At 44.2% G+C, this 144,179-nt stretch overlaps 1 protein-coding gene across 1 annotated transcript; it reads left to right on the top strand.

The window, feature by feature from the left end:
• The first annotated feature begins 15,473 nt into the window (after positions 1–15,473).
• cnmd (chondromodulin) lies at positions 15,474–94,271 on the top strand. Its single transcript, XM_068032901.1, has 7 exons — positions 15,474–15,680; positions 16,243–16,380; positions 54,644–54,784; positions 56,478–56,591; positions 72,237–72,390; positions 74,308–74,555; positions 93,533–94,271. The coding sequence occupies exons 1-7, from the start codon at positions 15,609–15,611 to the stop codon at positions 93,755–93,757; spliced, it is 1,092 nt and encodes a 363-aa protein (XP_067889002.1). The 5' UTR covers positions 15,474–15,608; the 3' UTR covers positions 93,758–94,271.
• Positions 94,272–144,179: the final 49,908 nt, after the last annotated feature.

Below are 144,179 nucleotides of genomic sequence, written 5' to 3' on the forward strand. Positions count from 1 at the left end.
CAGTACCCAGAATTGAACCTGGGTAGCTGGAGCTGTGAGGCTGCGGTGCTAACCACTGCGCCACTGTGCCGCCCACAGTGTTTGATGAACAGTCTGTGATCGGTAGGTGTTCGAGGCAATTCATCTGCAGTAGGCATCACATAGATCTTTCAGCAAAGGGTGTAGCAAGAGGTTGACATAAATTTTTAACTTAGCAGTCTAACAGGAGAAAAATTCTTGATATTTCAGGATCTTTCAAAACATAAGAGGCAATAGGAATCACTCTTGAGGCAGAGATTTTCCAGAGACTGGAGGCAATAGGAATCTTCTCCCTTTAACAATGCAGGTCTTCCTCTCAGCAAAGGAGCCTTTCTCCTCAGAGAGCAGCAACTCCTCTTTCTCTGGGTCTTTTCCTCTCCAGGGGTCTTTTCTCTCTCCAGGCAGAACACAGCCACAGCACAAATGTAGAATTCCTTTTTTACAAGAGAGACAAGCCTTCCTTTCAGGGAGAGGTCTTTTTTCTGGTCTATCAGCAAATCACAGCCACAGTTCACTGCATGCCTGCTTGTCCAGTACACACTTCTTTCACACCGCCAAAATGAAACTGAAACCTTTCAACAGTGAAGTCACAAAACAGTCATAAATCTTCCTGGTTGCTTGGAAAGCAATTTTATAATCTGTACACTTCAAACACCAAGCCTCAGCATTCACTGTTCAGAGAAAGCCCTTTTCCTCAGTCTTTTAAAAGTACACAGCACTGTCAACTTTCAATTTAAAAAAAGCTCTCCTGACACCTCCGCCCTTGGAAAAATGAAATGCCATTCTTGAATGCATTTCATTACAATGTAAAACAGAAATTGAAAAAAACATTTTAAACATATTTCGCTTTCATACCCATCATTCACTCCACTGGTAGTTAACACAATTTTTCTTTGTACTATTGTAACTCATGTAACTCAACAAGGTTAACCTCATGACAAAGCATCGGAGATAACATTGTTTTTTCCTGAAATGTGTACAATCTTCAAGTGATAAGGCTGTAACAATAAACTCCATCTGAATATTCTGGCATTTCAGTTTTAATTTTTCCACAAAGGTTGTTCCCATCAGCCAAATGCAACCTTCCAAACATAGTCTGCCAGTTGATTCATGTGTTCCTTTCAAGTGTCCCTATAAACCAGCACCTCAGCAAGTTGAACTGTACTGGTAGGAACATTGGTCACTACTGGGTTCACTCGTCTCTGAAACCTTTTTCGAGTATCCATTAACATGTGTGGTATCACTTGACATTGGAAAACCCCATTCAGTGCAACAAAAACTGATTTTTCCATAGCTTGGGGTGTCAAAGGAATTTGCCAGTATCCCTTTAATGAATTTATCTTAGTAGGAAACATAACACTGCCCATTCTGTCAATACGGTCTTCCAAGCAAGGAACTGGGTACGGGTCCGCCTTTGTTATTGCATTGACTTTTCTGTAGTCTATGCAAAGTCAAGTTGACCCATCACGTTTAAGCACTAATACTATTGGTGAACTCCAGCTGCTTTGACTAGGTTCAATTAAGTTATTTTCCAGCATGTATTGGATTTCTGCTTTTACTTGGGCCTGTTTGGACTTAAGCGGTAAGGATGTTGTTTTAAAGGAATGGATTCCCCTACATCCACATCATGTGTGGTGAAGGTTATACATCCTGGTTTATTCCTACAGACTCTTTTAAATGCTGTGAGAAGCCTTGTTAGATCTTCACGTTGTTCTGCATCTAAGTACAAAAGTATGTCGTCCAATCACCCTAGACATTCTGTATTAGCTAAACGGACAGTAGTTGGTTCAGTTTGAGAATTCTCTAAGCCTCCTTCTGCCTCATCCTCACTACTCTTTTCCTTCTCAACAGTCCCCATTACCTGACATACCTGTACTGGCTTATCCTCTTCCTGCGATAATATTGCTTTAACATATTGATGTGACACTGCCAATTCTTTTTCTGGCGATCAGGGATGTCAATCATGTAATTTACCTTACCAACTCTTTTGACCACTTTACATTAAAAACACTGAACCGTGTTTTTAATCATTGACCCTATAAAGGCAATAATACTAATACATCATCCCCTGGTTGAAAATTTTGGGTCTTTGCGTTCTTGTCTGCCCATTTTTTCATATTGGCTTGGGATGCTTTAAGGTGATCCTGAGCCACATTGTAAGCTTTTGTGAGCCTTTCTCTGAACACAGATACATAATCTAGTATCGAAGATTCATTCCTTTGTTCTAAGAACCTTTCTGATGAGTTTTAGAGGACCTCTTATTTCATGCCCGTAAATCAATTTGACAGGACTAAAACCTGTAGATTCATTCGGTGAATCTAGTGGCAAATAAAAGAAAGTTTAGCCCTTTATTCCAATCATGCGGATATTCAGAAAGTATGCTCTAATCACTGTTTTGAGAGTTTGATGGTACCTTTTGAAAGGGCCCTGTGTCTGTGGGTAATATGCTGAAGATTGTAACTGTTTGATACCCAAATTACCCATGACTTCTTGGAATATTTTAGACATGAAATTAGAACCTTGATCCGATTGAACTTCAAATGGTAATCCACATCTCATAAAGAATTGGGTTAACTTCTCTACTACTACTTTAGCAGTAATTGTCCTCAAAGGAATGCCCTCTGGAAATCGAGTAGCCATATCCATGATAGTCAGTATATATCGCTTTTGTTTTTGGCAAGGGTCCTATGCAGTCTACAAACACCCTACTAAATGGTTCCTCAATCACTGGTATGGGAATTAGTGGTGTCAGATTTATGGCAGGTTGCTGCTTTCCCACCATTTGGCATATATGGCATATCCTACAAAACTGCTTCACGTCCTTTGTAAGGCCTGGCCAGTAATAATATTGACATATACATGATTTGGTCTTCCGAGTCTCCATATGTCCTGCTAGAGGAATGTCATGTGCTAACCTTAATAATTCCTGGCAATATTTAGGTGGTACCACTATCTGTCGAACAACTGTCAAGTCTTCATCCGCAAGTCTATGGGGAGGTCTCCATTTTCTCCTCTGAACCCCATCTTCAATATAATAGCCTTCTAGAACTCTTTTTGCCTCAACTTCTGTCAGAACCAACTGTGCTATTCTATAACTCTGGATCACTTGCTGTGCTGCAATTATAGAAGATTTGTTAAACATCTCATTTGGATTATTTAATTCCCCAAGAAAAGTTTAAGATACTCGGATATCTGTTTGTCGTGCCAATTTTATCTCTGGCAATGGAACCTGTTTAGCCATTGCTCGGGTTACCACATACGTATGAAATGTTGGTGTAACTTGTTGCTGTAATTGTTCCATTTCTTTAACATCAGTTGGTTTCTCTGTGACTACGGGAGAAACTGACACTCTTGCTCTGGCCAAATCATTCCCTAGGAGTAGGTCAATTTCCTCTATTGGCAAACTATGGACAACTCCTACAGTTACCATCGCAGATATTAGGTCACACTCAAGGTGCACTCAATACAAAGGGACATGTATATACTCTCTGCCAATACCATTACTGAAAACTTTAGAGTTCAGTACGTTCTCAGGTGGAAATGGTATACTTTCCCCAGCAAAAGAGTTTGGGTTGCTCCTCTATTCCCGAGTATAACAATAGGTTTGCCTACCTCACTTGAGAGATATGGAGTGACTTTTCCCTTTGACGAGAATTCATTATAACTTTCAGGTATCTTATTCTTAACATCTGCACTCACTTTAGTTTTTGTGTCTGGTTTTACAGCTGCTGTTAAAGCTACAGCCTGGTCTGCTGTACTCTCAGTCAGAGGCTCTTTCTCTGCATTAGCTTTGTGTACCCCAACAAGTCCCATGGGTTTACCTCACAATTTCCAGCATTCTGAACGAAGATGTCCCACCTTGAGGCAATGATAACACTTCAGCTTGTGGACCTCACTTCTACCCTCAGCACCTTCTTTTCTGGCCTGAGGAGGAGATCCTGGGGCATTCCCAGCTATCCCTTTTTGTCCCTGGCAACTTGCCTTCTTTTTGCTCTCCCACTTTCTATCCTTTTTGGGTTTATGAGGGTGACGGACAAAAGGGTTGGGCTTATTTACAAGCTCAAAATCATCAGCAATTTCCACTGCTTGCCTGGCTTTTAAAACTTTCAGGTTCTCTACATGAGTTCTCACCACTGGAGGGATTGAATTTTTAAACTCTTCCAAGAGAATCAATTCTCTAAGGTTCTCATACGTGGCTTCAATCTTTAATGCCCGTATCCAATGATTAAAATTAATTTGCTTCACCATCTCAATTTTGTAACAGGGTTTAATTTTAAAAACACTCCCCCTTAAGCTCCCCCTTGGCAAATCCTTGTTCACTGCTTTCCAATTACAAGGTAAAGAAGCCGGCACAAACAGGCTTTCTTAGGTTTAAAAAAGAAAGGCGAAATTTTATTAAACTTAAACTCTAATTCGGTTAACACCTATGGTTGCACGACGTGCCCACAGTAGCATGTATATGCGATACACACATGCAGATAGGGACAGAAGAGCAGAAGAAAAATAAAGTGGAAAGGTTTGAGGCAATATGTGAAGAGTTTGTTACGGGCCTTAGGGCTCACTGTATAGTCCTTGATTGTAAGTAGTTCTTGCTTTTCGTTGGGGCCCAGTATTCTTCTTAAACCTTGTTCACTGTAGGAGACTTTATGCTCTTAGGGTTCAAGTGTCTTCAATTGTTTTTTGGAGTTCTGTGAGAAAGAGATGGGAGCAGACATGAGAGGCTCTTTTCAATCCAGGAGCCAAGAGCTTTCTGCCAGTTCAAACACTGTCTCTACAATTTAAAACTACTCAAGTTGGCCAGCAAGGTGGTCACCTGACTGACTGGTTTGACCAGGTTGGTTCTGTGTATTGTATGGGAGCAGGGGATAGCTCCTTTGTTCCAAGCAGTGTCTCTTAATATGCAAAAATGTCTTTCCAGCCAGGGGGCCTGGCAACCACTTGTAACAGGCCTTCTCTTCTTCCCAGCAACAATTTGAAATTTAATGTCCATGTGGCGAAATTAATGTGCCTCATTCTTGGGAGGTGGGGGCCAGCATGACACCAGGTTTTAAACAATAATGAGATAAATCTATAGGTTTCTTAGGAATAATAGAAAAAGGTGGTCACAGTCTGGAAGGATATTTCCAGATCAGTGAGGTGTCCCAGAGTCGAATAGTCAGATGCCATTCGAAGGCTTTCCAGGCATGTTTGATGAACAGTCTGTGATAGGTATGTGTTTGAGTCATTTCATCTGCAGCAGGCATCACACAGATCTTTCAGCAAAGGGTGTAGCAACAGGTCTACCTAAATTTTTAATACAGCAGTCTAACAAGTAGAAACTGTCTTGAGATTTCAGGATCTCTCACAACATAAGAGGCAACAGGAATCATTCTTGAGGCAGAGATTTTCCAGAAACTGGAGGCAATAGGAATGTTCTCCCTTTAACAATGCAGGTCTTCCTCTCAGCAAAGGAGCCTTTTTCCGCAGAGAGCAGCAACTCCTCTTTCTCTGGGTCTTTTCCTATGGGAGAATAAAGCCACAACACAAATGCAGGATTTCATTTTTCAGGGAGAGATCTTTTTCCTGGTCTATCAGCAAATCACAACCACAGTTCACTGCATGCCTGCTTGCCCAGCACACACTTCTTTCACACTGCCAAAATGAAACTGTAACCTTTCAACAATGAAGTCACAAAACAGTCATAAATCTTCCTGGTTGCTTGGAAAGCAATCTTATAATCTGCACACTTCAAACACAAAGTCTCAGCATTCACTGTTCATAGAAAGTCCTCTTTCTCAGTCTTTTAAAAGTACACAGAACTCTCAACTTTCAATAAAAAAACAAAACTCTTGTGACACAGTGCCCTGTAATATCGCATTTACACCCTTTCTCCCCCAGGGGGTGAGAAGCGGTGGATTAAGCCACATCCATTGAGGTCCTCAGCCTTGCCACCCAGCAATGTGCACCTGGGCGATGGACAGTCAAATGAAGGAGGCAACAGCAGGGCTGTTTCAAGGTAAGGCTTTATTTGAATCTTTCTGAAAGAGCCCAATGGTCACAGGAAATGGCTCTGTATGAGGGTGTCCCAAGCCTCCCTTGCTTGTATCTCATTTTGCCTTGCTTATGGTCCAAGGGGTTCCTCATCTTGCATCACCTGGTCAGCTGGTTCCTCCACATCCTCATCGTCAAAGGAGGCATGGTGATCACTGATGTCCTCATTGTTCAATGTCTTCCCCCTCTGCAGTGCTAGGTTATGCAGTGCACAGCAGTCCACCATGATACACGAGACCTTCACTGGGGCATACTGAAGCGCTCCACCAGATCGATCAAGGCATTTGAATCACATCTTCAGTAATCCAATGGCTTGCTCAATGGTCACTCAGGTCGATCCTGTGGCAGGTGTTGTACCTCTCCTCTGCATCCATGCATGGGTTCCTCACAGGTGTGAGTAACCATGTCTGTAGTGGGTAGCCCTTGTCTCCCAGAATCCATCCTTGAAGACACGTGGGGGTCTGGAAAAGCTGTGGCACCTGAGACTGCTGAAGTATTTAGGCATCGTGGCTGTTTCCTAGGAACCCTGCACACACCTGCAGGATCCTCTTTCGGTGGTCACATACTCGTTGAACATTGAGCGAGTAGAAACCTTTTCTGTTGATGAAGGCTGCTGGCTGGTCTGGGGGAGCCTTGATGGCCGACTCCATGCAGTCAATAATATCTTGCACCTGGGGGAATCCAGCAATGGCCTCAAACTCAATGGTCCTCACCGCCTGACTCTCTGGATTAGTCTGGAATCACACTTAGTCACCTGTCCCCTTGAACAGGGCATTGGTCACCATGTCCCCAATGGATCCCTGGAAGAAGCCGTAGGCATAGAAGTTGAGAGACACGGTGATCTTCAGGGCCACTGGCATTGTGTCCACCAACCCCAAAGGGTCTCAGCTCATCCTGCAACATGGCGCATCGATCAGTGATGGCCTCCCTGGAAAGCCAGAATCTTTGCTGAAACTGCTGCTCGGACATCTGCAGAAAGTTCAACCTTGGGCAGTATATTTTTTCCTGGGGATAGGCTCTTCTGCGTGCACTTACCTGCTGTCCTGCCCCTCTGCACCCTTCTTCATTTTGCCCACCCCGAGCTCAGCCTCTTGATGGTTGTGAGGTTGGTGATTTGCCCGTGCCAGAGCCTGCACCCTCCTTCCTCTGAGCTGCCCCTCGTCCTCAGCAGGGACCATGAGGCCTGAGTGAATGAGGCCCTCAGCAGGTGGCCTCCCTTTCAAACCTATGCCTGCCAACAAGCTAACACCCCTGACCCCACCCCCCAAATGATCCCCTGAGACCTCTCTTCGGGGCAAGTGCTATTGCCCTATGTCACCCTGGCTACACCCACCCACCCATTCCCCCATCCCCCCAACATTTTTCACCTCCCCCACTTTTGCCGATGTCTGCCAGTGTCCTTGTGCATCACCCTTCCTGCCACCACACACTGGTTCTCCCACTGGAGTGCCTGCACTTATTCCTCACTTCCTTGTAATTCCCCACCTCACTGCCACCTTGTTTCACGCAGCGAGACTCCGAAGGCCCGTGATCCCCGTGCGCCACTAATAAAATTGAAATCACCCAGCAAAATTGCAGTTAATTAGCCTTTTAAATACCTCAATTGGTGTCCCACTGCCTCGTTGCCAGAAGTCTGCCCTCCAATGGTTCCTGCCGCTGGTAAAATCCAGAAGTGACATCAGGACATCAGGCTTCCAGCCAAACGCAGTCCACTGCGATTTTACGCCCCTTACCTCTACCTCCAACTTCGCACATAGTGGCCGTCATGTTCACTCTGGTCCCAACTGCCTTACAGAGGGTGCCTCTCTGTTTCCATCTCTCACTTCCAGCAACTTGCAGGACAAAAATATTGCCTACATTAAACAGGCAAGGGTAAGTCTAACTAACAGTTACTGCTGCTTGTTGGCCGTCACAGCACAGTTTTGGGCCATGAGCTACTAGAATTAACTTTTTGTGGTCTGTTACTGGCAATTAATGTGTAAATGCAGCAATTTGATAAAAATCACACAGAGGTTAAGTGGAAGATGCCATTTTCACAAAGCTAACGATGGAGTGGTACAAATTGTCCAGCAGTTTGTGGTGATTAACAATTCATAGATTATCTCTTCCTCACTTGGTTAGCAACTTGTGTTTTTTACATGCTGTTATTTTATCAGCAAATTCCAGGCCAAAATATTTTAACCTCTACTGCACTTTAAATACAGACAGTGTGCTTAACTGGTGAAAGGTAACTGAGGTGGAGGTTTGCCTGCTGTGCTAGAATAGATCGACAGTAAAAATTAAGAAAAATAGATTATCAAGAAAAGAAGAAAGAAATAAGTTACATTTATATAAACACTTGTCATACCTAAGGAATGTCCCTTTGTGCAATGACGAACAGCACTATGTGAACAAACTTCTCCTACACACTTCCATTACAACCTCTGGATATTAAAGAGACACATGAGCCCTGACTGATTTTTTTTTCCTGTTCACCTAGATGTATTAGATGGACTGAGGATAATTCCTAGCATCCTTACTGCTGCCTGGGCTCACATCAGGTGAGAAACTTTCCATGAGGTTCTCCTGCTCTCTCGCTGTAACTTCAGCAGAGAAATGGCATTAGCAGCCACTTTTAGCTAGTGTTAAGATCGAGACAGGAGGAGTGCACTGTCACAACATATAATTAAATATTCTCACTTCGTAATATGGTCAACCATATACTCTATTTTTCACAGAATAAACACACTTACCAGGTTTCTTTAATGAACAACAAAATTATCTGTTTATTATAAAACAAGTCTTAACCAATAATGAAGTAAAGCATAAACGCACAGATTGAAATTCTAAAGTTCCCTTTTTCACCTTAGCTCTCACATTCACACACACATAGTAGACCAGTTAAATGGAAAAATAAAAGGGATTTTTGTTCAGAGCTCTCTTACAGACAAAAAACCCACTTGGGCTGAATATTTGCTCATTCTTGAAGAAAACAGCAGATAAGATATAAAAGTAAAATACTGCAGATGCTGGAAATCTGAAATAAAAACAAGAAATGCTGGATATATTCAGCAGGTCTGGCAGCATCTGTGCAGAGAGAAGCAGAGTTAACGTTTCAGGTCAGTGACCCTTCTTGAGAACTGGCAGAGGCTAGAAATGTATTCGCCAAATAAAGTGGGGGGGGGAGGGGGCAAGAGATTGAGTTCAATAATTTCAGAGCATGACGGGCATCCGTTTTTATTTTTAGCTATTTTTTCTTCTTTCTTTTTTATTTGTTTATTTTATTTCATTTTGTTTCATCATTCATTTTTTTTCCCTGTACCTAACCACTATGAAGTTAATAAAAAGGAATGCAACTGAATGGACCACCCGGCATCGAGCTAGGCACCAGAAACAACAACGGCAAACCCAGCCCTGTTGACCCTGCAAAGTCCTCCTTACTAACATCTGGGGGCTTGTGCCAAAGTTGGGAGAGCTGTCCCACAGACTAGTCAAGCAACAGCCTGACATAGTCATACTCACGGAATCATACCTTGCAGACAATGTCCCAGACACATCAATCACTATCCCTGGGTATGTCCTGTTCCACCGGCAGGACAGACCCAGCAGAGGTGGTGGCACAGTGGTATACAGTAGGGAGGGAGTTGCCCTGGGCGTCCTCAACATCGACTCCAGACCCCATGACGTCTCATGGCATCAGGTCAAACATGGGCAAGGTAACCACCTACTGATTACCAACTACCGCCCTCCCTCAGCTGATGACTCAGTACTCCTCCATGTTGAACATCACTTGGAGGAAGCACTGATGGTGGCAAGGGCACAAAATGTACTCTGGGTGGGGGACTTCAATGTCCATCACCAAGAGTGGCTTGGTAGCACCACTACTGACTGAGCTGGCCAAGTCGTAAAGGACATAGCTGCTAGACTGGGTCTGCGGCAGGTAGTGGGGGAACCAACACGAGGGAAAAACATACTTGACCTCATCCTCACCAATCTGCCTGCTGCAGATGCTTCTGTCCATGACTGTATTGGTAGGAGTGACCACCGCACAGTCCTTGTGGAGACGAAGTCCTGCCTTCACTTTGAGGGTACCGTCCATAGTGTTGTGTGACACTATCACCGTTAGAAATGGGATAGATTTCGAATAGATCTAGCAATGCAAATCTGGGCATCCATGAGGCGCTGTGGGCCATCAGCAGCAGCAGAATTGTACTCAACCACAATCTGTAACCTCATGACCCGGCATATCCCCCACTCTACCATTACCATCAAGCCAGGAGACCAAACCTGGTTCAATGAAGAGTGCAGGAGGGCATGCCAGGAGCAGCACCAGGCATACCTCAAAATGAGGTGTCAACCTGGTGAAGCTACAACACAGGACTATCTGCGTGCCAAACTGCGTAAGCAGCATGTAATAGACAGAGCAAAGCGATCCCATAACCAACGGATCAGATCTAAGCTCTGCAGTCCTGCCACATCCAGCCGTGAATGGTGGTGGACAATGAAACAACTAACTGGAGGAGGTGGCTCCAGAAATATCCCCATCCTCAACGATGGGGGAGCCCAGCACATCAGTGCGAAAGATAAGGCTGAAGCATTTGCAACAATCTTCAGCCAGAAGTGCCGAGTTGATGCTCCATCTCGGCCTCCTCCTGAAGTCCCCAGCATCACAGATGCCTGACTTCAGCCAATTCGATTCACTCCGCATGATATCAAGAAATGACTGAAGGCACTGGATACTGCAAAAGCTATGGGCCCTGACAATATTCCGGCAATTGTACTGAAGATCTGTGCTCCAGAACTTGCCGCGCCCCTAGCCAGCTGTTCCAGTACAGCTACAACACTGGCATCTACAATGTGGAAAATTGCCCAGGTATGTCCTGTACACAAAAAGCAGGACAAATCCAACCCGGCCAATTACCGCCCCATCAGCCTCCTCTCTATCATCAGTAAAGTGATGGAAGGTGTCATCAACAGTGCCATCAAGCAGCACTTGCTTAGCAATAACCTGCTCAGTGACGCTCAGTTTGGGTTCCGCCAGGGCCACTCAGCTCCTGACTTCATTACAGCCTTGGTTCAAACAGGGACAAAAGGGCTGAACTTAAGAGGTGAGGTGAGAGTGACTGCCCTTGACATCAAGGCAGCATTTGACCGAGTATGGCATCAAGGAGCCCTTGCAAAACTGATGTCAATGAGAATTAGGGGGAAAACCCTCCACTGGCTGGAGTCATACCTAGCGCAAAGGAAGATGGTTGTGGTTGTTGGAGGTCAATCATCTGAGCTCCAGGACATCACTGCAGGGGTTCCTCAGGGTAGTGTCCTCGGCCCAACCATCTTCAGCTGCTTCATCAATGACCTTCTTTCAATCATAAGGTCAGATGTGGGAATGTTCGCGGATGATTGCACAATGTTCAGCACCATTCGTGACTCCTCAGATACTGAAGCAGTCCGTGTAGAAATGCAGCAAAACCTGACAATATCCAGGCTTGGGCTGATAAGTGGCAAGTAACATTCGCGCCACACAAGTGCCAGGCAATGACCATCTCCAACAAGAGAGAATCTAACCATCTCCCCTTGACATTCAACAACATTACCATCGCTGAATCCCCCACTATCAACATCCTGGGGGTTACCATTGACCAGAAGCTGAACTGGAGTAGCCATATAAATACCGTGACTACAAGAGCAGGTCAGAGGCTAGGAATCCTGCTGCGAGTAACTCACCTCCTGACTCTCCAAAGCCTGTCCACCATCTACAAGGCACAAGTCAGAAGTGTGATGGAATATTCTCCACTTGCCTGGATGGGTACAGCTCTAACAACACTCAAGAAGCTCGACACCATCCAGGACAAAGCTGCCCGCTTGATTGGCACCCCATCTACAAACATTCACTCCCTCCACCACCGACGCACACTGGCAGCAGTGTGTACCATCTACAAAATGCACTGCAGCAATGCACCAAGGCTCCTTAGACAGCACCTTCCAAACCCGCGACCTCTACCAACGAGAAGGACAAGGGAAGCAAATATATGGGAACACCACCACCTGCAAGTTCCTCTCCAAGTCACACACCATCCTGACCTGGAACTATATCGCCGTTCCTTCACTGTCACTGGGTCAAAATCCTGGAACTTCCTTCCTAACAGCACTGTGGGTATACCTACCCCAAATGGACTGCAGTGGTTCAAGAAGGCAGCTCACCGCCACCTTCTCAAGGGCAATTAGGGATGGGTACTAAATGCTGGCCTAGCCAGCGTCGCCCACATCCCATGAATGAATCAAAAAAAAAATGCTCCTAACACTGCTTTTTTTGTCATGTTTGTGCTTTGGGTCAGGTTGTTCTATAATTCTGTCAATTAACACCCTCTCTGCAATAACACTTTGTCTTTCAGCAGATGAGATATGTTGTGTTCCAAAACTGGCATTCAGTCTAGTCTCTGACTACACGTAGATGGGTTACTGGGATCTTTTAGAACAGTTCTTTTCAAGTGGCAGTGAGAATTAATTTAGCAGGTTTCTGTTCTATTTTTAACTTGAGTCATGTGACAACCAGTAAATATTTTTGCCAAACAAGTTCTTTCAGTGTCCTCTTGATGACCCTCTTGACATAAAATCTGGTCCAACATTTTTTCAGTTTGACTATGAATTCCTCAAAAAATATTTTTAACAAAAAGCAGCAGCACTTTCATAATTTTCATAGATTGGAGGGTGGCAAATGTAGCCCCACTATTTAAAAAATGAGGGAGAGAAAAAACAGGAAACTACAGACCAGTTAGCCTTACATCAGTAGTGGGAAAAATGCTGGAGTCTATTATAAAGGATGTGATAGCAGAACACCTAGAAAGCATAAATGGGATTGGGCAAGTCAGTATGGGTTTATGAAAGGGAAATCATGCGTAACAAATCTAGGGGTTTTTGAGGATGTAACTACTAGAATAGATAAGGGAGAACCAGTGGATGTGGTGTGTTTGGATTTTCAGAAGGCTTTTGATAAGGTCCCATATAAGAGGTTAGTGTGCAAAATTAAAGCACATGGGATTGGGGGTAACATACTGGCATGGATTGAGAATTGGTTGACAGACAGGAAACAGAGAGTAGGAATAAACGGGTCTTTTTCCGGGTGGCAGGCAGTGACTAGTGGGGTACTGCAGGGATCAGTGCTTGGGTCCCAGCTATTCACAATATATATTAATGATGTGGGCGAGGGAACTAAATGTAACATTTCCAAGTTTGCAGACGACACAAAGCTGGGGGGAATGTGAGCTGTGAGGACGTTGCAAAGACCCTCCAATGTGATTTGGACAAGTTGAGTGAGTGGGCAAATGCACGACAGATGCATAAATGTGAGGTTATCCACTTTGGTTGTAAAAACAGAAAGGCAGATTATTATCTGAATGGTGATAGATTGGAAAAGGGGGAGGTGCAACGAGACCTGGGTGTCCTTGTACACCAGTCGCTGAAAGCAAGCATTCAGGTGCAGCAGGCAATTAGGAGGGTGAATGATATGTTGGCCTTCATTGCAAGAGGATTTGAGTACAGGAGCAAGGATGTCTTACTGCAGTTATACAGGGCCTTGGTGTGACCACATCTGGAGTATTGTGTGCAGTTTTATTCTCCTTATCTGAGGAAGGATGTTCTTGCCATGGAGGGAGTGCAAAGAAGATTTGCTAGGCTGATTCCTGGGATGGCAGGATTAACGTATGAGGAGAGATTGGGTTGACTAGGCCTATATTCACTAGAGTTTAGAAGAATGAGAGGGGATCTCATAGAAACCTATAAAATTCTAATAGGACTGGACAGGCTAGATGCAGGGAGGATATTCCCGATGGCTGAAGAGTCCAAAACTAGGTGTCACAGTCTCAGGATATGGAGTATGCCATTTAGAACTGAGATGAGGAGAAATGTCTTTATTCAGAGGGTGGTGAACCTGTGGAATTCTCTACTGCAGAAGGCAGTGGAGGCCAAGTCATTAAATATATTCAAGAAGGAGATAGATATATTTCTTAATGCCAAAGGATCAAGGGATATGGAGAAAAAGCGGGAACAGGGTACTAAATTAGACGATCAGTCATAATCATTTTTGAATGGTGGAGCAGGCCCGAAGTGCCGGATGGCCTACTCCTGTACCTATTTTCTATGTTTCTATAACACCAGTCACACTTTTTCTCCTGTGGAGTTACCTTGTTAAGTTGGGAGAAAGACATAGAAATACCAGGCAAAGACAGCATAGGTCAAGTATCTTCCTTGTTTGTTTAACTCAATATCACACTGAGCCAGTGGGGAAGCTAAATACTCATCTTCACTGCATGGGCTACAGAGGAAGACTGACCTGCATTTATACAGCACATTTGACTTCAGGCCATCACAAAGCACTTTTCAACCAGTGCAGGACGTTTGAAGTGTTGTAATGTAGCAAACACAGTTGCCAATTTGTATACAAACAACAATGAGAAAAATGACCAAATGATCTGTTTTAGGTGTTAGTTGAGGGATAAACATTAGCCAGGACACGAGGGGGAACTCTCTTGCTCTTCTTCAGATAGTGCATGGCATCTTTTACATCCACCTAAGTGGCAGATAGGGCCTCAGTATAACATCTCTTCTGAAAGACAGCACCTCTGGCACTGCAGCACTCCCACAGTACTGCATCTTAGATTATGTGCTCAAGAGTCTGGAGTGTCACTTGCACTCACAACCTCCAGCTTCAGAGGTGAGAATGCTACCACTGAACTACAGTTAACATGAGTTTTTCACTCCTGCGCACTGAATGGATTTTGCTATTAATATCTTCTTGTAATTTTTACATCTGATTAAATAAAGTAGTAAAGGAAGGTATGTAATTAAAATCTGAGTCATGACCTAGCCTTCTATGCTTGATAATTGGTAAATATTTGTTAACCAGGTCAATGAGCAGTTTTCATTCATAGCTGTGACACAGCTTAATTTGAATGCATTTAGAAATAATAAGTAATTTCAAAGGTAAAAACAGAAAATGCTGGAAATACTCTGCAGGCCTGGCAGAGTCTGTGGAGAAAGAGTGTTTCATTGCATTTCAATAAAAGAGATAAATGGAAGTAAAATTAAATTGTGTTCTCCCAAATAAATGTAAAGTTGAACTAAACTGCCATCTCCACTATAGTAGCCACTGGAATGAGTATTTTTCATTCAAAATCACTTCATTCAAATTTTCTTCAGTACTAAATTCCCATTTTGCTATGTTGTTTACCTTTCTTATTCAAATTCTTGGATATTTTGATTTTGTTAGTGCAAAAAAAGGACTTTAAATAGTTAGGTGTGGAGTGAATTATATTTGATGTTTTATCACATTTTTAAAAAAATGTTTCTCTTGAGGCATTTGAAGTCAAAATATAACATCCAGTTACTCATCAAATTCCTAAAGAAATGAACTGTGCCAGAAGGAAATGATGTGAGAGGGAATATGAGAGGTGTGTGTGCATTTGAATTGGAGAGAGCAGTGGGGTCTAGGCAGGAATTATTAGCTATTCAAAGCACGTTGCTGCCTGGTGTTGTAGAGACTGGGATTTTACACAGACATAGAGGGTCAGTGCAGCGCAGACAGCATGGCAGAAACTTCAGAAAAAGTGCCCATAGCCCTGGCAGGACCAGCTGACATGGAGCAATGCCTGCCGCCTGTAAGTACTTTGGAGAGAAAGAGAAGTCCTAAGTGACTTAATTACTTTTAGAATAATATTTTAGGCCAATCTCTATGCAAACTTTCAAAGCTGATTAAGTGGTGTTTTAGAAATTTGTAAATCACATCAACCTTAAGCGTTTCTTCGATCATAAGGAAATAGATTGATTATTGCAACAACATATTGCAAGAAGATGTGCATTTTAAAATCTTTCCAAAGGCCAAGATTTCAAAGTGGTTGTGCAAAAACCAAAGTGGCAACTTTGGAGATCAGTACAAGTGTCGATGAAATGGCAGCTGTCAAGATTGCACACAACATCGTTTTATTCAGCAGACTTCATCCAGTTGCGTGGGGTTAGGTACAGCATAAGTTTCTCCAGAAACTTGTTTTTAGATGTCAGTTTCTTTCAAATGGTCAGTTTCCAATTAAATCTACTTTCCAAAGTTAAGTTCATGCCCTCACTATACAGGAGCTGCGTAGCGGTGCGGATGTTTTTTTTTGTTATAGAGGCCTTTGTTTTGAGATTCTGCCGTTTATGAGTTGCTTTCTGTCTGTTTTAAAGGCTTACGCCGTGGCTGTCAAACCCGCCAGCAGCAGCCGCCTGCTGAAGATTGGCGCCGTGGTTCTCATCGCCGGCGCTGCTCTGCTTGTACTCGGAGCTATTGGTGCTTTTTACTTCTGGAAGATCAATGACAAAAATGTAAGCAACACATCCCCAGTATTTTATTAAGTTATTCCTCACCCTCCACACCTCCCCTCCAAATAGAAGATGTGAAGCAGACGGTTAGCTGGGTCAAAGTCTGTTGGTGTTGTGACAGCAATCAGCCTGTGTGTGCAAGTTTAATGGTCTCTTGGCTGCACTAGGGCCGGCTGGTGTGCCACCTTTTACTCATTTACCAGAATCGCCTCGCAGTGCAGATCACTGTTTATTGCGGGACTGTGTCCCGTTTACTCCTGATCATTGGATAGAGTGCTGCCAGAATCCCGGTTCCACAATCACAACTGCCCCGTTAATTTTGCAAAAAACGAAATGAGAATGGTTAGAAGTTCTGGCAATAACCCGGCACAGTCTTAATATAATTGACAGTGATGTACAGATGGTAAAGAATGTCAATCAAGGTTTGATCATAACTGCGTAGTTAGAAATGAGAAAGGTTGAAATTTAAAAAGAATGAAATAATAAACAAATTGAACCAAATTGATGTTCAAGGTGTATAGGACTTGAGGAAAGAAAACAATGCCTTCCGCTCCTGCAACCGCTTCCGTTTGTAAGCAACGGGAAAATTCTGGAGCACATTTCTGCCCAAACCAACCCCCAAGGTTGAAGATGGTTATTTTGCAATTAACTAATACCAGGGTATGATGACTCCCCGATGTTTATGCTTGGTCATTCGAGGTAAATGTGCATTTTCAACAGCCAGTAAAAAGGTTCTTTTGAGTCAAGGCTGCCGTTTCTCCTAGAGAGGAATCTAGGAATCCAGTTTAGGACAAGGCCGTCCTTATAGTATAGAATTCCATCGACGAGAGAGGCTGCTCTGTTGGCACTGCAAGAACAATCTACCAGTCAGGATTTTCCACTCTGTGAGAGATGAATAATCATGATTTTTTGAGGGCAGCCATTTTCTATTCTTGGTAAAATACCTATTAATTAAACTAAATCACTCAGTATATTCACTCTAGTGGTGGTAGCTGGAAACCCAAGGAAGTGGAAACAGGAGGGTTATGTTTCTTGTCGCAACCAAGAGAATGATTTTCGATTGTTGCCTGGTCTATTTATGCTGGAAAGCAAAGAGGCTGGCAGTGGAAAATGTAAAAAAAAGTTGTCTTCCTGTTGGCTGCACAAGGCTAGCCCACCCAACTGAAATAGGTAGAACTTTACTAAAAAAAAAATCAAGGTTCTATCAACGCCAGTTGTAGAATCAATGATTTCAAAAGGAACTTGGATAGGCACTTGTGGAAAATAAACTTGCAGGGCGATGGGGATAGAATGAGGGAATGGGACTGACTAGATTGCTCTACAGAGAACTGGCATAGAGTCCAGTGTGTTATGACCAGGTGAGAAAGAGGTCTCGGGGTCCCTTTCTGCCTTCACCTGGTCTTACTGTAACAGGGTTTTATGTTTAAACACACTGTGTTTTAGATCCCCCTTGATGAATCCTTGTTCGCCGCTTTCCAATTATCAGGGCAAAGAAATGAGCACAAACAATCTTTCTTAGGTTTAAAGAAGAAAGATTGAAATTTATTAAAACTTAAACTCTAATTCGGCTGATGCCTACAGATACACGAAAAGCCCACGCTAGCACAGATACGCTATACACACATGCAAATCGAGACAGAAAAGAGCAGAAGAAAAATAAAGTGGAAAAGTTTGAGGCAATATCTGAAGAGGGTTTTTTTCTGTTACTGTGCTTCGAGCTCACTGTAGCGTCCTTGATTGAAGATATGGTCTTGCTTTTCATTGGGGCCCAGTATTCTTCGTAAACCTTGTTCACTGTAGGAGACTTTACTCTCTCCTGGGGTTCATGTGTCTTCAGTAGGTTTTGGAGTTGCGTGAGAAAGAGATGGGAGCAGATAGGAGGAGAGGAGGTCTTCTTCAGTCCAAGACCAAAGAGCTTTCTGCCAGTTCAAAACCTGTCTCTACAATTTAAAACTCCTCAAGTTGGCCAGCAGGGTTGTCACATGACTGGTATAACCACTTCTGGCTTTGTGTATTGGGTGGGTCAGGGAATGGCCCTTTGTTCCAAGCAGTGTCTGTAAAATGCAAAAACGTCCTTCCAGCTAGGGGCTTGGCAACCCCTTGTCACAGGCCTTCTTGCCTTCCCAGCAACAAGTTGAAATTTAATGTCCATGTGGCGAAATTAATACGCCTCATTCTTGGCAGGTGGGGACCTGCATGACACCTCGATACACAGGGGAATGAAATGCGATTTGAAAAAAATGGCTACTTTCATAAAAAGGATTGAGAGAAAATATATAAGATACAGAAAATCATGCATTTCTCTCATTCATTACCATTCATTCATAAATCCTAAAGCTTATTAAAACTGTCTTTTCTGGCTGCCAGTGCTGCTTTATTTTCCCTTTTTTGGCCTCCCAGTAACCATGTGGTTCTTCAGTTTGCCCATTGCCATGACTGCCTAGTGCCTTTGTTCCTGCTGGGGTAATTTTTTTCTCAGGAGAGTTAGTAGTTGTCAGGTCTATCCTGAACTGGGTTTCAGTGCTTTGCTGTGTCATGCAAAGGCTTTCGACTTCAGGGTATGGATGGTTCCCTTTTCCCCTGACTGTGGGGGAGGATTCTTTGTTAATCTCCCCTTTATTCTCTGGGATATTCCTGCCTGCAGGTATTTGTGCAAACACTACTGCACTCCCCTGTGGCACTTTGACTAGGTGAGGCATCACCCTCATAGTTTCTCTGCCTCCTAAAGTTCTTTCTTTGTCTCTGCAGGTTACTGTAAATGCTGTTAGCAACTCTGGTGGGGTGCTTCTAGAGTCTGCATTTATGTAGGAGGATGTGGGGTCTAACTTTTCAAATTTTTCGGGGTTGGCTGACCGGACAGTAGGGGTCTTCATCCGGGATTCCTCCCGGACTTCCTTTAACCTGCCCTCTTGCTCACTGTTTCCCTTTCCCTGTCCAACCTTTATCCAGCCATGTGCCTGCCTGTCCCCTTTTGTTCTTGGCGGGGGTCCCTTACAGTTCAGCCTCAACTGGAGGGTCCTCTTAACATGGGTACAGGACTTAGGGGTGCATGTTTCACTGTAGGTTGTGGTATTCCCTCAACCTGGCACATGTGGCAACTCCTGCAGTACTCCACCACATCTTTGTGGAGATTTGGCCAGTCAAACTGCTGTCTTAAGCAGGCTTTGGTCTTTCATATACTGGCATGTACAGCTACTGTAGTCACGTGGGCCCTTCTTAATATTTCTCTCCGATAACTCTGTGGCACCACTACCTGGTGAACTACTGCCCACTGCTTGCTCTCAGGTCTGTGAGGAAAATTCCATTTCCACAACAGTACCTCATTCTTTAAATAGGAGCAATCAAGGACTTCCTCTGCTTTATTTTCAGATTGGGCAGCCTGTGCTAACTCTCTCAATACTGGGTCAGCTCACTGAGCCTCAGCTAGGAAAATCCGTTTAATTCATTCCCTGGGTCTCCTAACTTTCCAAAGAAAATCTCAGATAGGCAGACCTCATGGTCATCTACCTGCACTGCCAGTGCAGTCTCCTCTGGGAGAGCTGGTTTGATCATGGCCTGATCCACTACACATTCAGGGAAACTGCAGGGGACTGTCTCCTGCCACTGCCCTGTCTCTCTGATCTCCTGCGGTCTTTCTTTCACTACGGGGGGTCTACCGCCTTCACCCCAGCCAGATCATTACCTTGGAGCAAGTCAACCCCGTCCACACACATACTAGGGACAAGCCCTACGGTCATTGGTCCCGAAACTAGGTCGCAATCCAGGTGCACCCGGAGTACAGGTACAGGTATACACTGCCCTCCAATACCATTCACCACCATTTTGGTGTTCACTGCACTCTCTGGAGGAAAGGTCAGACCTTTTCCCAGTAAAAGGGATCTAGTGGCCCCTGTGTCCCTGAGAATCACCATGGGCTTGCTTGCCCCACTCGAGAGGTATGGGGTTACTTTCCCTTCAAACACAAAACCTTGATAACCCTCAAGAATCCAATTAAATTTTCCTGCACTTGCTGCCAGAAGCTTCCTGGGTCTCACTCTTACTGCATTTAAAGTCACAGCATGCTCTGCTGTGCTTTCCATCAGGTTCCCGTCTTCACTGAGCAGGTGTGCCCTGATTAACCTTACTGGTTTTCCCTTTAGTTTCCAGCATTCAGCTTTTAAATGCCCTGCTTTATTACAATGGAAACACACGCACCTTCCCTTTTGGCTGGAGGAGGGCCCCCAGTGTCTCTTGCTTTCCTTTCTCTCCCAGGACTGCCTGGGCAGATATCACCTTCCCACCCTTTGCCCTTTTCGGAGTTTTGGTGATGATCAGGAAAGGTTCTCCCCTGGGAAACTGACTTATAAATTAAAGCAAACTCATCGGCCAGAACGGCCGCTTGCTGGGCTCTCTGAACCTGCTGCTCCTCTACACGGGTCTTTGTGAAGAGTGGGAGAGATTTTTTAAACTCTTCTAACAGAACTACTTCCCTGAGATTCTCATAGTTGAGCTATACTTTAAGAGCCCTCAGCCACTGGTCAAAAACCAGCTGCTTACTTCTTTCAAACTCCAGATAAGTTTGATTAGCCTGTTTCTTGAAGGTTCTAAACGTTTGGCAATAGGCTTCGCGTACTAATTCATATGCCCTGAGGATAGCATTTTTGGCCAGTTCATAATTTGATGAACTCTCATCTGGCCTTAGGAAATAAACCTAATGGGCTTTTCCAGTTAGCTTGCTTTGTAGTAAAAGAGACCAGGTCTCAGCTGGCCATTTTAGCTGCCTTGCCAGTTTCTCAAAGGACACAAAAAATGCCTCCACGTCTTCCTCATTCAATTTTGGAATTAGTTGAGTGAATTTCTGCAATCTTGTACCCTGCCCTGAATTATGTTCCTCCATATTGACCATGCTTTCACTGGGGTTACTCTGTTGCCCCCTGGTTAACTCAAGCTGCTTCAACTCTCTTTCTTCGCATTCTTTCTGGAATATTCTTTCTGTCTCTCTATCCTCTCTCGTGTTCCTTCTCTTGTCTTTCTCTCTCTCTGTCCTCTTTTTCTTGCTCCTGTCTTTCTTTTTCTTCACGTTCCTTCTGGATGTCTCACTCTTTCTCCCTCTCCTCAAATTCATGTTCCCTTTGTTTCAATTGTAGCTTTGCTAGCAGTATCCTGTCTGGGTCTGCTTCTAACAGTGCTTCTGCTTCTTCAGATTCAAGGGAAAAATTGTTGGCCACTAGCCTTAGGAGCTCAGACTTCCAAGCTTGCCACGTACAGTGATCCCACACTGTTCAGCCATTTTCCTCAACTCCTCCATAGACAGTGCTTTTAACTTATCCTAAAATACTTCACCCTGGCTTGGAGAGCTACTGGCTTCAGTTGTAGACATGTTAGTATTCAATCACACAGAACCACAAGAAAACCTGTATTAATCGTGCCCTTTATTTGATTGAGAACAATTTGACTTCCCACTTCCAATTTCTCTTGTTTGTCTGTGGGTCAATTCCAGATGCTAGCACCCAAATTTCTGTTATGACCAGGTGAGAAAGAGATCTAGGGGTCTCTTTCTGCCTTCACCTGGTCTTACTGTAACAGGGTTTTATTTTTAAACACACCGTGTTTTGAGCTCCCCCTTGGTGAGTCCTTGTTCACTGCTTTCCAATTATAAGGCAAAGAAATGAGGACAAGCAGGCTTTCTTAAATTTAAAGAAGAAAGATTGAAATTTATTAAAACTTAAACTTTAATTTGGTTGACACCTACAGATACACGATGCATACGTGATACTCACATGCAAATAGAGACAGAAAAGAGCAGAAGAAAAATAAAGTGGAAAGGTTTGAGGCAATATCTGAAGAGGGTTTTTTTTGTTACTGTACTTTGAGCTTGCTGGAGAATCCTTGAGCGAATATCTGGTCTTGTTTTTCGTTGGGGCCCAGTATTCTTCGTAAACCTTGTCTGCTACAGTGAACTTTTCTCTCTCTTGGGGTTCACGTGTCTTCAGTGGGTTTTGGAGTTCCGTGAGAAAGAGATGGGGGCAGACAGGAGGAGAGGAGGTCTTCTTCAGTCCAGGAGCAAAAAACTTTCTGCCAGTTCAAAACCTGTCTCTACAAGTTAAAACTCCCCAAGTTGGCCTGCAGGGTAGTCACGTGACTGGTATAACCACTTCTGGTTTTGTGTATTGGGTGGGTCAGGGAATGGTCCTTTGTTCTAAGCAGTGTCTGTTAATATGCAAAAATGTCCTTCCAGCCATGGGCTTGACAACCCCTTGTATCAGGCCTTCTTGTCTTCCCAGCCACAATTTGAAATTTAATGTCCATGTGGCGAAATTAATATGCCTCATCCTTGACAGGTGGGGGCCTACATGGCAATGGGCTGAATGGCCTTCTTGTGCGCCGTAATGGCTGGATTTTACCAACTCCCGATGTCGGGTTTCGTGGCAGGAGGAGCCTGAAGATGTCTCCAGGAGGGGGCTGACACGCACCCCGGCCTGATTTTACCAGCGGCGGTGAGGCCACATAGCGGCTCACCCCGCTGCCCGGTGATAGGACCCCAATTTGAACATTTAAATAAATTGAAATGATTGATTTAATTAAGCTCATATCGCCATCTGATGTCCCACTGTGATCTTCGACCCGGTGTCCGGCACTCCCGTGCCTTCGGATCCCCATCTGAGGAAATGAGGCAGAATACTGGTGGGAGTGGGGGAGGTAAGTTTATCAGTGTGGAGGGGGGATGGGGAAATGGGGTCAAATTAGCATCATGGGTGTAGTGGATGGTGGGAAAGTTTATAGTTGAAAGTTTGTGCAGTTTGGGGGGATGGAGGTCAAATGGTAATGGTAAGTTTTGTGGGGGAAAGGGGAAATCATGGGAGAGGGGCAAAGGAGATGTATGTATTTATATTAATTCAATTTACCTTTAAATATTTAAATTATCTGGTAGAACTGACAGCCCTTTAAAAATGGCATCAGCGACTGCGCACTGGCAGCTGGTGCCATTGCCAGCGATGGACAGCCCGCCCTCTCCACGTGATTGGGGGGGCGGCCCACCCCAGGGATGCAAATGGAAGATTGCGGCGGCACTCTGCCATTTTCTCATCTCGCTGCCAATCTCAGCAGCAAGATTATAAAATCCAACCCTATGAGTCTATGACTCTATGATCAATTCTGGTGCCATTTTCATGTCTCGTGTGTGAGCCTGCGCCACTCAATCTCTGCCAATTGGTAGCAGGTTTTGAGTGACCTAACCAATAGTCCTTAATGGGAGCTTGAAAAATGGCCCCAAAAGATATTTTGGGATCCAGGTTAGGGCCTCTCACCTGAACCATCAGGCAGGCATCACAACCGTCTCACCTACTGCCCACTCAATGTGTGCCCCAGCTGCAAGATGTCCCCAAGTCTTTTTCCGCCTCATAATTTAAGCTTTTTTTCTGGTTTATTTGTTTCTTTAATTATTTCATTCCTATTTCTTCTCTTCTGTTGCCCCAAAAAGTCTGATGGTACATCCATTGTGACAAGATTTCACAGTAATACAGGCCGGAATTTTACCAGCAAGCTATTGGTTCCGCCGCCAGGACCAAATGCAGGTCCTGAGTCCATGCAGGTGAAAGGTGGGAACACAGAAGAGACTTTACAGGCGGCGGCCAATTAAGAGGCCACTGCCGGAACCACCGTCCAATTAAACCTGGGGGCCTGCCTCTCCGAGCTGCCGGCCCAATCAGAGGACCAGAGGCTCTGGAGCCTTGGCAACGTCACTAATAGAGGTGACCACTGCTGAGGCAGCAGGGAAAAGGAGAGGACACCTCCATGTTGGGATGCCCTCGAATAGCTGGAGAGAATTTATTTTAATGTGCCAGGGCCAGGCAGGCAGGCCGCAGTGATCAGAGGGGTGAACCCTGCAGTGGCAGCTTCGGAGCCACAGGGACGACCACTGCCTCTGAGCAGCCCCTCCGTGGGACATGGTGCCTCCGGAATGGAAGGCCCCCTCAGGAAACTGCTGGGAGGCCATCTTAATGAAGCTGCTGGTCTCCACATGCGGTTGGAGGCCATTGTGACGCCGGTAAAATGCCAGCAGATGCATAAAATGGCCGTTAATAGGCCAGTTAATTGGATTAATTCACTGCCTGCCTCCAGTCAGCAGGTGGCTGAGGCACTGGCCATTCCCACTTTTGGAAATATCCTGTTGCGATGGGAGGGCATCGGGTTTCCCTCCTGACGCCCTCTGCTGCCATTTTACCAACCCTCCCGCCCTTCCAGCCCATCTCCAAACCTGGTAAAATCCTGGCCACATTGTCAGTTATAAACAGGACTATACACTATTAGTTTGTTTTCATACTATGGATATGGTAGCGTAGTGGTTGTTACTGGACTGCCATCTCACGGGAATGTGAATTCAGATCTCACTCTAGCAGTTTGAAGATTTGAATTCAGTTTACAAAAATGGAACTAAAAAGCTGATATCAATAAAAGTGACCATGATGCTGTAGGACTACCGTACAAACCCAACTGCTTCACTAATGTCCTTGAGAAAAGGAAATCTGCCATCCCACACCAACACGTCGAACTTGTGAATTATTTCTAAATACGAGATTCATAACTTGATCTAGGTTACTGGTATGTTTAGATTTAGATCTTAATGCAAACTATCTGGTGCAAAATAATCATTAAACAGTAATCTTATCTTGAAAGCAAATGGGTTTTTTTTGTTACTGATTTGGTCACAACTTTTCTAGCTTCAGATTTAATTCCTTTTTGAACAGTTATGAAACAATTAAGTAACATGTAAACACAGAAGACTGTAATGGAATTTTTAAGTAAGTATATCATTGAAGTGTGGCGAAAACAAAATGTTCCAATCTATCAGCTGACTTTAGCCCAGCTAAATTCCAAATTCAACCTATGGGCTGGGATTTTACCCTTGGCGGACGGAAGCCGTTCACCAACTGAAAAGTCAGTGGCGAATCTGCTTCTGCCTGGCCTGGAGATCCGACCCATATTTTGCGCGTCCCCAGGCTTTAATTGGTCTGAAGTGGGACTTCCACCCGCTTGAGGTAGAAGTCCCACCTAATAGAGCTGCCGGCCAATCAGCGGACCAGCAGCTCTCTGTCCCAGCAGCGCCACCGGGAGCTTCATGAGGAAGATGTCGGGGAACCCTGGAACGCAGATAAGTTTTTGTTGCCTCATCGGGGGTGATTGGTCGGGCCCAGGTGAGGCAAGCATGGTCGATTGGGGGGCCTGTTGGGGGTGATTGAGGCAGCGGGGGCAGTCCTCTGTCGGGCACAGGGTGCCTGAACATGAGGCCCCCCCCCCACCCACCGCAGGACGTCAGAGAGCTTCCTGCTTTTAACAGGCGCCATTTTCCAGGCCTGGCCGTGCGACCAGTCGCGAGTAAAATCCCCATGGAGGCGGGCGGAGGCCCTTAAGTGGCCGTTAACTGGCCACTTAAGGGCTTTGATTGGCCTGGGGTGAGCGGGCTGTTGTTAGCCGCTGCCGCCCTGAATAAAGTGGTGGCGGAAGCAGGAGTGGGTCGGGAAAGGCCCCCCGAGCCTCCCACTCCACTTTACGCCCCACCACTACCACAACCTTCCCGCTCTTTTATTTTCATATAATGCTAAAAATGAACTTCATCTTCTTCCAAATTAATATGAAAAATAGGAGATCATTGCTATTATTGGATCTGCCATCCTTCGCCATGCCAGTTCAGGAACAATGCAGTTGCAGCTGTTTATCCCTGTAGTTGTTCAACTCGTCACTGGATTTGTTTTTGAAGTTGACCCAGGAATTTTGAAAGAGCATTTCAATTAAATGAGGGAACAAATAAAGCAAATAGATAGAGGAAGCTCGTTAACACATCGGCATAATTGACCACACAGAATAAATACATTCCCCAAATCAACCAGCTGAGACTAACCACACATGATCCTAACTGGATCAGCAAACAAATTAAAATGGAGAAAAAGGGGGAAAATGATATGTACAATTCTCACATGGAGAAAGAAGGGTCTCCCTGGGATGAATACAAGAAATTACAGAGGTGATCAGAGAGAGTGGGATTGTAGGGTGGAGGGTGGCAGTAGGTGCCACAGTAGCTGAAGCTAAGTGTAACAATTTACAAATGTGTATTTCTGCATCACAACAGCAAGAGGTTAAAACCACAAAAGATGCAATGGGCTTCAAACTCAGACTGAGCACAAGAAAAATAAATATTCTGAATGGCTGCTTCTTCTAAATATTCACAAAGCAAAACATGAGCAATCTGCCCTCTCTAAACAAAGATATCCTAAATAAAATCATAGATTTTATCACAAATAAGATGGAAATCCTAGACAGACTAATTGGGCTCAAAACAAATAAATTTTGTGGGATAGCTGGTTTGTATTAGAGAATGCAGAAAGAAACTAGGAAAGAGCACTGATAATCATTATGAGTGAGTTATTGAACATGCTAGAAGATTGGAAATAAACTAATGTGCTTCCCATATACAAAATAGGTGTCAAATCAGACCATTCGCAAGAGTAGGAAGAGGCAGGAGCTGCAGGAGTCTTTAGGGTGTGTGCCACTGTCAAACCGATAGTCCACTTTGGAGACTGTTGAGAGTGACGACACCTTGAAGGAGTGCAGTCCAGAGCACAGCACCAATGGGCAAGGCACTGCACAGGAAGGAACAGCAAAGAGTAGAAATGCATTTGTTATGGGAGTTTACTGGCGTTTCTGTAACTGTCATTGTGAGTCCCGCATGGTGTGTTGCCGAATTGCTGCCAGGGTAAAGACATGATGGAGAGGGGGAAGAGAGTGAGCCAGAAGTTGTGGTACATGTCAGTACCAACAACATAGCAGGCATTGAGGTCCTACGGTGAGATTTTTAGGAACAAGGGAGGCAGTTTAAAAAGTAGGACCTCAAAGGTGGTAATCTCTGGATTACTCCAAGTGCCATGTGTTAATGAGAATAGATATAGGAAGATAGGGAGGATCAATGCATGGCTTGAGGCGTGGTGCAGGAGGGAGGGCTTCAGATGTTTGGGACATTGGGACCAGTTCTAGGGCAAGAGGCACCTACTCAAAAGGGATGGGTTCTACCTCAACAGGACTAGGAAAAATGTTCTCATGGGAAGGTTCATGAGTGTGGTTTGTGAGGGATTAAACTAAATTGGCATGGGGAAGGGCATCAGCTAATAGAAGTAGAAAAGAGGAATAAGATGCATTAAGGAGTGAGTGTTGGACAGTACTAGAGAAGGCAGTAGTACCATATTAGGTAAGAGCAGACTAAGAAGGACTACGAGGAATACAAAGATAGATTTACCATGTATGTATGTCAATCATAGAATGATTACAACATAGAAGGAGCCCATTCGACCCATCATATCTGTGCCAACTCTCTGCAAGAACAACTCATCTAGTCCCTTTTCCCGGTAGCCCTGCAAATTTTTTCACTTCAGATAATTATCCAATTCTCTTTTGAAGGCCTCGATTGAATCTGCATCTACCACACCCTCAGGTAGAGCATTACAGATCCTAACCATGCGCTGCATAAAAAAAGTTTTACCTCATGTTGCCATTGCTTCTTTTGCCAATCATCTTAAGTCAGTGTCCTCTGGTTCTCGACCCTTCTGCCAATGGGAACAGTTTCTCTCTATCTGCTCTGTCGAGATCTCTCATGATTTTGAAAACCTCGAACAAATCTCCTCTTAATCTTCTCTTGTCCAAGGAGAACAGCCCCAGTTTCTCCAATGTATTCACGTAACTGAATTCCCTCATCTCTGGAACCATTCTCGTGAATCTTTTCTGCATCATTTCTAATGCCTTCACACCCTTTCTAAAGTGTAGTGCTCACAAAATGCCAGTTGAGGCCCAACCAGGATTTTATACAGGCTCATCATAACTTCCTTGCTTTTGTACTCTATGCCCCTATTTGTAAAGCCCAGGATCCTATATGCTTTATTAACCGCTTTCTCAACCTACCCTGCCACCTCCAAGGATTTGTGCAGATATATCCCAAGGTCCCTCTGTTGCTGCACCCCCTTTCGAATTTTACCCTTTATTTTATATTGTCTCTTCTCATTCTTCCTATTAAAATGAATCACTTCACGCTTCTCTGCATTAAATTTCACCTGCCACTTGGCTGCCCATCCACCAGCCTGTCTATATCCTCTTGAAGTTTATCACTATTTTCCTCACAATTCACAATACTTCCAAGTTTTACATCATTGGCAAATTTAATGTAGATGAAGAAAAGCAGTGGTCCTAATACCAACCCCTGGTGAACCCCACTATATATATTACTCCAGTCTGAAAAACAACTGTTCACCACTACTTTGTTTCCTGTCACTCAGCCAACTTTGTATCCTTGGTGCCACTGTTCCTTTTATTCCTTGCCTGTTATGTGGCATTTTATCAAATTACTTTTGGAAGTCCATGTACACCACGTCAACTGTATGATCCTCATCAACCTTCTCTGTTATTATCATAAAACTCAAGCAAGTTAGTTGAACACTGTTACGACCTGGGAACAGCCAGTTAGTCATGTTAGCTGATCTAACCAGTCATGGCCCTTGTGGATTGTATCCTTCTTAGCAGGCTCTGGAATACACTTCCTCACTTTCGATATCTGTTAGTATGTAAATGTTTTTTTCCAGCCACAGCTGATCTGTTTAACAAGTCACTTCCTCGCTCCGACAACAGTTAAAAATCAATGTTCATGACAAAATTGATGTGCCTCATTCTTGGCGGGTGGGAGCCTAGCATGACAAACACGATTTGCTCTTATCAAATCTGTGCTTAATCCACATTTGTCAAGTTACTGTTAATGTAAACACACAAAGTGTGGTGAACAAGGTTGGTGAGCTCCAAGCACAAATCATCGTATGGAAATATGGTGTAGTGGCAATAATGGAAATATGGTTTAAACATGGTGAGGACTGTGTGCTTAATATCCAGGGAGACAAAGGTCTGAATTTTACAGACACCCCGACGTTGGCGGAGGCGGGGGGAGGGGGCCAGAAAGTGCCTCCGGCAGAGGCCCGCAGTGGACCTCAACACCAGGAAGTCCCAGCCCGATATTGCTGGCAGCGGTGAGGTCTCATGGCGGCCTGCCCGCCTCTCGGCGATGGAAGGCAAATCTGCATATGCAAAATAATGTAAATGAAGGAATAAATAACCTACCGGCTCCCGCCGTCCGTTTGGCAGCGATATTGGTGCCAGTGGCTGGCACTCCAGCGCCTTCGGATACGCATCCGGCGATCCGAGACAGGACACTGGTGGGGAGGGGGGAGCAGGTACGTTTCTCAGTGAGGGGGCAGGGGAGGAGCGGCATCAAAGTAATTTCTTTGGAGGAGGGGATGGTGGGAAGGGGTAAAGTTTATAGTTTATGAACTTTGGGGGTGGAGAAGTCAGGTGAGCACGGGAAGTGTTTTGTGGGGGAAGAGGACAAGTAATGCAATGCGTGGCTATGATGGGGGGTGGGAGAGGGGCAAATCAAATTTTTTAACTGTTTTGCAACATCTCTTTTTAAATATTTAAATTAATTGGAAGGGCTCAAAGCTCTTTAAAAATGGCGTCAGCGCCTGCGGAAAGGCTGCTGACGCCATTGGCGGTAACGGACCACCCACCCCTTCCACGTTATCAGGGTGGGTGGTCCACGCTGGCCATTTAAATGAGCCACCGCGCTGGATAGCACGGTAGCGATTGTATACGTCTGCAATGTAAAATGCAGCCCAAAGTGTGCAGAAAAGATAGGGAAGGAGAAAAGGGAAGTGGGGTAATAGTACCGATTAGGGAAGACATTGTTCTGTTGGAAAGGAAGGGTATCCTTGAGGGGGCAAAGACAGAATAGAGTTATAGAGTTATACAGCACAGAAACAAGCCCTTCGGCCCATTGTGTCTGTGCCGGCCAAGCACCTATCTATTCTCATCCCATTTTCCAGCATTTGGCCCGTAGCCTTGTATGCAATGGCTTTTCAAGTGCTCATCTGAATACGACTTAAATGTTGTGAGGGTTCCTGCCTCTACCACATCTTCAGGCAGTGTGTTCCAGATTCCAACCACCCTCTGGGTGAAAAATGTTTTCCTCAAATCCACTCTAAACCTCCTTTCCCTTACCTTAAATCTATGTCCCCTGGTTATTGACCCCCTCCACTAAGGGAAAAAGTTTCTTCCTATCTAACCTATCAGTGCCCCTCATAATTTTATATACCTCCATCAGGTCCTCCCTCAGCCTTCTCTGCTCTCAGGAAAACAACCCTAGCCTATTCAGTTTCCCTTCATAGCTGCAATGCTCCACCCCAGGCAACATCCTGGTGAATCTCCTCTACACCCTCTCCAGTGCAATCATATCCTTCCTATAGTGTGGTGACCAGAACTGTACACAGTACTCCAGCTGTGGCCTAACTACCATTTTATACAGCTCCATCCCTGCTCTCATATTCTATGCCTCGGCTAATAAAGACAAGTATCCCATATGCCTTCCTAACCACCTTATCTACCTGTGCTGCTGCCTTCAGTGATCTATGGACAAGTACACCAAGGTCCCTCTGACCCTCTGTACTTCCAAGGGTCCTACCATCCATTGTATATTCCCTTGCCTTGTTAGTCCTCCCAAAATGCATCACCTCACACTTCTCAGGATTAAATTTCATTTGCCACTGCACCGCCCATCTTACCAGACCATCTATATCGTCCTATAATCTAAAGCTTTCTTCCTCACTATTTATGATGCCACCAATTTTCATGTCATCTGCAAACTTACTGATCATACCTCCTATATTCACGTCTAAATCATTAATGTACACTACAAGCAGCAAGGGTCCCAGCACCAATCCCTATGGTACACCACTGGTCACATGCTTCCACTCGCAAAAACAACCCTCGACCATCACCCTCTTCCTCCTGCCACTAAGCCAATTTTGGATCTAGTTTGCCAAATTGCCCTGGATCCCATGGCCTCTTATCTTCTTGACCAATCTTCCATGCGGGTCCTTATCAAAAGCCTTACTGAAGTCCGTGTAGACTACATCAACTGCTTTACCCTCATCTACACATCTAGTCACCACCTCGAAAAATTCAATCAAGTTTGTTAGACATGATCTCCCCCTGACAAAGCCATGCTGACTGTTCCTGATTAATCCCTGCCTCTCCAAGTGAAGATTAATCCTGTCCCTCAGAATTTTTTCCAATAGTTTCCCTACCACTGATATTAGACTCACTGGCCTGTAATTACCTGGTTTATCCCTGCTACCCTTCTTGAATAATGGTACCATATTTGCTGTCCTCCAGTCCTCTGGTACCTCTCCTGTGGCCAGAGAGGATTTGAAAATTTGTGTCAGAGCCCCTGCTATCTCCCGTTTTGCCTCACATAACAGCCTGGGATACATCTCATCTGGGCCTGGGGATTTAAGCCCGCTAAAACAGCTAAGTTAGAATTGATAAGCAAAAAGGAGATGATCATGCTACTGGGGGTATTCTATAGTCCTCCAAATAGTGAGAGAGATATAGAAGAGCAAATCTGCTGGGAAATCAGAGATGTGCAAGAACTATAAAGAACTTCAAATCCCCAAATATTGATGGCGATGATGTTCGAGTTAAAGCTAAGGAGGGGGAGGAATTTTTCAAATGTTTTCAGGAAACCTTCCTTGACTAGTATGTTCTCGGCTCAACTAGGAAGGAGGCATTGTTGGATCTGGTGCTGGGGAATGAGGTGGACCACTGGACCAAGTGTCTGTGGAGGAACACTTGGGTATGAGTGATCATTGTATCATAAGGCTTAGATTAGTAGTGGAGAAGAAGAAGGAACAATCTAAAATAGAACTTCTAAATTGGAAGAGAGCTAACTTCAGTGGATAAGACAGGATCTAGCCAGGGCATAATGGACCCAAAGATTGACAGGAAAAACTGTACAGGAACAGGTACAGGCTAGGTACATTCCAACAAGGGCTAAAGGTAAGGGAACCAAAGTCATGGCTTCTTGGCTGACAAAGGAGATAGAGAATATCATGCATGTCAGATGAATTCAAGTAAGAACCATGCCAAATATAATAGGTTGGGAGGGGAACTGAAGAGGAAAGTAAGACTGGCAAAGAGAGAACATGATAATAGAATGGCAGTTAACATAAAAGGGAACCCAAAAACCTTCTACTGGCATTTAAATAGTAAGCAGGTAGTAAGAGATTAAAATGATTTTAATAATTATTTAGGAAAGAAATTACCATTCTATAGCAGCAGAGATAGATGATAGTCAGTCAGGATTCAGATCAAAGAGAGGAACAAGGGAGTGCATCTTTAACTTGAGAGTAGTGATCGAAAGATATCTGGAATGATATCTACAAAAATCTGTGTATGTATGCTTTGTAGATGATGAAAAGGCATTTGAGAGTGTCTACCACCAGTAAATAATGCAGTGCTAAAACAAACTAGAAATTGAAAGAAATGATAAAAGGATAATTCAGAATATATATTGGAAGCAATCAGTGGTGATGAAACTTGATAGCGGCTTGTCAGAAAGTTTCCCAATCAAAAGAGGAGTGCGTCAGGATTGTATTGCATCACCAAAACTGTTCAACATATACACTGAAACTATCTTCAGAAACATCCAAAGAGGAGATAGAGATCTGAGGAGCCCGGACCCAAAACAATGGCTTGCTCTAAGTGAAGGAATTACTTCAGATTGCTTCATTAGCACAGCAGTCTAAGCATTCCTAACACCTTGACTTTGAAAGAGCAAACTCACTCCAAGTGTAACTATTGGCATCCTGGGGCCTTGGAGCCAATTCCGAACCTTGAGTCTCAATAGAAGGTTCCACAGAATACACCGAGGCCGTCATGTGACCGTCTGTCCATCTCTGTGAAAGCTGGGAGCTTCCTTGAACAAAGAGTCAAGCTAGTAAATCAGACTGTGCAGCAGCAGAAAGGCCGTGTGCCTCCCTCGCTCTCTCTCCAGATAACACCACAATTTTGAAAACTATCTGTGACTTTGGATCCTCCAAGCTTACAGATTGTTACAGACGGAGACCAGGGGAAGAGAGTCACCTACAAGTATGCCTCCAAGAGAGCCCTGAGCCAAGCAGGCCAGCCACAAAGTCCACTTTGAACAGGCAAAGACTTCAAGAATACAACATCAGCTGGAAGATCACAGACTGTGTATTTAATTTCTATTTATTTTGGACTCTAATCCAACCACAAAATCTACATTTCACTCTGTAATCTATTTGTGCATGTGTGATTCTCATGTAAATGTGTGCGTGAATGTGTAGCATATCTTTTTATCGGGTGTAGATTGTTAAAAATAATAAACTCACCTCTTCGTTGTTTAAACTCAACAAAACCTGCATGATTGGTTCTTTCACGATCACATTAAAGGTAAAAGGTAAAACACTCACTGAGGTGGTTAGCACATCCACTGTTTAAAAAAAGGAATAAACCCTGTTGCGGTGAAAGAGCAAGAGGGGAGCCTGTGACCCTCTCCTCACATGACCGTAACATACCAGGTCGCAATGTTGATGGATTAGAAACATAGAAACAGAGAAAATAGGAGCAGGAGTAGGCTATTCGGCCCTTGGAGCCTGCTCCGCCATTCATTGTGATCATGGCTGATCATTCAACTCAGTAACCTGTTCCTGCTTTCCCCCCATATCCTTTGATCCCATTTGCCCCAAGAGCTATATCTAACTCCTTCTTGAAAACATACAATGTTTTGGCCTCAACTGCTTTCTGTGGTAGCAAATTCCATAGGCTCACCACTCTCTGGGTGAAGAAATTCCTCCTCATCTCAGTCCTGAATGGTTTACCCCGTATCCTTATACTATGACCTCTGGTTCTGGACTCCCTCACCATCAGGAACATCCTTCCTGCATCTACCCTGTCAAGTCCTGTTAGAATTTTATAGGTTTTCTATGAGATCCCCCCCTCGCTCTTCTGAACTCCAGAGAATATAATCGTAACCGACTCAATCTCTCCTCATACGTCAGTCCCGCCATCCCAGGAATCAGTCTGGTAAACCTTTGCTGCACTTCCTCTATAGCAAGAACATCCTTCCTCAGATAAGAAGACCAAAACGGCACGCAATATTCCAGGTGTGGCCTCACCAAGGCTTTGTATAATTGCAGCAAGACATCCCTGCTCCTGTACTCGAATCCTCTCGCTATGACGGCCAACATACCATTTGCCCTTTTTACTGCCTGTTGCACCTGCATACTTACCTTCAGCAGCTGGTATATGAGAACACCCAGGTCTCGTTGCATATTTATTTATTTATTTTATTTATTTGGAGATACAGCACTGAAACAAGCCCTTTGGCCCACCGAGTCTGTGCCGACCAAAAACCACCCATTTATACTAACCCTACAGTAATCCCATATTCCCTGCCACCTACCTACACTAGGGGCAATTTACAATGGCCAATTTACCTATCACCTGCAAGTCTTTGGCAGTGGGAGGAAACTGGAGCACCCGGCGAAAACCCACGCGGTCACAGGGAGAACTTGCAAACTCCGCACAGGCAGTACCCAGAATTGAACCCGGGTCCCTGGAGCTGTGAGGCTGCGGTGCTAACCACTGCGCCACTGTGCCGCCCAAAATGTACATTTTGAGATGTCTTCACCCTGTTTGTGGCGGGCTCCTGCTTCTCTGTCCACAGCATCCCTGAGGGTGGACACCATGGCCACATCAAGCGCTTTCCCCTCTCTCAGTTTATAACCGTTCAGATAATAATCTGCCTTCCTGTTTTTGCTACCAAAGTGGATAACCTCACATTTATCCACATTATACTGCATCTGCCATGCATTTGCCCACTCACTCAACTTGTCCAAATCACCCTGAAGCCTCTCTACATCCTCCCACCCAGTTTTGTGTCATCTGCAAATTTGGAGATATTACATTTAGTTCCCTCATCTAAATCATTAATATATATTGTGAATAGCTGGGGTCCTAGACCGATCCCTTTGGTACCCCACTAGTCATTTGGAAAAAGAAGCGTTTATTTCTACTCTTTGCTTCCTGTCTGCCAACCAATTTTCTATCCATCGCAATACACTACCCCCAATCCCATGCGCTTTATTTTTACATGCTAATCTCTTATGTGAGACTTTGCCGAAAGCCTTCTGAAAGTCCAGATAAACATCCACTGGCTCCCCCTCATCAACTCTACTAGTTACATCCTCGAAGAATTCTAGTAGATTTGTCAAGCATGATTTCCCTTCCGTAAATCCATGCTGACTCTGCCCGATTCTACCACTGTTCTCTAAGTGCTCTGCTATAAAATCTTTGATAATGGACTCTAGAATTTTCCCCACTACTGACGTCAGGCTGACTGGTCTATAATTCTCTGTTTTCTCTCTACCTCCCTTTTTAAATAGTGGGGTTACATTAGCTACCCTCCAATCTGTAGGAACTGTTCTAGAGTCTATTGAATCTTGAAAGATGACCACCAATGCATCCACTATTTCTAGGGCCACTTCCTTAAGTACTCTGGGTTGTAGATTATCATGTCCTGGGGATTTATCGGGCTTCAATCCCATCAATCTCCCCAACACCATTTCTCTACTAATACAGATTTCCTTCAGTTCCTCTCTCTCACTAAACCCTGTGTTCCCCAACATTTCTGGTATGTTATTTGCGTCCTCCTTTGTGAAGACAGAACCAAAGTATGCATTTAGTTGGTCAGCCATTTCTTTGTTCCCCATAATAATTTCCCTGTTTCTGACTGTAAGGGACCTACATTTGTCTTCACCAATCTTTTTCTCTTCACATTAGAGGTGTGCAAAGGAAACCCGACGCAAGCCAGAATTCTGGACCCGGAAGTCCAACCCAACCCAACCTGAACCCGACACATGTCGTCGGGACCCGTCGGGGTCGGGTTGGGTAGCAGGTCTTTACATCAGTACATGGGCAAAGGCCTGCTACCCGACCTGACCCCAACAGTTTAAGGGCGGCACAGTGGTGCCGTGGTTAGCACTGCAGCCTCACTGCTCCAGCGACCCGGGTTTGGTTCTGGGTACTGCCTGTGTGGAGTTTGCAAGTTCTCCCAGTGACTGTGTGGCTTTCTGCCAGGGTGCTCTGGTTTTCTTCCAAAGCCAAAGACTTGCAGGTTGATAGGTAAATTGGCCATTGTAAATTGCCCCTAGTGTAGGTAGGTGGTAGGAGAATGGTAGGGAATATGGGATTAATGTAGGATTAGTATGAATGGGTGGTTGTTGGTCAGCACAGACTCAGTGGGCTGAAGGACTTGTTTCAGTGCTGTATCTCTCTATATCTATAACTAGATTGTCAATAATTCCTCCCTCATTACACAATACCCAGTCTAGGATGGCCTGTTCTCGAGTTGGTTCCTCAACATATTGGTCCAGAAATCCATCCTGTATGCATTCCATGATTTTCTCCTCTACGGTATTGTGACTAATTTGATTTGCCCAATCTATATGCAGAGTAAATTCACCCATAATTACAGATGTTCCTTTATCGCATGCGTCTCTAATTTCCTTTTTAATGCCATTCCCAACATCACCACTACAGTTTGGCAGTCTATATACTATCCCCACTGTTTCCTAGCTCTACCCATACAGATTCCACATCGTCAGAGCTAATATCCTTCCTCACTATTGCATTAATTTCCTCTTTAACCAGTAATGCAACTCTATCGCCTTTTGCTTTCTGTCTGTCATTCCTAAATACTGTATGCCCCTGGATGTTCATTTCCCATCCCTGGTCACCCTGCAGCCATGTCTCCGTAATCCTGACTATATCATATCTGTTTATATCTATTTGCGCAATTAATTCATCCACTTCATTGTGAATAAGGCTTGTCTTTTTAACATTACCTGTCCCCTTCCCACTATTTTTCACTGTGGCCCTGATTGATTCTGGCCCTTGATTTCTCTGCCAGTCACCTTTCTTATTCGCCTTACTATCTTTTGTTCTTGTCCTTGATACCCCCTCCTTTGACTCCTTGCAAAGGTTCCCATCTCCCTGCCTTTTTAGTTTAAACCTTCCCCAACCACTCTAGCAAATACTCCCCCAGGACATCAGTCGTGGTCCTGCCCAGGTATAAGCCGTCCAGTTTGTACTGGTCCCAGCTCCCCCAGAACCGGTCCCAAAGTCCCAGGAATCTAAAACCCTCCCCCTCACACCATCTCTTCATCCGATATATCCTGCTATTTCTACTCTGACTAGCACGCGGTACTGGTATTAATCCTGAGCTCACTACCTTTGAGGTCCTACTTTTCAACTTACTTTCTAACTCCCTATATTTTGCTTTTAGGACCTCATCCCTTTATTTACCTATGTCGTTTGTACCAATGTGTACCACGACCACTGGCTGTTCACCCTCCCCCTGTAACCGCTCTGAGACATTCTTGACCCGAGCACCAGGGAGGCAACATACCATCCTGGAGTCTTGTTTGTGGCCACAGAAATGCCTATCTATTCCCCTTACAATTGAATCCCCTATAACTATTGCATTCCCACATTTTATACTCCTCCCCTGTGCAGCAGAGCCAACCGTGGTGGAATTAATTGGGCTGTTGCTGCTTTCTCCTGAGAGGCCATTCCCCCCAACAGTATCCAAAGCAGTATATCTGTTTTGCAGGGGAATACCCACAGGAGATTCCTGCACTGCCTGCCTAGCCCTGCTGCTCCGCCTGGTGGTCACCCATTACCCTCATGCCTGTGGAGTCTGAGCCTAAGGTGTGACGACCTCTCTATACGTGCTATCGAAAATACTCTCTGCCTCGCGGATGCACGACAGTGTCCCCAGCCTCCACTCGAGCTCTGAAACCTGGGCTTCCTAGAGCTGCAGCTGGAGACACTTCCTGCACACAGGCTGGTCCCGGGCATTGGAATTGTTCCCAGCTTCCCACATAGAGCACGTGGAGCACACCACGGCTTTGAGCTCTCCTGCCATGACTTAACATTTTAAATTAAAACTTTTGGAAGATGCTTAATATCAAATAATATCATTTACTCTGGGGTCCTTCTTCCCTGGTCCTTGTTACTATGGAACTCCCTAAAAAAACTACTTACTATATATGAAAATAAACTGTAAACATTTCTTACCTTAGTTACTAAGCCAGCTATTTAGAGCTATTCCCTAACAGCAGTTAATCACCAACCAATCACCTTGCAGCTTTCCTGTGATGTCACTGTTGACTTTTTTTTTCAAACTCCGGCGCGCCTGGACTGCTCTCCCGGAAGGTAAGTGATTGGGCCTCGATCCTCGGGTTTGATTTATAGACTCCGCTCTCAGCGTTCTCCCCACAGGTCCACTCAACTCTGCTCCGCTCCTCTCTGCTCCCAGAAGGTAAGAGACTGGGCCTCAATTGTCGGGTTTGATTTATAGGCTCCGCTATCGGTGTTCTCCCCACAGTTCCGCTCCACTCTGCTCCCGGAAAGTAAGAGTCTGGGCCTTGATCCTCGGGTTCAATTTATAGGCCCTGCTTTCGGTGCTCTTCCCACCGGTCCACTCCTCTCCGCTCCCAGAAGGCAAGAGACTGGACCTTGATCCTCGGGTTTGATTTATAGTCTCTGCTGTGGGTGTCCTCCCCACAGGTTCGCTCTGCTCCGCTCCCGGAAGGTAAGAGGGTTGAATATTAACCACTTGAGATATGCAGGTAACACTGCACTGATTGCAGAGTCAGAAGAGGATAGACAGGAAATTGTGAACAATGTGAATGCAAGGAGTGTGGAATACGGATTAAGAATGAATTGTGAAGAAAACCAAGACAATGGTGATAAGCAGGGCCCAAACCTGGAAGTGAAAATTGAAGTAAATGGACAAGACCTGGAACAAGTGAAAAGGTTTACATTTCTTGGGCAACTGATGATGGGAGAGCTGAATGTGCGAGATCTGAAGGAGAATTGAGATAGCCAAGAGCAGCTTTGTCAGAATGAAGGACTTGTTAACATCAAAGAAGCTGACCCTAAATATCAGCAAAAGAATGCTGAGGTGCTACATTTTGTCATCTATGTTATATGACTCGGAGACATGGACAACAAATTAAGAGACAATTGATAAGCTGAATGCATTCGAGATGTGGACATATGGGAGGATGTCCCACATATCTTACACAGACAGAAAGACTAATGAGAAAGTGCTGGAAATGACTGGAGAAAAGAGGAAATTAGTGCATAACATAACAGAGAGAAAGACACAATACTTCGGTCACATTAGAGCAGAAGGTAGACAGAGACAATTATTGGAAGGAAAGATCAATGGAAAATATAGGAGAAGGAAGTAGAGAAGAGAATGGATGACAGATATAATGGACTCGATGCAGTTGACCTATGCAGAATGTGTAAAGACAGCACAGGACAGACAGAGGTGGAGATCCATGACTGTCAAGCTTCTGGGAAGTAGATGACACCAACAAACGAATTAAGTAAGAGATGAGGTAGGTCCTATTAGGGACAAAGGGGTGATATACGCTGAGAGGCACAGGGCATGGGTAGTATACTTAATCTATTGGTGGTTACGAATGAAGAGAATGCTGACAAAATATCAGTAGAAGTGGAGAAAGAGGTAATGGATGGGGTGAAAATTGATAGGCAGGAGGTACTGGAAAGGTTGTCTATGCTTAGTCTGCATAAGTTACCTGGTCCGGATGGCTTACATCCCAGGTTGCTCCAGAAAGTCGGAGTATTTTATTCTTTCATGGGATGCGAGCATTGCTGGGAAGGCCAACATTTGTTGCGCATCCCTGATTGACCTTGACAACTGAGTGGCTTACTAAGCCATTTCAGAGGGCAGTTAAGAGTCAACCACATTGCTGTGGGTCTGGAATTACATGTAGGCCAAACCAGGTAAAGTGGCAGATTTTCTTCCCTAAAGGACATTAGTGAACCAGATGGGTTTTTATGACAATCAACGATAGTTTCATGGCACTATTACTGAGACTAGCTTTCAATTGCAGATTTTTATTAATTGAATTTATTAATTAATTGAATTTAAATTCCACCAGCTGTCTTGGCTGGATTTGAAGCCATAACCCAGGGCATTAGCCTGGGTCTCTGGATTACTAGTTCATTAATATTACCACTATGCCACCATCTCCCCCATGGTGATAGCAGAAGGGCTTGCCATAATCTTCCAATCTTTCCTAGATATGGGGAAGGTGCCAGAGGATTGGACAGTGGCAAATGTTATTCAGGAAAGCATGTAAGGATATTCCTAGTAACTACAGGCAGAGAAGTTTAACATCAATGGTGGGTAAGATTTTAGAAACAATTATCAACAGGCACTTGAAGAAATTTGAGTTAATTGAAGACAGCCAGCACAGAGTTGTGAAAGGCAGATTGTGTTTGACTGATCTAATTGAATTTTTTAATGATGTAACAGAGAAGGTTGATGAAGGGAATGTGGTGGATGTTGTCTATACGGATTTTAAGAAAGTGTTTGACAAAGTACCACATAAAAGGCTGGTTAACAAAACCGGGATAGGAGGTTCAGTGTCAGCTTGGATAAAAAATTGGCTTAAGGACAGAAAACACTGAGTCTTGGTCAATGGTTGTTTTTCAGACTTGAGGCTGTTAGATCGTGGTGCTCCCCAGGGGTCAGTGCAAGGACCAGTGCTTTTTTGATATTTGTAAATGATTTGGATATTGGAATGCTGAGTAAAATTTCAAAATTTGCTGATGATACGAAACTTGGAGGTTTGGCAGACAGTGAGAATGATACAAATTGACTGCAACAGGACATAGATAGGCTTGCAGAATGGGCAGACAAGTGGCAGATGGGACTTAATACAGAGAAGTGTGAGATAAAGCATTTTGGCAGAAAGGATAGGGAGAGACAATATAGACTAAATGGCACAATTCTAAAGAGTGTGCAGGAGCAGAGGAACCTGGGGGTGCATGTGCACTGATCTTTGAAGGCGGCAGGACAAGATGAGAAAATGGTTAGTAAAGCATATGGGATCTTGGGCTTTATAAATAGAAGCATTGAGTATTAATGCAGGGAAGGTATGCTGAACCTTTACAAAGCTCTGGTTAGGCCACAACTAGAGTATTGCATCCAGTTCTGGTCACCACACTTTAGGAAGGATATGAGGGTCCTTGAAAGAATATTGGCAAGCAAAATCAAGATGAACCCAAAGATGTTTTATCAATACATTAAGAGTAAGAGGATAACTAAGGAGGGAGTAGGGCCCATAAAAGACCAAAAAGGTAACTTATGTGTAGGGACGGAAGATGTTGGTATGGTTCTTCATGAATACTTTGCGTCTGTCTTCACAAAAGAGAGGGATGATGCAGATATTGTAGTTAAGGAGGAGTGTGAAGTATTAGATGTGATAAACATAGGGAGAGAGGAAGTATTAATGGGAATAGCATCCTTGGCAGTTGATAAATCACCGGGGTCAGATGAAATGTACCCTCGGCTGTTAAAAGAAGCAAGAGAGGAAATAGCAGAAGGTCTGACCATCATTTTCCAGTCCTCACTGGATACAGTTGTGGTGCCGTAGGATTGGAGGACTGCTAAACTTGTACCTCTGTTTAAAAAGGGAGCGACGGATAGAACGAATAATGACAGGCCAGTTGGTCTAACCTCAATAGTGGGCAAATTATTGGAATCTATTCTGTAAGACAGGATAAGCTGTCACTTAGAAAGGCATGGATTAATCAAGGATAGTCAGCATGGATTTGTTAAGGGAAGATCTTGTTTGACCAACTTGATCAAATTTTTTGAAGAAGTAACAAGGAAGATAGATGAGGGTAGTGCAGTTGATGTGGTTTACATGGATGTTAGCAAGGCTTTTGACAAGGTCTCACATGGCAGACTGGTTAAAAAAATAAAACCCTATGGGATCCAGAGAAATGCAGCAAGGTGGATACAAAATTGGCTCAGTGACAGGAAACAAAGGATAATTATTGACCGGTATTTTTACGACAGGAGGGATGTTTCCACTGGCGTGCCGCAGGGCTCAGTACTGGATCCCCTGCTTTTTGTGGTGCATATTAACGATTTGGACATAAATGTAGGGGGCATGATCAAGACCTTTGTGGATGACACAAAGATTGGCCGTGTGGTAGATAGCGATGAGGATAGCTGCAGGCTGCAGGAAGATATTGATCACAACAAAAACAAGAAATGCTGGATTCACTCAGCAGGTCTGGCAGCATCTGTGGAAAGAGAAGCAGAGTTAACGTTTCGGTCAGTGACCCTTCTTCGGAACTGACAAATATTAGAAAAGTCACAGATTATAAACAAGTGAGGTGGGGGTTGGGCAAGAGATAACAAAGGAGAAGGTGCAGATTGGACCAGGCCACATAGCTGACCAAAAGGTCACGGAGCAAAGGCAAACAATATGTTAATGGTGTGTTGAAAGACAAAGCATTAGTACAGATTAGGTGTGAATATCCTGAAAATTGAACATCAGCAAGTGCAAACCTGAAGAAAAACAACCTGAAAAAAACAGTGGGTAAGCAAACTGAACAAACTAAGATGAAATGAAATAAATGCAAAATAAGATTGTAAAAAATGTAAAAAGGAATGTAAAAAAAAAGGAAGAAAAAATAACTAAAAATGACAAAAAATGAAAGTAAAGTGGGGGGCTGTCATGCTCTGAAATTATTGAACTCAATGTTCAGTCCGGCAGGCTGTAGTGTGCCTAATCGGTAGATGAGATGCTGTTCCTCGAGCTTGCGTTGATGTTCACTGGAACACTGCAGCAATCCCAGGACAGAGATGTGAGCATGAGAGCAGGGGGGAGTGTTGAAATGGCAAGCAACCGGAAGCTCAGGGTCCTGCTTGCGGACTGAGCGGAGATGTTCCGCAAAGCGGTCACCCAGTCTGCGCTTGGTCTCCCCAATGTAGAGGAGACCACACTGTGAGCAGCGAATACAGTATACTACATTGAAAGAAGTACAAGTAAATCGCTGCTTCACCTGAAAGGAGTGTTTGGGGCCTGGGATAGTGAGGAGAGAGGAGGTAAATGGGCAGGTATTACACCTCCTGCGATTGCAAGGGAAGGTGCCCTGGGACGGGGACGAGGTGGTGGGGGTAATGGAGGAGTGGACCAGGGTGTCGCGGAGGGAACGATCCCTTCGGAATGCTGACAGGGGAAGGGAGGGGAAGATGCGACTGGTAGTGGCATCACGCTGGAGGTGGCGAAAATGGCGGAGGATGATCCTTTGGATATGGAGGCTGGTGGAATGAAAAGTGAGGACAAGGGGAACCCTGTCACGGTTCTGGGAGGGAGGGGAAGGGGTGAGGGTAGAGGTGCGGGGAATGGGTCGGACACGGTTGAGGGCCCTGTCAACCACAGTGGGGGGAAATCCTCGGTTGAGGAAAAAGGAGGTCATATCAGAAGCACCGTCATGGAAGGTAGCATCATCAGAGCAGATGCGTCGGAGACGGAGAAACTGGGAGAATGGAATGGAGTCCTTACAGGAGGTAGGGTGTGAAGAAGTGTAGTCGAGGTAGCTGTGGGAGTCAGTGGGCTTATAATGGATATTGGTAGACAACCTATCCCCAGAGATGGAGACAGAGAAGTCGAGGAAGGGAAGGGAAGTGTCAGAGATGGACCATGTAAAGGTGAGAGAAGGGTGGAAATTGGAAGCAAAGTTGATAAAGTTTTCTAGTTCGGGGCGGGAGCAGGAAACGGCACCGATACAGTCATCAATGTACCGGAAAAAGAGTTGGGGGAGGGGGCCTGAGTAGGACTGGAACAAAGAATGCTCGACATATCCCACAAAAAGACAGGCATAACTAGGACCCATGCAGGTACCCATAGCGACACCTTTTACTTGAAGGAAATGCATGGAGTTGAAGGAGAAGTTGTTCAATGTGAGAACAAGTTCAGCCAGGCGGAGGAGGGTGTTGGTGGATGGGAACTGGTTGGGCCTCTGTTCCAGGAAGAAGCGGAGAGCCCTCAAACCATCCTGGTGGGGGATGGAGGTGTAGAGCGATTGGACGTCCATAGTGAAGAGGAGGCGGTTGGGACCAGGAAACTGGAAATTGTCAAAATGACGTAGGGCGTCAGAAGAGTCACGGATGTAGGTGGGAAGAGACTGGACCAGCGGAGAAAAGATAGAGTCTAGATAGGAAGAAATAAGTTCAGTTGGGCAGGAGCAGGCTGACACAATGGGTCTGCCGGGACAGTCCCGTTTGTGGATTTTGGGAAGGAGGTAGAAGCGGGCTGTCCGGGGTTGCGGGACTATGAGGTTGGAAGCTGTAGAGGGAAGATCTCCAGAGGAGATGAGGTCAGTGACAGTCCTTTGGACGGTGGCTTGATGTTCGGTGGTGGGGTCATGGTCCAGAGGGAGGTAGGAAGAGGTGTCTGTGAGTTGGCGTTGAGCTTCTGCAAGGTAGAGGTCAGTACGCCATACAACAACAGCACCACCCTTGTCTGCAGGTTTGATGACCATGTCGGGGTTAGACCTGAGAGAACGGAGTGCCTCAAGTTCAGAGGGGGACAGGTTAGAGTGAGTGAGGGGGGCAGAGAAATTGAGACGACCAATGTCTCGCCGACAGTTTTCAATGAAGAGATCAAGAGCGGGCAAGAGGCCAGGGTGAGGGGTCCAGGTAGAGGGAGAATGCTGGAGGCGGGTGAATGGGTCTGCTGGTCGGGGGGAGGACTCCTGGTCGAAGAAGTGAGCCCGGAGGCGGAGGCGACGGAAGAAGAGCTCAACGTCATGCCGAGCGCGAAATTCATTGAGGTGGGGGCGTAAGGGAATAAAACTGAGACCTTTGCTGAGTACAGAACGCTCAGCATCAGAGAGGGGGAGGTCAGAGGGTATAGTGAATACACGGCAAGGGGTCAGATCAGAAGGGGTGGGGTCAGAGGGAAGTGAAGCGGAAGGAGGATCTGGAGGGGCATTAGTCCCCATCAGCTGCTGGAGCTTGCGTTCCTTAACACCTGAAAGGAAGAAAAAAAGTTTTTTGTTAATGCGTCGGATGAGACGTAAGATGAGATGGAAGATATTGATGGTCTGATTAGATGGGCAGAAAAGTGGCAAATAGAATTCAACCTGGAGAAGTGTGAAGTGATGCATTTGGGGAGGTCAAACAAGGCAAAGGAATATACGATTAATGGGAAAATACTGAGAAGTGTAGAGGAAGTGTGGGACCTTGGAGTGAATGTTCACAGATCCATGAAGATAGCAGGACAGGTTGATAAGGTGGTTAAAAAGGCATATGGAATCCTTTATTTTATTAGCCGAGGTATCGAATGTAAGAGCAGGGAGGTTATGCTGGAACTGTATAACTCATTGGTTAGTACACAACTTGAGTACTGTGTGCAGTTCTGGTCACCTGATTACAGAAAGGATGTAATTTCATTAGAGAGGGTACAGAGGAGATTTACAAGGATGTTGGCAGGACTGGAAATATGTGGCGATGAGGAAAGATTGGATTGGCTGGGGTTGTTCTCCTTGGAACAGAGAAGGCTACAGGAGATCCGATTGAAATGCAAAAAAATTTGAGGGGCCTGGATTGAGTGTAGGTGAAGGGCCTATTCACCTTAGCAGAGAGGTCAGTGATGAGGGGGCATAGATTTTAAATGATTGGTAGAAAAATTAGAGGGGAGATGAGGAAAAACCAGATCACCCAGATGGTGGTGGGAGTCAGGAACACACTGCCTGAGAGAGTAGTTGAGGCAGAAACCCTCATCTCATTCAAAAGGTGTCTGAATATCAGCCTCAAGGGTAGACAGTGGCGTAGTGGTATTGTCTCTGGACTAGTAACCCAGAGACTCAGGGTATTTCTCTGGGGACATGGGTTTGAATCCCACCACAGCAGAAGGTTGAATTTAATTTAATAAATCTGGAATTAAAAGCTAGTCTAATGATGGCCGTATAGGTAGGAGTGACCACCGCACAGTCCTTGTGGAGACTAAGTCCCGCCTTCACATTGAGGATACTCTGCATCGTGTTATGTGGCACTATCACCGTGCCAAATGGGATAGATTGCGAACAGATCTAGCAATGCAAAGCTGGGTATCCATGAGGCGCTTTTGGCCTTCAGCAGCAGCAGAATTGTACTCATCCACAATCTGTAACCTCACGGCCTGGCATATCCCCCACTCTACCATTACCATCAAGCCAGGAGACCAATCCGGTTCAATGAAGAGTGCAGGAGGGCATGCCAGGAGCAGCACCAGGCATACCTCAAAATGAGGTGTCAACCTGGTGAAGCTACAACACAGGACTATCTGCGTGCCAAACTGCATAAGCAGCATGCGATAGACAGAGCTAAGCGATCCGATATCCAACGGATCAGATCTAAGCTCTGCAGTCCTGCAACAACCAGCCGTGAATAGTGGTGGACAATTAAACAACTAACTGGAGGAGGTGGCTCCACAAATATCCCCATCCTTAATGATGGGGGAGCCCAGCACATCAGTGCGAAAGATAAGGCTGAAGCATTTGCAACAATCTTCAGCCAGAAGTGCCAAGTTGATGATCCATCTCGACCTCCTCCCGAAGTCCCCAGCATCACAGATGCCAGACTTCAGCCAATTCGATTCACTGCGCGTGATGTCAAGAAATGACTGAAGGCACTGGATACTGCAAAAGCTATGGGCCTTGACAATGTTCCGGCAATAGTACTGAAGACCTGTGCTCCGGAACTTGCCGCGCCCCTAGCCAAGCTGTTCCAGTACAGCTACAACACTGGCATCTATCCTGCAATGTGGAAAATTGACCAGGTATGTCCTGTACACAAAAAGCAGGACAAGTCCAACCCGGCCAATTACCGCCCCATCAGCCTACTCAATCGTCAGTAAAGTGATGGAAGGTGTCATCAACAGTGCCATCAAGCGGCACTTGCTTAGCAATAACCTGCTCAGTGACTCTCAGTTTGGGTTCCGCCAGGGCCACTCAGCTCCTGACCTCATTACAGCCTTGGTTCAAACATGGACAAAAGAGCTGAACTCAAGAGGTGAGGTGAGAGTGACTGCCCTTGACATCAAGGCAGCATTTGACTGAGTATGGCATCAAGGAGCCCTCGCAAAACTGGAGTCAATGGGAATCGGGGGAAAATCCTCCGCTGGCGAGAGTCATACCTAGCGCTAAGGAAGATGATTGTGGTTGTTGGAGGTCAATCATCTGAGCTCCAGGACATCACTGCAGGAGTTCCTCAGGGTAGTGTCGTAGGCCCAACCATCTTCAGCTGCTTCATCAATGACCTTCCTTCAATCATAAGGTCAGAAGTGGGGATGTTCGCTGATGATTGCACAATGTTCAGCAGCATTCGCAACTCCTCAGATACTGAAGCAGTCTGTGTAGAAATGCAGCAAGACCTGGACAATATCCAGGCTTGGGCTGATAAGTGGCAAGTAACATTCGTGCCACACAAGTGCCAGGCAATGACCATCTCCAACAAGAGAGAATCTAACCATCTCCCCTTGACATTCAATGGCATTACCATCGCTGAATCCCCCTCTATCAACATCTTAGGGGTTATCATTGACCGGAAACTGAACTGGGGTAGCCATATAAATACCGTGACTACAAGAGCAGGTCAGAGGCTAGGACTCTTGAGGCGAGTAACTCATCTCCTGACTCTCCAAAGCCTGTCCACCATCTACAAGGCACAAGTCTGGTGTGTGATGGAATATTCTCCACTTGCCTGGATGGGTGCAGCTCCAACAACACTCAAGAAGCTTGACGCCATCCAGGACAAAGCAGCCCGCTTGATTTGCACCCCATCTACAAACATTCACTCCCTCCACCGCCGACGCACAGTGGCAGCAGTGTGTACCATCTACAAGATGCATTGCAGCAATGCACCAAGGCTCCTTAGACAGCACCTTCCAAACCCGCAACCTCTACCAACTGGAAGGACAAGGGCAGCAAATACATGGGAACACCACCACCTGCAATTCCCCTCCAAATCACACACCATCCTGACTTGGAACTATATCGCCGTTCCTTCACTGTCGCTGGGCCAAAATCCTGAACTCCCTTCCTAACAGCTCTATGGGTGTACCTACCCCAAATGGACTGCAGCGGTTCAAGAAGGCAGCTCACCACCACCTTCTCAAGGGCAATTAAGGATGGGCAATAAATGCTGGCCTGGCCAGCGACGCCCACATCCCATGAATGAATGAAAAAAAAGTGCCGTAATCTGCAAGGCTACAGATCAAATGCTGGATGATGGGATTAGAATAGGTGGATCATTTATTGCCAGCACAGACACAATGGGCCAAGTGGCCTCTTTATGTGCCTTAAACTTTCTATGATTCTGTTTTCTATGAGAGGGTGCAGAGGAGGTTTTCCAGAATGGTTCCAGGGATGTGGGATTTTAGCTACAAGGGTAGGTTCTCCTTGGAGCAAAAGATATTGAGGGGAGATTTGTTAGAGGTGTACAAGATCATGACAGGTGTGGGTAAGGTCGACAAAGAAAAACTATTCCTATTAGCTGATGGTACAAGGCCTACGGAACAGACATTAAAGATTTTGGGCAAGTGTTATGACCAGCTGAGGAGGGGATCTCAGGCTCCCCTCTTGTCTTTCCTCTTATTTGACCGCAACAGGGCTTATTCCTTTTAAACAGTGATTGTGCTTACTATTTCTGTTAGTATTTTATCTTTTACCTTTACTGTGATTGTGCAAGAACCAATCGGACAGGTTTTCCTGAGTTTAAACAAGAAAGAGTTAAGTTTATCATACTTAACACTCTAACCCTGATTTAAAAATACTAAAAAAATACTGTTACGACCAGGTGAGAAAGATGCCAGGGTTTAATTTTAAACACACTGTGTTTTCAGCTCCCCCTTGGTGAATCCTTGTTCACCGCTTTCCAATTATAAAGCAAAGAAACCAACACTAACCAGGCTTTCTTAGGTTTAAAGAAGAAAATTTGAAATTTATTAAACTTAAACTCTAATTCAGTTAACACCTAAGGATACACGATGTGCCCACACTAGCATGCATATGCAGTAGACACTTGCAAATAGAGACAGAAAAGAGCAGAAGAAAAATAAAGTGGAAAAGTTTGAGGCAATATCTGAAGTTTTTGTTACGATTTTTCGAGCTCACTCTAGAGTCCTTGATTGTCGGTAGATTTTGCTTTTCATTGGGGCCCAGTATTCTTCTGAAACCTTGTTTGCTGTCGGAAACTTTTCTTTCTTGGGATTCATGTGTCTTCAGAGGATTCAGAGGCTTGTGAGAAAGAGATGGGAGCAGACAGGAGAGAGATCTTCTCAGCCCAGGAGCAAACAGCTTTCTGCCCAAACTGTTTGTATAAATTCAGAAAACTCAAGTTGTCCAGCAGGTTAGTCATGTGACTGGCTGGTTTGACCATGTCCGTTTGTGTATTCGACCATCTTAGCAGTCAACCTGGAATGCAAGCTCCCCCACCTTCAATGTCTGGTGATCAAAAGTCCATTGTGGATTGAATGTCAGGGAATGGCTGCTTTGTCCTTCCAAACACAGTGTGTTATATGCAAATATCTTTTCCAGCCACGGCTAATCTGTTTAACAAGTCCTTTCTTAACTCCAGTCACAGTTTAAAAGCAATGTTCATGACAAAATTAATGTGCCTTGTTCTTGGCAGGTGGAGGCCTAGCATGACATACGCACACATTCACATGAGAATCACACACACACTAATAGATTACAGAAGGAAAAATAGATTTGCTGGTTGGATTAAAGTCAAGAATAAATGGAACTTCAATACACAGTCTGTGAAGTGGAGGATCCGGTAGTCCTCAGCTGAAGCTGTATTCTTGAGGTCCTTGCTAGTTAAAGTGCACTTTGTGGTTGGCCTGCTTTGCTCAGGGTTTTCTTGAAGGTAGAATTGTAGTTGGCTCTCTTCCCCTGGTGGCTGGCTGTAGCAGTTTGTAGGCTTTGAGGGTCCACAGTCGCGGACGGTTTTCAAGCTTGATGTTTTCTGGGGGGAGAGAACGGGAAGCACGCAGCTTTCTCTGTTGCTACAGTCTCAGTTACTCCTTGTCTTCTGTGAGTGTGACAAAACTGTTTTTTCAGAGATGGACAGATGGTCACATGGTTCTCTCAATCCCCTTTGTTTTTAATGAGATGCAAAGTTCAGATTTGGCTCCACAGGTTTCAGGGTGCCAATATTTACACACGGAGGGGTTTGCTCTTTCAAAGTCAATGTGTCAGGATGGCCTTGACTGTCGTGCTAATGAAGCAATCCTAGGTAATTCAACTACTTAGAGCAAGCCATTGTTCTGGGTCCAGAGCTTCTCAGACTTCTGTCTGCAATTCAATCTCCTGGTACGTCAAAAGCAAATTGCAGCGGTATCTTGGCTGCTGTTTATTTTTAAAGTTACTGTGGGGTTTTTTCCATTAAATGACGAATGTATGTTTCCAACCAATTAAATTAATATTTCTCATTTGGCATATAGGTTTTTCTTGACAGCAAGAGATGCAGGTTGGATGTGAGGAAGAACTTTTTAATGCAGCGAGTGGTAATGACCTTGAACTCACTGCCTACGAGGATGGTGGAAGCAGAGACAATGAATGATTTAAAAAGGAAATTTGATGGGTACCTGAGGGAAATAAACTTGCAGGGCTATGGGGATAGAGCGGGGGAATGGGACGGATTGGACTGCTGTGCAGAGAGCTGGCACAAACTCGATGGGCCGAATAACTGCCTTCTGTGCCACAATGACTGTATGACTGTGACATGCAACTACAGACACGCTTGTTTTCCATTCCATATTAAATAATGGAATTGATTATCAGGTGTACACTTGAGTATCATGTGTACAACAATAAGCTACTTAACAGAAGTCAGCATAAATTCAGAAGTGGAAGATTCTGCCTGACTAACCTCAATTTCTTTGAGGAAATAATGTTTTCAGTGGACTGTGTAAACCCAATGGCATGGTACGCCTTGACTTTCAAAAGATATGGGGCTGAATTTTACGCCGCCCCAGCGGGTCAGTTGGTGGCCTGGGGGTGGCGTAAAATTGAACGGGAGGTTCTGGGAGGCCAACCCGCCCCGCTTCTGCCTCTGGTCGACTTTACGGTGGTCGGGCATGGGGGAGAAATGGCCTGCCCGTCCGAGGCCAATCAAGGCCCTTAAGTGGCCACTTAACGGCCATTTAAGGGCCTGTGCCCGCCTCCACAGGTATTTTGCCCATGGCAAGCGGGCATGCTGGGGACATATTAGACCACCCAGCGTTAGCTGCCGGCCTTTCCGCACCCTGGGGAGGGGGGGCATGGCAGTTGGGCACAGGGTGCTCAATTGAGGGCCGCCTCCACCTCCCAACCCAACCCCGGGACCCAAGATGCCCCAGCCCCCCCAAGCGACCACCCTAGCCTCACTAGGGCATGGCCGATCCCCCTGGTGAGGCAAGCCCAATTTACCCACTCTCCAGGGTCCATGGCGTTGGCTGGGCTGTAGTCCCAGCAGTGGCCACCGCTCCTGGTGGTGTTGCTGGGACTAAGAGCTGCCAGCCGGCTGATGGGCCGGCAGCTCACTGAGATGGGACTTCCTCCCTCAAGTGAGTAGAAGTCCCGCCTCGGGACAATTAAAGCCCGGGGACTCGTAAAATACGGGACGGATCCCCAGGCTAGGGGAAGCGGGTTCGCCACCGACTTTCACGTTGGTGGCGAATTCCTGTCCACCTCAGGTAAAATCCAGCCCATGGTCTAATTAGACTCAAAGTTGTGTGGATTCATGGTAAGGATATAAAACTGGTTGAAGAGTAGATGACAATGACTGCTCATTAATTATATTGAAATGAATAGGATGGGGGGGGTTATGTGGGGGTGAAGGTACTAAGTTGGGTGCTTCAGAGTCAGTGTTGGGATCATGATTGTTTCTAATTTATATAGATCGCCTGGATCAGAAACTTAAATGCAAAGTAGTCAAATTTAAAGATAATCAGTGCAGAGTTGGGGGGGGCAGCGGTGGCGGGTGGGGAGGCCATTCTGAAATTACAAAATGCGTTATGCAAGATTTGTAAATGTGCAGATCAAATGGAGATAAAATTTCATGCAGACTAAAATAAAGTGCTATGTATAGGAACAAAAAACAAATTAACACGCTTACTTGTGAATGGTAACAAAATAGCTAACAATGAAGTTGAAAGAGTCCTAGGCATGTTAGTTGATTTAACGCAGTAATCAAAAAAGCTAATAAGATATTGAACTACATAGCCAAAACAGTAGAAAATCAGTTAGAAGAATAATGGCCAAATTTTATAGTGCTCCAGTCTGGCTGCAACTTGAATGCTGCATTCAATTCTAATCACCAAGAAAGGAAAAATATTCTGGTGCTGGAGGCAATATTGACACAAGGCTGATTCCTAGAGTCAGGGGGATGAGTTGTGAGGAATTATTGAACATTGTTGGACATAACAAGCCTGGAAGGAAGGTGCCTGCGAGATGATCTTACCGAGGTAGATAAGATTATTAACTGTATAAAGTTAACCCAGAATATTACTTTAAGGGTAGAACTATGGGACACAGATTTACACTAGAGCAGGTAATTTTAAGACAGATAACAGGACAACTTTCATCACACAAAGAGATGAATCTTGACTTTGTGTGATAGCTTAAAGTAGGTGATAGAAAATCAGCAATCTGTTTTACATCTTTCCCGATTTTTATTTCCATTGGGAGATGAAAAACGAGCTTCCAATTCACTATCTTCCATTTTACACAGTCAGGCAAAGTCATAAAGTCGTAGAGTTATACAGCACAGAAACAGGCCCTTCAGCCCATCAAAGAATAGTTAACATGTGAAATGAACTTCCAGTTAGAATAGAGCAGGCAGTAACCCTGGATTCATTTAATAAACAATTGGATGGTACAATGGAGTGGTATTAGCATCTCTCAGGATGGATGAAACAAGGTGAGGGTGAATGGCCTTGCTCGTCTGTAATTACCTTGTATCACCCTTGAAGCACACACTGAATTGGATGAATGCCACACTAAATACTCAAACGGTAAAAATGCTTTGAAAGGAATTACATCGTAAAAGGAACATCTTCACATTAAATGAATGTTTAAAAATAAAAACAAGTATCCTGCCTTGATTACTTAATCTGGATAATGGTTTGGAGCACAATGGTGAGTTTGAATCCTTGTACAGCACTAACCTTTTGATGCGAGGAATGATTGAGTGATTTTGTTAGCTAATACATTTTGCTTCAATTTCTGAATGTGCTACTATTCTATCTGGTTTATGTGGCACTTTCCTCTTCAAAGGCAGCATGTCAGTCTCTTAAGTAAAATTAGATGATTTTCCAAGGACATTGCACCACCTCTGGCACCCACCCACTCATTCTTCAGTGCGAATAGAAATTTCTGAGATGCTGCGTTTAGATAAATTGAAGTGGGCAGCCATTGCCAACATCTACTACTTTATCTGAGACATAGTACAGTTCGGTTGCCATTTGCACAAATGATGGCTTCAGATGAACTGCAATGAATTAAGGCAGTTCAATAATATGGCGCACAGAGAAAGGAATTAATTACATTAATGTTTGCTCCATCAACATTGTTGATGTATTAAAACCCAGTTGCCAGCTTAACAAGTGGTAAAAAATATTCAAGCATACCTAATTTAGCTATCTGATGAATGGTAACTTTGTATAAGACAGTGTCCATAATGCATTCCTTTCTCAGTGTCAATATGACAGCTAAATGGTTAGCCTTTATCCCACATTGCATTAAAAGATACGTTACAGTGCTGAGCCGTCTTAATTTGTTTGGCAAGTCCAAGTTTTACTTATTAACTTACTAAAGAAATCCAATTGTTCAGCCTTGTGTTTCTGTCTGTCATTTCCCCACACACAGATAGTTCATGATCTTGATCACAACACAAAAGGGAGCTGTGGAATGAGTGTGACACTTCCCTACACCATGAAGGAGGGATTCGAAAGGAGATTTTCAGTCTGAGTAGCTCATGTGCACTGCATAGTAGCTGGTTTAACTGCCATTTGGGAGAGATCTGAGAACAAGTCTCAGTCAGGAAATTGTGGAGATTTTCCTCTTTAGCAGTTGTGTCTAAATCAATACCTAGCTAACGTATATAAAGCTAAATCAGACTGGACTCTGCTTCAATGAGAAGGGCCAAATTAGCCATACTGGAACTTAAGAGATTTCCTCAGTGCCCCCATGTGTGGTTCCAGAGTGCTTTATTATCTGCATCCTCCTTTATCCATGAGAATGCCAAAGAATCCCAAAGTCTTTTGGGGGCAACCAATCCATCTTTAATAACAATCAACCCCACTTGATTTTCCTTTGTGCTACCTCAACTGCTAAAGAGGAAATTGGCCTCTTTTTTGTTCTCCCCTTTTTTCCAAATTTAGCAGCCTTATACAGAATACTGAACATAAATGCTCTGCACTTAGAATTTAATCATTTACTGGTAGTAATAACAATACTGTTGATTCGATTACAGGTATACAATATGCATTATAGCATGAGCATCAATGGAAAGGTAAAGGATGGATCATTGGAAATTGATACTGTGAACAACCTTGAAACTTTCAGAACTGGAAGTGGCAGTGAAGAGGCAGTGGAAGTTCATGATTTTCAAACTGTAAGTCAAACTGTGTCTTAAATCTTGAGAAGAGCAGCCTGTTATGAGATACCTTCCAGTTCCTGGCTTATTTATAAGTGTATTGTCAATAATAATAATATAATAATTGTACATTGTGAATTACACTTAATTTGCTTTCGATTGAAACCATTTTCATTGTCAGGCCTAATTTGAATTTGTTCAGCACACTGCCAATGCTCAAGAGACAGTGAGCTGATTAGGGAGCTGAGCCGGAAGTCAAAGCTTTAAAGGAGGGATAGGCAATCCTGGGGAGGGAGGAGTGGGGCAGAAAGCCACTGAGTGGCTGGCAGCTGGTGACAAGATTTTTGTGGGGGCAGGAGGAACCTTCACGCTCCTCCTGGCCACAGAAAAATCAGTTGCACTATGGTATCTATGGCAGTCATATAGCACCCTTCAGCGGTTCCTTTAGAAACTCCCGGTTAGGCCATTTTTCAACCGGTGCCACTGAACAGACCCTGTGCGGCACATGCTCTGCTTATTGATACCTGAAAATTGCATCAGGATCCTACAACTAGGACCATAATTTTAATATTCCAATAAAGCCCTACCTATTTTGGGCAGGAATTCTGGTTTCCCATTTTGAGGCAAGTTCTGAAGTGCCTTAGGCATTTTTTTAAAAATTCACCAGCTTACTGCACATTTTTCACTGTGAATGGGCTGAATGAAAATTGGCCTCTTGTGATTTAATGTAAAACAGTTTTGTATTTGTTTCCTGATCATTTGGGTATCAATTTTTTTTAAAAGTTCAGCCAGGGTGTACACAATTTGGGTCTTTTGTACAGTATAAGGTGTATTACAAAGAACCAAATAGATCCTGACTTTAAAAAAAGGAAAAGATAGAACTTGCATTTAAAGATGACGTCAGGATGTTCCAAATGCCTTACAGCCAATGAAATACTTCCATAATGTAGGAAATTTGCAGCTAATTTGCACACAAACAGCATTGTGATAATGACCAGATAATCTGTTTTAGTGACTTTGGTTAAAGGATAAATATTGGCCAGGTCACTGGCAACAATTCCCCTGCTCTTGGGGATATACAGCACTGAAACAGGCCCTTTGGCCCACTGAGTTCTGTGCTGACCAACAGCCACCCATTTATACTAATCCCATATTCCCTACCATTCTCCTACCTAGACTAGGGGCAATTTACAATGGCCAATTTACCAATCAACCTGCAAGTCTTTGGCTGTGGGAGGAAACCAGAGCACCCGGCAGAAACCCACACAGTCACAGGGAGAACTTGCAAACTCTGCACAGGCAGTACCCGGAATCGAACCTGGGTTGCTGGAGCTGTGAGGCTGCAGTGCTAACCACTGCACCACTGTGCCACCCTTCTTTGAATAGTGCCATGAGATTGTTTTTATGTCCACCTGAAAGGCAGACAGGATTTCGGTTTAACGTCCCATCCTCAGCACTGCACTGAAGCGTCAGCCTTAAATATGTACTCAAGTGTCTGGAGCGGGTCTTGAACATACAAACTCCTGACTCAGAAGTTTAAGCGTGATTGCGGAGCATAGCTACTTTTTCAATGAAAACGTAGAACAAAATTAACCATTTGTAAATGTAGAATTTTTGTTGCACTTGTTTTGTGACATGTTTCAGTGCCACTTGAGAGGAGCTACAGATGTGCTTATGGATTGTTTATCAAGAGCTAATTTCTATGTTCCAGGGAATCACAGGAATTCACTTTGCTGGAGGAGAGAAGTGCTACATCAAAGCCCAAGCTAAAGCACACCTGCCAGATATCGAGAATCTGAAAACAGAAGCAATTTCACTTGAGCTTGTAGGTGTTAATGGTTTTTAATTTCTAATGATTTTTAAAACAGCAAGATCTAGGTAACATAATCTATAAATGGAGAAAGTAAATATATTAATACCATTTGGAGCTGGGGCTTGTCGTATCTTACAGTCGAGTGCATGCATAATTTTCAGGCCCTCGATTTCTCTCGACCTCATTGCCATGTCAATCAACAGGAGATGCAGTTTGCTGCAGGGCAAGATTTTCCCCTTGAGTGTGACATTCAGATTCACAAGGGAATCTGGCCTAGTTGCCCAGATACTGTGAAACTCATACACTTGGACAGCTGAGAAAAAGCATCTGAAGTCTATTCGCCTATTGTCCCAGAGGGAAGGCAAGAAAAAGCAAAGATCTGTATGTGCAAATAAGAGTTGAAGTCACATTGCACAACTTAAGTAAATAGGTTAATCCATTTGCTAAAATATCAGATGAAGGAATTACGAAAAGTATATAGAGCAAATTCCAATCAGGAGTCTTTAATTTTTGTCACGCACTTATTTAAAACAATAATTTGCACATTCCAGCCTAGCAGTAAGTCAATTCTAAGTGAGCAGCTATGATACATTATACCTTTCTCCCTATCTATTATTAGTAGCCCCAGCCCGCCTGGGATAATTAGTAGAATTACTAATATGCAAATTAGATTCAGATGAGACAGGGAGAGGTGGCACCTTAAGTAATGTCTGTAATAGGTCAAAATACTGAAATAAGAACTCCAGACATGTTTTAATCTCAAGAATCTCATGTTTAATTAGATTTTAATTTTTGACAAGTCACGAAATATTTGACAGCTAAGGTTTTCGGACAAAAATGAAATTTGAGAGGCTATGTTCAATTAAAATTTTAATTGAAAATTTAATGTATTTTTTTTTAAACTGACAAGTTTTAAAGAACCGTGGATGTGAGTTCCTGGCCTGTGGGCATCATAGGGGCTTTAGATGGTTATCTAAAATTGTTGCTATATCTCTGACGTGCAGCATCATAACTTATCAATGGTAGTATATTAGATTTCAATGTCAATGCATAGCTAGAATAATCACAGTTTAGTACCTTTACAAGCAGAGCTAATGGGTTCCAAACTCCTTTAAATCACCAGGTAGAAATTGTTTCAAACTGTGTTAACATTGTCACAGAAAGTGGCACAGCTTTAATTGTGATGGTGCCAGTGGTCAAGAGGATGTCCATATTTGGTATTGGGGCCCCATGTATTGGAAGGACTGGAAGAACACTCTGTTAAACTGTCAAAAATGGGAGGAACGTGATAGAAAGTGAAAAAGTGGTTTTCACAACAAAGGGCATAAAGGAAAAAAACTGCATTTAGCCACCAGATAAGAAAAGCAACAGAAGGGAGAATCATGGCAGCAAAGGACACCATCAGAGACAGAGAAGAATGTGTCACATCTCTTCTGCCTTGAATTCACAGAAGAAGTGTAAAGGGCTGAAGATGTGGCCTGCAAAAATGACTGGTAAGGATCTTTCTTTGATTGTCCCTCAGAAAGGGCAACTGTAACAATGTTGAATTCATGTTTAAAGTCATACAGCAATTGTTAGTCAATAATCATACATTGTCTGTATTGCCATGTTACTACAAAGGTGGTGTGAAACATTGTTAATATGGATCCATCCTCTCTCTCTCTACAGATGAACCTGGAGTATCTAAAGTCCAAGATTATGTGTCTCACGCACTGCACCACAGCAAATGGAAGTGCTACTTTAGGCAGCATCAAATGAGACTGAGGCACCCAAACTAATATGATAGTTACCATTATATTAACATCACTCATCACTAATAATGCAGTGCATCCATTAATCAAAGGCAAGTTGGAACGACCATTTCAAGGTCATAGGCATTGCAAGATAGAGATACCAACAGAAAAACAGATGAGTATACAGCTCAGCAGGTTGGTCATTCAGAGTCTTCGAGCAACAACAGGATATCCCTAGTCAGCTTCATAGCACAAATGAGAGGTTGAAAAGATAAATCTTCCTACACAACATACATACTGTGTTGGGCCAATGCACTCCATCCATGGTGGAAATTTTATCCAATGTTGGGGAACCAACTGAAGATTGTGGATACATTGGAAGTGTGCTTGCAAAATTCTCTGACTGTCACCATATTTGACATCGGGGCAACTCTTCAATTACCCTGTAGTCTGAATGGGGGATCTTGAAAAAAAGATTACAATTAACAATGACAAAGAGTTTGGAAAATGTTAGAGAAAAAGTGTATTCTATTAAGACTGATGCATTTATATAGCTTGTAAGTGGCCCAGCAGTCTACCCTTGGCCAAAAAGCTAGTAGCCAAGATGAGATGCACAGCATCTGAGACCTAGGACTGTGAAGTAAACAGGCTTCATTTAGACAAGCATTTCACGGACCATCTCCATAAAGGCTGGAGAAATATTCACGAGGGCACATGCAAAAGGCACAATATCCAGTTCAAGTCACAAGGGATTCATGTCATTACACCCCTAGATTATGATATCATAGGGTTAGATATTAGGCAATACTGGCACATCCCCAAGTGTAAGACACTAAGACATCTTATGGGGTAGCCAGCACTGCACACCCTAAATTTGTAATATAGATATAGTATAGATATAATTGGGAATGGTAGACAATGAAATTCAAGAACAAAAATTACTTTAACAATAGCCAAGGAGCTATCTTTCTATATTCTCTGTACATGTGAATATGTGTATGTTTGTGATTGGTGATTGTCTATAGGGAAAAGACAAGCAGATGGCTGAAACTACATTGGTACAGGAGATTTCCTTTATTGAAGTGAGTGGTGAGGAGACTTCCACACATATTTCATGTTGATGCTGCTTCAGCCTCTGGCACAGATTGTTGGAGTCCTTCCACTGGACATTCTTCAGTGATATCAAGCTTGATGCCTGTCTCTGTACTAAAGTTAAGACAGGATCACAGTTGCTGCAGTTGTCCCAAAAGCCTTGCTAACTGTTTTTTAATCAGCTAGTTTATATTATAGGATAGTTTACATATGTTTTACACCTCCAGTAAAGTACACTGATTATCTAAGTAGAATTTGGAGTGTGACAAGTTAAGTGATTCAACCTTGCCAATAATTGTCTAAATTGCTTTTTTATTCCAGTAGGGGAAAAGATTTAATCCTGGTCAGAAATTTGCAAACCCGCATAAATATGAACCAAATACAACTTGCCAGTTACATGTTAAAGGTATATTATAATAATCCCCAGCTGGAAGGGATCCCACAATTTCAGAAAGGATTATTGGACTGTAAAATACCAAAAATCTATTCTCTTGGCAGTTTTTCCTCATGTTGACTGCTTGCTGGAAGATAGGGCTGAATTTTACGCCCCCCCCCTCCCCCACCAAAGAGCGGAATGGTGGCAGTGGGGGGGGGGGGGTGGTGGTGGTGGCATAAAATGGAGTGGGAGGCTCCGGGAGACCTTCCTGATCCACTCACGCCTCCGCCGCCACTTTACGCAGGGTGGCAGCGGCAAAAGACGGCCCGCCTGCCCCAAGCCAGTCAAGGCCCTTAAGTGGCCACACTGGCCACTTAAGAGCCTTTGCCCACCTCCAGGGGGATTTTACCTGTGGCTAGTCGGGCGGCCAAGGACCTTGAGAAGACACCTGACAAAAGCGGAGGCGGGGGGGCTCTCATGATCGGGCACCCTGTGCCTGATGGTGGGCCACCCCCACTACCCCAACCCCCTCCAACACCCAACACGGCCCCCTGCCTCCCCAATCGACCACCCTTTCCTCGCCAGGGCCCGACCGATTACCCCCAGCGAGGCAACCAAAATCTACCTGTGTTCCCGGCTCCTTGACATCTTCGTCTTTGAGCTGGGCTGTAGTCCCAGTAGTGGCCACTACTCCCAGTGGTGCTCCTGGGACAGTTAACTGCTGGCCCGCTGATTGGCAGTCAGTTCTATTCGGCAGGACTTCCTACCACCTCACACCAATTAAAACCCGGTCGGATCACCAGGCAAGGCGGAAGCGGGTTTGCCACTGATTTTTCAGTCAGTGGCTGGCTCCCGTCCGCCTTGGGTAAAATCCCGGCCATAGTTTCAGAGCACTAATCATTCTCCCTCAAGTACTTCACCAAGCAGCCATTATCTAAATGTACGCTTGCGCAGTGAATGTCACCTGGCTAGTATGCCTTGTATACCTTTGCCACTGGGAAAATTCAAAATGTTTTAAAAAGGTAGAGATTAGATTAGATTAGAGATACAGCACTGAAACAGGCCCTTCGGCCCACCGAGTCTGTGCCGAACATCAACCACCCATTTATACTAATCCTATATTCCTACCAAACATCCCCACCTGTCCCTATATTTCCCTACCACCTACCTATACTAGTGACAATTTATAATGGCCAATTTACCTGTCAACCTGCAAGTCTTTTGGCTTGTGGGAGGAAACCGGAGCACCCGGAGAAAACCCACGCAGACACAGGAAGAACTTGCAAACTCCACACAGGCAGTATCGAAACCCGGGTCCCTGGAGCTCTGAGGCTGCAGTGCTAACCACTGCGTCACTGTGCCGCCCTGAGAAAAGGTATTTGCAATAAAGTAAGCCTGCAAAAAAAAAGACACAGCTCAGACTCAGACGTGTTAACATAGTCATGGACTTAAGAGGAGTGAGTCTTGCTTGTCTACTGTGAAAGAAACCAATAGTTCATGAGAATTAATTGAAAGCAAATCTTAAGGAGGTGAATATTTGAGAGACACAAACCATGCAAAATCTACCAAAGAAGCTGTTTTAGCCAGCAAGCCAGAACAGGTTGAATTATCAAAAGATATCGAATTGGCCATGGTAAATTGCCCCTAGTGTAGGTAGGTGGTAGGAGAATTGAGAGAAAGTGGGGATGTGGTAGTGAATAAGGGATTAATGTAGGATTAGTATATATGGGTGGTTGTTGGTCGGCACAGACTCGGTGGGCCGAAGGGCCTGTTTCAGTGTTGTATTTCTCTATGACTCTATGACTATTTATGTAAGTCCCCAAGATTGTAAGTGTCAATAATACAGGCAAATGCAACTTGGACTAAAGCAACATGATTTTACTCTAACTCAAATGTATGAGTGCAAACAAATCCATGGTTGCACTTCCTTTAAAGATTCTCAAACAGGTGGAAGCAGAGATGCTCCTTTCAAATGTGTTTTTCCAAAATCATTGAATTCTATTTGCTTAATATGTAGGCAAAGATATATGCATTATAGCATTTTACTTGATGAACAATTTGAACAGCAAGATGGAACATGTTGTCAATCATGGTCTCTATTTTCCAATGCAGAGAGGCAGAACCTGACTTGCAGAGAATCTAGACGTGAAATAGGAGATTAAAAAACTGAGAAAGGAGAGGAGCTTCATCTAATTTATATGGAGCTTCCCACTAATGGCATTCATAACCCTCAAATTTAACATTCTGAAGCAGAGTCTTCACTCTTCCTTCATGGGATCCAGAAGCTAAGGCAAGCCAATAATATTGTTATGCATGACAAGCACCTGCTACAAGTAAAGTTGCAGAAAGTCACCCCTCCTAAATATTTCATCTGGTCATGCTGTAAGATACTAAGCTGTAATAAGTCACCCAGATTAACGGTAGAAGGAACTCGAGGAAGATTTTATATGACTGGAGACACCTAATGTATGCTGTGCTTAGAATTGTCAAGTGCTTATGGGAAGTAATGCACTCAGTAGCAGTTCTTAAAGAAGCTTCACACAAGGAATATGCATCATAAGGTTCTAGCATGTGATATGCCCCTGATGCAATGCAGTTGTTTGGTGTTAGAGTCATAGAGTTATACAACACAGAAACCGCTTCGGCCCATTGTGTCCGTGCCGGCCATCAAGCACCTATCTATTCTAATCCCAATTTTCAGCACCTGGTCCGTAGCCTTGGATGCTATGGCGTTTCAAGTGCTTATCTAAATGTTGCGAGGGTTCCTGCCTTTACCACCTCTTCAGGCAATGTGTTCCAGATTCCAACCACCGTCTGAGTGAAAAAGTTTTTCCTCAAATCCCCTCTAAACCTCCTGCCCTTACCTTAAATCTATGTCCCTGATTATTGACACCTGTGCTAAGGGAAAAAGTTTTTTCCTATCCACCCTATCAATGCCCCTTATAATTTTGTATTCCTCAATCAGGTCCCCCCCTCCTCCTTCTCTGCTCTAAGGAAAACAACCTTAGCCTATCCAGTCTCTCTTCATAGCTGAAATGCTCCAGCCCAGGCAACGTCCTGGTGAATCTCCTTTGCACCCTCTCCAGGGCAATCACATCCTTCCTGTGATGTGACGACCAGAACCGTACACAGTACTCCAGCTGTGGCCTAACTAGTGTTTTATACATTGCATCATAACCTCCCTGCTCTTATATTCTGTGTCTTGACTAATAAAGGCAAGTATCCCATATGCCTTCCTAACCACCTTATCCATCTGTGCTGCTGCCTTCAGTGATCTATGGACAAGTACACAAAGGTTCCTCTGACCCTCTGTACGTCCTACCATCCATGATATATTCCTTTACCTTGTTAGTCCTCCCAAAATGCATCACCTCACACTCCTCAGGATTAAGTTCTATTTGCCACTACTCTGCCCATCTTACCAGCCCATCTATATTGTCCTGTAATCTAAGGCTTTCCTCCTCACTATTTACGACACCACCAATTTTCATGTCATCTGCGAGCTTTCTGATCATACCTCCTATATTCAAGTCTAAATCATTAATGTACACTACAAACAGCAAGGGTCCCAGCACCAATCCCTGCGGTACACCACAGACTTCCAATTGCAAAAACAACCCTCGATCATCACCCTCTTCCTCCTGCCACTAAGCCAATTTTGGATCCAATTTGCCAAATTGCCCTGGATCCCATGGGCTCTTACCTTCTTGACCAATCTCCCATGCCGGACCTTATCAAAAGCCTTACTGAAGTCCATGTAGATGGCATCAACTGCTTTACCCTCATCTCCACATCTAGTCACTTCCTCGAAAAATTCAGTCAAGGTTATTAGACATGATCTCCCCCTGACAAAGCCATGCTGACTATCCTTGATTAATCCCTGCCTCTCCAAGTGGAGATTAACCCTGTCTCTCAGAATTTTTTCCAATAGTTTCCCTACCACTGATGTTAGACTCACTGGCCTGTAATTACCTGGTTTATCCCTGCTACCCTTATTGAATAATGGTACCACATTCGCTGTCCTCCAGTCCTCTGACTGTAGCCAGAGAGGATTTGAAAATTTGTGTCAGAGACCCTGCAATCTCCTCCCTTACCTCACATAACAGCCTGGGATACATCTCATCTGGGCCTGGGGATTTATCCACTTTTAAGCACACTAAGACCTCTAATACCTCCTCCCTTTCAATGCTAATTTGTTCAAGTATATCACAATCCCCTTCCCTGATCTCTACACTACATCATCCTTCTCCATAGTGAACACAAATGAAAAATAATCACTTAAAACCTCCTGACGCTATGCATTTGTTTGGTGGTGTCGCAGTTGTGAGTATCTCCTATCTCTGTATACTATTACACATGCTTACAAGACAAGATGGTGTATAATCATCAAGGCAGAATCTCACAGGTGGTTGCCCCAAGTGTCTCAAGTCCTTCATGCCTCTGGAAGAGGCTACACTTGGGAGCACTGAAGGAGCAGGGCACTGTGAAGCTGGAGCCTTTCTCAGAACTTGTAGCAAGTACAGTACTATAATGTTCATGCTGTGTAATACTGTTATACAGGGAGAATGTCACAGAGGCATACTCTCAATTTCAATAACTGTACAGAGAGCATAAGGTCAATGAAAGAATTGCTTGAAAATGTTCAATGAAGAAAGAATTTTAACATTTTGTTAGGAATGGATGAACAGACTCCTTTCATGCACAGTATCCTTAAGCATGCTCGCACCCTTCATCACTATTACAGCTCTGCCCAAGAGAAGGAAAGAATGCACTTGCAATTATATTATGCCTTAACACATTCTCAGGTCATCCCAGAGCACTTTAGAATTGATAAGTTACTTTTGAAATGCAGTCATTGATGTGATGTAGGTAAATGCAGCAGATAATCTGCATAAGGTTGCCCTAACGAGAAAAGAGTGAAAGACAATATAACCTGTTTTTGGTGGAGTTACTTTGAAACAGAATTATCTGTATGAATCACTTATCTCATCACAAAATACACTACAAAGCCAGATGAGTATGGAGTTGCGCAGTAGTAGATCTGTGGTTTCACTGCAGTCTTCCATGGTACACAATTCCTGTGGCATCAGCAACAGAGCTCTCAGTGACACAGGTCATAAGCATAGTGGGAGTGTCTTTTGTAATTACCATACATCTGTTATAAGGGCCTGGTGCACAAATATAAAAGATGGTCTCTTAGCCAGCACCAACATGCTGGGAGATTGACAAGAGACATCCTTGAGGCAGGAGTTGCCCAAAGTTCAGTTCTGACATACAGCAGTTGTCAAGAGAGTGTGCCCAGCAAAAATATGGATGGAGTAGGAATGATTCATGCAGCTGACTCTCAAGACTGCAGCCCATCAAGCATCCCTGCTCAAGTGGCATTTTTTAAAATTTTATTTATAGATACAGCACTGAAACAGGCCCTTCGGCCCACCGAGTCTGTGCCAACCAACAACCACCCATTTATACTAATCCTACATTAATCCCATATTCCCTACCACATCCCCACCATTCTCCTACCTACACTAGGGGCAATTTACAATAGCCAATTTATCTATCAACCTGCAAGTCTTTGGCAGTGGGAGGAAACCAGAGCACCCAGCAGAAACCCACACGGTCACAGGGAGAACTTGCAAATTCCACACAGGCAGTACCCAGAACTGAACCCGGGTTGCTGGAGCTGTGAGGCTGCAGTGCTAACCACTGCGCCACCCATTAAATTCCATCAGCTGCCGTGGTGGGGTTTGCACCCACGTTCTAAGGCCATTAGCCTAGGATTCTGGACTATTAGTTCAGCGACATTACCACTATGTCACCATCTCCTCTGAACAATTAGGTATGGCAGAGAGTGGGTGGACTAAATAGCTACTACAATGCAGAGATCTGAGTGATCAGGACCAAGCAATCACTACACTACTAGAGATTTAGGAGGATGCATTGGGTGAGTCAGAGTACAAGGGTGAGGTGGAGCAAGCATTGGTGCCTACTGAACAGCTGCTAGCTGGAGGTCCAGCATGATTGCTGCCTCTGCTGCAGCAGCTAAGGATTCAGCCCTCACAGGACTGACTGAGACTCCTCTAAAATGCATGGTATAAGGTTGTCTATGGCTACCAGTATCCCAGAAAGCCATCAGTGAAACCCTGCAGCTAGCCAGCAACTTTACTCTTTCCACCAAAGAATCAGTTAGAAAAAGTCGTCGGTTGTATGTTGTACATCATTCACAATATATCAATACAAAGGAGAAGCATTTGCAGAATATACAGTGGCTTTAAAATAATGTCCTTTACTTAATTAGTGCATTGTGCAGTTGGTTCATTGTAATTGTTTAGAAAATGCAGGAACACAACAAAGATATGTATTGATGGAAGTTGAGGAAGTATACAAGAAAGAAGACATTTTAGGAAAGTTTATTTTGTTGTTGTTGTCAAGCAGTTTGAGAAGTTGGGCATCTTGGGTACTTATTAAGTATCTGATGAACTAGCCTTTAAAGGCTGTGCTGATATTCCACCAACTGCTTCCTCATGGTGACTGTTACCCTCCTTCTCTGGCATGGCTTCAAGGATTCTGCTTTTGTTGCTTGACAAGACAGGGAGGATTTTGCAGAGCAGCATTTTGCAGCAGCTGACAGTGATTTAGGGACCCTGGGGTCTGTACTGCAATGTACCCTCTGATATATCAGGAAATTTGAAGTGCTACATCAAAGGCCATCCTTTCAGTCTTCCTACCACTTTAAAATAGGACTGGACAATTTCCATAAAATAGAAGTATCATGGGAGCTGCAAGGAAAACAGTAATTGACCTGCATGATTCTCGAATGAGGGTTGCAGACATTGATTAAACAACCATTTTGGTTCAACGTTGTCCAAATGGCCATATGGGTGCAATTAATGACCCTCAACAGTCAGAAACTCAGCAGACTGGTAGAATTGGCCATCTTGCTGTTACTGGTCAGTGAGAAAAATGTCAGCTCTACTAAATCTGATTCCCCCCCGACCTTTTGTATCTGTGCAGAGAAAATTGGCTAGCATCAGTACTAGTTTGGAAAGCACTGGTTGCTTAACATTTGAGGCTGTGGCATTTTTGAAGCTATTGGTAATGCCGTACGAATCTTAGTTCTTGTCTGCAGGTGATGTACCAGAATTGCCATGGCTGTCACTGCTTCCTTGTTAAACATTATCCTCCAGAGGCACTGATCTTCAGTCAACCCCACACAGTGGTGCCTGGAATAGTTTATCTGATGGGTAGAATAGCAGTAGGATTGTAACTATAAAAATTATGTGCCACCTGACATCTTTGGAAGCCCTTTACCTCTCACTCTTGCTGACCTTCCTTAACTAAGTTCCATGCTATGGGAGCACAGAATACAAAAGGCAGAGCTCGGTATCTTGAAACTTCATTATGCATTTGACTTGTCACTACAATCAAGGAGAATATTGCTTCTGCAATGTCTAAGTCTTGAAAATATTATGTGCTTTCTGCTCTATTAGCCAAAAGTCCCCATAATAGCAATAAACCTGTCTTGAGCACTGTGGCCTGGGGGTTCCTGCCCCCTCAACTGGAATGTGGAGGTAAAGCTAACTCCAGCTGTAATCTCTACGGTGCAGAGTTGAGTCCTTTTGAGGAAAAGTTAGGTATTGCTACAGGTATTGTAATAGAGAGGTTCATAGAAAATAGGGGAAAAGGTTACTTAGAATCCCAAATGCATCTTACCTATAGTTAGAGAGAGAGAGATGAATATCCAGCCATCTCTCCTGAAGACGCTGTTTCTTGAAATTCATTTGAGTAGACGTTCAGAAACCCATTGAATTTTGGAGTACTAGAACAAACTTTAATAGGAAGTCTTAAACAATGAATGATAGCTACCATCAACTTAATAAGCCTAAGAGCTATGGTCTATCTCAGGGATATCACTATCAATTGACAGCCCTTGAAGAGTCTGTCTAACATTGCTGTATCTGAAGATACTGGCGCTCAAATCCTTGAAGGAGCCTGCCCCGAGATGCCTCCAATTAAGGAGAGGATGGTCTCCAAATGAATTATTTAATGTAGCGGAACAAGAAAAATAGACAAATCTGGTAATTCTGTTAAAAGGGCAGGTTCTATGAAGTTTGGAAAAAAAAGGCCTGGTTGATCTCTGGTCTAGGGAAATAGTCATATTGTGGTGCATGACAAGCTCACAATGAGTAAGGTTGAAGAGTCCAAAATGTGAGATTGAAGCCACAGAAATTTGACAGATGTAGTGCTATAACAAAAGATAGATGAAAAGTGAAATGAGATTTAGTGTGTTTTGTAGACTGAAACTTAACTGTATCTGAAAGTTAACGGTCTGTAGTGTCAAACCAGAGAAGTTGTAATCAATACCACTCTGTCATTTTGAAATCAGCCTGCAGCATCTCAGGTTTACAAGTGCTTTTAGGTGCTGATCTAATGATTTTGGGAGATGTTGGTGTAGGTATCTTTTCTTCAAGTATGTCAGCATTGGAATCATATTCTGTTGTCCACTTGATTGACCCCATGTGAGATATGAGATTCAGTGAAATGATCATGTGTTCGGAGCATCAAAAGCAATAATGACATTTTTTGTTTTATTCGTTTGGGGGATGTAGGCGTTGCTGGCTATGCCAGCACTTTTTGCCCATCCCTTATTGCCCCTGAACTAAGCGTCTTGCTAGGCCCTTTCAGAGGGCATTTAAGAGTGGACCACATTGCTGTGGGTCTGGAGTCACACGTAGGCTGGACCAAGTAAGGATGGCAGATTTCCTTCCCTAAAGGACATTAGTGAACCAGATAGGTTTTTACAACAATCGACAATGGTTTCATGATCACCACTAGACTAGCTTTTTAATTCCATTTTTTTTATTAATTGAATTCAAATTCCATCATTTGCTGTGGTGGGATTTGAACCCATGTCCCCAGAGCATTAGGCTGGGGCTCTGGGTTATTATTCAGAAACAGGCACAGTGAATTTCCAAAGGGGACATCTTAGGGGAAGCCTAATCCTACATTTCGGGTCTTGGTCATTGTGTTAAAGTCTGTAAAGACTTCTGACCACTGAAGTCAATCAGCAGAAGGCTATCTATTTTCACATTTGGTTTATAGGTGTGAGTATTGCCAGCAGATCCCAGAGTCAACAGCTGATGGGCATTAGGAAATCATTGCTGGAGAGTACAAAACCTTACCATTTGGTCTTGTGTTTTTATACCAGAATATAACAAAATGGCAAAAAGCAAATCATTCTCATTACAAAAATCACAGCAGCAATTCATACATTGGGTGACATTTTCAATACTCCTATCACATCTAGTGCAGGTCAAGAATAGTAGGAATTTCAGCTACTGGCACCAGGTCACTAGTGTGTCAATGGGTAATAAAGTGGTGAAGTTATTGTATGTTGAGGTACAAATCTGAAGAAGAATGCTGAAAGGAAGTCCAGTATCCTGAGAATTACAAGGGGCTCAGGTAATGAAACAGTCAAAAACATGGAGCAGTATTGTTAGATCCCTCTGATCACTGGGTATCTCAGTGTTTGGAGTGAAGAGAACACTGCAAGGATCTTAAAATAACCAAAGGAGGACAAATTAATAATTCCTGGCTTCAATGAGTTGAGGACAAATAGACTGCATAGCAAAATAAAGAGAACACAAAAGTGGGCCATTGATTCCTGAAGCATGAACTTGTCCATGAACTGTAGTAAAAACAGGAAATGCTGGAAATACTCAGCAGGTCAGGCAGCATCTGTGGAGAGAGAAACAGAGTTAACATTTCAGGTCGATGACCACAGTTTAAAAATAAGGGTCTCCCATTTAAGATGGAGATGAAGAATTTCTTCTCTCAGAGGGTCATTAATCTTTGGAATTCTCTTCCCCAGAGAGCAGTGGAGGCTGGGTCATTGAATATTTTCAAGGCTGGGTTAGACACATTTTTAATCTACAAATGAGTCAAGGGTTATGGGGGGCCAGCAGGAAAGTGAAGTTGAGGCCACAATCAGGTCATCCATGATCTTATTGAATGACAGAGCAGGCTTGAGGAGCGGAATGGCCTACTCCAGCTCCTGTTTCTTATGATCTTATGACCTATCACTGAGATTCTGATGAAAGGTCATTGATCTGAAACGTTAACTCTGGGTTGAATTTTACACTGCCCCAACTTACCTGAGAACATGGCTCCATGGCGTCGGCTGGGCTGCAGTCCTCCCAGTGACGCTGCTGGGACTAAAGAGCTGGCCGGCAAGCTCACTGAGGCGGGACCTCCTCCCTCAAGCAGGTGGAAATCCCGCCTCGGGGCAATTAAAGTCCAGGAACCCGTAAAATGCGGGTCAGATCCCCAGGCTAGGCGGAAGCGGGTTTGCTACCGACTTTTGCATCGGTGGCAAAGTCCTATCCACCTATGGTGAAATCCAGCCCTCTGTTTCTCTTTCCACAAATGTTGGCTGACCTGCTGAGTATTTCCAGCATTTCCTGTTTTTATTTCAGATTTCCAGCATCCACGGTATTTTGCTTTTGTCCCGTTGTAGGTTTTGTGACAGGAAGTAGAATTCTCCCTTCTCGAAAATTGCAACATAATGAATGAGCTGAAAATTATCTCCTGAGAATCATCATCAGGAGGCACAATAGTTGACTATGTGAGTGGTCTTGTCAGAATCAGCTGTATGTTTATTAAATAAATCTGACAGATTAAACCTGACATTCAGCCAGAGTGTTACTACCAAGCATCAGTTTTAATTAAAGTGTTTGTAGGTGCAAAATACATGCTAACATCTAGAAGGAGAGTGGGGGTGGGGGAAGGTTGATGGGGAGTGAAGAATAGTAACCAAAGACAACACTGCTGTTACCATAAAATATGACATCTACAGTTTAACTGATTGTATGTCCATATTCTAAAGCATACTATTAAAATCATATTGATATGAAATTATGGTAGTTTCTAAATTGTTCCCTTATCCTTCAAGAGCTTGCAATACATTTTTAGTGTAGGCTGCTGTAAGAGATTTTACAATATACTTAATGGTCATTCATTAATAAAATAAGAGAAAAACAAAAAGCTGATTCTCCGTGGCAGCTCTAACCTTTTGCACCCATTCCAAGAAACATTCATTTCAACATGCCGTCTTCTTATTTTTAACTTTCTAGATTGTTTTGTCATTTTAATTGGATATTTTTAGCTTTTAAATGTAATAGTATAATAAATAAATCTTCAAACCTACCACAGAATCCTAATAATTGACACGGTTATGTTTGTACATAAACATATAATACAGGTTCCATATTAAAACGCCTAAGATTTATTATATGTGAAATATATTTGAGAAAATCTTGGGGAAAAAAACAAATTCTGATAGTTGCTATCTTTAGTTAAATTTTGTTTACATGAGATTGCCAAATAAATTGCCAACAGCTGACAATTATACTTCTGGATATTCCAGTACAAGACCTTTAAGCAACAGCAAGGCATGTCTGTATGCCTGTCTGAGCAATACAAGGTGCCCTTTTCACAAGATGTTCTACCAAATCCCTTTTCAGAGATGCCTAAAGGGAAAAACTCAGAAACCTCTCATCAATCAATTAGATTAGAAAATTTTCCTTGAAGAAGTGGCTTAACAAGAGGTGGAAGTTTGCTCTTTCTGCACAATAGATGCACACTTGTGTAACCGCGAAGGAATGATATCTGCGATAACTTCAGCATGAGCCTGTCTCTGAAGTACAGCAGGAGGTTTGTAGGAGTTTGATGTTGATTCCACACTATTCACATCCATGTGAACCCGTGCATATCCACTATTGTGCTAACAGCGCCATCATGTGGTAACATGGGTGTAAATTCGGACATTTCTGGTAGAACCATTTGAAGAGGGAAAAGACAACCCATGAATGAATGCTTTGTTATTGGGTTGACTGAGGGTGGGGCAGAGTTGCCTTTGTCTCCATCCAGGCATTTGTGAAATATTACCAATCTTGATTGAATAGTTATCGGCAACTATAAGAGATGATCCTAATCTATCATTAGCTGCAATTGTTCAGCTGTGTGATGTTGCCAATGCCAGACACTGCACAGCACGTCTGGTTTTGTAAATGCCCCTGTTTAGTGATTTGGGATTACATTTAAAGGAATAGGATTTGGGGAAAAAACACAACAGGCTTTCAAAATGAATAAAACCTATTTGATAATATAAAAAGCTTAATCTTTTTAAATGATTCCTTAAATATTTACAGTGAATAAAATCAGAATTAGTACAACAGAAGTTTACTGCTCTGGGAATACAGAACCTTCTATCCATAAAATAGAAAAATATGTCACTGCTTTCAAAGAAATGCTTGAATTGTATGGGACAGTGACAGTGGAGCTTTCTTCAGGCATTCTATGTGACAATATTATAACAGATAGTTGATGACTGTATCATTATTTTTGAATAATTGATCAACAATCTGCAAAGCATTATCTACTGTTCTCTTATTTAAGGAAGATGAAATCATGCCTGCAAAGTTTGAAGAAGAGTCACTCATCTGGGTGGCCGCAGAACAACCAATCAATGACCATGCCTTCTTAAGCCCTAAGATTTTGGAACTGTGCGGTGACCTCCCTATATACTGGCTTCATCCAACATATACAAAAGGTAACCCATGGTGATGATGGAGCAACAACTGTTCACTGCTGCTGTTCTTGAATAAAGCCTATAAACGAATGGCTTCAGATGTTTTTTGTGGAACCTATATGCAGGCCTTCACAAACAAAGAAAAATCAATTAGCATTTCAAACAATTTACGGACATGAAAGGTAATTCTGAACTTCATGTTTTCACCCTTGCACTGATTTCTGTGACGCAGTGCTCAAAACATAGGCTCGTTCAACTGAAGCATTGATCGGGTGCACAGGTCAGCCTGCCTGACTTCCCCGCAATTAAAATTAATGCGTTTAATAAGTCAATTAATTCGTAAAATCAGTCACCATATCATTTCGAATATCTGTATTCCTAATTAGTTTCTGATGAAGTTCAACTTCTGCTACTTCATCAATCCTGCCATTTTGCAGGTGGACAGTGTAAGGAGACTACATTTTTCTGCAGCATTTGTAACTACATTTATTAAATGATTATTCGTGCACGTCCTGAATTTGGTTGGTTGTGAGCTGACAATGAGGCTGACCAAATTATGGTGAATACATATAAGGTGTACTAAACTCCAATCTCCAATTCCTGCTCCCGACAAGCGAGGATTTGCACCAGTGAGTGAGCCTTCTCAAAACTTACTTTTACCTATCTATATATAATAATGTGACGTGTTTGTACACACATATTTTAGCTTTCTGGATGCTTTAGTTTTTCTTCCATTTCTCTTAGAATCTTAGAATAATACAGCACAGAAGGAACACATTCAGCTCATCATGTTTTTAGTTTAGTTTTTAGTTTAGAGATACAGCACTGAAACAGGCCCTTCGGCCCAACGAGTCTGTGCCGACCATCAACCACCCATTTATACTAATCCTACACTAATCCCAAATTCCTACCACATCCCGACCTGTCCCTAGATTTCCCTACCACCTACCTATACTAGGGACAATTTATAATGGCCAATTTACCTACCAACCTGCAAGTCATTTGGCTTGTGGGAGGAAACCGGAGCACCCGGAGAAAACCCACACAGACACAGGGAGAACTTGCAAACTCCACACAGGCAGCACCCAGAATTGAACCCGGGTCGCTGGAGCTGTGAGGCTGCGGTGCTAACCACTGTGCCACTGTGCCGCCCTGTCTGTGCTAGCTCTTTAACAGAGCTATCAAATTAGTCCCACTTCCCCACTCTTTCCCCATAGCCCTACAAACGTTTTCTGTTCACCTGTATATCCAATTCCCTTTTGAAAGTTACTATTGAATCTGCTTCCACCACTCTTAGAGGCAGTGCATTGCAGATCCTAACAACTCTCTGTTAAAAAAACTCATCATCTCTCCTAATCTGAAAATTATGAGGTTTTGATAAGAGTAGATAGGGAGAAACAGTTCCCATTGGCAGGAGGGTTAGTAACCAGAGATATAGATTTAAGATAATTGGTAAAAGAATCAGAGGAGAGATGAGAATTACTTTTATGCAGTGAGATATCATCTGGAATGCCTGAGAGTGCGGCTGAAGCAGATTCAACATGAAGTTTCAAAAGGGCATTGGCAAATACTTGCATATTGTTCCTCTTCAAGGCTATGGGAAAAGAGCACAGGGGGTGCAACTAAATGGATAGCTCTTTCTAAGAGCTGGCACAGACATGATTGGCTAAGTGGTCTCCTTCTGTCCTGTAAAATGTATTCTCAGCGTGGTAGTGTTGTTAATGCTGTGGAGCAAAACTTACAATGAATTGACACAAGAATGTTGAAACTTATTTCAGACGACATCTTTGCAGCCAATGGAGACAGAATACTTTTGACCCATTAATCTGGACTGGATTCAACCCAGGTCCCAAAAATGGATAACATTATTTTTAACATTTAAAAAAAAACTTGCTTGGGGCTAGTCAATTTGTACTGTAATTACTATTGTGTTCACAGAAGGTCAAAGGAAGAAAAGATCAGTGGACGGTGAGAGACCTCAGATACCTGATCCTTACTACTATGAGTTTGAGTTTAACACCGGTGTGGTAGATGAATATGGTCAGATTGAGGGAGCACCTGCTGAGGTTGACATTGACACAACTGATGTCCAAGCTCAGGATGCAAGACCAGAACAAAGAGCAAACGACACCGTTCCAGAAGAAGAAGGGGTTCCATCTACTTTCAATGCCGAAAACCCCTATCATGTAAGTATTGAATTGCCTTGTAGGCATTCAGGATTATTTTAGAAAGGTTGTAAATAGCATTTAATGAAGTAACAGAGCCTAGGCAAGCATGGACATCTGTGCTAAGAAACTAACTTAACATTTCAAAGAATGCATAAGTAAACATGTTTGTATGGGCATTATTGTACCTAAATTGCCATTTTTGACTGTTCAAAGACAAAATTATTGCTAACACTATAGCAAACATATTGACTGCAATCTTGTCGGAGGTTCCCAGTTTGGCCCTATAAAGCTTTAGTCTTTTGAGACACATTTTCCAAGTGATGTAGTTCTCTTAAGAGAAGTTGATTAGGCAACTCCATGTGGTTGGAACTACTTACGGCCCTTAGTCTTCTTTCTTTCCTACAGCCTTCAGGTTTTTAACATCCAAGTATGGCGTCACCTAACCACTGCTAATTGATTTTATCTCATATTGTCTCCTACTCTGTTCAAACTTTGTGTCCTGGCCTGTGCAATGTGGCCTTCAACTCAGATTGCTTAATGAGGCAAAAATATGCAAAAACAATCATGACTCATGAATATCAAAAGGTTTTTCGGACCATCCAACCCTAATGTGACATCCTATATCCTCAGTTGGCTAAAAATAACATGTTATATGACCATGCACAGAAACCTTGTCTAAATTTGAGGATTTCTGCTCTGTTTGAAGAGTTTGCACTTGCCCAGTCTGAATACATGTGAAATATGGATGTCATTGCTGGTCTCTGGATTCAGCAGTTTTACATGGGTCGCGTACCTTCCATCACATGATGATACACAAGAACATTCAGTCAATGAAGGAATCAAAATTAGAATTTGTTTTTAGTCAACCCCATCCCTATCCCTACAAACACAGAAGTCTAATGTGTTTGACATATTTTTATTCCTGACATATTGGTGACCAAGTACAGTTTGTTTAATTTTGAGTAACAGCACTGAATAGATTTGGCTTATATTCCCTTGAGTATAGGAAATTGAGAGGTGATCTGACTGAGGTATTTCATATATTAAAAGAATTTGATAGGGCAGATATGGAGAAACTATTTCCTCTGGTGGGAGAATCAAGAAAAGGGGATATAATTTTAAAATTAGAGTTAAACCGTTCGAAAATGAAATCAGGAAGCAGTTTTTCACACAAAGGAGAGCAGAAAGCTGGAACTCTTTCCCCCAAAAGACTGTGGATGCTGGGTCAGTTGGTGCTTTCAAGGCTGAGATAGATTTTTGTTAACTAAGGGTATCGAAGGATAGGGAGCTAAAGTGGGAAAATGGATTTGAGGTACAGATGAACTATGTTCTAATGAGGGTGGAGCAGGCGCAAGGGGCTGAATGGCCTACTCCTGTTTATAATGTTCCTATATCTATATTAACCCACACAATTGTCAATGTTCACTTACTGGCCAGGATTTTAACTTGGCGACGGGCGTCTCGACCACTGGCTAAAGTGCTGGCAAGAGCCCCGTGTTGCCTGCTCTGGTGAAGGCCTGCTGGATCATGTGCCAATTAGGCACTTAAGTGGAAAGCAGAGGGTCTTCCCCGGATTAAGGAACTCAGTGACAGAAGTCCTGCCTGCTGAGAGCTGTCGGCCAATCAGAGGAGAAACTGTTTCCGGTGGCAGAAGAGTCAGTAACCAGTAGACAAAGATTTAAGGTATTAGCAAATGAACCAGAAGCTACATGAAGAGAAAAAAGTACACAGCGAGTGATGATCTGGAATGCACTGCAGGTGGTGGAAGAAGATTCAATAGCTTTCAAAATGGATTAGGATAAATACTTGAAAAGAAAAAGTTGCAGGGCTATGGGGAAAGAGTAGGACTAATTGGATAGCTCTTTCAAAGAGCCGGCACAGGCATGATGGGCCAAATGTCCTGCTTCTGTGCTTTATCATTCTATGATTCTATGCTTCTAACCATGAAGTTTCTTGTGTTAGTTAAACTTGTATCCCATGACTCAGCTCCTGCATGTTCTCTATCAACCTCACTATCACAATAAATACTCACAAGTCACTAAACTACTCTAAATGTATTAAGTGCAATGCTATATTCTCCTACACACAGCATGGAAATCAGATATTAGGTTAGGATTCTGGTACAATTATGTGTACATTTGACAATGAGCGACTTGAACCTGATCTACAAAGCATAATTAGAGAAAAATATTCAAGACCTTCTCTGAAAGGGTTGCGACAAAGATAATGATGGAGCTGCAATCAAATCAACCAGCTGTCAAGACAAGTAGGCATCAAATGTTTACAAATGAGGAAATAGACAGTTTTCGTCTGGAAACAAACAATCAGAGGGAAATAAAGCCTGTTGCATCTCCACTGAAAGATTTAATGACCAACATTCTATAGGAAGAAATGATGAACGAAGCAAATGATTAGAACATTTCCTGTAGGCGTAAAAAAAGGGAAGAACATGAACCAATAATAAATGGACCAATGTTTCAAGTTGTTAAAGACAAGGAAACAAGGACAAGGAAACCTTTTTACCATCCTGCTTCCTATGGAGCCAGAAAGTTTCTCAAATGAATAGAACTTGGAAAGCAACAGAAAACAAAAACTATTGGAGCAGAATTGAAGGATCAAAAGAAACACTGTAGAGATGCTGACTGACAAAATATTTCAAAAATTCAATGGGAATACAACTGTTAGGGATCAGTTTACAATCTGCCATCGTGTGTTTGCTACTCCCTAATGAGAAATTGTATAGAGGATGCTAGCAGTGTGATCTAAAATTGGAAAATGTAGAATTGAAAATACAAATTGAAGCTAATACACTTCTCTCTCACTGTCTCTTTTCAACTCCCAGACCCCCGGAAAGCAAATCTTTTGAAAAAGAGGCAGTTTTGTGATCAATCATGATATACCTGCAGATATAATATCACACATAAACTTTCATCCATGGTGATACCCCAAGAGTCCTTTTTTGTAGGGATAAACTTCAGTAACTGTTACAACCAGGTGAGAAAGGGGTCTCGGGTTCCCTCTCAGCCTTCACCTGGTCTTACAGTAACAGGGTTTTATTTTTAAACACACTATTTTTAGCTCCCCCTTGGTGAATCCTTGTTCACCGATTTTCGATTATAAGGCAAAGAAACCAGCACAAACAGGTTTTTTTAAGTTTAAAGAAGAAAACTTGAAATTTATTAAACATAAACTTAACCTCTAATTCGGTTAACACCTACAGATACACAATGCGCCCACGCTAGCATGCATATGCGATACACGCCAACAAATAGAGACAGAAAAGAGCAGAAGAAAAATTAAGTGGAAACGTGTGAGGCAATATCTGAAGAGGGTATTTGTTACGGTTCTTTGAGCTCACTGTAGAGTCCTTGATTGTAGATAGATCTTGCTTTTCGTTGGGGCCCAGGATTGTTCTTAAACCATGTTCACTGTAGGAAACCTTTCTCTGTTGGGGTTCATGTGTCTTCAGTGGACCCAAAGGCTTGTGAGAAAGAGACGGGAGCAGACAGGAGAGATTTTCTTCAAACCAGGAGCAGACTGTAGTCTCTCTGTTCAAAACTCTTTGTACAATTCACAAAAGCCAGGTTGCCAAGCAGGCTAATCACGTGACCAGCTGATCTGACCACGTCTGTTTGTGGATTCAGCCCAGCAGTCATCCTGAAATTTGAGCTCCCTCACCTTCAATGTCTGGTGCTCAAAATCCATTGTAGATTAAACTGGATAAGGGAAGTAACTCCTTTGTCTCCCCAAGCACTGTGTGTTAATATGCAAATGTCTTTCCAGCCAAGGGCCTGGTGATTTTTTTTGAACAAGTACTTTCTTCACTTCAGCAACAGTTTTCAAATCACTTGGCAGATGCGGAGGGGGTGGTGGTGGGGGGGGCGGTGGGGCGGGGGTTCTGCATGACAATATCAGTAAGCCTACAATGCAAATCATCCTTATTAACATTTCCAAAGGCAATTGCAACATTAATAAACATCAAAACCCCACTACATCTGAGCCTCTGACTCAAAAAGTATAAGAGAAGGGATTTTCTAATTCCACCAGACTCCAATGCTTCAGACAAAAATACTGAGAATTTTATTAACATCGGGTGCAAAGGATTACAAATAATTGTACTTTCTGTTATCAAAACTCATAATTTTATGGTATCAATGATGTTGCATTAGGAAATGTTTAAATATAAACAAGTCACTGGGTGGAATACTGTTCTTTCACTTTTGGAACCTGTTTGTGGATATTCTAACCATTGATCAAGGCTGTGGATTGAAAGTCTGCTCTAATTGTCTTATGCAAGGCCCAAAATGAAATAAGCTAGCGGTTACTCAACTCATTCTGAATGGACATTAGTTCATAAAGCCAAACTGTCCATAATTCAGCACACTGTTCTCTCATTCAGAAAAGGATGTCAGGCAGTAAAATAAAAGCAGAATACTGCAGATACTGGAAATCTGAAATAAAAACAGAAAGTGCTGGAGATACCCAGCAGCATCTGTGGAAAGTGAAACATAGTTGACATTTCAAATCAGATATGACTCTTCTTCTGAGTATTTCCAGCATGTTCTGTTTCTATTTTGGATGTCAGGCAGCGTGGGATGTGGAAGTGTCACACGAGCTTAGAGAGGGGACCCTGCAAGGTCAGCTTAGTAAAATCAATGTTCTGTTTGCCAGTAGTGATCTCTCTTATTGGGATATATTTTTAAAATATATTTTAAGGTCATATACAAAAAGAATTTTACTAGGATTCCTTTAATAGAGACAAAATTGGATAGCCCCTGAAAATAGGCGCAGGGATCATGATGCACAATTAACTCCTGCCCATTCCTTCTGATGCAGCCAGCACGACAACTTTGTGCTGCTTGCTCATTGCCATGATTGTAGTGTGTAGCCAGCACTAAGCGCACTGTTGGGTGCTGTGTGCCTCAACAGGGGCCCGAGGTTTGTTTGTGTCCTGTACCACTTAAAGCTAGGCTGCATCTCTTAAAAGGAAGGTTCATTCTGACTGCAGCACATGCTGGAAGTACTGAAAATGGCATAACAAGTCAGGGAGCATGCTCCAAGGATCTCCAACGCAGCACCAGAAGCCTTGGTGCAGGGGGTCAACAGGAGAAGAGAGGTCCACACAGCACCAGGAGGCCCTCCAGGCAGACTCTGCAAAGCCAGTGGGAGCAGGTAGCCACCGCAGTCAATGCCTGCAGTGTAGCCTGAGGACCTGGATGCAGCACTGCAATAAGTTCAGTGACCTTAAACGAGCGGTCAAGGTGAGTGAATGTATCTTCAAATGCTATATACTTGCAATTCAAACACTGGCCTCACTATTTCCTCAGTTCACCACCTCCACCCCCTGACCTTCATTCACCGATCAACAATCTCTAACCACCACAACTTATACCTTACATTCAGAGCTTCACGTCACCGTCACACACTTAGCATTGCTGCAAGCCTCGCACCCATATCTCACAGCTTGCACGCATTGGGCTGGATTTAACGAGCACCCAGAGATGGACTAGGAAGAGGGGGGGAACCCATAGAATTGCGACGGGGGAAGACAGCCTGTCACCTTCCCATCGCACCACTTTTAAGTTGGGGGCAGGAGAGGCCAATGACAGCCTTCCCACCCAGAGGCCATTGAGGCCTTTAAGAGGCTTAAGTGTCTCTTCCGTCCGCCACTGGCTTAATGCCAGCAGTGGTGGGGGAGGCGGGTCCGCCATGTGGGGAGGTTTCCCAGCAAAAGGAAGCAACCTCCTGTAGGTTTTGTGGGGGGGGGGGGGGCCACCTCTGTGGGCAATTTGTAGCCCATGGGGGGACCCCCAGAGCAAAACACCCCACCTCCCTCAGCCCCCCCTCCCCCTGCACTCAATGCCCATCCTCCTTCCCCTCCCTTCGCCAGGGCCTGCCGGTCTGGCCCCGGCAACCCTGCCTCACTTACCTTGGGCCTGGGTCTCCAGTGATGGGCTTGGGTTCCGGCAGTGGCCACCACTCCCAGTGGCACTACCAACACTATGGAGCAGCTGGCCCTCTGACTGACTGGCAGCTTTTGGAGGCGGGAAACCCTGTGCTTAAAGGGACAGGGATCCTGGCGCCAGGCAGTTAATTGCCCGGGCGCCATTAAATAGAGACGGGTAGGGTTCCGAATAGCCGAGGTGGGATTCCCACCGCTTTGTCGGCCTGGCACCAGGAACCCCACAGGCACCACTAAATTCAGCCCCTTGACAGCTATTCAACCATGACAGGCACATTACCCAAATAGACTGCACGACACTGGCTGACATACGTCCCTCTCACTCTCTTGCAGAACAAGGTGATACACATCCACAGGCAGCAGAACCTACACAACTTTACCCTGATGGAGGAGACAAGTGCTGATGATCATTGGAGCAGCTCTTACTGAGGCTGTGGCCAGCATCGAGGCTGAAAGCATCGGGGCTGAAACAACTGAAGGTGGTATGCTCATACCTAATTCTGCGTCTTGCATTCCACTTCCCACTCATCTCACAATCTTTTCTGATTTACAAGCTGCAGATGGTCTAGGCATGCACTTATTGCTTTCTCTGTCTCCCCACTCCACATCCCTAACCTTGTGCCTTTCCCCTTTCAGATACCCAAGAACTGCAACCTGGTCAGGCAGTGGTGGAAGAGCAAGAAGACAGTGATGATGAAGAAACATTGTCACTTGCTCTCACAGCCACAAACTCACATACTGACACTGTACCATAGAGGATAGCAGAGAGGCGGGATCTGCACATGGTGAGACACCAGGCATGAGTGGCCAGCAGCCAGGGCAGGTGGAAAGGGTAGCAAAGGTGCCAACCCACCAAAGGGCAACGTCACACATGACTTCGGTTGCAGAGGATTCAGATGAGGATTCCTTGAGATGGCCTACAAAAAAAGGCTGATGGGTATGCACACAGAAATACTCGGTGCATTGTCAGGCCTGCCAGAAAGCCTGCAGTCGCTATCAACGAGCATGGAGGAGTCTGGCACCAACATTTCACAGGATTTTGTGCATAGCTTGGCACTCATCCTTTCTACCATGGATACAACCATGATGCAGCATCTGATGGTTGATGTCTCATCTTCCATTGCAGCACAAGCAGAAGCCAACCAACATTCAAGTGCTGCAGTAGAAACTCAGACTGAAATCATGCAAACTCAGCTTATTGGCATACAAACTCAGACTGCTGCTATCATAACTGTGGATACCAGGGTTCAAAGGGGCTTGCAGGGTCTGGCAGCAGTCCAGCAATCTGTCCTCCAACAGATTATTAGGATTGCTGAGGCAGCACCCCAGGAGAGTAATAATGACTTTATGGAGAAAAAAACCTGCTGTCCTCTCTAAGGATGACAGTATTTATCCTCTGACTACAGTACTCTGCCAGTGTCCTTGCTGTTGTCTGTCAGCCAGCCAGCCCGGACTGCTGCCACCATGCTGAGGTGGTACAGTCCAAAGCCAGGTCTTCTAGTGTGAGAGCTGCTGGAGGTCATCCTGCAAGACCATCTGCAGTCTTGTGCACTGAAAGTCAGCAGCCTTTCACCAGCCATGCTGCAAACACTGGGGTAGCACAGCATAGTAGCACTAGACCAGACAAAGGCACACAAAAGGATGATTAGTTGACTTTTGTATGAAATATTGGATGGTTTGATTTATAAAGTTGGTTTGGAATGTTTGTTCTGTGGGGGGGCTTTTATTGTAGCATTGTGTCCAAGCTGTGATGGTCGGTAACAAGAGTGAAGGTAAGGTGAGGAGAATTGGTGAAGGCGGATTTGGGGTTGCATTTACTGGTACTGCAGTCGGATGATTCCATTATGGTCATAAGAACATAGGAACAGGAGTGGACCATTTAGCCCCTCGGGTCTGTTCTGCCATTCAATGAAATCATGGCTGATCTACGGCCTAACTCCATATACCCGCCTATGCCCCATATCCCTTAATACCTTTGGATAAGAAAATCTATCAATCTCAGATTTAAAATTTACCGTTGATCTAGCATCATTTGCCATTTGCTGAAGAGAGTTCAAACTTTTACCATCCTTTATGTGTAGAAATGTTTCCTAATTTCACTCCTGAAATGTCTGGCTCTAATTTTTAAACTGTGCCACCTAGCCCTAGAATCCCCAGCCAGCAGAAATAGTTTCTATCTACCCCATCTGATCCCCTTAATAGCTTGGAAATGGTATTCAAATCACTTCTTAACCTTCTAAATTCCAGGGAGCACAACCCTAGTTTGTGTAATCTCTCCTCAGAATTTAACCCTTGGAGTCCGGGTATCATTCTGGTAAATCTGTGCCACACTCCCTCCAAGGATAATATATCCTTCCTAAGGTGTGATTCCCAGAACTGCTCCAGGTGTATTCTAACCAGGGCTTTGTATAGCTGAAGTATGACTTATACACCCTTGTATTCTAATCCTCTAGATATAAAGGCCAGCATTCCATTAGCCTTTTTGATTAGTTTCTATACCTGTTCATGACATTTCAATGATCTCGATGTACCTGGACCTCCCAAGTCTTTTTGGACCTCCACTGTTTCTAGCTTTTTACCAATTAGAATGTATCCTGTTCTATCCTTTTTAGGTCCTAAGTCGATGAGTTCATATTTGCCGACATTGCAATCCATTTCAACAGTTTTGCCCATTCACTTAATCTATCAATGTCTTTGTGCTTTTATGCTTCAATATATATTGCTTACAATGCCGCTTACCTTTGTGCCGTCTGAAAATTTGGATATGTGTCTCCCATCATCTAAGTCATTAATAAATACGGTTAATAGTTGAGGCCCCAAGACGGAGTTTTGCAGGACACCATGAATCACACCTTCCCAATTAGATTACCTGCCCTATTATCACTACTCTCTGTCTCCTTCTGCTCAGTCAATTTCCTAACCAAGCAAGATTTGCCTTCAATTCCATGAGCTTCAACTTTAGCTAACTGCCTCTTCTGAGGGACTTTATCAAATGCCTTCTGGACATCCATATAAATAACATCCATAGACATTTTCCTGTCCACTACTTTGGTTATCTTGTCAAAAAGTTCAATCTGATTCATCAGGTATGACCTATCCTTTACAAATCCATGTTGAAATTTTTCAAGGTGTTCAGTCATCCTACCTTTTATTGGAGACTCTTGCAATTTCTCAACAATAGATGTTAAACTAGCTGATCTATAATTCCCTGTTTTCCCTCTGTCACCTGTCTTAAATAGTGAGTGACATGCTCAATTTTCCAATCTAAAGGAATGGTTCCCAAATCAAGAGAATTTTGGAAGATTATAGTTAGGGCATCCACAATGTTCTCACCTAGTTCCTGTAAAACCCTGGGATGGAGACCATGATGGTCCTGGGGATTTGTCACCAATTAGTGCCACTGATTTCTTCATTCCTATTATGGCTTGCATTAATTTTGGTGAGTGCCTTTCCCTGATTCAATATTTGTTTCCTTGGGATTTCCAACAAACTGACCGTTTCCTTTACTGTAAATACTGACACAAAGTGATTATTCAGCACGTCCACCATTTCCTTATTTTCATTAACAATATCACTGTCATCAGTTTCCAAGAGGCCCACATTGCTTCTGACTGCCGTCTTTTTCCTAATAAAATTCTAGAGAAAAACTTGTGTTGATTTTGATATCCCTGGTCAGTTTCTTTTCATACTTCCTCTTTGTACCCCTTTCTATCTATTTTGTCAGCCTTTGCTTTTCTTTGTATCTTTTCCATTTGCCAGGATCTATTTCTTTTTTGCATTTTTGTATGCTTTTTCTTTTAGTTTTATGTTGTCTCTTACCTCTATAGACACTCATGGCTTTTTATTTTGGCTACGAGAACTCTTGCCCTTAGGGGTATAAGCTGGTTCTGTGTCATATAAAATTTTTTTTTGAACATCTCCCATTGATCTTCTATCATTTTACCTATGAAAAAACTTGTCCAGTTTACTGTGGACAGTCTCTGTCTCATCACGTTGAAGTCAGTCTTACCCAAATCTAGGATCTCAGAAGCTGTTTCACATTTCTCCCTTTCAAAAACTACATTGAACTCAATCACGTTATGATCACTATTAGATAAACGTTCATGCACTGTTAGGCTGTTAACTAAATTTGGCTCATTACTTATTAACTGAATCTAATAAGACAGATGGCCCAGAAAGGGGCTGTGTTGTTTGCCTCCTCCTCCTACTGTTCAGCTGCTCAACATATACTTGGTGGCAAGAGCTGTACCTTCATGATGGTGAGGTTGTGCAGCATGCAGCAGATGATAACAAATCTTGAAACATGTTCTGGCGAGTACTGCATGACTCCTCCAGAGTGGTCCAGGCAGTGAAAGCGTTGTTTAAGCACCCCAATGATCTGCTTGATCAGATTCCGTATGGCAATGTGGCTTTCATTATATGCAGCTGTCCACGCATGCTTATGTTACAAACTGGAGTCATGAGCCAGGTGGTCAGTGGATAGCCCTTGTTGCCCAGTAGCCATTCTCTGGTTTATCGTGCTGGTTGAATGATGATGATATAGCAACTGCCACAAAAGGAAGGCAGCGTAGCTGCTGCTAACATACTGAGCACTGACCTGCAGGATGTGCTGCATTTGGTCACACACCAACTGGACGTTGAGGGAGTGGAATCCCTTCTGATTGCGGTACATGTTAGAAATGGCGTGCAACGGCTGCAAAGTGACATGCGTGCAGTCAATGGCACCCTGCACCATGGGGAAGCATGCAATCCTCGCAAAGCCACATGCTCGTTCCACCTGCTTCTCTTTGGCAAGAGAGGATTAAATGTATTTAATTCTCTTTGCATGCAGAGCCTCAGTGAGCTCCCTTATACAACACTGGATGGTGAACTGGGAGATGTTACAACTATCACCTGCCCCAGCCTGGAAGGAGCTCAATGAACAAAGAACAAAGAACAGTACAGCACAGGAACAGGCCATTCGGCCCTCCAAGCCTGCCAATCTTGATGCCTGCCGAAACTAAAACCTTCTGCACTTCCGGGAACCGTATCCCTTTATTCCCATCCTATTCATGTATTTGTCAAGATGCCTCTTAAACTTCGCTATCGTACCTGCTTCCACCACCTCCCTCGGCAGCAAGTTCCAGGCACTCACCACCCTCTGTGTAAAGAACTTGCCTCACACATCCCCTCTAAACTTTGCCTCTCGCACCTATGTCCCCTAGAACTGACTCTTCCACCCTGGGACAAAGCTTCTGACTATCCACACTGTCCATGCCGCTTATAACTTTGTAAACCTCTATCATGTCGACCCTCCACCTCCAGTGAAAACAATCCGAGTTTATCCAACCTTTCCTCATAGCTAATGCCCTCCAAACCAGGCAACATCCTGGTAAACCTCTTCTGTACCCTCTCCAAAGCCTCCACGTCCTTCTGGTAGTGTAATAAAATGCATAAAAATTCACGAGCACGGTAACCTTCACAGCTACTGGCAGTGCTGTCCTTGCGCAGCTCTGAAGCTGCAGTTCTGTCTGCAACAGGTGGTAGATTTCACTGAGCATCTCCTTAGTGAAATGGAGACATCTGACATACTGTTCTTTGCTGAGGTTGTGGTAGGAAAATTGCTGTGGGTGGATATGGCCTCCTACTGAGAGCCCTTCTCCCCTCCTCCTCCTGCTCAGTCTTCATATAGCTTGGTCTCCTCTGTGTCACATCTGCTTATTCTGCCTATCATTCAGCATGCCATGGGGATGGTAGCTACATCACCCATGACTGAGACCAAGTGGTCTGAGCAGAACCCTTGAAGTCACAGCCAAATGCTTCATCACGTGCCATACCACACCCTATTGACTTAGGAACTTTAAATAGCAGTACAAACCTCCAAACACTTCTACTAACTCAGCAGCGTCCATTAGAATCAATCAGCAAATAAACCAAAAGTTGCTGATGATCCTTTTCAATAGCACAGACAGGGGTCCTTCCTGCAGTTTAATGCATGTTCAGCTGTGCAAGGTTAACAGAAGACATTAGTTGGAGCGTTGAAGGCAAAAATGGCACCGCTGGTATCAAATCAGCAGAACACGCTGACTGACATCACATCACTGTCTGACTACTCTGCATACTTCTGGCACACGTTCCCAGCTCCCGCACTAACGACCTTTCTAAAATGGATTCTGCCGTGACCGGCACCAAAAGTGACCAGGCACCTGTAGCATTGAAAAAACGGGCGCTATGTAACTGAATTTTGCACCAATAATATTTTTATTTGTCGGAATCAACAAAAATGTTTTTACAAATATCCAAGTTATTTGAATTCTCAGGGTGAATTTCTTTGCAGTCCTGAGTTGAGGTTTTAGATGTTGGTACACATATAAGATGCTATCTAATGAGATAGCTGTGCATTTCCCATGATGCATCAGGGTGAGTTTGACTGTTCAGATGAAGTGCTCCATGGTAATGAGGAACAATGAATGTGAAACATAATTAGTGCACTATTGCAATAGTATTTTGTATAGACGATGTAATGTTACATCCACACTATCTCAGGACCATGTCGATATATCTGTAATTCACCCTGACTGATCCATTGTTCTTTATATATACTAGATATTACTTTGTATTTTTAACTATTACTGTATGTCATGACAAAAATCCCAACTCTGATTCCTTATAGAGGATGACTTGACTGCTGTCTGCCTGGTTGTCTGAGAAATAAAAGGAAAATTGACAGAGGAGTGGGTCTTCTTGCCTAGTTTAAATGCACCTTGTGGGGAAAGGTTTCCTCTGTGTGCTATATGTAATGAAATTGTAGACCTATTTATAAAGATTTTTTGATTTCGTTACCCGTTGCACACAGAAGAAAACTTCCATGGTCAATCAATCAAGGAGTGGCAACAATTCATTGGCATGGTTGCCACCTGACCCCCATCCATCCTCTTAATAAAGAAAATATGGACCTGAAGGAAGGACATGACAGTGAAAGGGACAAAAATGTCAAGAATTTTTTTTTAATGACATATTAAACCATACCCGATGCTGTCTTTCTTACAGATATTGAATGTGTCATTAACTATGATTGATTCACTTGTAAATAATTGAATCTGACAGTTCTAGAGTCAGACAGTAAGTATTAAGAGCTAATGCAGATGACAGTAAAATTATCATTTCGTGGAATAACGCACATTTAGTATAACATTAATTTACACTAAAATTATAGGTATAATAATGCAGAATATTTACACAGACTTAACATGCATTCCAACTCACTTAAAGTCACGATCTACATTTTATCTGTTACTCAGTTTACTTGAAGATGTTTTTGGTGCTTTGGACTATTTATTAATTCATGGCACTGAGTTTCCCAGTAAGTATATAGTAATCATGTCTAGGTTAGTAATAAGTCTTGAATGGTCTCTAAGCAATAATATAATTTCTTACATTGCTAGTATTTAATATTGCATTTATATTATAATAGGTAATCCTAAGATAAATATCCGCATGTGTTTTGACTCTGATGACATTGTAAGAGGGTATGAAAATGATTTAAATATGGAAAGTTTAACTTATGACTGACTCTGGTTGCAATATTTGTTCAAGTTGAAACTTCTTGCTTCTTCTGACTGAACTTGGTTGAAGTAGACCATGAACCATAAAGGAGAACCATGAATCCATTCACAATACCCAAATTCAGGCAGATGTGGAGCAGGAAGCAAATCTCAGCCAATGTAAGATTTTGCATCTGAAACAGAGAGTATTCTTTTTGAAGTGTTTGTATATAGAACATTCACAGAAAACGCTACTGGTTCCAAGTTTTTTTTGAAATATTCATTCTCAGGTTGTGGGCATTGCTGGCAAGACTGGAATTTATTGCCCATTCCTGGTTGGTCTGAGAAGGTCGCAGTGGGCCTTCTTCTTGAACTGTTGCTGTCTGTATTCTTTGAAGCTGTTTAATACAACTTGCTAGGCCACTTCAAAAGGCAGTTAAGAGTTATCCACGTTGGTATGGAACTGGGATCTCTTTAGGCCAGACTGGGTTTTTACAACAATCCGACAGTTTCATGGTCACTTTTACTGGTACCAGCTTTTCATTTCCAGATTTTTAAATCTGAATTCAAATTCTCAAAGTACTATGGTGGAATCTCTACTCATGTGTTACTGAATTATTAGTCAAGTCGCATAACCACCACACTATGGTGTATAGCAGTGCCGAATTTTATGGACCCCTGAAATGAGTTTGGAGGCAGGGAGCCCATAGAATTACGACAGGAGGCGGAGGGCCTGTCGCAACATAATTTTGTCGGGGACGGGATAGGCCAACTATTAGTGGGCACCTAAGGGCCTCTTCCTGCTGCCGCTGAGATACAACCAATGGCAGGGGGGCCTCCGCCACGCGGGGAGGTCACCCAGTAAAATGAGGCGACCTCCCTCGGGGCTTGGGAAGGGGGGCCCTCCTCCATGGACAATCTGTGGCCCACAAAGGGCCCCTACTGGGAAAACCTGCAGCTTCCTGAACCCCCTCTCCCTGCATTTACCGCTCAACCTCCCACCCCCCGCTTGCTGGGACCTTCTGGACTGGCCCCAGCAACTCTGCCGCATTTACCTTGAATGCGGCCTCAGCGCTGGGCCTGGGTTCAAGGCCTCTGCAGTACTGGCTGTGGCCACTGCTCCTAATGGCGCTGCCAATACTGCTGAGCTGCTGGCCCTCTTATTGGCCGGAAGCTCTTGGAGGCAGGATCCCTGTCTTTTAAGGGACAGCGATCCCGGCGCCAGGTTGTTAATTAGCCGAGCGCCGTAGAATTGCTTCAGGTGGGGGGTTTCGGCTGGCTGAGGCAGGATTCCCCCTGCCATTTCGGTCCAGCACCAGGAGCCCTGCCATGGACACAAAATCCAGCCTGCAGCATTCCATCACCACTCTTTAGAGGGCACAAATTTTAAAAAATCTTACCATGAATGATATTACTATTTGCTGATGATTTTGCAAGATTTAGTATTTTACAAGTCTCTTCATTTTCAGGTATTTAAAAAAATTAAGCTATGACAGTACATTAGAAAATTGGATAGTCCACCTCTACGGAAATGCTGTAGTAGTAAATCAGAATTGATGAAGGGTCACTGACCTGAAACGTAAACTCTGCTTCTCTCTCCACAGATGCTGCCAGACCTGCTGAGTATTTCCAGAATTTCTTGTTTTTATTAGTACATAGATACTTTGCTCAGTGCCCTCCAAATACCAAGGACATTTGTAATGTTAATGAAAGCTCCTTCATAATATTGGCTGTGTAATAAGAATTAAGCACTTCAGGAGATGTTTCTGAACCTGTAATTTTCTACTTTAAAAAGAGGGTACCAGAATATTGCTGTATTGTAACAGGTATGAAATGTAAGTAGCAGGAGCTATCTTTGAGGTAATGATTTAATTTTGATTTAGAGATACAGCACTGAAACAGGCCCTTCGGCCCACCGAGTCTGTGCCGACCATCAACCACCCATTTATACTAATCTTACACTAATCCCATATTCCTACCGCATCATCACCTGTCCCTATATTCCCCTACTACCTACCTATACTAGGGGCAATTTATAATGGCCAATTTACCTATCAACCTGCAAGTCTTTTGGCTGTGGGAGGAAACCGGAGCACCCGGAGGAAAACCACGCAGACACAGGGAGAACTTTTTTGACAGAACTTTATTGTCACTGTGCATTAGTCACAAATTCAAGATCATAAAATCTTCTATCCACTTTACACTTTTTCCCCATTGCCCTGCAATTATTTTTTATTATGAAATATATATTAAATTTCCTTTTGTAAGTTATTATTGAAACTGCTTCCACCACCCTTTCAGGCAGTGCATTTCTCCGCATCTCCCCTCTGGCCCTTTAGCCAAATATCTTAAATCTGTGTCCTCTGGTCACTGACCCTCCTGTCAATGGAAACAGTTTCTCCCTATCTACTCCATCAAAACACTTCATAATTTTAAAAGGAACCATTTTATCCCCATTTACCGCAATTTAAGGTCTCAGTGAAAATTTCTATATCAGTATATTATGATATTACTGAATATGCCCTTCAACTTTGTTGATCTTGACATTTTGCATGCCTTTTTTGAAGAGTTAATGGGGTGCATGTTAGCACGCTGGTACAGTGATTGATTCAAGCTTTCAGCTGAATGAACTGTAATCTCAATCTCAGGAGACACGGGCTATAAAGAGTCGCCAGAGATTAGGTTTTTCATAACCCTTTCAATAAAATCTTTTGGGACCATCACAATTAAAGCATCTTCTGCACACAGCACTGTAAATTTTCGCCTTTTGAGGCTAACAGAATGGGAATTGCAAGTGTCATGAAATGCTGGGAAAGCAGCAGGACAGCAGGCTAGCCATAGAAGTGAACGGAGTAGACTTTCTTCCCAAGAACTTTGATTTTTTTTTCTTGAAATTTAAGTAGTAGCTTTATGAAAACAGTTTAGTCAATTATAAACTCTGGCTGTCAATCAAAAAATCTTTTCCTGCATTTAAATGCCTTTGCAATATGAGGGTGGAAATTACTCATGGGAATGTTAACATACAGATGTTTAATTGGTTGACACTTCTATTTAAGTAGCAGAGGAATTTGATACAAATGCATTAAGTACTGATATAATGCTGCCAAAAGAAATTTCTACACAATGGGAGCAAATTTCCATAGGTCATCCATCGGAACTGCTTGAAGAGCAAGCAGAAATCACTGGCAAAACCACCCCAAAGTTTTGAAGGATGAATGGGAGAACCACTTACATTTTTAGGTGTATAATAATCAACACATAAACAGAAGTTTCAAAAAAAAGCTATTAGTTATAAGGATTACTCAAATTCCGCCATGTTATTATTGTAGATGCATCTTTTCCCAACACTGGGAGGAAATTTAACCCCAGAAAATAGGCAGGTTTGAATCGGGTAGGAGGTTGAAGTGTTAAAAATCAGAATCCCAACCCCAAGCCTTCTTCAACCTGGCCACTTACGGTTTTAATGAAGATGGGACGGGGCGGCGGGCAGCCAACCTGCTCACAGGAGGCAGTTGCCAATTTACATATTAGAATGAGGCTGGCAGCCTTATATTTATCCATCATTTCAAATATATCTTTGGCCTACCGGGTTTCCTAAGCTTTGGGAAACCCACTGGCTACTGAAAGGCAAGGACTGCTGGATCCAGGAGTCAGTGCCGTTCTACTTACTGCTAGATCCAACGTACCTACCTTGACAGCTCCCTGCAATCGGACGTCCCCTGACCACTCCGATCTCCCCGCCTCCCCCGCCCTTGAGGCCTCCGACCTCCCCCACCCAGCTCTCTGAGCCCTCAGGCCTTCGATGCACAACTCTCACCACACCCCCAGCCTCCGATCCTTCAGATACAAAAGCAAAATACTGCAGATGCTGGAAATCAGAAATAAAAACAGTAAGTGCTGGAAATGCTCAACAGGTCTGGCAGCATTTGTGGAGAGAGAAACAGAGGTAATGTTTCAGGTATGTGACCCCCCAGTTCTGATGAACGGTCACAGACTTGAAATGTTAACTCTGTCTCTCTCTGCACAGATGCTGCCAGATCTGCTGAGTATTTCCAGCACTTTCTGATTTTATTTCCAAACCTTCAGACCTCCTATCTCCCACTCAACCCCACATCCCTCACCACGACCTGTGATCCCTCAGGCTTCAAATCCCCGCTCCCACCCCCATTATGCCTTCAATTCCTGACCCCCCCCAGCCTCTGATCCATAACCTTGAACCCCAGAACTCCAATTCCTCAGGCCTCCTATCCCCAGCAACTCCTCCACCCCAGCCTCCAATTCCTCAGGCCTCCGATTTCCAACCCGCAATCTTCCCCCCCTTCACCAACACTGGGATTGGCCCCTCTCCCACTGTGGTCAGGAGTCGGATCCCTGGGGTTTGGCCTTGGATCTACCTGGCCCTGCAGCCTCTTCTTCAGCATTCCCCACCCACCCAACTGGAAGTCAAGCTGACTTCTGTTCAGGAAACTGTCAGTGACGGAACATGCACATAGTGGAGTTAAAACTCCACAAGCACGGGGAAACCCTGACATCCAGGTTTTCTGCAAGCTATGGGCTCTCCCCACCCCCAGCTCCCGGCAGGCCAAAAAGTTAAAATTCCTCCCATTGTCTTAATTCCCATTTTGGAACCAAGTGTATTCTATCCCACAGTTCATTTGCCATAATTCATCAGTTACTATATTTTTTTTAATTCAGGACCCACTGTTTAGAAAGTGGAGTGGTGCTGCTAGTTTGGAGCATCAATATGAAACATATGGCAAGGGAAGACAAAGGTTTCATCACACAACCTGCTGAATTCCCAATCTCACTGTGTTGCTGTGAGAGGTCCAAATCAGAACTCAGGCCCCTTCTCATGACTGGGGTCTGGGTGGGGTGGTGGTGGTTAGAATCAGAAGAAACTGCATTAATCTTTGGGCTACTCTCAAGTGCCTTCCCCTCATTATCCAGCTCAGAGCAGCATTGGTGAAGATCTGGGAGACAATCAGCTAGATCCCTTCCTATTGCAATCTGAGGGGGGTGGGGAGGGTGGAATCATGTTTTAAAAAGTTGCAGAAAAAATAGGCCTGATTGTTTGAAAATCCTATGCATAAACATTGAAAGAAAACCTTGTCACAATGAAGACCTTCGGCCACATTGGAGATACAGCGCCTATAGAATTTTATGGCAATTTTCAACAGATTTTGCCTGTTTAATAAGTACAGTCAACTGTATTAACTTGTGGCACATGGGCTACCAAGCCAGCAACCTGTTGCCAATTTGCTTACATTGATTGTGTCTCTGACAAAGATGTATATTCATTGCATAGAATAAGTGTGCACCTTAGTGCAATTCTGAAATCAGTCAAAATAACTTATCACCATTATGTCTTGAAAATTAAAGCATGTGGTTATTAGTATAATATGTTGCTTTACTATAAACTTAATTGCTTGGAAAAGAATGAGTTTCAAAGGAAAAGAAAAAAATAATTTCCAAATACTTGCAACACTAAAATCTCTCTCTTGCTTTTCCAGCGAATCTTAGAAGGTGAGAGTGGCAGCATGACCTTTGACCCTTTGCTGGATCACCAAGGAATCTGTTGCGCTGAGTGCAGGCGCAGTTATTCACATTGCCAACGTATCTGTGAACCCCTGCGTGGCTACTACCCCTGGCCTTACAATTATCGAGGGTGCCGTGTTGCTTGTAGATTGATCATGCCTTGCTCCTGGTGGGTAGCACGCATACTTGGTTTGGTGTAAGCTGCTGAAGAAGTCCCTTTTTGAAATAAAGTGCAACCCATTGGCAAATAATTATTGGCTCCGAATTTAATAAATGGTTATGGTTGGAAAGAATTTTCAGACAGAGATTCAATTCAAAGTGCCTTTATAGCATTACCCATTAAAGCACCTCAGTCTATGACAACATATTTTCTGCAGATGTACTGTTACTAGAGTTTGGTTTTAAAATTGAAGTGCTCCAAACCCATCCAAATTGTGTAAAGCTAAACCATATTAGGCAAAAGTAGAATTGCATGAGATGATCCTGTTTATTTGGAAAATTGTACAGACCTTTGTAATTGTGCAATAAAGCATGCAGCAACATGTATGTGTGCTTAGATCCTTATTTGTACAGAAAATATAATCAATTGGTGGTGTATATGTAACTCTAAGATTAAAGAGGCCAATTAGTATAATAGAACTGGATGACTAGGACTGTTAAATGCCTTTTGTTGTTAAGCTTCTGGAATTTTCATTTTCCAATTATTAAAGAATGTTGTGCATTGTCGTGTGTTGTTTTCCAGTTAAATTCAACTTTCTCTGCTATGTGCAGCACAGACATTCAAAAAAATCAACACCATTTCTTGGCGGGGTTTTTTTACTAAATAAAACAAAACTGTAAGAAAATGCCCTACTGAGTGTTGATAACAAAAAAAATTGTTTAAGTCTGCAATGATGGCGAGATGCAAGTTTGATGTCCCCCAGTGTGCTAAGCTTTTGATATCAGCTGCATTTCTATAGATTGGCATAAAGCAACGGTTGGGGGTTTCCATAAAAGAGGAAGGAAAATTTTGATGCAGAGTAAAAGCTGGGCTGCCCTCAAACTCCTCTCAGCATCCAGCTTTGAATGGAATTGGCAGAACTGTGGGAGCAGGCTATCTACCTATTGCCTACTCAGCCACATTAATGCATAGTCCAGACTGTGACATGAAGTACCTAATGGGGAGGCGGAAGCGTAGTGGCTATGTCACTGAACTAGTAATCCAGAGGTCTAGGCTATGCTGTGGAGACATGGGTTTGAATCCCACCACGGCAGATGGTGAAATTTGAATTCAATTAATAAATCTGGAATTTAAAAAGCTAGTCTAATGGTGACCATGTAACCGTTGTCTGGGTGGGGTGTTGTAAAAGCCCATCTGGTTCACTAATGTCCTTTAGGGAAGGAAATCTACTGTCCTTACCTGGTCTGGCCTACATTTGACTCCAGCAAAAACACCGGCGAGAACCCCATGTTGCTTTTCTGTGGGAGGCCCACCGAACCAAGTGCCAATGAGGCACTTAAGTGGAGAGCAGCGGGCCTTCCACCAGATCAATGACCCCGGCACAGACTAAGTGATTATAGAACCAGAGAAGCAGGCTGTAAAAATACTAATAGCAGTTGGAAATTATAAGCTATACAGAATCAATACCTCTAGCTTATCTGTAGAGGACCAGAAAGATATGGAAAGTGCTAGAAGATTAACTTGTTATCAGAGTGAATTTTAAAATTCACCACCTAGAATTGATGTCCTACAGGCAACAGCCACAGGACCCAATTGGTCATTTCATCAGTACATGCCATAATAAGTGCAATGAATGCGACTTTTCAGAAACTGAGCTGTCAGGCTGAATAATGGAGTTGGCGATTGTATCAACCCCCTTTGGAGCATTTCAGAAAGACCTCTTGGGGAAAAAGAAAGGTCACAGCATTGATGCATTGCTAGAAGATGGCAGGAAATACAAAGCCACTGTAGCTGGACAACAGCATCTGCAAGCACAAGTGCAGCCAACAATATCGGCATGAAAACCAGATCAAAAAGAGCAAGCAAGCTGTGCGTTGTGTTGTTGGTCCCACTCACTGCAAAGTTGTTCTGCATTTCAAGACCTGTGCAAGGCGTGTGGTGCAAAAGGACACTGGGCCTGCCTATGCAATAAGTCTGCCTCCAAAGACGCAGCCAGAAGTCAAAGTAGGGCACATGCAAACAGATGACAGGTACAGCAACGGGACAACAGCAGCAAGGAGAGCACCAGAGACCTGCATAAACGCAAGCCAATACATGAAGTGCACAGTGAATAGACCTGAGACAAGACTCAGAAAGAAGCAATTCTCAGCCAAAAGACAAGGTGTTCCATATTGTGAACCTGTCATATCATATTGATGACGTCAAACAAGTGGAAGCTTTTTTTACCGTTAACATCACGTGCTCAAAGAAAGATGGCAAACACACACTCAAGGTGAAGATTGACAGCGAGGCTAGTGCAAATATCCTACCAGTCCGAATCCTGAAGGATATGTACCGGAGTTGTTGGAAATCAATGATACAACCAACTACTGCCAATTATCTGCATACAATGGTTCACCCATCCTATGTAGTGGTACACTAACAACAGCTATGGCAAGTCAGCATGGAACTACAAATATTTTACCTGGTGGACACGAGTGGACCCGCGTGCAAGGACCTCAACATATCTATCCATGAGGTCACCAAGGTACCAATCACAGCAGAAAAGACCAAGGGTACTTGCATTGAGACAGTCCACGACCTACCACAAATGCACCCAGACATGTTTGATGCCATAGGAGATTTCAAAGGCGATGTCGTACTGCATCTTCCATCAATCGGCTCTCCCAGAAAATGAAGCGTGCACGTGCAAGAAAAGCTTAAGCATGAGTTAGATGACATGGAATGCAATGGCATCATCCGTTGAGTGCATCATCACACAGACTGGTGCAGCTCAAATACGTGCATACTAAAGAAGGATGGAGCAATCAGGCTATGTCTAGATCTGAGGCGTCAAAAACGCTCCCTAAAGAGATGACCCCACAAGTTTCCAACACTAGAGGAATTGAATCTCATGTTCAGAGGAGCCTAATTCTCCTCCAGGTTGGATGCTAAACATGGATATTGGTCGGTACACCTAGCTAAGGAATCTCAAGAAGTCACCACCTTCAGGACACCATTAGGAAGACATTACTTCCAGAGACTACCCTTTGGCTCATCTGTTTTAGCAGCATATGGACAGAATTATAGAAAATGTGCCTGGATGTGTATGCATTGCCTATGGTTTTGCTGTAATAGGCAAAATCAAAGAAGAACATGATCGAAATCTTCATTCACTGATGGCGGTAGCTCATTGTGAAAGGCTTATTTTTAACAGCAAGGAGTGCCAGGTGAATGTAAGTCAGATCAATTTCTTTGGCTCCATCTATTCCAGTTGCAGAATCTGTTCTGACCCAGGCAAAATCATAGGTGTAAGGCATATCCCCCCAAGACAAGCAACACCTCCAGAGATGTCTTGGATTTTTCAACTTCCTGGCGCACATATTCCAAACTTTTCTGACAAAGCATTGTTGCTGAGAGAGCTCTTAAAGAAAGACGCACCATTTGTATGGCAGGAGGATAATCAGCATATGTTTGAGTCTCTGAAACAAGCATTGTCAGCAGAAACCTGTACCCTGCAGTACTACGATCCGAGGAGGAAGACAATCCTGGAAGTCAACACCTCACAGAAAAGGCTAGGAGCATGCATCCTGCAGGATGGCAAACCAATTGCATTCGGGTCCAAATTTTTATCCTCAGCACAGTCCAGTTACTCAAACATAGAGCGTGAAACACTTGCTCTGGTGTTTGGGATCACAAGGCTCCACACCTACCTGTTCAGTAAGCAGTTTATGGTGTAAACTGACCACAAGGCACTGGAGATGATCTGACGCAAACCATTGACAAGCGCAGCACCTTGACTACAGCGGCTCTTAGTGAAAGTACAGGGGTACAACTTCGGCATCTGCTATAAACCGAGTACCAAAATGGTCACCTCAGATACACTGAGCAGATTGCCAAACCCGAACAAGAATGAAGACGTTTCACTGGATCTACAAGTAGACAGCATGGACATTGAGATGGAAGATGTGCTCAAAATCAATCTATTGTATTTTGGTCAGCACAAATGTGACCAACTACAATAAGAAACAGCCAATGACCCATGACTGAAGGCACTGTGGAGGGTCATCATAGAAGGCTGGCTGGACACACTAAAAAAGGTGCCAGAAACCCTCAGGTGCTTTTGGCCTTATAGAGATGAACTCAGTATCTCGAGAGGTGTCACCTACAAGGAAAAAAACAAGTGATTGTTTTCCTAAGCTCCCGGTCAGAACATCTTGTCTCAACTTCACTAATGCCATATGGGCATAGATCGAACCAGACGACTGACACGAGACACTGTTTATTGGCCAGGATCAACAATGACATCAAGAGGCTAGTGAGGATGTGCAAGGCATGCCACCGGCCACAACGACACTCAGAACATCTACACCCTCACAAGATTCCATCTGTCCCGTGATCCAAAATTGCCATCTATTTTCCATTAATGGAGACGACTTTATCTTAGTCACCGATTATTTCTCCAAATTTTCAGTTGTCAGACAGGTAAAAGACACTTCAAGCACAGTTGCTACAGACACATTGAGTGCCGTATTAAGTCTATTTGGTGCACCTGTAGAAATTATTTCAGACAATGGGCTACAGTATGTGGGCAAACCTTTCAGGGATATGTGTGCCAAATGGAGCGCAAACCATGTGACGTCCTCACCACATTACTCTAGATCCAATGGTCTTGCTGAGCGAATGGTTCGCACAGTTAAATCACTTATCCTGAAGTGTAGGACAACTAAACAAGATTTTCATGTGGCCATGCTCCACCTCAGAGCTACACCTATGAATATGGGCTTACCGTCACCATCGGAGATCATGTTTGGTAGACAAATGCGGACGACTCTGCCAAGCCATCATCTGTCCAAATTCTCCGAGATGCAGGCGACACTGCTCGAAAAACAGGGGGGAAATGAAGATGGTGTATGACCGACACGCAGGGGAGGAACTATCTCAGGTACAGGTAGGACAACAGGTCAGTGTCATACACCCCACAATGACAAAATGGTTACCCGCAGAGGTATCCAAAGTATGCAGTGAGCCTAGGTCCTATGAGATTACAACATCTAGTGAAGCAGTGTTGAAAAGGACCAAAGCCAACTGAGAGAATTGTGCAATAATCCAATTTCGCACAGCCGACTCGAAAGAACACATTCAAATGATGAGGGTTTGACGGAACAGATCAACAACCAACACAGTGACAACATGCCTGCAAACCAAAAACAGCCAAGGGTGAAATTCACATCCCCAGAAATTTACACCATAACCAGATCTGGAAGAGTTGTCAAACGGTCGAGACTGTATATTGTAGCAGGGTGTAGTCATGTGACTCAAAGCCAGAGTCCCTCTGCAACTGTATCACCTAGAGGAAGGTTCTGTAAATAGTTTGCTCTGTACTGTACAAAATAGTTTAGCTATAATAAACCAGTTTGAGATCTTCAAACAACTGGACTCCACGCATCTCATTTATGTTGCATCAGACAACATAAAGAACTCATTACAATAAAGAAGTCCAAGTAAAGTGTTCTGCTTTATTGAACTTACAAGGTTTGATACGAGGAAATTTAATGATTAAACTCATAATATGTTTGCGTACTATCGAACTGACAAGTTAGTCTCCATTCATGGATGTTTGGACAGCTTGCAGCTATCCTTTTTGAAATGAATCCAAAGTCTAACAACAGCAAATAAGTGATGCCTAGTGAAAAACTTATCAAGCATTTGTTACTGATTTCAGTGACAAGAGCGTTCAAGGATGCATGAACAGATGGGAAGTGTTGAAGTGTGAATCACATTACTTCTAGTGAAATGTGCCAAGCATTAGATGCGATTAGCAGTGAATTTAGTATTATCAAGGCACAGAGTTCAGATTTTCTAAATTCAAGATTCAATAGGCTGGATGCATGGTTGGTTAGGCAAAATGTTTATTTTCTCTTGTTTATTAATGACTGATACATAATAGGCCCACAAAAGACAACCAGCGATCAAATGCATACCAGCCAAGGTTCACTGTAGGGCCAGAGATCAGACAGGTTCTCACCATTAAGTGGCAAACCAGATTTCTTCTCTCAGTTATGGCTCTTATCTGAACTGCCATAGGGCAGAGGATATTTTTAGTGACACAGTGAATATGGAAATGTGTCTGCACAGACAGATACTTGCTCTTGTGCTTCAGTGCTTCCAAATGGTTTGAAATCAGTAAACGTTCAGATTGTCTGTCTTAATCTAATATAAGTAATATTAACTCCACCTTTGGCTAGTCCCAGGAGACATTTGGTTCATGTAGTTTACATGTGTCCGTATAGAAGAAACCAAGCTTTTTTGTTTGTGGATGGTTAAACCCAATGGTTTGCTCAAATGAGTCTCCTTAGGGAGAAAGAAATAAATGGAAGGAAAGAGTTTTCACTGACCTAAAGTGATCTAAACTGGGTCAATTTCAAGTTTTGAATTTCCTGATGTTAAATCTATTTGACACTGCATTATTCCAATTGCAGATATTTATGTACAGCAGCAGAAAACTTAGTTCTAAACAGATCTTGACAAACTTGATTTCAGATTTCAAACTCCCTGAGGGATCCATGCTCTGAACTGTCATGGGGCAGAGGATGTTTTGGTGGCACAGTGGAAATAGAACTCTGTCTGCACAAACAGATACTTACAGTACCTCTTGTGCTTCAGTGTTGCCATAGTCCCAGGACCCCCTGTCCTAACTTCCAAAACAATGTCAGCTGCTCAAAGAAAAATAAAGCTATCATTGCAGAAAAGTTAATAGCATTAGAACAATAATAATGGGGATGATTCAATGATAGTGTCATCAGAGTATGACCCTCATGTTCTGGGAATATGACTTACTGAATGGGGCAGCAAGGCCTGATTTGTATGGTGCCTATTTCAGCAAGCTCTGGATTTTCAGAAACCTAATTTTAGCTTTAGTGCTGCACAAAATATACATTGATAGGGCCTCCTGCTCTGGCCTTCAGGAAACAGATTAGGACTTTGTATACAGTTTTGTTTAAAATTCTGTTTTGTTTTTGATTCTCACAAAGCTATATCTGCATTATCCTTGTTACATTACTTGTTGCTTATGTGCTCAGTTGCATTTTTAAGTTGCAAGACTCTTTGATTTGGCACCTTTACTGATAACATCAGCCCCATATTTGTTATGATCAGGTGAGAAGGGAGCGAAAGGCTCCCCTCTTGTCCCTCTCCTTGTTTGACCGCAACAGGGTTTATTTCTTTTTAAAAATGGATATGCTTACCAATTCAGTGAGTGTTTAACCATTTATGTTCTATGCTCATAAAGGAACTAATCAGACTGGTTTTCTTGAGTTTAAACAAGAAAGAGTTTTTTTATTGTACTTAAAAACAAAACCCGATCTAAGTAAAATAATAAACTACGCTCCAACTTTCACACACACACACATGAGAATCACACACCAATTAAGTTACAGAGTGGGGAAGAATAGATTGATTGGATTAGAATCCATAGCAAATTTTTAAAAAAGAGTATACAGTCTGTGGAGTTTGGTAACTCAGTTGTCTTCTGGCTGAAATTGGTGGTCTTTAGGTTCCGGCTTGTTGATGTGGCCAACTGGGTCAGGGTTTTCTTGGAGACAGTGATGCAGATGGTTTGCTTCACAGGTTCTCTGTCTGCAGCAATGATAGGCTTGGATGGTTCCAGCCAGCTGGCAGGGTTCAAACTTGCAAGCTGGCCTGGAGAGAGAGAGAGAGAGATCCCACTTGGGTCCTTTACTGGTCAGTCTCAGGTGCGTGTCTGCCTGCAGACAGAAAGAGCAGCTAGTTTCACACAGATCGTGGATCTGTCCACATGATGGCCCAGTGTATTCTCTCTCTTGCAACTTAATTAGATTATGTCTAAGAATTCCAGTCTCTCTCAGGGTCCCATTGTTTCAGTGAATACCCTTTTAGTGGTCCATCTCCACCAGTGTTAATGTTCCAAGATTGCCTTTAATGTCTTGTTAATGAAGGCAGGGCAGGTAGCCCATTCAAAATTCTCAGACCATTATTCTGGTTGAAGATTTACCAGACCTATGTCTCCACCTTGATACATTGGAACATAGGGTATTTTGATGCAAATTGTAGTGGCCATTTTAGTTGCTAGCAGGTGAACAGAGGCCTGAAAAGGTCTGGCACCTGGGACGGCCTTAGTATGTCATGGCTGCTTCCCAGGAACTTTGCACTGAAGGAACCATTTACGGTGTTCGCAAACCAGTTGTGCATTGAATAATTGGAAATTCTTCCTATTGATGAAGGCTGTTGCATGGTCTGTGGGAGTCTTGACTGCCACATGCATGCAGTTCATGATATCCAGCGATGGCCCTGAACCCTATGGCCCTCTCATCTTGACTGTCCAGATCAGTATGAAAGCAAACATACTGGCTGCGCTCTTGAAGATGGCATGGTGACCACCTTGATGCAGCAATGAGCCACAGACTGGGAGAACCCATACATATCGCCAGAGGATCACTGGAATGATCCTGAGGCATAGAAATTCAGCGCCGTAGTGACCTTCAGCATCACAGGCATTGGGTAGCCACCACTTCCCACAGAGCTCAGTTCCTCCTCCTTCATGGCATACTGATCTGTGACAGCCTCCCTGGAGAGGCACAGTATTCGGCAACATGCTGTTCCAACATTTGCCCGAAGATGAGCCTCTGATGGTAGACTGTCTCTGGTGGGTAATCTCTTCTGCACACAAGAGGCTGGCTGTGTGCCCCTCTGCACCTTTCTCCAGTATTCACCCTCCGAGGTTGAAGCTCCTGTTGGCCCTCAGGTTGCTGCTGTCCCGCTGCTTGTGGCTGCAGTTCTGTCTCTCTCTGATGCTCCTCCTCACTGGAGGTCTCAAAGCCTGAGTGGATGAGACTCATGGCAGATAACTGCACTCAGTTTCCAGGGCCTCTTATCCCCACTGCTTAACTCACATTATTGCTACTTCTGAGATGGCACTCAAAAAGTCTGCCCCTGCTGTGCTGGTATGTTTGTCCCTGCTCCCGATTGCCAATGCCAATGCCCGCAATGTTTCACACTCCCTGCTAAGCTACACCAGCATTCCCAATGGCTGCTGTTTGTAGCCACAACTTCCATAGTGATATTCCAACTCCTCCCACCTTCCAGCCTGTCGCCATAGGGCTGGTAAAATTCAGGCCATTGTATCTTCAGCAACTTTGAAGACGGCGGAGGGTAACACTGCAGGCAACCAAAGACCTAAATTAAATGCAAAAGTCACATCTTGATGATGACATTGGTGCCGTGGCATGATTTTCCGAATGAGGCAGGGAGGCCCACTCAGTGTTAAAGCCACCAGAGAGACCTGATGAGATGCAACAAAGTGGCCAGAAGATGCCAAGTTAAGTAACATTTTTGATTCTTCAGAGGAACAGGAAGAAATCCTCGGGCTTCTCTTGGCCCAGCCATCCCACTTCCTCTTCATAATGTCATCCATTTGAGAACCTACCACCAACCCCCACCCCACCCAGCACTTAGCACATGCCAGGGCCCATTCCCTTAGGTCCCCCGTGGTGTCGCACCAGGCGGTCCCTTCTTACACTCTCTATTACATTCACTGAGTTGAATGTATCAGACCTAGTGTCTACGTGTGTCTATCACAGATGCTTATGAGATGGCCCAGCTTTCTGCCAGTTGCTGATGTCAGGTATCCCACATTGGGAGGCCCCTACACAAAAAAGGGAATAGGTGTTACCAAGGTGCCTGCATGAAATGGTTGGCAATGCTAATGCATTGAGTGCAGTGAGAGCAAGATGTAAAACAGAACACTTGCCTAGTTCTCAGTCACTGAATTGCCCTGCACGATCTATTACATCCATATCTATAATTTGAGAGCTATTTCTTCAAGTCAGTGCAGAATTTGAAGATTAGCAAGTTCACCATCAGTCTAGTTCTCTCAGTGTAGTTCTCTTAGCTCCCCTCTCTAGTTTCCCTCCAGCCTACTTGTGTGCAACTTTCTCTTTTAAAAACAGACAAAACATACAGCTCTTGCTTTCTGGACAAACATATATAACCTAGTCTTCATTGTCCCCTGTTCAAAATCCTGAATCTTCCTACCTATCAGCATTGTGGGAGTACCTTCACCACACTGATTGCAGTGGTTGAAGACCCACTGCCACCTTCTTGAGGGCAACAAGGGATGGTTAATAAATACCGGGGCAGCAACGCCCTCATTGCGAAGAATTATTAAAAGCACACCTACATCTTGTGCGAATGGATAACAAATTAGTGTACAAATAATTTTAGGGTTTAGATTCAGAACAGATCTAGCAGTTCAAAACTGGGCATCCATAAGGCGCTGTGGGCTACCAACAGCAGCAGAACTGTATTCAACCACAATCTGTAACCTCATAGCCCAGCATTTTCCTCACTCTAGCATTACCATCAAGCCAGGGGACCAACCCTGGTTCAATGAGGAGTGTAGGAGAGCATGCCAGGAATAGCAGTAGACATACCCAAAAATGAGATTGCAAACTGGTGAAGCAATAACACAGGACTATATAAATGCTGAACAGCGGAAGCAGCATGCAATAGACAGACCAAAGTGATCCCACAACCAACAGATCAGATCAAAGCTCTGTAGTCCTGCCACATCCAGTCATGAATGGTGGTGGACAATTAAACAACTAAACGGAAGAGGAGGCTCCACAAACATCCTCATCCTCAATGATGAGGGAGCCGAGCACATCAGTGTAAAAGACAAGGCTGAAGCATTTGCAACCATCTTCAGCCAGAAATGCCAAGTGGATGATCCATCTCGGCCTCCTCCTGAGGTCCCCAGCATCACAGATGCCAGTCTTCAGACAATTCAATTTGCTCCGTGTGATATCAAAAAACAGCTGAAGGCACTGGATATTGCCAAGGCAATGGATCCTGACATCATCCTGACTTGGAACAATATTGTCCTTCCTTCACTGTCGCTGGTTCAAAAACCTGGAACTCCCTTCCTAACAGTAGTATTGGTGTACCTCCATCAGATGGACTGCAACGGATCAAGAAGGTGGCTCACCATCACATTCTTAAGGGTAACTAGGGATGAGCAACAAATGCTGGCCTTGCCAGCAATGCTCAGATCCCATGAGAGAATAAAAAAAGGTTGGCATTTAGGCAACCTACAACACTTGGCAGGAGAAGCATTTCTAAGTACCAGCCACAGGTTTAAACTGCAGCTTTATGGATATAAGAGTTAAGGGGTCAAAATGTGAAGGACTGCGTCAGTGATTCCTGCACTCATTCACTGATTCCCTGCAAGATGAGGGAGCATAATGAATGTGAGGAGGAAGTAATCCTGAGAAAAGCATCTTGTAATAGGACTGCACCGTGTGCAGTGCACAGTGCTTGTAACATAGACTTAATTTGAGACATCAAACCATGGACAATTTTACATTGGCAGTCTTCCTTAGGCCTCAGAACTTCTTCATCATCTGCCGTCACTATCTATAGATGGAAGGCAGTATCAATCCAATCAGCTGCCGTTTGCCATGCTTGTGGCACATGAGAGTGTTCCTCTGAGCCCCAAATATCATTACTCTCTTTTCCTTCTTCCAGGAGAGATTCAAAGTGCAATGCTCAAATTGGTCATGTGCCCTTGATGACCTTATAGCTGTTGTTCAGTGCAACCAAAGCCACTAGCTAACATGAAGCATCATCCTGTTATGAAATGCTCCTCTCAGGATTTCCTGCTCCCTGAGCTTGTGGAAAATGTTCAGGGAACATATTCAAAATATTATAATGAGCTAACCTTACTAAATCTGACAAGATCAGGTTTTCTCTAATGTTGTATTAAGAATTGAGGATTGAGGGAGTATTAGATAACCAGCTCAACTTCTTTCGAGAATTGCAAAATTATTCCTGATCGATAAATTTAAAAAATATAGAAAATAATATAGAATCACGACAAGATCAGTTTGCACTGAGCACAGTGCCAGCTACATCCCAAACTGCTTACCTGCACCCACACCCTTCTCCAGTTGCTCCTTTTTCTCAGTTACCTGAGGAGCACTGTGACGCCAGCAGCAGCCCCAATCCTCAATCATGGTTCACCTACGAGCTGCCTGTTATTCTTAGCAGCTCACCCACTCTATGTAATTGAGGCCCCAGGCCCAATATCGGGATGTCTCGGGCATCATAATTCAATCTCTGGGATTGCTCTCCTCGACCACCCCACTGCCCCCATGTGCCCAAAAATGGATGCGTCCTAATTTCTAAGCCACTGTGCCTGCTGTACTCATTGTACCTCACCCTATCAGACAGAAATCACCGTAGGAACTCCTAGGGGCCAAGAAAACAAAATAAGGCTTTTGCACAGGGATAGGCACTGACATTTGATAAAATTATTGACTCAGCCATGGGCATGGGGACAATTAATCAGTATATAAAGTAAATAGTCAATCTAATGCCATCGATACACGGTCCAATTTAAAACACATTTCTCCCCATAAATAAAGTAGTTAAGCACACAAATATCAATGGAGAGCAGCACAACTGTATTAGCTAGCTAGCAAACAAGATAGTATGCAATGCCAATGTGAATCACTTTTGCAATTGGCTGCATTTGCTGACAACGCAACCACTAGCTGGAGCAGTACTTGCACATGTGCAAATGCAGCCTCATGCACTGAAACGCTACTGTCTGTGATGTTTCTGGCAGCTGCCAGTAGTAAAGATGGCGCTGCTCAATTTATCACCAAAACAAATGAAACTCAAATTCCAAGTGGCTGCAAACACCGCCTCCATCCCACCCCAACAGTATCCTACTCCTGTGCTTCTCTTCACTGCCTCCCATGCCCGTCTGCTTGCCACTCGCTCCTCGCCTCACTACTTCTACTCCCCTCGGCCACTCGCCGCTTCTCCCCCACTCGCCTTGCCACTTCCTCCCCTCTGCTCTGCTCCCGCTCCCTCCCGCTCCCACACCCACCCACTTCTGCTCTACGCTTCCTCTTGCTCCCTCCCGCTCCCTCCTGCTTCTGCTCCCCACTCCCTCCCGCTCACAATCTCCTTCCCCTCCCCTGCTGACAGGTCGAGGGCGTGGGGGGTGAAGCGGGGGGCGAGTGGCTGAGGGGGGAGAAGTGGCGAGGCCGGGAGCAAGCAGTGAGCAGACGTTGCAGTACGGAATGACATTTTTGCGTGCATGCGTGAATTAGTCCTGGCAAGCCAGCTGCTGACATAGGCTGTGCATGCGCAGCACTATACTGACAGCAAGAGTCCATTCTGTGCATGTGTAAAGCTGGGAGCGCTCTGATGACATCGGCGCTGTGCTGCATTGTCAGGAGTCACTTTGATTGCAATTACATTTGCTGTTAGGTTATTTTAAAACACAAGGTTAAAGGCTTGAAGGAGGGTAGTCCAACATTTTCCCATGGGGGCCACATTACAATTTTTTTCTTACGTAGGGAGCCGGTGAGACAATTTCGGAAATATAAAGGCATTAAAAATCTATCTTACTACTGATCAAAACAACAACAAAGGTGCATTTCTGTGAAGAAGCTTTAAATGAGAAGACTAATTTATTGACTTACTTTCTGGTCACTATGTTAGACACTGATTTAGTGAGACATGGTATTTTTATGCTTGCACAAGTAGTCAATGTTTGCCTGCGCACTTGTAGCGATGCAGAGTATTCCGGATGGATGTCCATTGTCAGGAGTGATCTTGATTGCTCTCCCTGCCACTTCTCTCTGTCTGCCTGTCTGTCTGTCTCTCTCTGTGCCACCCTCTCCCCCTCCCACTCAGTGTCCCCCGTCTCTGTGTCGTTCCCCCTTTTTGTGTTAACCCCCCTTATCTCTCTCTCCCTTTTCTCTCTCTCTCTATGCGAGCTTTTAAAAAAAATCAGAACCCGCCGAAAAAACATGAACTTGTCCTGAACTCAGAAGCCACTGTTCCCGCACCCAGCACCTGTCAACTGTGAAACTGTCAGCTGTGACTTTTTTTTAAAGTTGGACTTGTCTGGAATAAAAAAGTCAATGGGAAATTTCTCATCCCTGAAATTACCAGTCACGGACCCCAAAATCTTTTACCCAGCCACTGCTGTCTGTGTACAGACACGTTACCGACCCCTACTTGTACTTCGTAATAGAAGGCAGCAATCTGATACGAAAAGAAAGAAGATGTTTTGGACTTTGTTCATCTTAAAGCCAAACAGGTCTGTAAGTAAGAACGAAACAACTTAAAAATTCTTTTATAGCCTACAGTTTTCCCAGTGGACAGGGAAAATAGATTAAAAGGTAAGATGGTAGATAAGCAGAACCCAAAGATGTTTTGTCAATACATTCAGAGTAAGAGGATAACAAAAAAATAGTAAGGCCCATAAAAGACCAAAAAGGAAATTATGTGTGGAGGCAGAAGATGTTGGTATTGTTCGTCACAAAAGAGGGGGCAATGCAGACATTGTAGCTGAGGAGGAGAAGTGCGAAATATTGGATGTGATAATCATAGGGACAGAGGGGAATTAGCATCCATGAAAGTGGATAAATCACTAGGGCCAGATGAAATGTACCCCAGGCTGTTAAAAGAAGCCAGGGAGGAAATAGCAGAAGATCTGACTATCATCTTCCAGTCCTTATATAAATAAAAGCAAAATACTGCGGATGCTGGAAATCTGAAATAAAAACAAGAAATGCTGGAACCACTCAGCAGGTCTGGCAGCATCTGTGGAAAGAGAAGCAGAGTTAACGTTTCGGGTCAGTGACCCTTCTTCGGAACACATTATTATCTTCCAGTCCTTATTGGATGCATGTGATGCCAGAGGATTGGAGGTCTGCTAACGTTGTCCCTTTGTTTAAAAAGGGAGCGAGAGATAGACCAAATAATTACAGGCCAGTCAGTCTCACATTAGTAGTGGGCAAATTATTGGAATCAATTCTGAGAGACAGGATAAATTGTCACTTAAACAGACACGGATTAATCACAGTCAGCATGGATTTATTAAGGGAAGGTCATGTCTGACTAATTTGATTGAATTTTGAGGAAGTAACCAGGAAGATTGATGAGGGTAGTGCAGTTGATGTGGTCTACATGGAATTTGGCAAGGCTTTTGTCAAGGTCCCACATGGCAGACTGGTTAAAAAAATAAAAGGTCATACGATCCAGGGAAATGGAGCAAGGTGGATACAAATTTGGATCAATAGCAGGAAACAAAGTGTAATTGTTGACAGGTGTTTTTGCGACTGGAAGGATGTTTCCAGTGGGGTTCCACCGGGCTCTGCACTAAGTCCCCTGCTTTTTGTGGTATATATTAACAATTTGGACATAAATGTAGGGGGAATGATCAAGAATTTTGCAGATGACTCAAAAATTGGCCACCTTGTTGATAACGAGGAGGATAGCTGCAGACTGCAGGAAGAGATCAATGGACTGATCAGGTGGGCAGAAAAGTGACAAACAGAATTTAACCCAGAGAAGTGTGAGGTGATGTATTTGGGGAGGTCAAACAAGGCAAAGGAATACACAATAAATGGGAGGATACTGCGAGTGTAGAGCAAGTGAGGGACATTGAAGTGTATGACCACAGATCCCTAAAGATAGCAGAACAGTTCAATAAGGTGGTTAAGAAGGCATATTGAATCCTTTCCTTTATTAGCTAAGGCATAAAATATAAGAGTCGGGAGTTTATGCTGAAACTATATAAAACATTAGTTAGGCCACAACTTGCCTCCTTTGTGCAATTCTGGTTAGCTCATTGTAAAAAGAATGCAATTGCACTAGAGAGAGTACAGAGGAGATTTATGAGGATGTTGCCAGGACTAGAAAATTGCAGAAATGAGGAAAGATTGGAAAGGCTGGGTTGTTATCCTTGGAACAGAGGGGGCTGAGGGGAGATTTGATTGCGATGTACAAAATTGTGAGGGGCCTGGATAGAGTGGATAGGAAGGGCCTATTTACCTTAGTAGAGAAATCAGTGACTAGGGTGCACAGATTTAAAGTGATTGGTAAAAGGATTAGAGAGGAGATGAGGAAAATATTTTTCACCCAGATGGTGGGGGGTGGGGGGGCTGGAACTCATTGCCTGAAAGGGTGGTAGAGGCAAAAAACCTCATCTCATTTAAAAGGTGCCTGGATGTGCACCGAAAGTGCTGTAACCTGCAAGGCTAAGGACCAAATGCTGGAAACTGGGATTCGGCTGAGTGGCTTTTTTTTTGGCCCACTTGGACACGACGTGCTCGGGTATCCTCATTCTGTGCTGTAAGCTTTCTCTGATTCTATTAACATGCTGGGCTGTAATACAATACTAGTTTATATTACCATGCTGAGGTATATTTATTACCATGCTGGGGTATGTTACCATGCTAAGATATATTACCATGCTGGGGTACATCACCATGCAGGAGTATATATCATGCTGCACTGTCTTACCATGCTGGTTTATATTACAATGTTGGGGTCTATTACCATGGTGATTTATATTACCATGCTGGGCTGTATTATCATGCCAGGTGATATTATCATGCTGGGATACATTACCATGCTGGGGTATATTACTGTGCTGGTCGGCATTACCTTGCTAATTTATATTACAATGCTGGGGTATATTACCATGCTAGTATATATTACCCTACTGGGGTATATTGCCATGCTGGTTTATATTACCCTACTGGGGTATATTACCCTACTGGGGGAGATTACCATGCTAGTATATATTACCCTACTGGGGTATATTACCCTACTGGGGTATATTACCATGCTAGTATATGTTACCCTACTGGGGTATATTACCCTACTGGGGTATATTACCATGCTAGTATATATTACCCTACTGGGGTATATTACCCTACTGGGGTATATTACCATGCTAGTATATATTACCATGCTAGTATATATTACCCTACTGGGGTATATTACCATGCTAGTATATATTACCCTACTGGGGTATATTACCATGCTAGTATATATTACCCTACTGGGGTATATTACCATGCTAGTATATATTACCCTACTGGGGTATATTACCCTACTGGGGTATATTACCATGCTAGTATATATTACCCTACTGGGGTATATTACCCTTTTGGGGTATATTACCATGCTAGTATATATTACCATGCTAGTATATATTACCCTACTGGGGTATATTACCATGCTAGTATATATTACCCTACTGGGGTATATTACCATGCTAGTATATATTACCCTACTGGGGTATATTACCATGCTAGCATATATTACCCTACTGGGGTATATTACCATGCTAGTATATATTACCATGCTGAGCTATATTACCATGCTAGTATATATTACCCTACTGGGGTATATTGCCATGCTGGTTTATATTACCCTACTGGGGTATATTACCCTACTGGGGTATATTACCATGCTAGTATATATTACCCTACTGGGGTATATTACCCTACTGGGGTATATTACCATGCTAGTATATATTACCCTACTGGGGTATATTGCCATGCTGGTTTATATTACCCTACTGGGGTATATTACCATGCTGGTTTATATTACCCTACTGGGGGATATTACCATGCTAGTATATATTACCCTACTGGGGTATATTACCATGCTAGTATATATTGCCCTACTGGGGTATATTGCCATGCTGGTTTATATTACCCTACTGGGGGATATTACCATGCTAGTATATATTACCCTACTGGGGTATATTACCATGCTAGTATATATTACCCTACTGGGGTATATTGCCATGCTGGTTTATATTACCCTACTGGGGTATATTACCCTACTGGGGTATATTACCATGCTAGTATATATTACCCTACTGGGGTATATTGCCATGCTGGTTTATATTACCCTACTGGGGTATATTACCCTACTGGGGTATATTACCATGCTAGTATATATTACCCTACTGGGGTATATTACCCTACTGGGGTATATTACCATGCTAGTATATATTACCCTACTGGGGTATATTGCCATGCTGGTTTATATTACCCTACTGGGGTATATTACCCTACTGGGGGATATTACCATGCTAGTATATATTACCCTACTGGGGTATATTACCATGCTAGTATATATTACCCTACTGGGGTATATTGCCATGCTGGTTTATATTACCCTACTGGGGTATATTACCCTACTGGGGGATATTACCATGCTAGTATATATTACCCTACTGGGGTATATTACCCTACTTTTTTTTTTTCTTTTTTGTCGAGGGAGTTTTACTCTGAATCTAACCCCGTTTTTTATTTTTCGTTTTTTTTTGATGGGACAGTGTAGAGGGAGCTTTACTCTGTATCTAACCCCGTTTTTTTTTTGTCCAAGGTGGCCTTTATACCCCAGGCCCCTTTTATATATTTTATGTCGAGGGGGCCTTTATTCCTCAGGCCCCCTTTATATACACACTTATATTTTTGAAATAACTTTATTAAAAAACAGAAATAAACAAAAACTCAAATTAAAATGCCATTCTCGGCGTCGACAATGCACTCCAGTCCCTGCGGTGCCCACCGGTCGCGGAAGGCCTCAAGCGTACCGGCGGACACCGCATGCTCCTTCTCCAGGGACACCCGGGCGCGAACGTAACCGCGGAAGAGGGGCAGGCAGTCGGGGAGGACGGAACCCCCGACGGCCCGCAACCTGGACCTGTGAATTGCCACCTTGGCCAGGCCCAGGAGCAGACCGACGAGGAGATCCTCCTCCCGGCCCAAAGATCCTCCTCCGCACCGGGTGCCCAAAGATCAGGAGCGTGGGACTGAAGTGTAGCCAGAATTTGAGGAGCAGCCCCTTCAGATACTCAAATAGGGGCTGCAACCTCGCACACTCCGTATAAATGTGGAACACGGACTCGTCCAGGCCGCAGAAAGTACAGGTGGCCTGGGAGTCCGTGAACCTACTTAAAAGCCTATTGCACGGGACTGCTCTGTGCAGCACCCTCCACCCCAGGTCCCCGATGTAAAGGGGGAAGACTCCCGCGTAGAGAGACCTCCATCGGGGTTTCCCCTCGCCGCCAGATGGCAACGCGGACCGCCAGGGCGTGTCCGGCCGGCTGACGAGGGCGAGGAAGTGAGAGTGTGCAGGAGCAGCCCGTACAGGAAACCCCTCCGCACCGATTGGAATGGCACGGAGGGCATTTCCGAGAGGCGGCTCGGGTTGTGTGGGACCGGCTCCCGAGGAGGGTTTCAGGGCCTGGGTCCGATGAGCAGTTCCGGCCGAGCGGGGACCCGCAGTGAGGGGCATCCCGGGGGTTTCGGCTACTCCTCCGCCCGCCGGACCGTCCCCGGAGTCGGCCGCCCGGACAGCCGAGGCGCTCTCCTCCGCCGGCGGTGGAGCGCCCTGACTGGAGGCGACCATGTTCCAGACTCGGAAAAGATCCCGGTAAAAGACAGGCAACTCCCTCAGAGAGGCGCGGCTAACGGACTCCACCGGGAGCTGCGTGTCGTCTTGAAGGCAGTGACACTGGCGGAAAAAATACGTCGCCAGCGCACACCATCTGGGAGGACGCTCGACGTACAGGTATCTCTGCAGGGTCCGAAGGCGGAGAGTCGCAGCCTGGGTGCGGACGCACACCAGCGACTGACCGCCCTCCTCAATCGGGAGACTCAGGACCGCGGCAGAGACCCAGTGTTTCCTTTTGCCCCAGAAGAAATCGACGAGTTTCTTCTGGACCTTGGTGGCAAATACAGGGGGCGGGGCCAAAGTGACCAACCGGTACCACAGCATGGAGGCCACCAGTTGGTTTATGACCAACGCTCGGCCCCTGTAGGAAAGCACTCGGAGCAGTCCTGTCCAGCGGCCCAGCCGAGCGGTGACTTTCGCCTCCAACTCCTGCCAGTTTGCCGGCCAGGCTTCCTCAGCGGGGCTAAGGTGGACTCCCAGATAGAGGAGGTGCGTGGTGCTCCACGCAAAAGGTGTCATCTCCTCCGGCAGGAAGTCCACCCGCCACTGACCCACCAGGAGTCTGGAACATTTTTCCCAATTGATCCTCGCGGAGGACGCGGCAGAAAAGGTCTGCTGGCAGTCGCGCATCCCCCGCAAGTCAACGGGATCTGTGATTGCGAGGAGCACGTCGTCGGTGTAAGCCGAGAGGACGACCCGCATGGCCGGCTCGCGCAGAGCCAATCCCGTCAACCTCCTGCGAAGCAGGCACAGGAAGGGCTCCACGCAGATGGTATACAATTGGCCGGACATGGGGCATCCCTGACGCACTCCTCTCCCAAAGCGAAGGGGCGCCGTCAAGGACCCGTTAACTTTGACTAGACACTCTGCGGTGGCGTATAAAAGTCGGACACGGGCCACGAAATGCGGCCCGAGTCCGAAAGCGTGCAGAGTTCCGAAAAGGTATTCGTGATCCACCCTGTCGAACGCCTTCTCCTGATCGAGGGAGAGAAAGGCGACCGACTGACCAGTCCTCTGGGAAAGATGGATCAGGTCCCGGACCAGGTGGATGTTGTCTTGGATGGACCGGCCCGGGACCGTGTAGGACTGGTCGGGGTGGATCATGTGGGCCAGCACGGAGCCCAGGCGAGTAGACATAGCCCGGCACATTACAATGCTGGGTACATTACCATACTGGGGTATTTTACCATGCTTGGCTGTATTATCATGCTAGTTTATATTACAATTCTGGTTTATATTACCATGCTGGTTATATTACTGTGCTGGGTTATATCACCATGCCAGCATATAGTACCTTGCTGGGGTATATTACCATGCTTGGCTGTATTACACTGCTGTTGTATATTGCTATGCTGGGTTATATTATCATGCTGAATTATTTTACCATGCTGTTTATATTACCATGCTGGGTTATATTACTACGCTGGGGTATTTTTCATGATGATTTATATTACAATGTTGGTGTATATTACCGTGCTGAGATATATTACCACGCTGGGGTATATTACCATGTCAGGTTATATTACCATGCTGGGGTACATTACCATGCAGCTCTATATCACCATGCTGGTTTCTATTAGCATGTTGGGATATATTACCATGCTGAGGTATATTACCATGCTGGAGTATAGTGTCATGCAGGGGTATATTACAATTCTGCGCTGTATTACCACACTGGCTTATATTACAATATTGAGCTATTTTACCATGTGTTGATATATTACCTTGCTGGAGTATATTACCATGCTTATCTTTATTACTGTCATACAGCCTCCCCACCTGCCAAGAATGAGGCACATTAATTTTGTCATATGAACATTGATTTGAAAACTGTAGCTGAAGTGAAGAAAGGATTTGTTTTAAAAAAAAATCACCAGGCCCTTGACTGGAAAGATATTTGCATATTAACACACAGTGCTTATGGATACAAAGGGGTTACTTCCATTATCCAATTTAACCCACAATGGACTTTAAGCACCTGACATTGAAGGTGAGGGAGCTCAAATTTCAGGATGATTGCTGGGGATGGCCAAATCCACAAACAGACCAGCTGGTAATGTGACTAGCCTGCTTGGCAATCTGGTTGTTCTGAATTGTACAAACAGTATCATGCATGTATGCTAGCGATGGCATGACACATATCCATAGGCTTTAACCGAATTAGAGTTTAAGTTTAATAAAGTTCAACCTTTTTTCTTTAAACCTAAGAAAACCTGTTTGGCTAGTTTCTTTGCCCTATAATTGGAAGTTAGTGAACAAGGATTCACTAAGGGGGAGCTTAAAAAACGGTGGGTTTAAAAATAAACGCTGCTACGGTAAGATCAGGTGATGGTTGAGAGGGAACCCTAGACCCCTTTCTCACCTGGTCATAACAATTACCATACTGAGTTTTATTACTATGCTGGGGTATATTAACATTCTGGCTATATTACCATTCTGGCTATATTACCATTCTGTGTTATATTACCATTCTGTGTTATATTACCATTCTGTGGTATAGTACCATGCTGGGTTATTTTACCATGCTAGATTATATTACCATGCTGGGTTATATTACCCAAGCTAAAGTATGGTTTCACAGTTTGCACTGCTCTTCCAGTACCTCATTTTGGTGCCATCTTTCATTTATGAATCTGGCCCGTCACTGTAGATAGGTGATGTGCACCACACCTAAGCCAGATCATAGACACAGGCCTTTGAGATTCCTCCGCCATTCATAAGAAATTAAAAGCATAAGGGCTGGGATTTTATGAGTACCACAACGTTTCCGACGTCGGAACTGGAAGTTGGTGGAATTTCCGCTTTCGATCTGTTTCCAATTTGACATGCAATTTTATATGCAAATTAAAGGTGAAACAACAGGCACAGGAGACATGTGTGGCCATGCGGCAGGGACAGACTTTCACCCTCCGTCATTCTGTGAAGCACTATGAGTCACACATCAATAAATCTATCGATCTATGAAGATAGATTGGAGAAGTTGGGGCTGTTTTCCTTGGAGAAGAGAAGGCTGAGAGGAGATTTGATGGAGGTATTCAAAATCATGAGGGGTCTGGACAGAGTAGATAGAGAGAAACTGTTCCCGCTCGTGAAATGATCAAGAACAAGAGGGCACAGATTTAAAGTGATTGATAAAAGAAGCAAAAACAGCATGAGGAAAATATTTTTTCACATGCGTGGTTAAGATCTGGAATGCAGTGCCTGGGAGCGTGGTGGAGGCAGGTTCAATCGAGTTCTTCAAAAGGGAATTAGACTGTTATCTGAAAAGGAAGAATGTGCAGGATTACGGGAGAAGGCAGGGAAAGGCATTAGGTGAATTGCTCATTCAGCGAGCCGGTGCGGACACAATGGGCCAAATGGTCTCCTTCTGTGCTCTAACAATTCTGTGATTCTGGGAAATCATTGCAAGCCACAAGGATCAGCAGCCTTTGGAAGCATATGCTGATTGTGGCCACAGAATAAGCTTACTATAATTTGTTTTTGGTTTACCTTCATTTTCAGTTTGCACCCAAGCATCACCACCCCCTCATAATTTTTTTTGCTTGTGACTGTTCCCTCTGTCAGCCAGTACCCTGATTTCACCCCACAGAACCCTGACATTGACAGCATTCATCTGTCCCTTTAGCCTCCTAATGACCATCTGTTTACTGACATGCACACATCAACCCACCACCTCCTGCAACCGCCCACTGCTAGCTTCAGCATCAACAATAACCACTACACACCCTGAACACTGTCCTCCTCCCTCATCTGCTCCTCCACCCACCTCAGACTGCACCTTATCATACCCTCCTCCCTCCCATGCTCCTCCATGAACCGCCTCCCCTCCCACCCTCTGCAACACCCCACTGCCTTCCCCGCCATCCCCTGAGAAGAATCACCCTTGCTGGTGTTGAGCCTAGAGCCAAACATCCATTCTACTGTTGGCCTTCCTTGTGCTGATGAGTTCAAGTTGAAACCACTGATCTCAGACACAACTTCACAAAGCCAACTGGTGTCCGCCACATTTAAACGAATGTGAACCGGGAATACCGTTCGCCGCTAATTTAATCTGGCAGGTAGGCCTTAATTTGAACTAAGTGCAGGGTAATGAGTATTCATGGTATGGAAATGCATGCAAAGCTGCAATCTGCCACAATGTGGGGGAAGCCCCAGACTGCTGCAAACCCACCCTTGACTTAATTGTGATTGAAAAGAAAACCCATCAGAAATCCGAAAAAACAACTCACGCCTAATCAAATCACCTCACATGCCACCAAAGCCGCTCTTGCAGAGCCCATAAAATTCCCCACAAGAACTAGGATAAGAATCAATCATGGCTGATGAAAGCTCACAGACATGAAACATTAACTCTGTTTCACGCACCACAGATCCTGCCAGACCTGCTGAGTGTTTCCAGCGTTTTCTGTTTTTAAATCATAGCCAGTCTGTATCTTGACTCCAATTACCCTTTCCATGCACATGCACTTGCTAGCAGAGGCCACTGAATGGCAATTAGGATTCTGCATCTTGGTTTATTTTTCTTCTTCTAACAATGCAGAGGCCAATGGCATAGGCTTACACCTCAAGTTATTGAACACTACTGTTCATAAAAGATTAGGCTGGGATTCTTACTTTCTCTAGCTGTTTTGTGAATTATCCACATATTTTTATTAGGTACATAAATAGAAAACATAGATTCAAACTAGTTGCACAGGTAGGAAAGAAAAGCAGAATAAATGTTCCAACCTCTGCAACTTGTGAACTCTGTATAATTTATTTATTCTATGGTGGCAATTTTAACCCCCCAGGATAGATGGGAAAGGGGTGGGAGGAGGGGAGGGTTAAAATTTCTGAAGTCAGCAACCAGATCCCAACGCACTTATTTCCAGTTTTAATACAGACAGCTTTGGGGGGGGGGGGGGGGGGGAGGGGCTAGTGACTAAATTGCTCTCCAGAGGTGGATCCATAATTTAACTATGACAACTGTGCCTCAAATTTTACCACAGTTGTAAATTTAAGTATTGCATGCCAAATTTCCAGGGTTTGGAAAACCCAGGAGCTGAGAATAGCCAGATCCACCAGGAAAGTGCTTTTCCAGCACTGCTTGTGGGCCAGTAGGAGCAGGAATGTTTCCCTCGGCCCCCTCAAGCTAACAGGTTTCCCTCCCTGCAATCAAACGCCCCTCGCGCCACTATGTGAACCTCCACGCCTTGCGTTTGATATCCCACGACGTAAGATCACCCTATCTTCCCTAGCATTTGATGCCCTAATATCTGATCTACCCCCCAGCCTTTGATCTCCCCCAACATCCCATCTCCCCCCAGCAATTGATCTCTCCCAGCATCTGATCTTCCCCACCCTCACAGCTTTCTGATCATCTCGCGATCTCTAATCTCCTCCTCCTCAGACTTTCATCTCCCTCCTGACCTCCACAATTCCTCCTTCCCTCCCTCCTCTCAGTTGCCTGGCTGCGACATGGTACTGCAGGTCTTCCCACTGTCGGTTAGCCAGCCTTTCAATCTGGCTGGCTGCTGGCCAGGAAACAAAGACAAATAAATTAAATGACTGCAGAATATCCAGGTTACCAACATTTTTGGGTTATCTGTCCACTACAAATCCCATTCACTCCTCACCGACTCCCTCCCACTCCAGCCCTGCCTCCCCGTAAATATTGAGATTAATTTCTTTATTAAAAAACATACACATGGAATTTACAACTATCATAGAGTCATTATGGCACAGAAGGAGGCCAACTGTAAACAAATCAGAATACCCTGCCTCAGCCTTTGATCTGCCCTGACCTCCAACAAATCAGAATACAGTGCAATGTGCTCCAAAACCCATGCCCACCATGTCCTGACTCCTTCCTGAACCCATTACCATTTCCTTCCTCAGCTACTGAAAAAATTGCTTTTGTAAGAAAAGAAAGGGTAATTTTTTTATTTATATACTGACTTTCTGAACCTCAGGACGTCCCAAAGCATTTTACAGACTATGAAGTTTTTTTAAAGTGTTGTTATGTAGGAAGTGCGGCAGCCAATTTGTGTACATTTAGGTCCTTTTCTTTGTGATATTGGTTGAGGGATAAATATTGGCCAGGACATGGAAAAGAAGTCCTTGCTCTTATTGGAATAGTGCTATAGAATCGTTTATACCTGAAAGGCCAGATAGGGCCTCAGTTTGATGTCTCATCCGAAAGACAGCACCTCTGACTGTGCATTGGAATAAATCCCTCATTGGAATAAAACACAGAAGCAGAGAGGTAATATTGAAATGTACATGATCTTAGGTCACATTTGGAGTATTGCGTATAGCTTTGTGCAATACATTACAGGGAGGAGTTAAATCAATGAGAAAGATGCAGTGTAGATTCACAAGGATATTTCCAGGCACTCATTGTTAATATTATGAAGAAATACTATTTCTCACGGTGCTAAACAGATTAAGAGGTGACCTGATAGAAGCCTTCTAGATCATGAAGGATTATGAAAGGGTAATTACTGATAGATTGTTTCCATTGGTTAGCAAGACAGTAACTAAAGGGCACACATTTAAGACAAATTAAGACAAACACAAAAAGAGAGATAAGAAAAATTCTTTACACAGAGAATGATTAGAATGCAGAATTCATTGCCTTAGACCATTGTTGAAGCAGACTGCATAAAGCCCTTTAATAATAGGGAATTAGATAGTTGCTTGAAAAAGTGGAATATTAAAGGGTGTAAGGGCAAGCAGGAGAATGGGATTAGAGTAGGTAACTCATGTAGAGATAAACACTGACGCAAATAGAATAGTCTGATTCTCTGCTGTAATTTTGCCCCATTCAATAACAATCTCAAGTCAATTCTAAGGTGCCCCATATTCCCCCCAAATTTCTTTGCTATCCTCTTATGCATATTCATTCAGTATTTTAAAAACTTAAAAGCACCATTATCAAAACAACCAAAACGTTTTTAAAGAAATATAGAAATCCTGCACTTATATTGTGCCTTTCAAGACCACAGGACATTTCAATGCACTTTACAGCCAATGAAGTACTTTTGAAGTGCAGTCACTGTTGTAATGTTGAAGATGCAGCAGCCAATTTGCACACAGCAAGCTCTCACAAACAACAATGTGGTAATGACCAGATAATCGATTTTTGTGATGTTGACTGAGGGGTAAATATTGACCAGGACAACTGGGATAACTCCCCTGCTTTTCTTCCAAATCGTGCTGCACTGGTGTTACAAACAGGTAGTTAACTTTAAAAAAAACAATTTCTCTGTTTTTCCAACCACCTGTCCGTAAACAAGATTAGTGATTGAATTATTCTGTCCCTTTAACCTTGATAATAAATGACTGCAACAACAACATGGTTGTTAAAGTTAATTCAAAGAATTATGGTTTATTCTTTTTTTTCTTTTGGGCCTCCTTATCTCGAGAGACAATGGATACGCGCCTGGAGGTGGTCAGTGGTTTGTGAAGCAGCGCCTGGAGTGGCTATAAAGGCCAATTCTGGAGTGACAGGCTCTTCCACAGGTGCTGCAGAGAAATTTGTTTGTTGGGGCTGTTGGACAGTTGGCTCTCCCCTTGCGCCTCTGTCTTTTTTCCTGCCAACTACAAAGTCTCTTTGACTCGCCACAATTTAGCCCTGTCTTTATGGCTGCCCGCCAGCTCTGGTGAATGCTGGCAACTGACTCCCACGACTTGTGATCAATGTCACACGATTTCATGTCACGTTTGCAGACGTCTTTATAACGGAGACATGGACGGCCGGTGGGTCTGATACCAGTGGCGAGCTCGCTGGTTTATTAGCACACTCTTAAACTCGGGAAGGAGTATTAACTTCACCATGCATGCTTATAAACATACAAGGAAAGGTTAAAGGAAAGGTAAGAAGTGGCAAATTCATATTTGCATATCTTCTGTACCAATTTAATTACTGTTTGTTGTAGTCCTCATATTTGTGCAACAACAAAACTGGCACAGGAGCTATGAAATACTGCGGACATTGAAAGTAAAATAGCAATTACAGTCTGATAAGGATTATTTTTAGACTAACAGTCCTTCACTCATCTTTTGAAGGCTGAAATCTTTCTTAACTCCAGGTAGGTACTGATCCCAGATGAGAAACAAAGACATTTAATATATAATAATGTACATATACCAAGGTTAATTGTGTGTAGGTAGTCCATTGTAATGTGATCAGTTGTCAGTCTAGGCTTAGTAGTAGCACATGAAGGTTGTGGGGTCAAATCCCATAACCTAGGATGACATTCCAATGCAGTACTAAGGGAGTGTGTGCTGTCCCAGTTGTTGTCTTTTGGATGAGATGTTAAACAAAGGGCCCATCTGATCTCTCAGGTGGATGTAAAAGATTCCATGGCACTGTTCAAAGAAGAGCACGGGAGTTCTCCTGGTGTTCTGGCCAACATTTATCCCTCAACCATCATCACTAAAGAAAGAGTAGCTGTTATTATCTCATTGTTGTTTGTTGGACTTTGCTCTATGCAAATTGACTACCATGTTGTCAACATTAAAACAATGACTGCATTTCAAAGGTACTTCATTGACTGTAAAGCACTTTAAGACATCCTGAAGTTGTGGAAGGTGCAATATAAATGCAAGTCTTCTCTTTCTTAATACACATACATCATTCTTCATGAGCAATAGCAGAACTCAGTACATATATACCTCATTATGACCATATGTGAAAGGTGTCTAGGGGTCGGTTACTATCTTCACCTGCTCTTATTGTAACAGGGTTACTAAACACACTGTGTTTTGAGCTCCCCCTTTGTGAATCCTTGTTCACAACTTTCCAATTATAAAGCAAAAAAATAAGCACAAACAGGCTTTCTGTGGTTTAAAGAAGAAAGATGAAATTTATTAAACCTTAAACTTTAACTCTTATACAATTCATGCCTACAGATATACGATGCGCCCACACTAGCTTGCACACGTGATATAAACATGCAGATAGGGACAGAAAAGAGAAAAGATAAGTAGAACAGTTTGAGGCAATATCTTGTTACTGCTTCTCGAACTCACTGTAGTCCTTGATTGAAGATATGGTCTTTAGTTATGTTGGGGCCCAGTATTCGTCTTATACCTTGTTTACGTAGGAGACTGTTTTCTGTTTGAGTTTACATGTCTTCACAAGATTCAGTTCCATGGGAAAAAGATGGAGGCAGGCAGACAGGAGAGGAGATGTTCTCAGTCCATGAGCACACGGCGTTCTGAGTTCAAATCCTTCATTCGAAGTTCAAATTCAAAAGCCAGTTATTCATGTGACTAAAACTGGTTTGACCATTTCTGTGTGTTTGGGAAGCAACTACTGGGTCCCCATTGTTTCAACATTGTCTGGTACTATGCAAATGTCCTTCCAGTCAGGGCTTGCAATTTTAAGTTTTTGCTTATGTGGCAAAATAATGTGTGCCACAGTTTTGGCAGGTGGGGGCTTTTCCTGACAGCCTATATATTCACAGAGCTCTGTTCACAAGATCAAAGATAAACACAGATGAAGGAGGCCATTGATTCATCTAACCAGACAAAAGATCTATATTATTCCATCGCATCATCGAAGTGACTCTCAAATTAGTTTAAGGTTTTTGCCTCCGCTACACACAGATTATTCCACTCTTTGCATGAAGTTCTTTAATGTTTTCCTTCACTTTCCTCTCATCTGATTTAACCTATGCTCCTTGTTCTAGTATTCTTAGATATTTTGAAACAGTACTCTGATTAATCTTGTTTTGCTATTTAATATCATATTCTTCTGTAATCACCTCCCTTTAAGTCTTAAGTACACCAATTTTTCTAGGCTTTGCTTAGAACTCATTCCTCCAGTGCCAGGGATCAGCCGAGCAGCTCTTTTCTGCTATCACTTCCACAGCTTTGTTGTTTCCTCCTTGTCTTGTTTGCCACAACTGAATCGAGTATACAAGGCGAGTTCTGATCAAGGCACTGTACTCTTCAACCTGCAGTTGATGGTAAGTTTTCTAAAGTGATGAAAATTGCTGCCAGGATGGTCTACCAATAGAAATTCATTTTAAAAACTTCAAGTCTAAGTGTTTTGGCTTGCTTTCTCCAGTATAACAAATCAAATGATGAATGCACACATAAACAATTTTTAAGAAAGGAAATGTTGGCATATGATGCCAGTACTGTGCTGGCATGTATGTTCTAAACTAAAATTTTGTCCCATTCCTTAAATATCATCTTTGTTTTAGTATCTGACCTGTTGATGTCTTTCAAAGAAATTATTGACAGGATAGACTAGGAAGACATCATGAGTGTTGTAGCTTTTGACAAGGTTTCACACCTGTGACTGATGAATAAAGCGAGAAATCAAGTAACAGGGGATAATGTGTAGCACTGGAGACGAAATTGCCTCCAAAACAGAAAACCGAGGGTGGTCATAAATGGAAAACTCCAATTGGAAAGCAGTTATGAACGAGATGACCCAGGTAAAACCAGAGCCCTTTACAGCAAAAACACACTTGTTCTTTCATAACTATCAAAAGGAACACTGCTGTGAACAAAGATAAAAGTTGAGGAAGAAGTTTCAATCCAAGAACAAAAAAAAACTAGCTGAGAACATTTGAAGACTTATAAAAATAAGAATTGAAATAAATTTCTCAAACAACATTACGAAAGGTGAAGCAAGTCTTACAATCTATATTGCCAATAAAATCTGCGAATAGCTTGTTCCTTTAGGGGACAGAATGAGAAGAGACAGAGAGAGAAATTAATGATTCCTTTCAAAATATGTTTTCTATGTTGTAAGGTAGCCAATGTTCTTCTTAGGTGGTATTTAAGATATTTAAATCTGTGCAATTAGCTGCAATGCATGCAATTTATGTGGGAATTACAGTCATGAAAATTATAACTGCTGCGCACAGTATGTGGTCTACAATGCTGTCTGAAATAAATGGATTTTAAGAGCTTTGTTATTTAAAAAAGAGTTTATCTCGAGAATTTTTCCTTCCCCATTAAAAGGGCAGTTACCTTTAAGATTGTGGGTCCCACAATATAATGCAGCCACCACTTGGAGCAGCACATGATAGAGATTTAGTTCTGCAGTTGGTAATTAAGATGCCAACCCAGAGAGATGATGGTGGTAATTAATGAAACCAGAGGTAAGCCACAGAGATAGCAATTTTGAATGAAGGATTTTTGCCTGTCAACTCATAATTGTGTCCACCGGAGTATAAAAGAAGGCAATGTGCAGAGTTATATTAAAGATGTAGAACTCTGGAAAAATTAGGGGAAAGAAACAAGATGGGCTAGGAGTTGAATGGGCCCATAGAATTGCGATGGAAGGCGGGGGCAGAGGGCCTGTTGTCTTCTTGTCGCACTAGAATTTTGTCGGTGGCGGGATAGGCCACCCAGAGGCTTCTTGAGGCCTATTATCAGCCACTTAAGGGCCTCTACCTGCCACCACTGGGATTTAACCAGCGGCGGGGAGGTTGGGGGTGAGGGGGTTGTGTGTGCCTCTAGCACTCAGGGAGGTGGCCCAGTAAAATAAGGTGACCTTCCGGCAGGCTTGGGGCAGAGTGGGTCCTCCTCCATGGACAATCTGTCCCTCAGAGGGACCCCAGTTGGGAAAACCTGCACCTCCCTGAACCACCCTCCCCCTGCACTAAATTCCCACCCTCGCCGGGGCTTGCCAGATTGGCCCCAGTGACCCTGCCTCACTCACCTTGGGCTGAATTTTACAATGGTGGCGCACTCTGATGGCGGCATGCATCGCGCGTGGATGCGCCATCCCTGAGCCCCTGCGATATTATGCGCGGGGGCTGATTTAAACAGAGGGGGCGGAGCGGCCGCCCCCGGTGACGTAGAGGGGGCGGCCGCTGCGTCCCCAGCAACGGCGTCCGCCGCCACCGCGCAGGTGCCGGTGCATTTTTAAAAGGGCTTTAAGCCCTTAGCAAAAAATTACAATTTTTAAAGGTGTATCAGTTTTAATTTTTATTAAATAAACTATGTGATGGGGCCCTACCCCAACTCCCCACCCCTACCCCTACCCCGCTATAGTTATTTCCAAAACATGCCTTTTTCCCTACCCAAACTTTACCCTCTAACCTTCTAACTTTTGCCCTTCAACCCCTTCCCATCATCCCCACATTCAATCAAAAGTGTTTTCCCCACTCCCCCACCCTGAAAATATTATTTCTCCTCCCTCGCCACCAGGTTCTCGCCTCGGAACTCCATATGGAGTAAAAGGGACAATGGTGGGAGCTGATGCAATGTTTTACTATCTGCACCCCCTCCACTGCACCCCCCTGCTCCCAGCTCACCCCCCTCGCACCCCCTTCCCCCCCACCCCCATCGCACCCCCTTCCCAGCTCCCCCCTTGCACCATCTTCCCCTCGCATCCCCTTCCCCTGCACCCCTCTCCCCTACCCCCTGCAGTCCCCCTCCCAGCTCCGCCCGCACCCCCTTCCCCCCACCCCTTCCCACCGCACTCCTCCTCTTCGCACCCCCGCTCTGCACCCCCTTCCCCCCTTCCCTCCACCTCCTCCCACCGGCATCCACTTATCCCTGTGTAGGGGCCCCAACAACCCCATTGCCTTGTGGGCATCTCGGGAGAGACCAAGGCTAAGGGAGTAAACCCTAACAGAAAATCCGGAGCGGAACCCCGAAGGAGGTCATATGTCACCTTTGGCATGTATCTGGCAGTTCCTGCAGCCATATTGGTGCCAAACGTCGTGCTCTGCACTCCTTTGGACCACACCAGGAAGGCCGAGAGGGGGGTTTTGACACTAGGGCAACTCACAACCTCCATTCATCCGCCCAGGCATGCGCCATGGAGAGGTCACTCCATAGTCGCCTCACAGCGACCAAATCAACACGGAAGGCAGCAGTTATGGGTTATAAGTCCAGCTCAATTGGTGTAGAGATTGGGCGCCATGGGTTGACTTTGTCGGTGGGAGAGGTCATCGCATCTCACTGGACAGCTACCGCCCGCCTCAAACCGGGCAGCCCCCGGTCAGTAAGGTTCTGTCCCGCCACAGTCCACCTGCTTCAATGGGTCCTTGGAGCCCAGGGTCATTGCCCGACAAGTGGACTGTAACACCACACCAAACAGCACGACCAAAAAAGGAAAGAAGGTACCAGCTTTTCGTTTTGCAAGCTGGAACGTCAGAACTATGTGTCCTGGCCTGTCAGAAGACTTTACACAAATCAACAATTCTCGGAAGACCGCCATCATCAACAACGAGCTCAGTAGACTCAATGTGGACATTGCAGCACTTCAGGAGACACGCCTCCCTGCGAGCGGATCTCTAAGAGAGCAAGACTACACCTTCTTCTGGCAGGGTAGGGATCCTGAAGAACCAAGACAGCACGGAGTGGGCTTTGCCATCAGAAATTCTTTGTTCAGCATGACAGAACCACCCTCAAATGGCTCGGAACGCATACTGTCCATCCGACTGTTCACCGCCTCTGGTCTAGTACACCTACTCAGCATCTATGCTCCAACACTCTGCTCCCCACCTGAAGATAAAGACCAGTTCTGCGAGGAACTCCATAATATCATTAGTAGCATCCCCAACATTGAACACCTATTCCTGCTGGGGGACTTTAATGCCAGGGTTGGGGCCGACCATGACTCATGGCCTTCCTGCCTTGGGCGCTATGGCATTGGAAGGATGAATGAGACTGCTTGAGTTGTGTACCTGTCATAACCTCTGCATAACCAACTCATTCTTTCACACTAAACCCTGTCACCAGGTTTCTTGGAGGCACCCAAGATCACGTCGTTGGCACCAGCTGGACCTCAACATCACAAGGCGAGCCTCTTTAAACAGTGTTCAAATCACACGCAGCTTCCACAGTGCGGACTGTGACACCGACCACTCCCTGGTGTGCAGCAAGGTTAGCCTCAAACCAAAGAAGCTGCATCACGCCAAGCAGAATGGCCGCCCGCCCATCAACACTAGCAGAATTTCTCATCCACAGCTGTTAGGCAAGTTTCCAAATTCACTTGAAAAAGCCCTCCAAAACACTCCCACAGGGGATGCAGGGACCAAGTGGGCCCACATCAGAGACGCCATCTATGACTCAGCAATGACCACCTATGGCAATTGTGTGAAGCGGAATGCAGACTGGTTTCAATCTCACATTGAAGAGCTGGAACCTGTCATAGTCGCTAAGCGCATTGCACTGCTGAACTACAAAAAAGCCCCCAGCGAGTTAACATCCATAGCACTTAAAGCTGCCAGAAGCGCTGCACAAAGAACAGCCAGGCACTGCGCAAATGACTACTGGCAACACCTATGCAGTCATATTCAGCTGGCCTCTGACACAGGAAATATCAGAGGGATGTATGATGGCATTAAGAGAGCTTTTGGGCCAACCGTCAAGAAGATTGCCCCCCTCAAATCTAAATCAGGGGACACAATCACTGACCAACGCAAGCAAATGGACCGTTGGGTGGAACACTACCTAGAACTGTACTGCAGGGAAAATGTTGTCACTGAGATCGCCCTCAATGCAACCCTGCCTCTGCCAGTCATGGATGAGCTGGACGTACAGCCAACAAAATCGGAACTCAGTGATGCCATTGATTCTCTAGCCAGCGGAAAAGCCCCTGGGAAGGATGGCATTACCCCTGAAATCATCAAGAGTGCGAAGCCTGCTATACTTTCAGCTCTGCACGAACTGCTTTGCCTGTGCTGGGATGAGAGGGCAGTACCACAGGACATGCGCAATGCCAATATCATCACCCTCTATAAGAACAAGGGTGACCACCGTGACTGCAACAACTACCGTGGAATCTCCCTGCTCAGCATAGTGGGGAAAGTCTTCGCTCAAGTCGCTTTAAACTGGCTCCAGAAGCTGGCTGAGCACGTCTACCCTGAGGCACAGTGTGGCTTTCGAGCAGAGAGATCCACCATTGACATGCTGTTCTCCCTTCGCCAGCTATAGGAGAAATGCCGTGAACAACAGATGCCCTCTACGTTGTTTTCATTGATCTCACCAAAGCCTTTGACCTCGTCAGCAGACGTGGTCTCTTCAGACTACTAGAAAAGATTAGATGCCCACCAAAGCTACTAAGTATCATCACCTCATTCCATGACAATATGAAAGGCACAATTGAGCATAGCGGCACCTCATCAGACACCTTTCCAATCCTGAGTGACGTGAAACAGGGCTGTGTTCTCGCACCTACACTGTTTGGGATCTTCGTCTCCCTGCTGCTGTTACATGCATTCAAGTTCTCAGAAGAAGGAATTTTCCTCCACACAACATCAGGTGGCAGGTTGTTCAACCTTGCCCGTTTAAAAGCGAAGACCAAAGTATGGAAAGTCCTCATCAGGGAACTCCTCTTTGCTGACGATGCTGCATTAACATCTCACACTGAAGAGTATCTGCAGAGGCTCATCGACAGGTTTGCGGCTGCCTGCAATGAATTTGGCCTAACCATCAGCCTCAAGTAAGCGAACATCATGGGACCGGACGTCAGAAATGCCCCATCTATCAATATCGGCGACCACGCTCTGGAAGTGGTTCAAGAGTTTACTTACCTAGGCTCAACTATCACCAGTAACCTGCTTCTCGATGCAGAATTAGACAAGCGCATGGGAAAGGCTTCCACTGCTATGTCCAGATTGGCCAAGAGAGTGTGGGAAAATGACGCACTGACACAGAACACAAAAGTCCAAGTGTATCAAGCCTGTGTCCTCAGTACCTTGCTCTACGGCAGCGAGGCCTGGACAACGTATGTCAGCCAAGAGCGACGTCTCAATTCATTCCATCTTCGCTGCCTCCGGAAAATCCTTGGCATCAGGTGGCAGGACCGTATCTCCAACACAGAAGTCCTCGAGGCTGCCAACATCCCCAGCATATACACCCTACTAAGCCAGCAGCGCCTGAGATGGCTTGGCCATGTGAGCCGCATGGAAGATGGCAGGATCCCCAAGGACACATTGTACAGTGAGTTCGTCACTGGTACCAGACCCACCGGCCATCCATGGCTCTGCTTTAAACACGTCTGCAAACGCGACATGAAGTCCTGTGACATTGATCACAAGTCGTGGGAGTCAGTTGCCAGCGATCGCCAGAGCTGGCGGGCAACCATAAAGTCGGGGCTAAAGCGTGGCGAGTCGAAGAGACTTCGCAGTTGGCAGGAAAAAAGACAGAAGCACAAGGAGAGAGCCAACTGTGTAACAGCCCCGACAACCAATTTTATCTGCAGCACCTGTGAAAGAGTCTGTTACTCTAGAATTGGCCTTTATAGCCACTCCAGGCGCTGCTGCACAAACCACTGACCACCTCCAGGCGCTTACCCATTGTCTCTCGAGACAAGGAGGCCAAAGAAGAATTGTGCAATGAGAAAGAGCTAATTAATAATCTCCTCGTCAAGGAGCATCCAGGGAAGATTGACCTAATATGATAGAATTTTATGTTAAGTTTGAAAGTGATGTAGTTCAATCCAAAACTAGGGTCTTAAATCTAAACAAAGGAAACTGCAAAGGTATGAGGGGCAAATTGGCTACGGTAGATTGGGAAACTACATTAAAATGTATGATGGTAGACAGGCAATGGTTAACTTTTAAAGAATTAATACATGGTTTACAATAAATTTACATTCCTTTGAGGCATAAAATCCCAGCAGGAAAGGTGATCCAACCATGACTAACAAGAAGAAGTTAAAGATTGTATTAGATCAAAAGAAGAGGCTTATAAAGTTGCCAAAAAAAGTAGTAAGCCTGAGGATTGGGAGCATTTTAGAATTTAGTGAAGGAGGACCAAGAAACTGGTAAAGAAAGAGAAAATAGAATATGAAAGTACTGGCAAAAAACATAAAAACGGATTGCAAAAGCTTCTGTTGGTATGTAAAAAGGAAAATATTAGCAAAGACAAATGTGTGCCAAGTACAGGCAGAGACAGGAGAATTTATAATGGGGCAGAGAAACTAAACAAATACTTGATGTCTTCACGGAGGAAGATACAATAAACCTCCTAGGAATACTAGAGAACCAAGGGACTAGCAAGAATGAGGAACTGAAAGAAATTAGTAAAACAAAAAGGTAGTACTGGAGAAATTAATGTAATTGAAAGTTGATAAATCCCCTGGATCTGATAATCTACATCCCAGAGTGTTGAAAGAGGTGGCTGTAGAGATAGTGGATGCATTGTTGATCATCTTCCAAAATTCTATTGCTTCTGGAATGGTTCCTGCAGTTTGGAAGCAAATGTAACCCCACTATTTAAGAAAGGAGGGAGCGAGAAAACGGGGAACTACAGACCTGTTAGCCTGACATCAGTAGTAGGGAAAAAGTTAGATAACTGGACACTTAGAAAGTAATGGTAGAATTGAGCAGAGTCAACATGGATTTATGAAAGGAAAATCATGTTTGACAAACCTGTTGGAGGTTGTTGAGGATGAAACTTGCAGAATAGATAAGGGGGAACCAGTGGATGTAGTGTATTTGAATTTTCAGAAGGCTTTTGATAAGGCCCCACACAGGAGTTTAGTACTCAAAATTAGAGCACAAGGAATTGGAGGTAATATACTGGCATGGATTGAGAATTGGTTAATGGACAGAAAATGGAGAGGAGGAATAAATGGGTCATTCTCAGGTTGGCAGGCTGTCAGTAGTGGGGTACTGCAAGGATCAGTGCTTGGGCCCCAGCTATTCACAATCTATATCAGTGATTTGGACGTGGGGACCAAATGTAATATTTCCAAATTTTCTGATGACAAAAAAACTGGGTGGGAATGTGAGTTGCGAGGAGTATGCAAAAAGGCTTCAAGGGGATTCAGACAGGCTACTTCAGTGGGCAAGAACATGGCAGATGGAATATAATGTGAATAAGTGTGAAGTTATCCACTTAGGTAGGAAAAACAGAAATGCAGAGTATTTTTTTAATGGTGAGAGATTGGGAAATGTTGATGTCCAAAGGGACCTGGGTGTCTTTGTTCATAAGTCACTGAAAGCTCATATGCAGGTGCAGCAAGCAATCAGGAAGGCAAATGGTATGCTGCCTTTATTGCAAGATGATTTGAGTACAGGAATAAAGAAGTCTTGCTGCAATTGTACAGAGCCTTGGTGAGATTGCACCTGGAGTATTGTGTACAGTTTTGGTTTCCTTACCTAACGAAGGATATACTTGCCATAGGGGGAGTGCAATGAAGGTTCACCAGACTGATCCCTAGGATGGCTGGATTGTCCTATGAGGAGATATTGAGGAGACTGGGCCTATATTTTCTAGAGTTTAGAAAAATGAGAGGTGATCTCATTGAAGCATACAAGGTACCTTCTTCTATGCCATTTTCCTGCACTATCCCCATATCCCTTGATATCTTTACTATCTGGAAATCTATTGATCTCTGTCTTGAACATATTCAATGATTGAGCCTTCACAGCCCTCTGGGGTAGAGAATTCCAAAGATTTACCGCCTGCTGAGTGGTGAAATTCCTCCTCATCTCAGTCCTAAATAGCTTAAATCTTATTCTAAGACTGTGTCTCTGGTTCTAGACACCCCCAGCCTAGGGAAATATCCTTCCTGCATCTACCCTGTCGAGCCCTGTAAGAATTTTGTATGCTTCAATGAGATCACCTCTCATTCGTCAAGGAGTTGCTCCTATTTCCTGTGTTCCAAACAATCCATTTAGGTGGGGTGTCTTCTCTTGGTGTACTTTGCTGATGGCTGTGAAGGCCAATTCTTGAGAAGCAGGTTCTGCCACAAGTGCCGCATGTGAAGTTGCTAAGTGATGCTGTGAGTTGTTGTTTTTGACTTGGCACCTGTTGTCAAGCTGCTATAGCAATTGGTCATCATGGTAGTGCACACCAGTCCACAGGATGTGTTGCCATTTCCCTCTTTTGCCAGCTAGTGACACCCAGGTGCAATAGTCGACATTTTGTGCCTTCATGCCATGTTTGCAAGCATCCTTGAAGTAGAGATTTGGACACCCTTCTGGTCGTCTGGCCCCAGCTATCTCACCATACAGAAGGTCCTTGGGTATGCAACCGTCCTCCATCCTGCTGACGTATTTTATCCACCAAAGCTGCCTCCGTTTGATTAGTACTAACACACTTGGGAGCTCTGCCTTTGAGAGGACTGCTGCATTTGTGATTTTGTCCTGCCAGGATATACCCATAATGCACCGCCGACAGCAAAGATGGAAATTATAGAGCTTCTTTGCCTGGTAGCTGTAAGTTGCCCATGTTTCACAGCCACACAGCAAGGTGCTGAGAACACAGGTCTTATAAACCATCAGCTTGGTCCTAAGGGTCAACTTGGTGTTATCCCATGTGCATTTTGCAGGTTGGCCAAAGGGGGTAGCTGTTTTCCCTATGCGTGTATTAAGCTCTGCATCAAGGGACAGATTGTCTGTCACTGTGGACCCCAGATAGCAGAATTTGCTAACCTCTTCCAGTGAGGCGTTATTTCTTCGATGGTTGGCATAGTAAATGTGAAGGAATGACACCAAACCTTTGGCCAAGGAATAGAATAGTGCAACATTTGAACCCTCTTATGATTGGGGAAATGGAGATGGTGCAGAATAAGCCAATTGTGAAAAGGGTGACCCTGTTTGCCACTCTAGAGCAGTTTCCCCATAGGAAAGCATTGCAGCATGCCTGGAAAGAAGGAGAGACAGAGACCTTGAGGTTACAGTTAACACCATCACTGGCAGTACCAGTATTCGGATGCACAGCAGCTTACACAACCTTATCACTGCTTTGCCAATTATTCAAAGCTCATGTACGCACTACCCTTATGATCAATCCTACCTGTAAACATAAAGGTATTGATGGGTGTCCACTATCTGGGCTGGATTTTGTGTGGCTGTAGAGGGCAGGAATGCTGGTGTGGGGGTTGTGGAGAATCACAATGCAGCCGTCCACCTAGAAATCCGACATTGTGACAGTGGTTTCGGATTTTGTCAGTGGCAAGAAGGCACAATGGCAGCACTATCACCGTAACACGATGGGAACCAATTTTAAATTGCTGAAATGCTGATTTAAATTAATTTAAATATCGTTAAAAGCAATTTAATGATTAATGAACAATTCTGTGAGTGGCAGACAGCATTGATATGCCTCCGGATTCACAACCAGTGATATCTAGTGGCACAACGGCGAGAAACACATTGACGTGATGCGTAAACAGCCTTGAGCACTGCTGTATAGCGGAAGACGGATGTTTGAAGGCCATTGTGGGAGTGCATTGCTGCAGACTCTGCAAAGGGATCCGGGGTGCTGGGGGCTCTGCAAGAGGGTCAGGGTACCCAGGGCTCTGCAAGGGGGTCGGGGGTACTGGGGGCTCTGCAAGGCAGTCCGAGTAACTGGGACTCTGCAAGGGGTTCCGGGGTACCGGAAGCTCTGCAAGGGTGTTCTGGGTACCTGGGTTTGCAAGGGGGTCTGGAGGGGGGGTTCTGCATGGGGGTCCAGGGTACTGTGGGCTCTGCAAGGGGGAAAAATGTGCGTTTGGTGGGGTCGGGTGAGAGGTCACATTGGGGATGGCAAACTCTTTTGTGATGGTCTGTTTGTTCACACTGCTGGTACAGAGGGTGGGCCATCATCAAGGTTGAGCTCTGAGGGCCATGAGCGACAGCGCTAACAGAATTGGCACATCCTCAGGTACTAAGGCAGGAGGCCACATGGGTAGAGCTAGCGCAAAGGAGGCAAGAGACAACCTCATAAAGTCTCATTCACAGCCATCCTGTTCATCCACAGAGAGTGAAATAAACGTTCACCTTAATGCCTGAACTCCATCGCATCCTTTCCATTTGTGGTCCCTGTCTTGCGAGGAGATGCAATGTGCACTGGTGCCAATTGGAGAGCATATGTTAATGAGATCCCTTATCACATTGGCATATTAATGAGGGCTGTGGTCACATTGGCATAGCCCTAAGAGGGAAGGTTTACATCTCACAATTAAGGCATAATGACACATGGCTTTCAGACAATGAAGCCTAATAATTTGAACAAAGGAGATTTTAATTATTGAACACAAAACATATATTCTACACTCTTGAAACCCAAAGTATTGCTTTGTGTTCTTTTAATCCGTTTGTGAGTACCCCTATGCGGTGTAATCCCGGCGGCAGCAGCTGAGCCTTGGCCTGTGATGACTTTGGTGGGGGGGATGGTGGCTGCCTGAAGCCTGGAAGGCCCCGGCTGCCGGGGGGAGTCCTGGACTGGTGCAGAGCTCTCCTCACATTTTAAGGCTGCTGGAGCTGGGCTCACTGGCAGAGGGGCTGAGGAGCCAGTTGCCACACTCGGAGCAGCCTGAAGGTTGCCCCCAGATATGGCTGTCAGCCTCTCCTCCTTCCTTTGAAGGCTCTCTTGAACCTCCGTGCTCACCAGAGGAGAACCAGGAGCTGCAGAAGCATCCATGCTCCTGTTCCTTTTCTCGCCTTGCCACTGCCGTGTCAAACTCATGGCCAAAATGATGGTATGCAGGTCTGTACGGATCTGTGGGATTCAGCTCTCCATAAGGCTTGCCATAGGCATGAGACATGGCAGCAGTCATGGCATCGATGGCCTCCTCCCTCCTCTGCTCACGGCTACACGTGTCCTTTGGCTTCTCCACCAGATTTTTCCCGATCCCTCTCAATAACTCCAGCATTCCCTGTGCAGTCGACACCAGAGGCTCATCATTATCCTGGGGCTCAGCATGGGCCTGACCACCCAAAGTTCTCCGACAGAGGCCTCGACTGTCTCAGCCTCAGCCAGCTGCTCGCAGGCGAGTGTGGTGCTTTCACCGACTTGTGACCCTGATTCTAAAGCTGAGTAGTTACCCTCTGAGGAGAAAGTATCTGCGCTGGTGGAGGGTGCAAGAGAGTTATTTTCCTCCTCAGAGTGGACAGCTGTCCCCAGTGGTTGCAGACCTCTGTGAATGGCTACTTGGGTGAGAGAACTCAAGAAATAGAAGCAGAAGTAGACCATGTGACCCATCGAGCCTGCTCTGCCAATCAATATGATCATGGCTGATCTTGGGCTTCAATTCCACTTTCCTGCCCACTCCCCAAACCCCTTGATTCCCTGCGAGACCAAAAATCTATCAGTCCCAGCCTTAAATGTATTCAATGGAGCATCCACAACCCTCTGGGATACAGAATTTCAAAGATTCACAATCCTTTGAGTGCAGTAATTTCTCCTCATCTCAGTCCTGAATGGTTGGCCCCTTATCCTGAGACTGTGTGCCCATGTAGGTTTAGCTGTGCAGTTCTCCTAATGCTTACCAAGCATTATGTGAGTCTCTAACATTGATTCACATGCCAATGGGAGCCAATCCTCACTCTGTTGCGCGGGAACTCCAATCTCCCAATCGGCTACTGAACACCTGCCCTGAGTACCTGCCAGTTCCAAGGCCTCTTCCTCGGTGGAGGTCAGTGGACATAGATCTTGGAGTACTCCACCTATCAAGGACATCTCCCTCCTATTATGGGCCCTCTTGCTTGCAAGAAGAAGGATGGAGATGGTAAATAATGGCACAGAGATCAACATGAAAGTTTAGCTCAGTTCAGCCTCTCATTCCCTACTGGGGAATCTGATGTTTCTCATGCCGACATTCACTGTCATGGGGGTTAAGGGTGGTGAGCTATGAAGGAATGTTGCCTGTGGCCGAGACACAGCCATGCATCTGTCAGGAAGAGACAGGACCCTCGCCATTCAGCCAATGCTGTAGTGCTACTATCCTCCCCATGTAGTGCAACCACCCTCGTAGTCATATGTAATCCTCAAGACGGCTACTGGTATGGAGCACTCACCTTGGCGGAACATAGGAGGTCGTTGACCTTCTTTCTGCACTGGACCCAGTTGCATTGGGTGACCCCACGGCTGCTGGCGTCCTCTGCGATCTCCACCCAATCTTGCTTGGTCAGGTGGGAGGACCTCTTCTTGCCACTGCTGGGGAAGAGGACCTCCTGCCTTTCCCTGACAACATGGAGGAGAATCTGCAGGGAGGCATCACTGAACCATGGGGCCACACTGTGTATTTACTTAGATATCATCTTCTGCCCTCCTCAGGGTGTGGGGGTTTGGGGTAGGGGATCCAGTCGGACAGAGTTGTAGGCTGCACAAAGGTGACAATTTATCCAGAACAGGAGTGAATGCAGGACTGGTAGGCCCTTAGCTAGGGTGTCAGCACCTGCTCCGGAGTCATCTGAGGCCATAATCAATGACTTGCCTCCTGCCCTGTACCTCTTCTATGCAAAATGGGAACCCGCCACATAATCAAGGTGGAGTGGGTACACACATTACCAGCCCCACTGCTAATTCTCATTAAATTCAGCCCTCTGGTGCAACCATGCTGGCATCCCTCCATTATTTCTGCTCCTTGCCTTCCTTCAAATATGAAGTTAAGGGGATTCCCACAGAGCAGCATCTTGTGCCAATATTGTGGATGTTCCAAAAAACAAATTGGAGTTCCAAAATGCTTGGGTCAAAGCCTCCTGATTAATGAGGTCCTAACAGGAGAAAAGAAGCAAAAATCAACAAATGAATTTAGAAAAAACTATCTTAAAACCTTGGAATATGTCTTGTTTGGGGTCTCTTATGCAAATAATTCTACCCCAGTAATGCAGGATACCCATTTTATATCGTGTTACAACAGTGTTTCTTTATTTTATTGTTAAGTTTTTTTTGAGGACTCTTATTTTAGAATTATGGACATTGTTTTATTTAGATTTATTTTTTTTAGATTTAGAGATACAGCACTGAAACAGGCCCTTCGGCCCACCGAGTCTGTGCCGCCCATTAACCACCCATTTATACTAATCCTACACTAATCCCATATTCCTACCACATCCTCACCTGTCCCTATATTCCCCTACCACCTACCTATACTAGTGACAATTTATAATGGCCAATTCACCTGTCAACCTGCAAGTCTTTTGGCTGTGGGAGGAAACCGGAGCACCCGGAGGAAACCCACGCAGACACAGGGAGAACTTGCAAACTCCACACAGGCAGTACCCAGAATTGAACCCGGGTCGCTGGAGCTGTGAGGCTGCGGTGCTAACCACTGCGCCACTGTGCCGCTATTTGGGAAAACTGAAAAGGATTTCATGGATTTCTTTTCACTGGGGTCATTGAAAGGATACTGAGAGGACTTGGTTTGTAAACAACCCTTACTGGAAGTCAACTGTCTTCAGATAAATACCCAACAGGGGCTTTTTAACTTGGAGAAGATGTTTACAGAGAAGTGACAGGTCAAGATTTATAGGAATTTGAATTAAAGAAGATGAAACTAAGCCAAAGGGATGGTCTTGACTCCAGTGAAAACTTTGGTGGGGAAAGATCTGACTCCAGCCCAGGATCCAGTAGAGAGTGGTTTAACCTTGTACAAGCACTCCCAAAATTTGAGGAAAGGGACATGGAGACATTTTTCATTTCTTTTGAAAAGATAGCCAGACAGATAAAGTGGCCAAAGGAAAGCTGGACACTGCTTATGCAAAGTAGGTTGATGGACAGAGCTCATGAGGTTTATGCTATGCTTTCTAATGGAGGCTTCTGCAGACTATGAGATGGCAAAAAAGGCTATTCTTGCTGATTATGAATTGGTCTCTGAAGCTGACCGGCAGAAATTTAGGAACCTGCAGACACAGTCTAGGCAGACTTATATAGAATTTGAGAGGGTAAAGCAAATTAATTTTGATCGTTGGGTGTGGGCACTAAAGGTAGAGGCCATATATGAGAACCTTAGGAACTAATTCTCCTGGAAGAATTTAAAAATTCACTCCCTCTGTTACTAAGAACTCATGTAGTGAACCAGAAGGTTTCAACAGCCAGACAGGCAGTGGAAATTGCTGATGATTAGGAGCTTTACAAGCCCAACCCTTTGTCCATCACTCTCACAAACCCGAGAAGGATAGAAGGTGGGAGGGTGAAAGGAAGGCAAGTAGCTGGGGACAAGAAAAGATAGCTGGGAATGCCTTGGGATCTCCTCCTCATGCCAGAAAGGAAGATGCTGAAGGTGGAAGTGAGGTTCGCAAGCCTAAGTGTTACCATTGTCACAAGGTGGGACAGAATGCTGGAAGTTGCAGGGTAAATCCATGGGACTTATTGGAGTCCACAAAGCCAATGCAGAGAAAGGGGCCCTGACCGAGAGTATGACAGATCATGCTGTAGCTCTGACTGCAGGTGTAAGGCCAAAAACTACTGTGAGTGCCCGGGACGTGAATAAGTTACCTGAGAATTATAGGGTATTCTTGTCAAAAAGAAAGGTAACTCCCTATCCCTCAAGCAAGGCAGGTAAACCTAGTTATACTTAGGGATACAGGAGCCACCCAAACTCTTTTGCTAGGAAAAGGCATAACTTTTCCAACAGAGAGTGCATTGAATGCCAAGGTTTTAGAGAATGGTATTGGCGGGGAGTATATACCCGTACCTTTGTATCGGGTGCACCTAGAGTGTGACCTAATATCTGGAACGGTAACTGTAGGAGTTGTCCATAGTTTGCCTGAAGACAGAGTTGACCTACTCCTAGGGAATGACTTGGCCGGAGCAAAGGTAATAGCTTCTCCATTAGTCATGGAAAAACCAGGTGAAATTAAAAGGACAGAACAGTTGCAGGAAAAGGTTCCAGGAATTTTTCCTTCATGTGTAGTTTCCCAAGTAATGGCTAAACAAGGCATTTCCAGAAGGCATTTGACAAGGTGCCACACAAAAGGTTATTGCGCAAAGTAGGAGCTCATGGTGTAGGGGGTAACATATTTGCATGGATAGAAGATTTGGCTGGCTGGCTGGCAGAAAACAGACAGTAAGCATAAATGTATCATTTTCTGAGTGGCAGGATGTAACGAGTGGAATCCTGCAGGGGTCTGTGCTGGGGCCTCAACTTTTTACAATTTATATCAATGACTTAGATGAGGGGAGTGATGGCATGGTAGCAAAATTTGCAGATGGCACAAAGATAGGTGGGCAAGTAGGTTGTGAAGAGGACATAAGAAGGTTGCAGATTGACATAGCTAGGTTGAGTGAGTGGGCAAAAATCTGGCAGATGGAGTATAATGTGGGAAAATGTGAAGTTGTTCAATTTGGCAGGAAGAATAAAAAAGCAGAGTATTACTTAAATGGAGAACAACTGAAGAATTCCAGGGTGCAGAAGAATATAGGTGATCTAGTGCATGAGTCACAAAAAGTTAGTATGCAGGTACAGCAAATAATAAAGAAGGCTAATGGAATGCCATCCTTTATTACGAGAGGAATTGAAAATACAAGTAAGGATGTTATGCTTCAGTTATACAGGGCATTGGTGAGATCACATCTCGAATACTGTGTGCAGTTTTGGTCTCCTTATTTAAAGAAGGATGTAAATGCATTGGAGGCAGTTCAGAGGAGGTTTACTGGATTGAAACCTAGAGTGACTGTGTTGTCTTATGAGGAAAGGTTGGGCAGACTGGGCTTGTTTTCCCTAGAGTTTAGAAGAGTGAGGGGAGACTTGAATGAAGTATATAAGATCCTGAACGGTCTTGACAAGGTGGATGTGGAAAGGATGTTTCCTCTTGTGGGTGAGCCAGAACTAGGGGGCACTTTTTAAAAAATTAGCGGTCGCCCGTTTAGGACAGAGATGAGAATTTTTTTTTCTCTCAGAGGGTTGTGCGACTTTGGAACTGTCTGCCTCAGAAGGTGGTGGAGGCAGGGCCATTTAATATTTTTAAGGCAGAGGCAGATAGATTCTTGTCAAGCAAGGCAATCAATGTTTACTGGGGGTAGATGAGAGTGTGGAATTCAAAACACAAATAAATCAGCCACGATCTTATTGAATGGCGGAGCAGGCGCGAGGGGTCAAATGACCTACTTCTGCTCGTAATTTGTACGTTCATATGTAAACAAGTTCCATTGTCAGAGGTAAAATTGGCACCACAGTCAGATAGTCGAATATCTGAAACTTTCTTTGGGGATTTGGATAATCCGAAGGAAATGTTCAATAAATCTCCTCTGATCAAGGCTCAGCAAGTCTATCCAGAGTTCAATAAAGTGGCACAATCGGCTTTAATGAAAGCTGAGGAAAAGAGAGTTCCAGAAGGATACTATATTAAAAATGGGATTCTGATGAGGAAGTGGAGACCTCCTCACAGACCTGCGGATGACAAATGCATGGTTGTTCACCAGATAGTGGTACCGCCCAAGGATTGCCGGGAAATATTAAGGATAGCGCATGAAATTCCTATAGCGGGACATGTGGGGATCCTGAAGACCCAATAATGTATAGGTCCACATTATTACTGGCCAGGTCTTTCCAAGGACATGGTACAGTTTTGCAAAATGTGCCATATGTGCCAAATTGTGGGAAAACCGCAACCTGCCATAAAACCGGCACCTCTAATTCCCATACCAGTTTTTGGGGAACCATTTAGCAGGGTGTTGTTGGACTGTGTAGGACCTTTACCGAAAACAAAAGTGGTACACCAATATATGCTCACTATCATGGATATGGCTACTCGGTTCCCAGAGTATTGAGAACAATTTCTGCTAATGTAGTGGCAGAGAAGTTAAACCAGTTCTTTACTAGATATGGATTACCGATAGAGATTCAGTCAGATCAAGGTTCCAATTTTATGTCTAAAACTTTTCAAGCAGTTATGAGTAATTTGGGTATAACATAGTTAAAGACTTCAGCATACCAGCCACAGACACAAGAGGCTTTAGAAAGGTACCATCAGACCCTCAAAACGATGATCAGGGCATACTGTCATGAATAGCCCCATGATTGGGATAAAGGGCTAGAATTTCTTTGTTTGCCACTAGGAATTCACCTAATGAATCCACCAGTTTTAGTCCTGTTGAATTAGTTTATGGACATGAGATGAGAGGCCCTCCAAAACTAATTAAAGAAAGGTTTTTAGAACAGAGGGACGAATCTTCTGTGTTGTGTTATGTATCCGTGTTCCGGGAATGGCGCATGAGAGCCTGCCAAGTGGCTCAGGAACAAGCTTCCCAAAACAATCATGAAGAAGTGGTCAGATAAGCATGCCAAAAAACGACCATTTCAACCAGGGAATGAGGTGTTAGTATTCCTGCTTTTATGGGTTGAACTGTTGAAAGCACGGTTCAGTAATCCATATAAAGTGGTCAAAAGTAGTGGTAAAATAAATTGCTGGAAAAAGAATCGACTGTATCATATCAATATGTTGAAACAATATAATTTCCGGCAGGAGAATAAGCAAGTACAGGTATGTTAGGTAGTAGGGACAGGGAAGGATGAAAGGGATAGTGAGGATGAGGCAGAAGGGGGCCTGGACAATTCTCAGATTGAACCTCCTACTATCCAGTTAGCTAATACTGAATTGTTAGACAGATTAGATACTATGCTTTCCTATTTAAATGCAGAACAACAAGAAGACCTAACAAGGCTACTCACAGGATTTAAAGGAGTCTGTAGGGACTAGACAGGATGTACAACCTTCGCCATACATGATGTGGATGTAGGGGAATCCATTCCTATAAAACAGCATCCTTATCATTTAAGTCCAGACAAACAGGCCCAGGTAAAAGCAGAAATCCAATACATGCTGGAGAACTATCTAATAGAACCCAGTCAAAGCAACTGGAGTTCCCCAGTGGTGTTATTTTTTAAAATTCATTTCATGGGATGTGGGCATCACTGCCCAGGCCAACAATTATTGCCCATCCCTAATTGCCCATGAGAAGGTGGTGGTGAGCTGCCTTCTTGAACCGTTGCAGTCCATGTGCGTTAGGTACACCCACAGTGCTGTGAGGAAGGGAGTTCCAGGATTTTGACCTAGCGATGGGATTTCAATTTCAATATGTAAATTATTGTAAATACCTGAATTAATGACCGTCATGCTCCCGCCATCCGTCCCGGAGTGATATTGGTGCCGGTGGCCAGCACTCCCATACCTTTGGATCCCCGTCTGGGGATCCAAGATGGAATACTGGTGGGGAGGGGGGAGCAGGTTAATTTTTCAGTGTGGGAGGAGGGGGAGCAAAGTCAAACTCATCTGATTGGTGTAGGGGCTGGTGGGAAGGGTTACAGTGCCCAGTTTATGAACTTTGTGGGGGGTGAAGTGGGGGGGGGGGGAAGGTCAGGTGGGCAGGGTAAGTGTTTTGGGAGGTAGAGGACAAGTAAGGCATTGCATGGTTATTGGGGGGATGGTGGGAGATAGACAATTTAAATGTTTTTAAAATTTTTTGTACATTTAAATTAAATGGAGGGGCTTAAACCCCTTTAAAAATGGGGTCAGCATCTGCGCAAAGGCTGTTGACGCCATTGCCGGGGACGGACAGCACCTCCATTTAAATGAGCCACCGCGTTGAATATCGCAGCGGCCCAACGATGCGCGATTCGCACAGGTGGACCACCATTATTTACATGCCATAAATTTCAGCCCAATATAATTGATCTTTATTCATATTTTTAAACTGTCATGACGAAATTTACCTGAATCAATGATGAAGAATAATTTCATTATTCTGCAGTCATTCTGTTCCAAGCACTGGTATACTTGTCAATCATCATAAATTCTGAGATCTGTTACATTTTCAAATTGCCAGCTTTCATTATATGGACCCCCAACTTATGCTGTAGGTATTAAGCAAGTTTCTGGCAATTTTTTTGCACATGTTCTTGGATACTTAGTGACAACTGATGGCATTTTAGAAATGTATTCCTGAGGTGTAGGCGTCCCTGGCAAGATCAGCATTTATTGTCCATTGCGAGTTGCCTTTTTCAACGAGTAGCTTGCTAGGTAATTGCAGTTAAGAGTCAGTCATCTTGATGTGAGATTGGAGTCATATATAAGTCTGGCCAAGCCTGGACAATAGGTATCTTTCCCTAAAAAACATTAATGAGCCAGTGGGCTTTTATGGCAATCTGACAGCTGCACTTTCGATGGTACCACCTTTTTTTATTTCCAGATTTTGGGCTGAATTTTACCTCCAGGAATGAAGTCCCACGACCAGGACCAAAAACGGGTCCCGAGCCTGCCCGGGCGGACGGTAGAGCATGGCTACCTGACCCGAACCCGACGGGCCCCGACGACATGTGTCGGGTTCGGGTCAGGTCGGGTCACACTTCCGGGTCCGGCATTTGGGCTCAGGTCAGTTGGGCCAGGTCGGACACATTCTACCACCACCTCCGGTAAGTGGCTCCAATGTTAATGTACTTTTTGGACTTGAAAGGTAGTTTTGTTACAGTCTTTTTTAAAGCTTGTGCAGGTAAGCAACAAAATGAAAAAGGAAGGTAGGTTAACTTATGGTCGGGTCGGGTTGGTGCGGGACAAAAATAAAAGGACTCGGGCCAGGTCGGACTCGGGGTCAGATGTGGCTCTGTCGGGCTCGAGTTGGTTTTCATTTGCAGACCCGAGCTGGCCTTTAGTGGACAGCAGGACTGTGAGGGCGATTTTACCGGTGGCAGCCAAGTAGCAGGCCACTGCTGGGACCACCATCCAATTGAGGAAGGTGGCCCACCTCTCCAAGCTGCTGGCTCAATCAGAGGGCCAGAAACTGAGCAGCCTTGGCTGTGCCATCGATGGAGGTGACTGCTGCTCAAGCTGCAGGGAGAAGGAGAGGGTACCTCCATGTTGAGGTACCCTTGAAGGAAGGGTAAGAAATTAGTTCAAAATGCTGTGGCCAGACAGGCAGGCCCTTGCGAACGGAGCGATGAGCTGTCCAGTGGCAGCGTCTGAGCGGCAGCGGGGGTGGGGGGGGTGGGGGGGGCGGTGGTTGGCCATTACTGCCAGGAGGCCCCTATGTGAGCCATGGAAGGCCAGAAAGGAAGGCCCCACCATCCCCGGGATGCCGCTGGGAAGCCGTCACAGATTTCCTAGCAGTTCTCCCCACACGACGGAGTCCATGCCAACACCAGTAGAATCCCAGTGGTAAAATAGCTGTTAATTGGCCAATTAATTGAACTGGCCACCCAGTCAGCCAGAGTCCAAGCTGCTGTTGTTTCCAATTCTGGGCATATCCTTATGGCGGTTGGAAGACATTGGGCTTCCCTCCCAAAGCCTTCATTTGCCATTTTATGAGCCCTTCCACATACCAGCCTGTCTCCAGAGGGTTGGTAAAATTCAGCCCTTTGTCTTTAACTGAATTCAAATTCTCAAACTGCTATGGTGGGATTTGAACTCCCATTCTCTGGATTATTTGTTCAAACATCTGGATTACGATGCAAGTAACATTAGTCTAGTTGCTAGTCTAGTAGCCTAAATGTAGTCTGATTGTTTCAATATATGCAGTCCATTCAGATTTGATGTTTTATAAAA

This window comes from Heterodontus francisci, chromosome 6 (assembly GCF_036365525.1).
Source record: "Heterodontus francisci isolate sHetFra1 chromosome 6, sHetFra1.hap1, whole genome shotgun sequence".
NCBI lineage: Eukaryota > Metazoa > Chordata > Chondrichthyes > Heterodontiformes > Heterodontidae > Heterodontus > Heterodontus francisci.

Excerpts from the sequence above, each read along its gene's own strand:
- cnmd (XM_068032901.1), top strand. The coding sequence starts at position 15,609 with ATGGCAGAAACTTCAGAAAAAGTGCCCATAGCCCTGGCAGGACCAGCT. Across the intron at positions 54,785-56,477 it reads AAGTTCATGATTTTCAAACT|GGAATCACAGGAATTCACTT; the intron begins GTAAGTCAAACT and ends TCTATGTTCCAG. Across the intron at positions 72,391-74,307 it reads TCATCCAACATATACAAAAG|AAGGTCAAAGGAAGAAAAGA; the intron begins GTAACCCATGGT and ends TTGTGTTCACAG.